Source organism: Gavia stellata, chromosome 6 (assembly GCF_030936135.1).
Source record: "Gavia stellata isolate bGavSte3 chromosome 6, bGavSte3.hap2, whole genome shotgun sequence".
NCBI lineage: Eukaryota > Metazoa > Chordata > Aves > Gaviiformes > Gaviidae > Gavia > Gavia stellata.
In genome coordinates this window covers 13,502,300-13,646,478 of record NC_082599.1, presented here as the reverse complement: position 1 = coordinate 13,646,478, position 144,179 = coordinate 13,502,300, and the positions used below count along the sequence as shown (strand labels likewise).

The 144,179-nt window shown below is 38.4% G+C and overlaps 2 protein-coding genes across 5 annotated transcripts; one reads left to right on the top strand and one right to left on the bottom strand.

Annotated features, from left to right (window-relative positions):
- The first annotated feature begins 55,122 nt into the window (after window positions 1–55,122).
- Window positions 55,123–85,910, top strand: PITRM1 (pitrilysin metallopeptidase 1). The gene is made up of 27 exons (XM_059819098.1): window positions 55,123–55,172; window positions 55,609–55,711; window positions 56,559–56,665; window positions 57,635–57,786; window positions 58,236–58,350; window positions 58,464–58,560; window positions 58,969–59,129; window positions 60,430–60,556; window positions 61,296–61,384; window positions 61,953–62,081; window positions 63,852–63,965; window positions 64,398–64,494; window positions 69,626–69,760; window positions 71,716–71,854; window positions 72,977–73,093; window positions 74,245–74,377; window positions 75,087–75,207; window positions 76,014–76,090; window positions 76,402–76,567; window positions 76,692–76,792; window positions 77,735–77,855; window positions 78,639–78,710; window positions 80,748–80,860; window positions 81,407–81,532; window positions 82,813–82,958; window positions 84,684–84,786; window positions 85,397–85,910. The coding sequence occupies exons 1-27, from the start codon at window positions 55,126–55,128 to the stop codon at window positions 85,488–85,490; spliced, it is 3,102 nt and encodes a 1,033-aa protein (XP_059675081.1). The 5' UTR covers window positions 55,123–55,125; the 3' UTR covers window positions 85,491–85,910.
- Window positions 85,911–86,502: 592 nt separating this feature from the next.
- PFKP (phosphofructokinase, platelet) lies at window positions 86,503–133,671 on the bottom strand. 4 transcript variants are annotated; one of them, XM_059819138.1, is made up of 24 exons: window positions 133,657–133,671; window positions 133,288–133,491; window positions 124,485–124,558; window positions 117,702–117,779; window positions 115,757–115,946; window positions 113,061–113,226; window positions 112,275–112,319; window positions 112,066–112,174; window positions 111,533–111,628; window positions 110,025–110,117; window positions 109,527–109,652; window positions 108,865–108,929; window positions 108,102–108,171; window positions 104,439–104,585; window positions 103,492–103,562; window positions 102,977–103,064; window positions 101,885–102,037; window positions 96,174–96,326; window positions 92,256–92,420; window positions 91,054–91,115; window positions 89,939–90,050; window positions 88,383–88,482; window positions 87,620–87,725; window positions 86,503–87,041 (listed from the first exon to the last, which is right to left on the bottom strand). In XM_059819138.1, exons 2-24 carry the CDS (start codon window positions 133,370–133,372, stop codon window positions 86,888–86,890), a joined length of 2,508 nt encoding a protein of 835 aa, XP_059675121.1. In that variant the 5' UTR covers window positions 133,373–133,491; window positions 133,657–133,671; the 3' UTR covers window positions 86,503–86,887. The 4 variants fall into 4 exon arrangements, with proteins under 4 accessions (XP_059675121.1, XP_059675122.1, XP_059675123.1 ...); XM_059819139.1 differs by lacking the exons at window positions 96,174–96,326; window positions 133,657–133,671 and having other exon boundaries at window positions 133,288–133,619; XM_059819140.1 differs by lacking the exons at window positions 101,885–102,037; window positions 133,657–133,671 and having other exon boundaries at window positions 133,288–133,619.
- Between the last annotated feature and the right edge of the window lie 10,508 nt (window positions 133,672–144,179).

The window sequence follows — 144,179 nt, the reverse complement described above, 5'->3', positions numbered from 1 at the left end:
ATTTAAAAAAAAAAAAAAAAGGGGGGGGAAAAAAAAGAAGGGGGAAAAAAAAAGCCTAAATGCTTCCAAACCAAAGATCTGGTTTGTGCTGACCTGGCTTTGAACTTCTGAAGGAATGAATGAATTCTGATGAGCCAAAGTAGTTTTATCCTTCATTCCTGAAAACAGAGTGGGATAAATAACTATATTGATAGCTCCGCAACCATTGCATCATTACCTGAGCATGAGAAGTGGAGCAGAATCAGCAGAGCGGGATGAGAGGCTGCTCTGCCATGACTAAACTTGCAATTCCTTCTAAACCTGAAAGGCCATCTCCCCCTCACTCTGAACGGAGCCTCCTGCATTTTCAAATGCTTTGCCATGAAATTCCTCACCACCCGAAAGGGAGGGGGGTATGGAAAGATTGAAAACAATAGAAACAAATTAAGCTGGTGAAACAGGCTGTGAGAGGCAGCTCTTGCTGTGGTCTCTTCGCTGCGCAGCTTCTTACTTACGTGCTTACTGCAGCCCCAGTGTCTGAGGCGCTGGGTCTCAGGGGATCAGCCTCTGCTCTAGCTGCATCCTTGACTTGCTGGATAATGCTGGGTAAATCACTTCCTACATTCTCTGCCCCAATTTTCCCAACAGTGAAAAAAAGAAAAAAGCATTCATGCTTCTGGTTTTGTTTGTAAAAGGTACTGTGAGCTTGAGCTAATATGTGCTATATAAAGGCTAGGGATCAGTATTCTTTTTTGTTAGCAGCAGTGAGAATTATTTTCCATATAAAGAAACAACCAAAGACAAGTTCGAGCTAGCCGAGAAGGCAGCGTTTTGTTTTGCTGAGCTAGAGAGGCAGTCCAGGTGCCAAGTTTTCTCTTTAAGCCAACAGAAAAGTTAACATGGGCATGGCAAAATAAAAGCCCAGGGACAGAGGCTGACTTTCATCTCCACATGCTCAGTTCAGCATGCTACCTGTAGGCTCAGAAAATTTCAGGTCCATATCTTCCAGTCAAGCCGAGAGCTGCTGTGATGAGATTCAAAGATAATGTGAGAAAGATTAAAAGCAGATTAGGGAATCCCATGGAAAATTTGAATTCTCTGAAAAACATCAATACGAAAATTTAAGTGCAGCTACCCCTCAAGCAGGGTGATGACAGGGGTTTTAGTGCATTACCTCATTTTTTCAGAACTCAAACATGAAACCACTAACTGTGGGGTAAACTGAGCTTCGCCTTCCTAACTTGCAGACTGAGCAATTGCAGCCTTGCGGCTGGGAGAGGAGAAGCCCTAGCAAAGGGCTCAGATTTAAAACCTGGAACTTCCACACAATCTTTGCAGATCCCCAGTTCAGGACCCCAGAAAAAGCTCAGCCAGAGAAAAGCGAAGTTTTTCTTTCCGCAGATGCATCTGCTTTCAGAGGCGAAGAAATAGGTCTCTCTGGATACAACCTAGTCAGTCTGGGAAGCAGATTACAATAGCCTTGCTGTCAACTCTTTCTCCAAGCAAAGTCAAACTGGCTGCAGCACAACAACAGATCTTTGCAAATGTGACTGTAGAAGACATAATATTTTTCTTATTTCCTGCACAACATAAAAATGCAGTCTTTCCAGCTTGGGATCAAGCAGAATTACAGCCTAACACAACCTCTGCATGTCAAGGTGACAAAGTGGACAAAGTGAATATGATATGGTGACATCCTAACAATAGTCATGGAAAACAATGATAATAATATCTCATGCAGAAAGAGCAGTTGTCAGGGAGCTTTAAAATGCCATGCTTCCACTAATCCCTCACCTTTGATTTTGACCACAATTAAACAATATACAGACTATGACAAGGATAATCTTGACATTCACTTAACAACCAGTTACCAGCTCTATACCAAAAAGCAGATCTGACATCTGGCTGTAAGCATAGGCATCTTAAGACAAGTACCTTTTGAGATAAATCAAAAAAATAATGACTAAAGTTGTTAGCAAAATAGAATTATTAACTGGGTAAACATCTGAAACCAGTATTTCCTCACTGACTCTTGTATCTGGCCCAAATTTAATCCCCACAGCTCCTTTCTGGGCTCCTAAAATATTTTAAAACAGAAGAAAATCAGCAAGATGGCTGATAGTTGGCATACTGGTACAGCCCAGCAGATTGACCTTTAAGATTGAATATTATGGCTTAACAGGCAGGCTCTACAGTTCCTGGATTTGTGGTAAAATGGACACTGTAAACCATTCCTACTGCTCAGGCAGGGGGTGATTGATAGAAATTCACAGTCAGGGCACAGAACTGCAGCTGTGATTAATTTGTATTATTTGAGTAAATTACTGGACATTATCATATGTATCTATGTATTTATTTCTACTGCATCCTTGCCCACAAGCCAAGGAAATAAATACAAACTGTACAAATAAAAGATAAGGCACAAGTGCCAAAGAGGGAGGAAGAAGTTGCATTTGTAAAATTTAGTTGGATCAGTCCACTTATTAGTTTCAGAGCTCATCTCTTCTGCCTTGCTGGTGCTGTTTGTTCATGAGAGCTGATGAATCATTGAAAAAGAAGTCCACGTGCCTGTGATAACAAACTACAAGGAAAAAGGCTGAAAAGTTTAATCAAATTATCTCAATATTCAGTCAAAAGATTGTAAGTTGATTTGAAAGATCTCAGTAAGAATCTAAGGCCAGTGACCAAACAGGAAATATTGAAGGAAAAATCCATCTAAATACCAACATCAGCACAAAATAGCTAGAAGCTGCTTGTTAAGCTTAGTGTAATTTGAAGCTTCAGATTCTTTCACTTGATACCTATCAGGAGTAAAATTTCTATGTACTTGTGAAGATATTGGTGTTTAAACAGATGTCAGAAGCTTTTTTGGTATAAATGGAAATTGAGTTACAGATTATGATGGCTTAGGGATTTGAGTGGTGTATAGTATCAAAAACCGTATCTGAGAAAGAATGTAGTGTTGAAAATAATGCTCTTCAAATTCTTGTACACGGAAACTTTTAAGTTGTCTAAAATTAGATTCTTTTACTTTTGTTATTAAGAATGTAGAAGAATTTGCCTTCTTCTGTTTCATCTCCCTGTGTATTTTTCCCCATGGCCTTCCAGCATTTTGTATTTTTTTGCATTCCTCTTAATTTATACCCTCCAGAGTGTCTAATGCAATTCCTGTATAAACTCAGCCTGATGAAACTTGATCCACAAACATAGCAGATAAATCATCAGCACCACCAGCTACCAAATGAAAGTCCTATATCCCCCCCAAAAGCTAAGCTACCTACTGGTCTCCACTCACTCTCCAAAAAATGTGAAAATAAATGAGCTTGATGAGTTGTTCTGGAGGCTAATACTTTTGGGTCTTTTCCTGTCAGGGGCCTAGGAATTAATTTTTATATCACAATTCCTTCCTGGTAATGGAAGTCAGGAAAGATTGCACATTAGGGCAGAAAAGGGAGCACAGGGATTATACAGTGGACTGCAACAAGGACGAGGAATTTATCTGCAAGTACTCCTGTAAAGAATGCTGTGCCATGGCTTGAAACCTGCTTTGAAGCTTTAACGTGGAACTACCTGGACTTAAGAAAGAAACACCTCAAGCAAGTAAAAATTACTAAAGCCACATTCTTTCCACTATGCACCTGTACCCATAAAGTTCACGTCAGAAAATTCTTACTATTGTAATATTTTATACCACATATTATACGTTTTCAACATCAGTGGCAGATTAATTCTGTACATAATCAGCAGCTGAGAGGTAAGAAATTGCTTTTGCATCTACAGATTAGTTTAATACGCCTCTCTGGAAGTCAGAGACTCAGTCTGATTTGTGTTTGGACCATTTGCTATTTAGAGCTTCAACGTGAATTTATAGTTACACCCTAATTAAATGTCTTTTCCACTCTCAGACCTAGTTAAACATAAATATAAACCTACCAAATGCATACATAATCAAACTTTTCCTCAAATTACTCTAAAAAGCCTAAAATGCTGCTAAGTATTTGAGCTTCTATTGAGCACTTCTTTGTCAAGCTGGCATGGAATCCAAGGCATTCCCTGGAGTTGAAATAGAAGTTATCAATCCAGCTGTGCACCCCTTGGTAGGACAATCTCCAACAGGTCATCTTCAGAGAAGTAATTTTTTTTTTTATTGTTCTGAATGTAAGTAATCCAGATCATGTCTAAACAGAAAAGTATTCATTATTACCCTTCATTTCTGACTAGATATGGGGTTGTATCCATCTGTCCTTCAGAAATCTGTGACAAAGGATCGAAGAGGCAACAAACGCTGAAGCTTCTCCTGTGAGTAAGATTATTTCCCTCACATAGGTACCTTTGGATCTATTTTTGCTACTTACCTACTTTTGCTGTGGATTTGATGCATGCATGGATCCTGTGACTTCAGAGAGAATGCTCTGCGAGTGTCACAGCTGAATACAACCTTTTGTTTAATTTTACCATGGGCCATACCGTTCCTCCAGAATGAGCTCTGCTTGTTCACAGTTCTGACTGAGATTTCTGTCTTTTGAGTTGCTTCCAAATAGGTACTATGAATCTGACATGGCTCAGGTAAACCTTCTAAGTAAACAGTCTTCCCTTTTATATGCAATGTTTTGCTTCCAGCACACAGCTATACATGAGTGGGCATACTGTATCAGACAAAAAGTACGCTGATCCCAGTTGTCTCTGCTGGTGGTCAAAAGCAGATATCCACGCAATCATACAGTCCTAGAGGAAGTGCAGACTGTTCACTTCCCCGGAAGGCTCTTCTGGCCACCGGCTGAGCACGGATTATGGAACTCTTCAGCTTTGTATCCAGTAGTCCTAGATGAATTTCTCTTCCATGAACCCATCCACTTACCCTTTTAGCCTATGGAAACTTTTAGCATCCATATCATTCTGTTGCCAGGAATTTCACAGCTTAGCTGTACCTATATGAAGAATTGCTTTCCTTGTGTTGAATCTCATGCATGCTGGTTTCACTCCATGACACCCAGTTCTTTAAGAAAAGAGTAAACAACTGATCTCTGTTCTTCCTGTCCGTGCTATATTACAGGTCTTTATCATACCTTAGTTGTCTCCTTTGCAGACTGAAGAGTCACAGCCTACATAACCACTCCTCACAGGTAAGCCATTTCACACCTGTGATGATCTGTATAGCCCTTTCTGAAGTTCTCCCACAGCCTTTTTGATATCCCGTATATTTTATTCCAGCCATAGGTGGATTCACATGGTGGCATGCTTTGTCACCATGCTGAAGTAGTTGTGGTTAGACTAAGTCCTGGTTCGTTGTGTTGCTTGGGTGGCTCTGAGTTAAAGACAGTCAGAATATGCACCTCACAGTTGAATACAATACCCTTGTAGATAAAATCCACCCTGAGTAGTGACTTCGCTCAAGTCATGTGCTTTAACTTCACAAGAAGTCTGGCCCAGCCCAATACACCTGCACACTTATCCAAACACATGAACAGAGTGAGAGGCAATAACGTTTTATTAACAGCTTCATATCTTCGAAATTACCAGGCCCACAACATTCACAGGAATCAGAAGATCGTAGGATAATTCAGACCGGAAGGGACCTCAGGAGATCTCCAGTCTAACCTCCTGCTCAACGCAGAGTCAACTACAAAGTCAGACCAGGTTGTTCTGGGCTTTATCCAGTCAGGTCTTGAAAACCTACAAGGATGGAGACTGCGCACTGGGCTACCTGCATCACTGCCTGACTATCCTCATGGGAAAAAGGTTTTCCTTGTACCCAGAACGTCTCTTTTCTCAACTTATGCCCACAGGCTCTCTTCAGCCTATCATGCACCACTGTGCAGAGCCCAACTTTATCTTCTCAAAGGTACTGGGGAGCTAGTGTTGGGCCCCTCAAAGTCACTTTCTCCCCGAAAGGTCCCATCTCCAGGCTGACCAGGCCCAGCTCTCTCAGCCGCTGCACAGGGCAAGTGCTCCGGCCCCAGCTGCCTCGATGGCCTCTGCCAAACCTGATTTAGTTTGTCCATGTACTTCCTGCACTGGGGGGCAGAAACTGGACAAGGTATCTAGATGTGGTCCAATATGTGCTGAGCAGAGGGGGATGATCCCTTCCCTCCATCTCCCGGCTGTGTCCTATTCACACAGCTTGGGATGCTGGATCCCTCATTGCTGCCAGGGTGCCCAGCTGGCTCCTGCCCAGCTCACTGCCACCCAGGCTCCATGGCCCTTCCTGCAGAGCTGCTCTGCAGCCACCATAGCCTCATCCTGTGTCACTGGAAGGAGCTGCTCCTTCCCTGGTGCAGGACTGGGCATTGATCCTGGCTGAATTTCACATGGTTCCTGTTGGACCACTCCTCCAGCCTGTCCAGGTCCCTCTGGATGGCAGCTCTCTTCTGAGGCATGTTGACTCTCTCCCTCTCCTACTCCCGGTTTGGTGTCATCTGCAAACTTGATCAGAGTTGCCACCTTCAGGTCATTGGCAGAGATATTAAACAGGACAAGTCTCAAGACAAATCCCTGCAGTACCCAACTTTTATGGGCCTCCAGGCAGAGTATAGCCCATCCAGCCAGTTTTTTACTTATCTGGTTGTCCACTGATCAATTCCAAAACATCCCTACCTGAGTACAAGAATACTGTGGGAGCATGACAGCAACCTTCTTAAAGTCAAGTAAATCCAGTCATTTTATCTCAGAAGGCCATCAGGTTGGTCTGGCATGATTTATCCTTGGAAAATCCATGCTGACTGTTCCCTTTCACCTTCTTTTCCTTCATGTTCCCAGAAATGTGTTCCAAGAGCACTTGCTTCATGATTTTCAGTCTGACCAACCTGGATTGCCCTTTTAGCCTTTTTTCAAGATAGATGCAATATTTGCCTTCCTCGAATCCTTGTGGACCTCTGCCCACTCTCCATGACCTTTCCTAGATAGAAGAAAGCAGCCTTGCATGGACATTTGCCAGTTCTCTCTGCACCCTTCGATGGAGGTCACTTCAGACATCACCATTTATCTTCATAGAATCACAGAATCACAGAATGATTTGGGTTGGAAGTGACCTTAAAGATCATCTAATTCTAACCCCACTGCCATGGGCAGGGACACCTTCCACTAGACCAGGTTGCTCAAAGCCCCGTCCAACCTGGCCTTGAACACTTCCAGGGTTGGGCCATCCACAACTTCTCTGGGCAACCTGTTCCAGTGCCTCACCACCCTCACAGTGAAGAATTTCTTTCTTATTTCTAATCTAAATCCACCCTCTTTCAGCTTAAAGCCATTACCCCTTGTCCTATCACTACACACCCTTGTAAAAAGTCCCTCTCCAGCTTTCTTGTAGGCCCCCTTCAGGTACTGGAAGGCTGCTATAAGGTCTCCCTGGAGCCTTCTCTTCTCCAGGTTGACCAACTCCAACTTTCTTGGCTTGAAGTGCCACAGTGACAGCAGGGGACAGCCAGAACTGCCCTTCCCTTGGACATGCAGCAAGGCTCCCAGGTGCCTCCCTGTTTGCTTTATAACCTTCCTCTTACAAGACCAGTTAAGCCTGAATTTGACCCTTCATTAAAAATGACTATTCAATCTGAATAGCCATGTCATAAGAACACTGATTCTTACCTGCTAATGCTGTGTTAGGGACATGACTTGCATATGTCAGATTTAGGCATGTTCATCTCCCTTGAAACTAACGTATCTTTCTAACAGCACAGAGAATCAGGCCTACTATAAGTTTCTCAGCGTACTAAGGTACACTTCTTATTTTGAGTATTTTTGTCAGGTATGCTGTAAATCACTTGTTTCCATGTATTTTAATGCAGTAGGTTATGTTTGCATGCTCCTGTGTATTTAGTACTACAGGAAAGATCTAAGCATCATGGTTTATTTTTTTTTAAATAGCAGCAATGCCTGTAAAAATGTTTTCAGGACAGTCTACAGCCGTGAATATAGATCACTGTCTTTACGTTTTACATTCGAGGACCACACCTACCGTCCTCTCACTTTTTCCAATCCTCTCCCGGGTGACACTCAAAACAAACAGAATACTCAGAGCATAGAGTTCAAGCCCCAGCAAAAGACAATTGTGTATAGCCGCATGCTAGATTACTGCTTTTCTTACTGAAAATAAAGAAAGCAAGCAATGAATGTTTGTGAGCTGTGCTGATTATGCACTCTGATCAAGTAGCTATATCATGGAATAGCTGTATCTTTTATATGCAGAATGGAAGAAGGAGACATGCAATGGGTACTTGAAGGGAAAGTAAAATGTTGTACTAGAGGTGTGATAATGAGAATGGAATCCTGCTATCCTGCTCCTTACAGCATCAGCCCTTAGCAATTATAGGACATATTCAATAGATTTTCACCAGGAAGGAATGTGGCTGTCTATTATAAGCACAGTAGCCATAGCAATGTCAGGATCTACTTTCAGTTATTCAACAAATAAAAAATATTTGAAAAAGGATTGTGGCCCCAAATCTGCTCTTGGTAACACACATTCAACCCTCTTGACGTTATCTAACTGAGAAAAGAATTTAGTCCAATTAACGTATTTTTTTTCTTTCAAACATTCTCAGTATCTACAATAGCCCTAGTGCTCTCCAAGTTGGTCATTTTCTGTCAACTAATGACAAGCCAAGCAAAGGGCTCTCAGCTACTTCTCGGGCACTCAAGAGGTCATTAAATGCCAGGAAATGCCTGTTCTATCAGTCATTAATACTGAAATAGCAGTTTCTGTTAATAATAGATGAATACCCTCCTTCCAGAAGAGGATTGGTCTTTTTGCCACTAATGGACTGGAGTGAACTAGACTTTTCCTTAATCTCATGTAATAACTTAAAGTCAAACAATAGAATAATTGATGTTGGTAGAGACCTCTGAAGGTCACCTGGTCCAGCCTCGCACTCAAAGCAGAGGTAACTTAAAAGTTAGCCCGGGCTTCTCAAGGCCATGTCCAGTTGAGTTTTTAATATCTCTGAAGATGGAGATCCCACAACCTGCCTGACCAATATGCTTCCAGTGCTTAACCACTCTCACTGTTACTTTCTTTTCCCTATATTTGGTCAGAATTTCTCTTTGTTTGACCATTACCCTGTGTCCTTTTACTATACACCTCTGCAAAGAGCGAGGCACTGTCTTGCATATAACCACCCACCAGGATAGCTGAAGACAGCAATTAGAGCTTTTCCTTCCCCAGCCTGAACAAACTGCACTCCCTTGGCCCCTCTGCACAGCAAGTGCTCCAGCCCCGTGTCCACTGTGGTGGCCTTCTGCTGAGCTCACTTCAACACAGCACCCTGCTCCTGAGTGTTGTGTAGAGGAAAAAACCTTTTCCTTCAGCCTGCTGGCTACTCTTTTGCTAATACAGCCCAGCATGTTGTTAGCCTTCATGGCTGCAAGGGCACACTGCTAATTCATGTCCAGGTGGTTATTTGTGGGGACTGCCAGGCGCTTTTTGCAGAGCTGCCACCTGGACAGTCAGTTCCCAGCCTGGACTGCTGCACGGGGTTGTTTCACACCAGGTTCAGGGCTTTGCACTGTTTTTTGTTGGACTTTATCAATTTTCTATTTACCTACTTCTCCTGCTGGTTGAGATCCCTTTTCTGTACTATCAACTCTTGTCCCTGCTTTGGTGCCAACTGAAAACTTGCTGGGGCTATGTTTTGTCCCATCGTTGAAGTCACTGATGAAGATGTTTAACAGTGTTATGCGCTACATGGAAGATACCACAATTTTCTTGTCCAGACTCTGTCTCACCTCTTATCCCAACTGCCCACACATAGTCTGTCCCAGAGGAAAAAAAAAAAAAAAATAGCAGTAGAAACTACAAAAACTCCCCATTTCACATGAGCAGCACCAGGTAGACTATGCTATGGCAACAACATGTATGTGAGGAAGCTTGACTTATTTAGCTCAGACAAATAAGGATAACCCCAAGTCAACACTAAATAGGGAGGAATATAGCTTTTTGCAACTTCATTTTTAATTTCTTACTGCATTTTTGTTCAGTATTCCTAACAGTAAACCATGTAGGTTAAACCGTAAAGCCAGTAATAATAGGAGGAGGCGGAGAGCAGCTCAGCCAAAAAGCAAGTTATCCTTAAAAGGAGGTTAGATTCATAAATACAGACCATGTGTTAAGTGGTGAAACAAATTTAATGCTTACTGAATAGTGTCACTGATGTAAAAATAGAGCATGTTGCCTCACACTTAATGGACCATATCAGATTTAGAAGAAAGTTACTAGACATTTCTGTTAGTTCAAAATAGCCACGTGACATAGAACACATTCACATAGCCCTGTGTTGGTAAACAATTGGCATTTTTAATGAATAACAGCAAAGTGAAATAAATGTGGTTTTAATATCAGGATGGTGATGAACTCAGTACCTTTGATCTTCTCTGAGACCCTGTAATATATTCTATGTGGCAGAACGGAGAAGTGGTACTTTCCTAGAAAGAACAATCCCACTCCAGGCCTGTGTTACTGACCACAGCTCTGGAGCACAGAAGACAACAGTCTGTGAATAATCCACCACTGGTTTTTAGAAGCTTCTCTGCAAGTTGCGAGAGCACTGTCAGCATCTTACTCCATCCTGCTCAAGCAGAGTGGGTTATATGATGAAGCTGGTTGTGTATTCCCATGGTCTTAGCCAAGATCTGTATCCTTTGCTGACTGACGTCAATGCTGCTGCTTTGCACCAAATTATTTTCTCCTTAACTGATCTAATCTCCGATTAAAAATTGGTTGATTTTCAGTGAAAAATGGGAAAAAACTCCCACCCACTGACTTAATTTCAGAGGTATGCATAGAATAGGGCTCAGTAAAACTTAAACTGACACTTAGCTTTTCACACCATGTTGAAGGAATTCTTCACAGAGTGAGTCCAAACACCCGGTATCTAATCCACTTTCCTCTCCCTTCTCCAAGAAGGTATTTAGGGAAAACCCCAAGGCTACCAGAAAATGCTGCCTTTACAAACCTTGGTGTAGGGCCATGTAGGAAAGATTATTTAGATGATGCGCAGCATAATAATCCACTGATTCAATGGATTCAGCCTTCAAAGGCTACTATAATTTACACAAACACTGAGGCTGCCTAAAGCGTGGCCAGGACTATTTCTACTCAGAATCTCTATAGTAAATACTGGGTGGCTGGAACCTGGAAACCTTGCAGATTGTAAGCGATCATTCTCTGGCTTCTAATGAAAAGCAAGGTCCAACACAAAATGCGAATAGTGTCAAGTGTGAGAGGTATTGGAGCCTCAGGCTCTGATTCAGATGTCTCTGACACTAGTATCACACTGTGACTGCTAACACCAGTGCCAACAGGAGACAAAGAAATCTTGCCCTTTGCCCTAGGCTTTGAAAGGGATGGTGAAGGAACATCTACTTGAGCAGATGCAACAACTTGCAGTGTCTTTGGTGCAAGGAAGCAGGACTTGGTAAACCCAACAGGGTCCCAGATTTGGTGTTTTAATTCTGTTCATCATCAGTGAAATCTCCTTCACTTCCTTTTTGAAAGGGATTGTAAATCCTAAAATGTCTTCTCAAGGCTCAAAGCAGCTCTGAAGCTTCAGCTGAGCATTTTTTCAGGAAACACTAATACAAGTTGTAACCATTCATCCTGGTTCTGAGCCAGGTTACTTGGCAAATGCATGGACTTAGGCGGTTCCTTTCATCTAATTTGATGCTTTGCCAAGGTGGGTTATTTTTATTATTAACCTTCTGTCATGCCTGCTGTACAACAGTCCAGAAACCTCTTGAGTCTTTGGCAGAGCAGCGAGGGAGACCCTCTGGCAAAGGAATAATAAGGACTCAAAACCAATGGAATTTAAATGATTATGAAGAACAATAAAACACTAAGTGACCAGATTGCTTAAAAAATATCTTGAGGACCCTGCTGCATCCAGCAGTGAGAGTTCGTGCTTGCTGACAAAGGATGCATTTTGTTACTGTCAGGGTGGCCATCCAGAGATGAATTTGGTGTCCTGGCATCAGTTCGTACAAGACAGGTGTTACTGCTGAAACAACTAAGTTCACAGTTACATTGCATCCTCTTTTTTGATGTTTCAGTAGATGTCAACAACTGACTGAGCATAAGATAACTGTGCTTTCACCTAGATGAGAAAGGTCCCAGTCCCCCAAATCAGGAATTTTCTGGACTTAAAGAATTCTTAGTCTTGCTTTTAAATACTTGTGCTCTGTTTTCTCAATAGGAGGGTTGATATTATTCTTTACTCCAATTCCAAATTTTTTTTTTTTTTGGCTTGTGTCTAGCCCCTTCTACTGTAAATCTCCTCAGCTGAAAGACACATAAATAGCTCCCACCTCCAGTCTAAAATGCTGCAATTCATTTGTGACCCATTGCTTTATTTGGAGCTACATAAGGAGTACTTTTTTTAACAAAGAAGTTGACAAAATATTTTGGATAATATATGATTCCTTTGAGGAAATAAAGGGCAACTAATCTTTTGCAGCAAAGCTTTATGAGAATGCATGTTAAGAACTTCCTAGCCAAGCACAGCTCTGCAGAAGTAGACAGCTTCCAGTTCAGAATTTGCTTTATAGCTTCAAATATTCTTCATATTGGCTTCCAAAAAAATCACATGGGCCTGCCCTAGAATTACCTGTCCCATGTCCTACCTTTTTCAAAGAGGCAGTTCTTTTTGGTCTTTGAAACCTTGAAGTCAATAGAATTACAAATGTGAGAAGATCAGGCTGCGTACAGTGTCTCTGAGGCACAGTAATGTAATCTGACCAGCACCTTCCCTCTTAACAGTCAGGATTTATGTTTTATTTAAATAGAAAAAGCAGCATAGCATGGTCTCAAAGCTAAAGAACTGCCTTGGCCCTTAGGAATTCAAAGTCCAAATCTTGCTATTTCATAGGAACTCTCTGGGAAGTTGTATATAGGGTGAGTATTTTAAGAGGTATTAGTCAACTAATGCCAAGTTAGGTACCTCATTAATTTTTGAAGTCCCTCTCCTGTTAATTTTTCATCAAACAAAATACCTGCTCTGCTGGATCAGGCCTTTTCTGTCTTAGGTTACATTTAAAACAAGGATAATAAAATTTACGGGAAACAGCTTATTAACAACAATATTAGCTGAAAGAGGCTCTCCAAGTTCACAGATTTAAAGAGTCAAGGGGAATTTATACAGGCTCCCACTGCTCTCAAATCTTTGTGGGATTTTCCTAATATTTCTCTCCAAAAAACAGTCTGGGGTGGGGGGGGGGGGGGGGTGGTGGGGGGGGTGGTTACCTCACACACATATTTCTCACTCTCAGATTCACTGTAAGATTCAGTTAACCCTTGTCACACCACTTGGTGAATGCATTAACTGACATGACAGCAGATTAAGACCATTAATAAAACTGCTGCACAACCAACCTTCCAATGAGAATGTGCCCTGTGGTAATGCTGAAACTGTCAGTAGTAACTAAAAAGGAACACCAAATCTACAAAAGGAAACTAATAACCATCTAACCTACGTAGCCTGCAGTAATGACCTAACTAAAATGATTTAACTAAATAATACAATGTTTAACTTTCCTCAGTGAGAAGAAGAAAGCAGAAAGGCAGACATGCTAAGGATTTAATATTAGAAAGCTTGCTCAAGGGAACATTATTGTTTGTTATTCCTATTTATTCTTTATTCTTAGTATTACCTGTGGGATTGGTAATTTGCTTTTTAACACTTTTACTAAATCTCACATTAAGCTATTTTATTTGGAGGAGGAAACAAATAAAGGTGGGATACCAATATAGACCTCCTTATTTTTCTATTAATTTACTAAGAGCATGGTTCTTTCATACTATGTACGCAGCCAGAACAGATAATTTCACTTTCTATCAGACAAATGGGAATGGAAAGACGGAACCAATGTGACAACATTAGTTTCTGTCAGCGGGCTTTTAATGGACATCAGGCTAGGAAAAGTTTTAAGGAAAGATCTGAAAGAAGAAAGGAGGTTGTACTAGAGAGGAGGAAACACAAAGGTTTATTGGCCATACAGCCCTTATTACATTAGTGCTGGAAAACCTGGACTGCAAAAGCTTGAGCAACCAAAATAAAATCAATGGTCCCATTTGTATGAATTAAGCTTACATTATGTGGCACAGATACTGTACACAGCTGTACATTCTTCATGTAAGTAATCTCTTTCTTTGGTATAAATTAAGGTTTGAGGAATAAGGGATACTCGATCAACAGTAAAATGGAGATAGTCTCAGTGGCTATTATTATGGAATATGAGAGGGTATGGTAGCAGGAAAGAAGGAAGGAAGAAGGAAAAAAAGGAGCTGGGACAAAACATTCTTTTATATGCCAATTTTCAGCCATAAGTCAACAGTGTTTTGCCATTGACTTTAGCAAGCATCAGATCAGGCCAAAGGATGATTGAAGGATGGGGAGGGTGGTGGGTGGGGTAAGTGGGCCTCTTTCTCAGAATAATGTTGATTTCTGTGTGTGGTTTTTTTGATCATCATTATAGCACCTGAGTCAGGCACAGTGAAAGGACATAGGTAAAACAAGCATTTATTCACAGTGACACTCTATCAAATCTTCTGTCTTCGCTGGTCTCCAGTTTTCTGCAATGAAGGACAGCTCTGTGGTACACAGAAAGCTCCCTGTGCAGAAGATGTTAACCTTCTGCAGTGACCCAAAATTGGGAAATGCCTAAGCAAGGCAACAGGTCTTCTCAGAAATTATAAATGTCACTCTTTAATGTGTATAAAGAATTGCTTTCTTTACCTTATTTTGCCTTTCATGATCCATTTTAGCAGCGGGTGATACTGAAATTTTTGGAAAGCAAAGGACTCCAGGGAGAGAGATGTAACAGTAAGAAAAACTGCAGATAAGCCTGTGAGTCACATTTTCTGTTGATCTAAATCACTGTCACTCCAGCTGTCTTCATCAGAGATACCATGATTTACACAGGCTGAGGACGTTGCCCTGTATTTCCAGGAATTAACAAACAGTGGATGATTCAAAATTTTGTATTACAGTTCTTTTGTTGTAGCTCTATTCTATTGTCTTAGGAGGAGGAGTATGGCTTTATGTACAGTCTGTATATTGATATATGGTTATCATTAATCGTCTTTTGGTACATGCTGCATCTCTTATTAATAGATGAACTTCCCAGCTGTAAATGTCAAGATAAATTGATCAGCCAGCTGGTACTTTGGAGATACAGTATCCCTCTAACGTATCCAAAGCTTGAAGTGGGGGAGGGAATAATTTTGTTTTAACCAGGATTCCGCATTACTTAGTACAAAAAGGACTGATACGGAATAAATCTGATTAACACATCCAGGTTATGCAAAAAAAAAAGCAAAAAAAAAAAAAGCATTTTCCTTTCATTGTAGATTCTGTCTTGCAGAACATTTCCTCTCCTCCTCCTCCCCAGTACACACAGAGTAGATGTACCTTTGGTTTACTTTCCCATATTTTATAAAGCCTGCCTTAGCTGAAGCCGTTTTGGGCCGGGCAGGCCGCCATTTGCTGGCGGCGGCTCCGCCGAGTAATGGCATTAGCTACGGCAATTGCATTAACCTGAGACAAGCATGCTGTCCGGTGACATCGATTCAGACATTTCAGAGGTTATTGTTGCGACTCAAAGTACGCTTGGAAAAGCAGAACAATAAATCAGAATGGTCAAAAATCTGATCTGGATACAGTCTTTAGGATATGCTCCTCTTCACACTGCAATTCCGTGTCAGACTTGCAGTAGTCTCGGTGATCCTTATCAAAGAACTTTGGTTTACGTGCAGGAAAACAGAGGGCTGAACCTGACTCCATATGCCCCCAGCAGGAATCCTTCTAAAAAGGCCTTCTTTTTATTTAGAAGCTGGGAGGAGGGTGATGGGGGAAGGAGAGAGGCTGGATTTCTGAAATTCTTTCTTTGTGAATCAGCAAATAGTGCTCCTGGAGATGGGAATGTGTCCTCTTGGACTGACTCCATCTCCTTTTTTGGTCCGCAAACCCTTGAGGTTAATGGTTGGGGTTGACGAAGTTGGAGCACATGGTAGTGCTTTGAATATGAAAAGAGGAATTTGCACAATATGGGCGCATTAGTCATTCGCAGTTCACTAATTATCTGTTTTATGTTAATGCTAATGCTCCATGTAAGTAAAGTAAATTAACACGAGAACATAAGAGAAGCAATTAATGGAAAATATAACATTTGTAGCTATAATAAAACTGATTTCATTCCACACACAGAGAAAGCCTCTATTTAGGTCTCTGCAATAAACTAGGAGCTTGCTGAGACCTTGCTGCTCTAAGTAACACCAAGGACAGACTCACATGACATAATATTGTTGCCATAGTAACAGGGATGTGCACCAGCGGAATCATGCCCATATATCATTAATTTAGTGCTCTGCTAAACACAAAATAATACCTCTCCTAATTATATTGTGCCTTTGATTCTTAAGAATGTAACACCACTATTACCTAGAGTCAACAGTATGAAATTTGAGGCGCGATGGCTATCAGAACATACAACTTCACCAAAACATACAGCTTGTTGTACACTTTCTTGGATACAAAAAAGAAAAAAGGAAAAAAAAAAAAAGGAATCCACATGTCTCCCATATCCACAAGTCTCCCCTAATTGTCCTAAATATGCCACTGAGGAAGCTAATTGGATGCGTGCCATTTGGCAACATCCTTCTTTACAGTATTCCTGAGGCTCTGTGATATCAGCCACTTCCCAAAGCTTGGAGGCTCAGCTTGATTTAGAACTGCATCTGGTGCTTTTGGGAAGCACACTTGATATCAGCAATCACACTGCACACACACAACTTCCCGAATATCGCATCCATACCCAGAATACTCACATCAGCAGCCAAAAAAGGGGAAGGGAAAAAAAAAAACGCAGCATAAAAAGCTATGACTAAATTTACTGATGAGAAAACGCCGATGTTGATGAAGCCGCAGAATGATTTGAAATATTAGTAATGTTATTAAGTCACTTTACAAGAAACCACCCTGTAGACTAATGTAAAGAAAGGCTATCTTTATGACATTGAGTGTTTCATTCAGGTGATGAATAGTTTCCAGAGGATCCCCAAGCTCCAGGAGGTTGCAGGATCTCAGGCTGCTCTCTATCCTGTTACCTTACTCATGTCAGTGGCTCTAATTCAGTCAGGTATTTCAGTGCATGCAGTGGAAAGACACCATGTGGTCTTGCTGAAAGCAAAAGCACAACTCATCTCCATCAACACTTCAGTGTGAAAATGCCTCCCGGATTTGGAGTCACATTGTTTTATTTTCCTATACCTTGATCCTCAAGCACATCACAGTGCTTCCTTCTTTTTTTGCATGATCAGCTTGCTCATTTTAAATCTTGGCTTCCTTCTGATTTGCAGAAGGCGGCTGGAGAATTGTGCTCAATGACGGGCTAATCTCACAACTCGTTTCTCTGGACAGAAAGGAAATCTCTGAGAACCTGCAACTCCCCAATACCTTTTCTTACTCTCCAGTCTGGCTGACCGTTTGCAGGACGGCAGTCGGGTGCATCTCTCCTTGTAGCCACCTTCTGATATTCCCCAAGACAGACAGATGTATTTACATTTTTGATTTTCTGCTTCTTCCACCAGGAAGGGTGGAAGGATATTCCCCCCGCCCCTCCCCCTTAACTTCAAGCATCTTATCCTTCAAGAAAAGGTAGAGAAATGCTGTTTTCTTTTAATATTGTCTTCTAACCTGAATTCAGCTCCTAGCCTCAGTTAACTGCACGGATCTCCTGAGGTGAGGACATAATAACCAGCGCATTCCTTATATGAATTCAAGTTCTATTTTTAGCGCATTTTAAACTCATAGGGGATTTTTTTTTTCCTGAAAAGACAGTGTAATTTGTATGCAGTTTTCCTAGTTATTATTCCGGGGGACATTTTTCTCCAAACGATGATTACAGTCCTAACAAGGTTCAGTGCCTCCCAGCACTCGCACGCGGCAGCACCCATTCCGAGGACCACACCGCCCCCTAGCGGAAGGCTGCGGTAGCGAGCCCCGCGCCAGCAAACGCCGGCGGTTCTGCACCCCCCATTAACAGTGCCTTAGTCCCCGCTGCTGTGCTCTGCAGGCTTTCGTACATGCAGGAAAAAAATAAAAAAAACCATCACAGACAAGCTGAAGGCGGCCAGTAGGCAAAGTCTGGGACTATCTGTTGCTGTTGTCATCTCTAGGCAACCAAAAGCATCACTCCTTTAGTTCTGTTTGGAAAATGCGGTCTCTTCTGCAGGGACCTGTGTCGTTCACTGCACTGTATATAACAGCTATATGCATGAATGCATGGGAGACTATCTCTAGATCTCTAAATGAAAATCCACTGCAGGCAAATGTTAAATAAAATTTAATGATGTAGTGTAATCCTACTTCCGATGCCTGCTTCCATTCTATATAGTATAGAAAAAGCATGTGACAGAGCAAAGTAACATGTTTTGCTTTCATCCTATTTTAAATTTGATTACTCCAGCTTTTACATTATTGAGGCATAGCAGGCACCTGATTTATAATATGATATTAAAAGGGAAATTACTCCTATCAGTAGTCTTAAGTAGCACTTACTTCTAGCCTCTGCTTTTTCCAGACAGGAGCCTTCTGACAGATCTGGGATTACAAGATGGATTTGCCTAAAATAACCTCTGATTTAATAAATCAGCAACAAGAATAATCAGCAGCAAGATTAGGACACATACTGTACTTTGGACCAGACTTTCCAATACTTGCCTAGTTCCAGTGCTGTCAACAGACACACTTGGTTCCTTTGTCTAAGGATGTGGTTGCATAGTTCTTGAGTTGGATCTCCGCTACTTTTGGCAAGGGGAGGGGGCAGGGACAGGCTGCAGCTTTATTTTTGCTGTCCAAAGGCAGGGGCTGTACAGCTCTTAGTAGAAGACAAATTTGCTTTCTTTGATCCCCAAAGAGCACAGAAGATTTGCAACATTCAGTGTTCAGCAATGTTCCCCAAACACCCTAAGATCTCCACAAAGTGCTCAGCCAGGCTCTAAGACTGTTCCCAGCCTCTCATAAAGTATCCTCTGGGGACCACTTTTGCCTTCTTTAAAGTCCTTTTATAATTTAAGGAAGGCAAAGAGAAGCATTGCTATGATTATCTGTCCTTTGTCAGTCTATGTTGAGGTCCTTTGGACATAACCTGAACAGCAGAGCACTGGGTCGCTCTGTATCTTCTGGAGTCTGCTAGGTGTAATTCCTGTACAGCAACTAAGACATTCAGTCACTGAGAAAGTGATATTTGCTATATTGCAAATAGAAAGAGCAGAAATTTATAGACTGTTTTTCATATTTTAGAAATGCTTTATGAAGTAGTGATTAATAATGCTGTTTATGGTGATTGTTTAGGTAAATGTGACAGCACTAGGCTCTTAGCAACAGCTCAGCCATAGCATGGAAAAGCTGAACATATTTTTTTCCTGCAAGAAGGAAGCCAGACAAAATTAAGGGATACAAAGGGACAAGTGCCATAAATTTGCAAATTGTCAAATTATGCCTTCTTGCATAAGCTTCACCTTGGCATGTGCCACAGTCAAATTTTTCCTCTTATTCTTTAAGTGCGCAGCAAAACCCTATCAAGGGATCACCAGGTAAAGGTAACTTTTATCCTAGAGTCCAAAGTAGCTTCTGCATCTTATGTACCAAAACACTAAATTCGGTAGACATGAGGAGTTAATGGTGGCTTTCAACCTTCTCCTCGTAACATCATGATCATCTGGGGGTAGGGGTTGTGCTAAGTTAGTGGAGACAGTAAGTGTCCCTGAGCATTTTGCTGCTGGATAAAACCAGTGTTATCATCTGTGCTGCCGCTAACTAGGTGACAATTCCATTCAGAGAACCCCCAGACGGAGCCTGGAATTGCCTGGAAGGGAGATTCACCAAACGAACTTCAGAGCAGACACTGGAGGACAGCGTCATCCACTTGCAAATATTTCTGTCATCAGAAAGAAAAGCTCTATTTTTCAAATCGCATACCCTCTACAAATGACTCCCTCAACTGTAATTAGGAACATGCCCCCAAGTATAAATAAAGCACATTGTAAAAAGCAGAATTTCTCTCTGACATTTGGCAGGGGCACTTTGTGAGAGGCTGTTTAGGTTTCTTTGTACTTAAACTAAAAAATGAATCAAATTCACGCTAATACTGACTTACTGTAACAAATTAGCTATTGGGACCTGAAGGTTTCCTGTCATAACCAACTGAATTATGCCATCATATGCTGCATTGTTCCACATGTAAATTAACTGTGTACTTCTTTTCACAACAGAGTGTAGATAATTTTATTTTATTTCACTCTACCTTTAGCGCTTCTACAGAGAACACCTTTTAATTGCCATTAAAAACTGAGTATCACCGACTCAGGACAGGTTGTACATCCCTGGTCTGTTGTGAAACATGATGGTGCTGCACGGATGCCTTTTAATGGCTGTGGTTCCCAAATACTCTTTTTAGGCCAGTTGCAGCATCCTGTGGAAGTCCTTCTTTTGATTTCAGTGGGAGACGGATGAGATCCTTAATTTAAAAATTACAAAAGCAGCTGGAATTTGAGACAACCCTCAGACTGAAATCTACAGATGTCTGGGATAACTTACAACTACGGTATCTGAGGAAGGGTAACATGGGATTTTATGGCATAGTATTTCCCCTAGGAACTTACAGTGAATTATTGAAATAAGACATATGGTTTTGAACAGCTTTACATTCAGCATTTCATAGTCTGAACATTTCTGGGTCTCAAATAAAACAATGTGACATTAAACAGACATGATGCCTTTTACCGAAGGGTCTTACAATGCTTTAGAAGCAGCAATTAGGCTTGCAAGGTATTTAAGTGGTGCTACAGATGGTCACCAAGGCACAAAGACATTTCCAAGGTCACTCAATAAATCAGTGACAGCAACAGAGCTAAACCCCAGGAGTCCCTCTTGTCCCACTACTCAAAATGCTGCAGCCGAAGGCAGGGCCAGCCTGTCCCTCTGCTCAGTGCTCTCACTGTCCCACGCATTTATTTTTCTTTTCTTTCTTGGAGATCTTCATGAATGTTGTGTGTTTGGTTATACAAAGCAGGCAAGCTAATCTGCTGATGAAAATTGGCTGGGTTTGATTGACTTACGTGCACTGTATCATGTGCAAGAGCAGCATTTGCATTTAGCTTTGATACAGAATGATGTGAAGAATGACAGTTTGATGCAGTTGGCTGCAGTCATCCTCAGGCCCTGCAGGTCTAATTTAAAAGACATTGTCACTGACTTCATTGGAGCTGTGACAGTTGAAACCAGCTGAGGATCTGACCCAGAAATCTCATAAAACCTTTGAAAAATACAGAAGAAGCTAGAATTTGATACAACAGGAATGACTGCTATACCACAAATCATATTTGCACACTTTATACATTCAACAGGCTGTTTAACTGTTTAACTGCAGTTAAAGATTTTGTATGCAAATACCAAAAAAACCCAGATTTCTTCCCTTATTCTGATGTAAATACACAAAGAGAGATAGAGACTCATGGACCTCAAAGAAGCCAGGAGTAAATGACTATCTGGTAGTACATGTTTCTTTCTACACAGTGAAAGGACTGTGATACCATTCTCATAATACCCTGCTATGGGACAATTTTCCTTATCCATAATAAATATTTAGTTTAGAGCACTAAAGAACATTTGGAAGGAGGGAAACTGAGGCTGAGAGCTGACGACCTTGCCTCTGGCCACAGAACAGGTCAATAGTGGAGCAGGGTTTAGACTTCAGCATTCCTCAAATCCCTGTCCCGTATTCACTCCTCCAGAGCTCAGGCTCCTAATTTAGGAGGCATGTATTTAGTGACACGCTGTCAAAACAAGTCATCATTTTTCAGGGAGAGATAATGTGACTGGAATTTATGAGTACAGAACCTTTGCCATGTTTGATCATCAGCATAAAACTCTGCCTGCCTCCTACTGCCAGATTTCCTCAAACTTGGAACTTTTCCACTAAGTATAATTGCACAAACCAGTAAGTCACCGTTTCCTAGGTCAGCTCATCTGAGGCGCTGACTAAACCCTCATCCACCTTCCACTTACAAAGAAGAAAGGGAATGTCTTTCTGAATTCATTACAATCATTGCTTAGACATACATGGTTGCCTTTAAAATCAAACCAAAATATTTAAAGATTGCTATTAAAAAGAGAAAAACTATGGAAAGATTATGGCCTTTCACATGCATTTAAAAGCTGTAAAAATACCTTTTGTTTCTGACTCATGACCAGTATACAGTATTTGGCCATATTCTGAAGGGCAAGAGGGATTGTCTGGATGGTAACCAAATGTTGTCTCATTCTCTGACTATTTAAAAATATTCATTAGGGTGAACCTAAACTTGTAAAATGGAATAATTATTTTAGCACTTTGACCATAATTTATAACATGGCCATTGCATGCTAATGAGCAAGAAATAGCCTCACTGCTGTAAAATACATGAGAAAAACTACAGTAGCTTGGAACTGACTCATTTCAACTTATAATAAAGAACTTATAAGATGGAATAAACCAGAAGGCATGTGATGGTTATATAAAAAATGTCGCCTTCTTGAAGATTTATATTCTATTAAAATCATAGTTATTTTCTTAGCTCCTTATTCAGAGAAAAAAGGGTGAATTCTTCCACTCGGAAGCCCCTTGACCTCGTTATGATAGGAAATCGTTTCATGTTAGAAAAACCATAAACATCTTTTAACTAATTTGCTGCTAAGTACATCTGAGCTTATAGCATCTACAGCTGCAAGGTAGTGGACTTCAGTTAAATCTGGGAGTACATGTAGGGTTAAAAATGATGAGGTTGTTCGCTAGAACAGGACTATCCTTATGCTTATTACTATTCTACTTGATAAGTATAGCTACATTTGTAGACATGGTATGTTTTCCCAGGACAGCCATGTCTTCTGAAATCGAATGCCCCTTTTAATTCTCCCTTTTCATTCAGGTTGTTGATTCTAGATACTGTGGGAAAGGAATTCTTGCAGCGATTTAAGCAAGCACCCAGCACCCATGTAAACATTTATTCTCCTGCAAAGCCTACTGCCATGTTACAAACATTTCCATCTCTCTTATGTTCCTTAGTACTTGGTTATTCAGGCCCATTTGATTTTTCCCATTTTCTCTCAGGCTGCAGTCACTTTTTTTTGTAGTCAGCAGTTTCGTTTGATTTGTAGGACAAATGGTCTCAGCGTTTGAGGTATCATTCTTGGATTTAGATTTCACAAAATATATGCTGAACTAGGCTTATTTTATTGTCGCTGGTACAGAATTTCACCCAGCCTTAAAGTACATAATCTGCTGAAGCACCAGAGCTCCATGAATTAACTCTATCTGGCGACCTGATCTTCAAGAATTTTGGTTAAACAAGGAGTTAATTTATTTGAATAATTAAGGGAAGCTCTCTGGTTAAATCTCAGGAACTGAACTGAGAGGCTCAGCAAGGATTCTGCATATGTTTAGGAATATATTAGTGTGGGAGGAATTAAAGGTTTGCAGACTAATTTTGTTATTTGTAAGAAATATGTCCCTCTGTAGGATGACGTTCCTTTTAAAAGTCAAGAAAGCTTTTGCTAGGTTCTCAAGTTAAACTGCTGAGTTGTGTCTATTTGGTAGATATTAATGGCTTTTCAAAATCAAGAAAAGTTGAGAAAAATCATGAACACAGAGAACTGATGAAAGCTTTTGAATAATAATTAGTCCATGTATGTCAGATCTACACTTGTTTGCTTGCAGGTTAGTCAAACAAGGGAGTAATAAATGAAAACTAATCCATACCTATAATGTGAATCATGACCAACTGTGTGTTTGAAGAACCTCACTGTGTACAACTTGATACTAGGGATTTTTCACTATGTCATGATAAATGTGATGCTTGTTTACTATCCCTGCTGCCTTTCACTCTATATTGACTTCATTCCACTGGAAGTAAATTTGCATCTGGCACATGAATAATAATGAATGGTCATTAAACCTTAATTATCATCTGTTTATAATAAACACTTTTGGACAAAGCAGTGCCTACAGACCAGGACATGCCAATATTTCAAGTCTGAAGACTTGGCTTGGATTAACAAGTGGTGGTATCTATTGCTTAGGAAATCACAGTGACAAAGCGAGTGGTAAGCCATTTTAAAGCACAATTGGGCAGCAAGAGGTAGAAATGAGAAGAGAAGAAAAGAAAAGAAAAAAAAAACATTGTGGAAAGGGAGTTGGTAATTCAGCATTTAGTAAAGAGGAGGGGGCAAAGAGGAAGAGACCATGATGTGGAGAAGAGGCATATTTAGAAGTGAGTTTCATGAGTTTCTGAAGGTCTCTCCATCTACTGTTCAAAAGCTTAAAGAAAATTCTGGGCAATAAAGCAAGAAAATGCTTAGAAGTGTTTTATTGCTCTAGGCAAAAGTTATGAATGACTGGTTTGGGAATGGTGCTTCTTCCTAGTGAAGAAATAGCAGACAATGAGCACTTCCCAAAGATGTGCGTCAAAAAGGTGTCGGCACAGAAGCAGACTCAAACTGAGAAGCTAGGCTTTATGTCCTCTACTTCTCAATATCCATATTATGTCCAAGGTAGATGCTTACATCTAGTCAGATGAATCCCGTCCAAGGTGCATGTGAGCCAAGTGTGTGAGGCCCAAGCACAGCAGTCAGTCAAATGCCCAGAGGCACAGGGAACGCTGCCAGGGCTGGAATAGTATAGACTGTCCATTTAAAATGTCATCTAAGTCTTAGTGCTGATAAAAGAGGGAAATAATTCATCTGTTAATTAAAATGAATAGGATCTGACTAATCCCTCTGCACTTCTTTGTAAATCCAAACCTCCATTTCCTCCCACTGTTAAATGTTTATATTTTTAGAAATCTATAAGCCAACTTCCTTGAATTTTTTGTTTTAATCCACAGAGCCTAGATTTTTTTATTTGGTCATATCCTTAAGAATGCATGATACATGAACTGTGTATTTCAGAACATTTCTGTGAGCTACTCCAGCTTATGCTCTGCATTTCAATCTTCCTCCTTCAAAGGTGCCTAAGTAAATCTATTCTGCTGTCCACAAGTCCCCATGATCTCAGCTGCACCACAAGACTCGTGATCATGAGTCAGGTTATATCAGCTATAATCCCTGGGAACAGGGAGGAGTGAAGGCTCAGCCCTTTCTAGTTCACTACTCACCCAGGTCCTAAGTGGTGAGGAAGGAGCATTAGATGTAGAGGTAAGGGCTCCTCTTGGACTCTGTACCAGCCTGTAGTCTCAGCCCATGAGTTCTATAGAACTTTACATTTCTATACTAAGCTCCTCTGAGGAATACAAGGAAACACTTTGAATATCAATACTACAAGGAAAGAGCATTTCTTCTCATAGGAACATCAGCCTCATTTGCAGCCCTTTCCCAGGGAATCACCAAAAGTAGGTGATCACATAACATACAAGAAATATCACGATACCTGCCAGACAGAGTCCAGAGTCATGACAGATAAAGATTGTTATAAATCCTTGGCATGAAGCTTATTAAATCTTTCAGAATTTATATTATCATTCACTATTGTAAATGGGGATATTCTTGGGAACTATAGAAACATCCAGCCACCTTTTAATCTTACTAAGTCTTCAGCCTTAACAGCATTCTTTGCCAGAAGTTTTAATATTTACCTGCTCTGTACAACAATGTATTTCTTTTTATCTATTTTGAATTTACCACTTTTTAATTTCAAAAAAGTCCCCATATTCTTGTGTTATGAGACAGGGAGAACAGATGCTCCTGATCTACCTCTTCTATACTGTTTATTATTTTGCATATTTTTATCACATTCCCTTATTCGTCTTTTTTATCCCAGTGTTTTCAATTTCTGTTATGAGTTTCTCCACTGCTCTATTCATTGTATACCTGAAGATGAAAAATGAAATAATTTTAAAATACTTAAATCAGATAAAATGGCTGAAGCTAACAAAAAAATAAAAAGATAAACTTTCGTGTTTGGTTTGTTTTTTTTTAAAAACCAAACACTTCAGTGAGACCAAGGACAGCAAATATTAGTAACAGAATATGTTCTTTGAGACAAAGACCTCAATAAAGAAAATGAATAGGTTAAAAGAATGAGTATTATTGTTATTACATATATAAATATGGATAAATATACAAAACCACTTATTCACATACACAGATCTAAATATATAATTGTACACATGTACATACAATACATTACCTGGGGGCATTATTGAGTCCTATGGCCATAGGTCAATGAAACAGTTGAGTCAGAATTGTTGGTACAAAGATTTGCCAGTTCTTGCTAAACCTCAGCATTGATTTGCCAGATTGAAATTGATTTGCCAGATTGTTTTAATAGAATAGACATTAATATGACAGAATTCTAGTTAAAATAGTGTGTTCATGGTATTATAGAGCAAGCCACACTGTGCCTATAAACCTGTTCTGTTGGCAGGGAAATTAAGGGTGGGTCTTACACCAGCTGCTGAACCCAGTCTTGCAAATATCACAAATAAGTAACTTTACTCAAATGCATTTATCTTGGCTGTGTTAGCTTTCTCAGCTTTAATCTAGGCCCATGCTTCATTTGATTTATTGCAATCATTTCCCTCTTAAATCACAGCCTGAGACACCTTTTTGAGCTGAAATAGATAAATATTCTAGTTTCCTACAAGTAATGCCATATATTTATTTATTTTCTTACTCTGCAGTTGTCCTTTTACATTATAAATGACAGTGAATGCCCTGTATTTGAACAGTAAAACTGTAATTCAGTCTAGAATCTCAGCTTCCATACGAAACATGGATTATAATATGGTTTACAGTGATAGCACAATCCTTGGCCGCATTAATGTCTTAAATCACCAGTAGCTTCCATCTGTCTATATTTGATCAACACACACACAAAAAATGAGAGCCAAGATATAACAAGCATTTGCTGAAACTTTTTATGAACGTGTCCAGTTTATTTTACACTTCAAATAGACAGAAGCAAAACCAGGAGTGAGAAACATAATCTCACGTGAGTTAATTACCACTCAGCGACACACTCCGTGTCAGACCATCCGCCACGTTGTACTGAGTTCTTATTTGCTGAAGCAGAAATGAGCTCAGGAACCGACGTGAGTACACAGCCTGGCATTGATCGTGGTGTTTCCATACAACCCTGGGAGAGTTCAGGAGGAACAAAGCTCCCTTAAAGAAGACAAGGGAAGACCATATTTGCATTTATTCACCATCTTGTCTAAACCAAAGGACAGATCAACGGCTTCTGCCTGTCCCTTCTCACTTCTGAGACATTTCAGCATCCCCCCCTTGACCCAGGCATGAATACTCTTGTAATCTGCTGAAGTCAGGGCATCATTTCCCAGAGAAGGAAAAATCTTTTCTCTCCTGCTCTGTTCACCTGCACTACAGTCATCACAGTTGGATTAGTTCGCAGTATCCATCCAACGTCTGTCCAGGCAGTAATGCAGTACAACAGCTTTAACTGGGAAAAGACAAACATGATCTTTTCATGCCCAGTGACAGTGGAGATAGGGCCAATTTCTTACAACTGCTAGCAAAGAGTAGTAGAAAACTGATACCTTTCTGCCTTGCAATGGCATTTTCTTGACATATATAGCTCATTTTCCAAAGTCTGATGTAATGCATACTGAGTCTCGCTCCATGATTATAGAAGATCTAAGAAGTGAGAGTGCTGAAAGGAAAGAAAAGTTAATACTATATGAATTCTGAAGATTTCCAATTGAGACCTGAAAATTTTCCTTTCCATTACAGAACAGAAAGTCAAAATTCTGACAATTTTTAAGAATCAAGCAGCTGCACAAATTTCATTCTCCATTTAAATGACTGAAGACACTTTGTTTCATTTTGTTTTAAAAATATTACAGCAGGATACTTTTATTTTTGAAAGTTCTTCAAAATGGGGAATACCCTAAAGGTGATCCGTTCTGCAGTTTCACTTTTTTTTTTTTTTTTTTTTTTAAATTATGAAAAATTCCAGTCCAGTTCTGGAGATGGGAAGACTGATTTATCCTTTACAGACAACAATGGTCATATTATCGAAATCAAGTGCAGTATTTCCAATATGCCTTTGTATCATGTCAACTTTGATGGGTATGAATTCTTGAAAGTACAGGTCTAGCCTATATTTACCTTATCCACTGTTCTTATAAGGCCAAATACTTCTGCTTGTGCAAGGAAGGCAGGTGTTTGTGTGCAAGGGAACAGCGTATGCACATCCTGCAAAGATCAGTTTTCTCGAAGCCAGGTTGTGTCAGTATACTTCAGTATGGGAGAAGTTGAAGATAGCCAGACGTATCCTTGCTTGCAGATTTGAGGACTGCAAATTCAAGTTATGTTTGGATCCACTGGCAAGGGGCTTGCCAGCTGCAACAGCGTAGCAGAAAGTCTATTTTTTGCATATATGACATAACAAAGAAAACTTGACTCTAAAAAGCCAGTACTTGTGTAGCTATTTCAGATTATTTTTTTCACATGGACAATATGCAGAAAATGCTCTCATAGCAAAGAGTTAATTCAAATTTAACTCACTCACTCCCTTCAACAGATGCTCAGCAGAAGGGCTATCTGAAGGTCAGCTGGAAGCTCAGGGTCTGATCCAAAGCCCATTAAAGTCAGGAGGCCTTCGAGCCCCAAAACAGAATGCATCATCCATCCTGCAGCATTTTCACACTTATGAATTTGCTCAGTTCATACCAACTGATCAAGACAAGTAGCCAAATATTTATCACATGTAACTCAACCCAGCCTGACCTCCTGGTTCCGTAATATGTCTGTGCTGCATCAAGAAAATGCTAAAGCCTGAGTAGTTATTCAAATTCAGGTTCCTGCTAACTCTGAGCTAAAACTGTTGGCAACTGTTATAATAAAACCTGACAAGATGTCACTCTGCCTACAACAAGAGAGAAAAGCTGTGGCTCCATGCAAGGACCTGTCCGAAAGAAAGAAAACAAACATTGAAACAACACATTTAAGAGGTTGCAACAAAGACTGACTTGGTAATTAAAAGAAATTTCTCAGTTCAATAAATGATATCACTTTGAGCTTTGTTGTCAGCTGTTAAAATTCCTCAGAGGGACATTTTTAACCATGAATTTTAGTGCTTTCTGTAAGAGGCTTGGCTGGGTACACAGGAGACCAAAGTACGAGGCCAGCACAAGTGGTATCCGAGCTGGCTCCCTCTAATGCCCTGCTCCCTCTTGACCAGGGCAGACAGATGACCATTAGAGATGAGAGCCTCCATGCCTATCCCACTCCTGGTCTCTCTGTCTGCTGACATTGCCAGAGGGTCGTTTTCAGATAGAGACAAGAGTGCATCACAAATGCATAAACATGTCAAAACGAGACTGTTTAAAACTCTGTTTTATTACACTGGAGCTTGCAGCAGTGATCTGGAATGAGTGATGAGTCTGGGTTTCGGGTTTGAGGATGGCCAAGTTTTCATTAATTTACATCATTTTTGGCCTTGACCATTCACTGTTATGTTTTTTAACTTTTTTGCTGGCACAGTCCTGATTGATCCCCATCCAACTACCCATCTCAAAATAGGTTTACCTCATGCTTTTCAAGACAGGTTTTATTAGCATTGTCTAGTGGTGAGAGGAAAGCTCAAAAAGCCCAGTTTAGCCTTTAGTCAGAGAATGCCATGCTGCTGATGTATTAAAAACCACTGCAGTAAGTAAATGGAACAAAAAGGGAGAAAAATAAGAAATAACAGTGATAAAAACAAGAAATGAAAGAGGAGATTCTTCCACAATTAATAGATTACAGAGCTCTTCACTATTAATATAAATTCAGTTCAGATACCTTTGTGTTCTGGACATTCTTATTCTGCATATGCAAGTGTTTTTCATTATTAGCTGTTCCGTCATGTCTTTATATAAATGCTTTCTGTCACGGACCCGTCTTACTCTGCGTCCTATATGAAACACTTGCTCATTCTAGGTGCTGAATGGATAATGAAGTCACCCATTACAGGCTTCTGGTCCACTCTGTCATAGAGTTACTCAGTTTATTTAGCAGAAAAGTGTCTCGTGAACATAGATGTGACATTCTTGCAGCCCTTCCAGTAGGAGATAGTCCTGGCTGACTACATTTCTGACAATAAACTACACAAGCCACGTTCCTGTCGGTGCTTCTGCACGCTGCCTGTAGGCTGCCCTTACCACCTGCCCACTCAGGCAAGTATTACACAGACACTCCAATAAACAGTTCCCAGTACAGAAACCTGCTTATTTCCCCAGGCTGGATGGCAGTGCTCCCCAGATAGTTTGGATTTAAGGGTCCGGTTCTGACACTCTTTTTGAAGGTATTTTTTCAGAGTGCTATGCCCCTAAAGCTTTTTCCCACTCTTTTCCTGGATCCTATTTAAGCTATTAGCTGGAAATTTTGTTTTGTCACAGAGGAGAGCCAGTTACTCTCCAGAGTCCCTAAAAATTACATATTCTATGTTACAAAATCCAGACAGGAAGCCCAGCTATGGTGGAAAATGGGAAAAAGAGATTCCAGAAACCCTATAAAATACCCTCCGTTCGATGCAGTTTAATGTCTAATGTCAAAACAAAACTGAATTGACTTATTTTCACTTGGGAATGTCAAGAATTACTATTTAGAAACTTTTTATTTTGTGGAAAAAATTATCTATAACAGTGGCCAAAAAGTTGTATTTAAAAAAAAAGGCTACGACGCAGGAGCTTCCCAGAAGAAGGAAGATCTGACTTTCATTTTGTTCTAATTTCAAAGTTCACAATTAAATCTCAAGAGATATCTATCCGGCATAAAAGTCTCCACAAAGTCTTACTACAGGATCATGTACCATTGGTTTTTAACTGGTTACAAGAATTAAAAATAGCTGACATATTTGAAGAGCTTCATAACAGAAACAGTTTCTATCACTGCAGGTTGACAACATGATTGAAGAAAGCAAGTAAATGCATTTAGAATTCCAATTCATGTTCAGAAAAACACTTAGGTACGTGCTTAGCTTTCAGCAGGGCCAAGCATGAGTTTTAAGTTAAATTTGGTTAATATGCTTTCCTGAACAGAGATAATTTTCTGCATCAAGTTGTTAATGAACAAATGGTAAGTGAGAATTTTTTTTTCCCTACACGTACAAATGTATCATGGTAATTTCAGACCAGCAAGTAATAAAACTATATTGTGAGGAATACCTTACTCAGAAAATCTACTATGAAATGTTATATAAAAATAACAGATTGTTCAGCATTTGATTTCTCCAAATGATCTCATTTAAATGTAAATTTTAACTAAGTTATGCTTCCCTTGGTGGTATTACTGTTTAAACTAATTGCTGGCTGTTAGAACTCAAAATCATGTGTGTATGCAGCTGTGAATAATGAATTTCTATCGACTCACTAAAAAGCACAGGTTTTTCTCTCTTGATATCTCTTTGTCTTCATGGTATCTATCAGAACTAGTTTTCACACCAAATGAAGTTAAAGAGAGGTAACCTAAGAAATCTTAAAAATAGATTTTGTAAGAGATTAGGTGGATCTCTTCTGAGGGAAACATCAGTAAACTTGCAGAATTTGACCTAAAAGTCACTTCTCTCAACACAAAATGACCTCTTACAAACCTTTGCTGCCTTGCTTTTAACTTCCATATACTTTTTTTTTTCTCTCATCGGAGCAGTGTATTTTTGGCAGAATTTACAATATGAGTAGTAGAATCAACTCCACAGATTATGGATAAATGGTATTACTATGCTATATCTCATGACTGATTTTTTTTTTCTCACAGATTGCCTTCAATTTGTAGTTGGGAGTGGTGCACACTCATGGCCTTGTTCAGATCCCCAGGTCTGTTTGTGCCTTCCACGCATGCCCATGTACAAAGACCAGGATTCGCCGCAGACAAATAGAGGCGTAAGCACACTTCGTTTTGAGGCTTTGCAAAACTGTGCATGTTCCACCTGTCCCCAGGCCTTAGTTTTCTCTCCCAAAGAGCTACACAACAGTTCAGTAAGGTGACTACATTTTATTCCCCCTCTCCTCTCTCCCTCCTTAGCCATCTGTATGGTCAGATGAGCACAGCCTCAACCCAATGTCAGACCCAGATTCACCTGTTCACTACATATCAATGCATGAGATTAACTGGATGCCTAGTGTGCTGCAAAAGGGGAAAGCAGGAATACATGTGGTGTAAAATGTTTCCGCCAGGTAGTCTGAATGGATCAGGCAGAGATGGAGCTAGGCACGCTGGAGAAATTGGAGAATAGTACAGTGATTTGCTTCCAAAAGAGAACAGCATCTATTACCGGTATGTAGGGTTGACTGGAAAGGGCGTATATTCCTAATAGCAGTTTAGATACACTCTTGGGATCCAAAATACAGGCTTCAGCCCATACTGACCCTTCAGTGTACCAAAAGCACACTGCCATCTAGGCTGACCTTGGAAGTTCTGCTGAAGTTCCGGGCATGAAGTTGATTCCCCTTTGTCTGCCTTCCAGTCCTTTCCTTTTCACTGTGCATCTGAAACCTGCCTTGGCCTTCCACTCCTCTGAGCTTAGAAAGTTTGCCAGCAGTCTTCTTGGTTCTGGTATTTGGCTCTTCTGCCCTCTTCTTCTCTCTTCTGCTTATAAGTAAATAGAGCAGGAAAGAGAAGCTGTTGGTCCATCACTAATTTCTAAAAGGTTTTTAATGTTGCACAGGAGAAAGAAAAAAAGAAGAATCACAATCAATAAATGATTTGTTGTAGGAAGGACGTAGGCAGGGAGTGGCAGGTGATATATTCGCTTTGAAATTTATGGTTTCACAACATGGGTGACCTTGGAGAAATTTTATTCTGTATTGCAATAATATATTTGCAAAATCCTGAAAAAAAAATCCTAATAGGAGTGCTCTAAGTGTAAAATTAAATCTTGTGACGTGTTTAGATAATATGGTCACAAAAACCCCCATATATGCTGGTACAGAAATGTAGACAGATAAAGCTTTGATGAGAGTACAGTCAGAAGACAAAGTGTGAATTCCGGCTACTTCTGAGAAATAGGAGATTTTGCAAAAAACCTTGTTGCTTGAAAAACCAGGTGAACTGACTGGAACCCAACGTACAGTTTACATGCATTATTTAAAAGCCAGACGACTTAAAAACAGTCTTCCTTTATGAATCTCTTGCCAGCGAAGCTGAAATATTTTACTTTGTCAAGTTTCCATTTTTCTGCCAACGCTACAAAATAAATTAATTCATTCATCCTGCTGCCACTTTGCTTTAAATTAAGCTTCCAAATATTCATTTAACTTAAAATACAAGCTGCTGCTGATAAGTTTAGCCCAGAGGTGGGAGTTTTAATGATTTAGGAAACTAGCAACTGGGCAGAATCTTTCAACTTTGATTACCGGTTAAAACCTAATCAAAGTGTAACTTCTCACGGGCTGGTTATGAAATTCATTTACACCTTGCACCTCATTCCTTGAACAGGAAACCACTTTGTAACTGCCAGATACTGGCTGACTTGTTGGCAATCTAAGCAGAACAAGTTAAGATTTAAGAGGTTTGGAAATTGAATCTTTTCCAAGTGTCAAAGAGTGCAAAAGGTCCTTCTGCTGCCGTAGATGATGGGCTCAGCTCCCAATCTGGAATCGCTGGGAGTCCTTCCACTTCCCACATGGGCTTCAGTTCACAAATTAAAGCTTAACTTTAACTTTTCTCGGCAGGTGCTCTGGGACTGTTAACAACAATAGTGTCATTACTTTATCGCTGTAGTTCATTAGCTGGCGGTAGGTGTGTTTTAAGGCTCCTGCACATAGTGCTAAGAAAACACTAATATGTAGTAAAGAAATGGATCCTGCCACAAATGATATAAGCTTTATGGCTGCCAAACTTAACACACCTATACTTAACATACCCATATTACATTGCAACAGTTACCAGGTCACCATATACCATCAGCAAATTTAAAGTATTGCACCCTTTTTTATATACATTTATGATCCACCACATTTAGAGAAAAAAGGATAGTATTCTGCAGTAGTATTTGGAAAATGTTGATTTTTCATAGTTACCGCTGGAACATAAACTGGGATCATTGCAACCAATAAAGTTACATTTGATTTAAAGAATGATTCCACGCTCAAAATAAATGGGAACACTTCAATAACCATACATTTTGCTCTGTTTTCTAGTCTCCTAAAACAAATGGAAATGACATGAAAGTATATCACAAAGATATAATAAGAGTTTGGAAATGAATCAGGAAACATAAAACTATGGTTCTGACCACAGCCATTATATTTTCCACATAGCATAATGTAGTTGCAGCATAACTTATTTTACTCACTTTAAATCAGGGTTAAGGCAGCTTAGATTGAAATTCTATTAATGTTAACTTAAAAGACACTCAATGAATCTTGAGTAGCTTGGGACAAACCTAAAAGAGATTTTTCTTTTATTTCTTCTTGTTCTTTGGAAGTGAAGCTACATAATTCTGACAAAAACTATGGGCTTTCTCTTTGTCAAAGGAGAAAGATAGCATTTGTCACTTTGCAATATTGTCTCCACCGAATCAGATTTATCAGGAGAGTCAGCAATTGTTATATTATAAAATTAGAAAAAGAATGTGGAAAACCTCTTGAACAGCATAAAGCAGGATCTGTAGTGGGGAAACTGTAAACCTCAGCCCTCCGTTTAGAGAGCTGCTTGAACACTCTCCATAAATTCTAGCTGAATATCTTTTTATTTGCTTTCATGGATTGCCTATGCAGCTATGGAACATTAGTTAAATTGAACCAATATAGATATATCATTTTGTATTATTGAAGGCAATTTTCTTTAATTAGCATAACAAGAGGAAAATTACATATCTTAGTAAGGGCCACTTGTGTCATTTCCCTGTGTACGCAGGTCTTTCCAGCTGATTGTTTTCAATCAACCTAGAAAGCACTATGAACAAAGCTGCTGGAGTGTAGCAGTCTTACTCCTAACTTTATTCGTTTCATACATGACATATTTTCAAACATGGTTTCTGAGATCCAGACCACATGAAAGGATTTCTTTTGACTGTTTCAAAAAGTTTGTGGTCTATCTGTTCGCTTACAGTCATCATGGAAAGACTTATTTAATGACTGTATGCTTTTAGTGGTTTGGATTTTTTTTTTCCCTTTTCCGTCTTGTGAGTGAAGATGAAAGAAGAACCTAATTACTCTAGGATTAAACTTCTTTATATGAAGGATATTTCACTGTGACTTTGAACATTAATATCGCTAGAAAACACAGAGACAATAATTCTCACTTACCAGGCAGGTTCAGATGATGCAATGCGCTGAATGAAAGGATGTAAAACTATAATTATATACATACAGCTTGTCAGAAAGTAAAAGGAATGTTATAATAGCTGCTAATTAACTTTTACAGTGTGAGTAAAGTTGGTTAGGTATTTTGAATTATGAGAAGGTGAAAAAACATACTTCTGAACTGCGAAAAATAGTGATATGAGCACCTTTCCCCCCAGAGAGATCATTCAAAAACCAGATAAACTTGTATTTGAAACTTGGCATGTCAGTAATGACTAGTGATCATGTGCTTTGATGCACCATAAAAGATTTGGTTGTCAAATAATACAGGGCAAGTAGCAGCTACGGAGGCACAGCTCTGAACTTTTAAAAATGTGTTGTGATATATGCGTATTAAAAGTAAATCTAAGGATCTGTCACTGAAAATGTCTTTTGGCAGTATTGCTTTTCATTTATTATGGAGGTTTTTTCATTTTCAAGAGAAAACTTCATTTTTGTTAAACATGAGAAAGGAGGCAATTTAAAGAAAACAAAATTTGTTTTTAAAAGATTCCAGAATTTGTAAAAATGCAAGTTTTTGATGATATTTTAGTTTATAATAAGACTATATAAAAAACAAAGTGATTTTTTCATTTTCATATTTCCTTTCTTTTTGTGTAGATGAAAATGTTACATTTCTCAAACAATTACAGTAGAAAATAAATGAACTTCTGACATACATTTTTTATATACATCCACTGTTGAGCATCTGTGATTCACAAGCTTACAGTAGTAGAAAACTAGGACATGCACACTAGGACAAGTAACTAAACTCTATCTTTGGCTAAATGTTCTCATGTAGATAAGTCCTAATTACTCACCTAGAGCCAACCTGATAACTTTATATATAGTGAGCAACACCCAGCTTCACGAGAAATCTTATGAGGACACTGGAGAAATGCTGACTGAAAAGAAAGATATGAAAAACTGTCTTGCAATATGAATTTGGTCAAAATCTGTATGTACCACAGTCTGCATTCATTTTGAGGAATCTAAATTAGAAGAAAACTGAAAGAAAGTTCTATCCGTGTCACAAGGTATTGCCCAGTGCTTCTGAGTAAAATACTGATTTTTATTTTAAAATGACCTGCCTATAAAAAGCCAGACTGTTATTTAAAAAAAAAAAAAATCCAGTGAAAATTCCATTTGCAGAGAATTTTTGCAGTTGAAGTTTTCTTCTATTCAAGCCAAATTTTCAAATCTCCCAATCCTTTTTTGATTTTTTGATCCTTCCTGCCTTTACATGAAGGACATCACTCATTGACAGTGGGATCATCTAATTTTCCGTATTTCAAGCAAATCAATTTTCTTCTTGGCATAAAAACGTGCAGGATTATTACACCTTTGCCCTGTACCAAAGCAATCATGACGTAAAGCCTAGCATACCATGTGTCAACCATATTGCTTATGTGCCCATAATTCCGAGGTATGATGTCTACATTGCAGTTCACAAGCCTTTGAGCCAAACCTTTCTGTTATTCATTACTTTGCTTTCCATTCTTTCCAGTACATGTGCAAGATTGTAGCATTTGAGGAGACACGTTATTTGCTTTTTATAATAACTGATATCAACATCCCCTCCAAGTTGCAACCTTCTCAAGTAAGAGACTTACAAGGAACAAATAACTATCACTTTATGCTCCGTTAATTAGCATTTCTTTTGCAATGACCAAAGGCAAGGTGACAGGGAGATGGAAAGAAGCAGTTTTTGTAAAGTTGTGCAAATTCAGTGCCCTTGCTTCTCTGAGCAAATCAAACTCAAACTGCTTTTTGCCTAGAATTTTTAAATGTGAATTACCCACAAAAAGCTTCTCCGGCTTTGATTCTCCATTTGGATTACCTGCAATTGCTTGCAAGTACTTAGATGCGAATAAGCACCACTTCCTTTTGAGATCAAAGATTTATTGGATGACAGATTTTATCTCTGACAGTCACAACACTATATGCATAAGCCTAACACTGTATGTTTGTACATTCAGAGTCCTGTGTTCACTGTGTTAAACAGAAAGTAGGTCATTGCCACATAGTGAGTGAATGAGCATAACAGTATAAGAAATCTATAATTCTCTCTTGAGGGTTCAACAAGGGAAGTAGGGAAAGAGATTGGATTAATTCTACTGAACAGTGTGGTTGGCCATTATTCTTTACGTGGATCAATATGAATTGAGTCTGGCCTATTCTAAAACATACTGTTACTTTCCAGAAGGCAGGGAGCTATTCTGGTGGTGTGCTCAAACCATAATAGTTACATTTGTCAGATTATCCATTACACCTCACATCTCCATATAAATCCTCGGTACTCAGACGTGCTGTTGGAATAATCTTGGGTACTTTTACTTGGAGGTGAGATAATATAGCTGGACCTATTTTGGGCAAGTTTTTAATGATCAACCATTCTTTAAAAAAAAACACTGAGGACAATTTGGTGATAATTACCCCTAGCCATCTTGGCTATTTTAAAAATTCATTTACTATCTAATCTGAGAACATCAGAATATGACAGGATTAGACCTTCAAATATTATTCCCACCTTATTAGTACCAGCAAAGTAGTTACTGCTCAGATTATTCTGCCTCTTCACGTTATGCAGCTTGCTTTCTTAGCACCAGAATTCCTACAGATACCCAAGATGTATGAAACCCCAGCTGTCCCTTGGGGATACGTTTCGTAGAGCTATTGATGTCATCTGATCTGGTTGAACAACTTCTGGAAGTGTTAAGTTCTTTCTTCTAAGGACTAGTAACTTTGCTGGTGTAAACTTACTCAAATAAGCAGAAAGACTTCAGTGGCTCTACGGTAATTTCAATCAGTTAATATTTTGCCCCCACTTTCATGATTTCAGAAGGACTTGAGGCCTTTCAGCACCACACTGCAGGATGCAGCCCTGAGGAATAGAAGTTAAAAATCTCCTTACAACCTCTATCATAAGGACTATGTGCTCAGAATGTATATTCAAAAAAGTGTTTAGAGCTGCATAATATATGCTGTGCAAACGTCCTTCCTCCTTTTGACATTGACACAGATTGTCTGAACTCGTTGCAGAACTCTTCTTGCTTATAGCTAACTTCCTTTTCATTTATCTTCACTGTATCTAATGATAGCGGGTGCAATGTGCAGTCATTGGGACCAAAGCAGTGTGCTTATATGCATTCCCAGTAAATGGGAAAGAAACAAGGATGTCCAGAAGCAAAGAAGGACTGCAAGAAAGATATGGAGGGCACTGGAAAGTCAGCTTTTTGAAGGGAATGTGTAAAGAGATTATTGTAATCATCTTTATATGAAGATAAAGCATTTGACCTTTATCTTCACTGCAGCATTTAAAGGATGGGTGAAGTGTTTTGGTTTTTAATTCAAAAAACAAGGAAAAAAAAATGTATAAAAAGCACCTATTTTCAGTGCCAGCTATATCAAGAAAGTAAAACCTATCTTCTCATATAATGTTTAGTGGACACTGCTGCTCAGTAGATGTCAGTCAAAACAACTGAAACGAGTTGTGAACAGTGGCTAAAAATCCCTTCTTCTCTCATTTGTTCAGAATTCAACCTTTCTCTTGAGATGTCATAATTTCATTGTATCTCCAGTTACCACAGAGTCTTTCAGGATGGACAAGAGCTGAATGCACATAAAAGAACAAATGACTAAGAGAAAGAAAGAAAATCCCATTTTTTTTTCTTTTTCAAGACTATAATTAAATGAGATTTTTGCTCCTGAGAAAATAAATACAACGGATTAAATTAAAAAATTGCTGACATTGTGACATGAAAATGCAAGGTCATTAATGCAAGGTCATTACTCATTTATTACACCCCACTGAGTCACAGAATTTAGAGAACATGCACTATCTCACAGTGTATTACCTAAGGTCCTTGATCCTGCTAACATGCACTTTAAACATGGAAGTAATTTCATGTGACTGTAATGGAAAAAATGCTGCATAAGCCTTTGTGAGATGGAAACCCAGACGCACAAGACAGCTGATATGAACAGAGAAATTAACCTGAATTTAGCTACAGAGAAATAAATATTAAGTTTACTTCTGCTGGAAATGATAGCTTTATTTTACCTTGTGGATATCATTACACAACAAGACTACAAGGAGATGTAAACAATATATTAAATTTACAAACTGAAACCCTTTAAAGTATAGAAATTCCAGTAATAATGTTGCCTAAAGGTAACGTTACACACTTCCTCGAGCTATTTGCATTAAATCAACAGGGAGTGCACACATGCAAAACCCCTATGAACCAGGTCAGTTAGGCAAGTGTCTGAATGTGGATGTGGGATTAAGATTTTCAAACAAGTTAGACCACTCCTTGGCAATACCGCCTTCAAATCTAAGTGACTAAATGATTTAAATGCCTGAATCTTACTGTCCTTTCTTTTGATCTACTGAAAATCCTAGCCTAGCATTGAAATCCCGGTCCCATTAAAGTCAATAACGAACAACTCATTTGATTCCAACATCAGGATTTCTCCTGGGATGTCTAACTTTACCCACTCCAGAACAAGCATTCTCTAGGAGTTTGTTTCTTCACCCGCTAATGATTTCATTTAGAGCTAGATCGAGCAATAGGAGATTAGCTTGACTTCAATCCAATTTAAGGTGAATGATCTTTAAGGAGAACTATCACCTGGTGACAATAAGGCATGAACAAAATAGCCCCAATAAAAATCACAAATTTCTGCAAGGAGGACACAGGGGGTTTATTATCCTTTCAAAGAGTGGAAGCCAGTATTGCTGATCTGTGCTGCCACCCTGTGTCATTCAGCACTCTGTCTTGTGATTTCAGTTGCTAACGCACAGAGTATTTTCTGTGCAGCTCAAAATCCCTTACAATATTGGCCCCTTTTCCCTTTCCTCTGTATTGAACCTCACCCACAGAAAACATCCCACACTAGATTTCTGTTCAGTGAGAGGGATATATATATTCCAGTTGGATGTATTTGGTGTCAGCCTGGTTCCAAACACACGCGTGCCTCAACAGTTAAAAATTAAAAAGCTTTCATCATACCAAAGTCAAACTGATATTTATTTACCACTAGGGACAGACATCATCGCATGCTAATTGTCAAATAGGTTATGCCCTGATTTAATTGGAAAACCACAATTGAAAATGATGGATAATGTTTTCATTATGTTTATTTCAAGGCATTGCTTAATCATACTTATAGTTCATGATGGGGAAATATTTTAATTGGATTTCACTCGGCCAGTCTGGGGACAAAGACTGTCCTTTCATTTTCATGTGAAGTCCTTCAGGCAGGAAGATTCTGATCTGTAATCATGGCCTTTAAACACAACTACAATTAATAAATACATAGTTTACATACATATATATATTTAGTTGTAAATTATAACTTTTAATTCTGTGCAGATGTGCAAGAGCTTGAACGGACATGGGAAAACCTAGCTGGCTGTTGCCTCATAGGACAATCAGTGTTTCCCTCTGTTGAAGGGTGCAAAGGGCAGAAACATTAATTCCTTTCAACCACAATTTTCCAGTTCTTTAAGAAAATATTGTATATAGAGAATCCTACAATCTGTTTGTTAAAGGTAGCTGCCAGCTCAACTACATGGCGCCCTCTCCCCTGGCAGACAGGAGAAGTTTTAATTAAAGAATGATTTTTTGCACTGGGCAGTATTCACTGATCAGTGAGCACCCAAACTTTGTTTTCTTACATCTGAAGTTGAGAGGCCTCCAGTCTTCTGGTTTGTCGTTCCCTTTGGATCTGTAACAGCCAGGAAGCTCTACAGAGCCCTCACAGTCTTGGCTTTGACTCTTCCAGTTGTTTCTTCATAATTCAGTCATTTGCCTTCTGAATTACCTGTTTCCCAGACTGACAAGTAGGGCATTTCTCATAGGTCCTGTATCTTTTAGAGAAACTCACTAGATACCTATCTTTAGATTATATTTCGCAAAACTAAGTTACGAGATTTTAAAATGGTATACAAAACCAAGCACACAGAAAATATGAGACTGAAGAATGTTAGCTAATTATTAATTAACAAATACTGTCTTTGATCACATTTTTTCCACAGTGTTGTTTAGTGCCAGGAATGGATAGTACACAGTAAACTGGTATTCCTAGTAATCCTCAGGCTGCTCAGCATTGTTATTTTATTTACTGTGTGCTGTTTAAAGCCATAAGGGTACCTAGGATGCTTCATCTCTTCATGGGCTTTTGCATGCTATCCCTCATAGTCATAGCTCAGTTTTTCATAAATACTCATTAACTCCAGGCATGTCTGCACCAAGCAGTGGGGTGCTGGACAAACTAGTCACAAAACTAGAAGCATTATAAATGCATCAGTGTCACGTTGCATCTTGTCCCTGGGCGATGCTTTTGCCATGGTATGAGAATCACGCTGTTTCTGTAACTCAGACAAGTATCTCCACATGGGAATGCACTTTGCTGTTTAGCCATAGCAAACTACTTGAAGCTAGCAGAGGAACCTGGAAGTGTTGTCTTGTATCACAGAAACATGGACTTATCTTCACTCTGCTGTGAAAAAGTAGATATTTTTCTTCCTGTTTTAGGAAAAAGACTATCCATTTTTGCTCCTATCTTGAAATATCTTCAGCCTGATTTTTCAGAGCAGTCAGCATTTTTATGGCACTTTAACACAGAGTTCCATTTTGTTTGTCTCCATTTGCAAACCCACCAGATTTTGCTTTCAGTTTCACATTAAACAATCTCATTTCAAAGCTCTGTCATGGTGTGGCCAGTTTTGTGGAAAGGTAAACAACAGAAACCCAGCCTAGATCACATATTATGAATTTTCATAGAATCATAGAATCGTTTAGGTTGGAAAAGACCTGTAAGATCATCAAGTTCAACCATCAACCCAACACAGCTAAGTCTACCACTAAATGATGTCCCTAAGCGCCTCATCCACATGTCTTCTAAATATCTCCAGGGATGGTGACTCAACCACCTCCCTGGGCAGCCTGTTCCAATGCCTGACAACCCTTTCAGTGAAGTTTTTCCTAATATTCAATCTAAACATCCCCTGGTGCAACTTGAGGCCATTTCCTCTTGTCCTGTCACTAGTCACTTGGGAGAAGAGACCAACACCCACCTCTCTGCAACCCCCTTTCAGGTAATTGTAGAGACCGAGAAGGTCTCCCCTCAGCCTCCTCTTCTCCAGACTGAACAACCCCAGTTCCCTCAGCTGCTCCTCGTAAGACTTGTGCTCCAGACCCCTCACCAGCTTCATTGCCCTTCCCTGGACACGCTCCAGAACCTCAATGTCCTTCTTGTAGTGAGGGGCCCAAAACTGAACACAGGAATCGAGGTGTGGCCTCACCAGTGCCGAGTACAGGGGCACGATCACCTCCCTACTCCTGCTGGCCACACCATTTCTGATACAGGCCAGGATGCTGTTGGCCTTCTTGGCCACCTGGGCACACTGCTGGCTCATCTTCAGCCGGCTGTCAAACAACACCCCCAGGTCCTTTTCTGCAGGGGAGCTTTCCAGCCACTCGTCCCCAAGCCTGTAGCATTGCATGGGGTTCTTGTGACCCAAGTGCAGGACCCGGCACTTGGCCTTGTTGAACCTCATACCATTGGCCTCAGCCCATCGATCCAGCCTGTCCAGATCCCTCTGCAGAGCCTTCCTACCCTCGAGCAAATCAACACACCCGCCCAACTTGGTGTCGTCTGCAAACTTACTGAGGGAGCACTTGATCCCCTTGTCCACACCATTGATAAAGATATTAAATAGAACTGGCCCCAGTACTGAGCCCTGGGGAACACCACTTGTGACCGGCCGCCAGCTGGATTTAACTCCATTCACCACAACCCTTTGGGCCCAGCCATCCAGCCAGTTTTTTACCCAGCGAAGAGTGCACCCATCCAAGCCATAGGCAGTTTCTCCAGGAAGAACGTTGTGGGAAATTTTGGATGATTTCAGTGGAAATCCATGTCTCAACCCATATCCTTTAAAAAGTAAATTATAAATTGCACCTGCAATAACTGCCGTCAGTTTCCAGAGAAGAGAGTGAATAGCATTGGAGGAGTTTTATCATTTTGCAGCAGTGTCAGGTTTTAGCTTTAGAATACAATCCCACCTATCTAATGAGCTCTAAGTGCACGGCTTGTCTCACTGCCAACTGTGTCAACAGAAAGCTGCTTTGGGCCGGCAGCACAATCAATAAGGCGATCTGAGTGGTAAAAGGAAGGAAGCTAAAACCAGCAGTGTGACCAGCAAGAAAGCAAGGGTTAAGCTGGGGCTTTGCCATAAGAAGGGGTGATAACATCATTTTTAAATGAGACAAGGGTAGAAGCAATACTGTAACACAGGACAAAATCCTGCTTCGAGGAGGTTTTAAGATACAACAGGGAGCACTCGCCCTCTAGAGGATTAGTGACCAACAGCCAGCTCTTGCTCTTTCAGACTCACAGAGCCTTTATTGCAGCTCGTTTAAGTTACCGAATTCCCTCTGCTGCCCTTCTTCCTCCCTGGCATCAGCCCTGCTGTGCTCCCGGGGCTGTCGAGAAGCCAGAGAGGAGGTGGCTAAACACAATGCGCTTTCCCAGAAGCTGTCATAGGAAAAACTACTATCAGTCTAAACACTAAAGCTATCTGGAAGATGATTCAGACATTTCTGGAGCTATAAACTGGCAGATTGTGACTTTCCTGGAACAAATCAGTGTAGGTGTCACTTTCCAATACCGTTTCTTGAGCAACAACTCTGCCATGCTCCTCAATCTCACTTAAAACTGATGTTATCACCCTTTCCCATGGCATAGCTTCAGCTTTCTTCTTCTCTTGCTCCTTGCCTGGACAGATTTAACCTCCCCACGGGTGGCACAAGTCTCCACCAGCTTTCTGTTGTACTCTATAGTTTTCCTTCTACCTTCTCCACAGTCTCAAAAGGCCTGGAAGATGGGGGAAATTTTTAATTTTTCACTAATCCAACACCTTCCATCATGGTGACCTAAAATTCTCCGCTATCAATATCAGTTCCCTAAAAACTGAGCCATTAACACGTGTGAAGAAAGCAAAATTTGCCATCCGAGGAACGCACTGCGTATAATAAAACCTGAGTCTGGTCATGGAGGACAAAGCATTTTCTGATAGTTCCAAAGTCAGTAATCTAAAACAGTATTCCCAAGATCCTTTAAGCAAGGCTAAACGGATCATTTAAGAGAAAAGTCTTAAATATGCATGGCATGTAATAGCACTTTGGAAGCAGTTTGTACTTTTATTTTTGAAATATGTGTAAATTCAGCCAGGGTTCCCTAAGGCCTAAATTTTAAGGCTCAGTTGAATTTTAATTGCTTGCTAACAACTTTATGTAATTCTCCAATTAATCTTCTCTCAAAACAAGCTTACCCATGAGATATTATTCCAAAGCCTATTTGTGTAAAATTGTTATTTTTGAAAATGAAAGTGTATTTGATTTCCTAGCTGGTGTTGATATCTTCTATTTTGACAATGTGTTAAGCAGGGTCAGAAAATGTAACTGTCCAGTTTTGCAAATAAATGCAGTCCTTCTTGTGATTTTATTACATCGAGTCTCCCTCTGAAAACTGTCGAGGTACCAGAAGAAGGTTTGGGACCAACATTAGGACAGCAGAATCTAATCTAGAAATGGATGTGTTCTTTGCATGTTTGGTATTTTCTTTAAATTGTTTGCACATGTATGATATATACATGTGTACTTGATACATTACATAGCACACAGGTAAATATTTTATCTTAGCCAAACACAGTTATCTGAAGGCAAAATGTTTTTGGTGAGCTCTATTATCAATAGATAAACTATTGAAAGAAAGACATCTGTAAGCAGGCCTGGGGCATGTACATTCAATGATTTTTGCATCTACGGTGATTTTTCTAATGATTGATGTTGTAGCTGACGTTCAGCATATACATTATCCCATTTATTGAAACCTTTGTTGGTTCTGTTCTGAATTGCAAACTGCATATGCTTGAGTTACCACAGTAGAAAAGCTTATTACGGTAACGACACACAAACTGCAAGAGGGCAAAAGCTTTGGCCCATAGCAGCACTTCTGTATGCCAAGGTTAGACTTTGTCTCAACCGAAAACAATTGCACCCTAAGTTATGTTTAAGAGTTGAATAAATCAAAGTTATTATCATGTTCACTTTTATGCTCAGCTGTTGCTCTAGGGATATAGTCTTCTGCCACTTACATGCTGCCTGGCTCTAGTTTTTGTATTAGGTATTCATTTTATAGGGTGAATTGGAAAATGGTATTTGATGCTCCAGAAACAAAGTGCCTCTTTCAGACTTGCTGAGTACAGAAATGTGAAGTATATAGTATGGGTAAAATGAAAAATATTATACATATTTTATTGACAATAGGTGTTGAGGGCTTCAAGTATTCATAGCTACATATTTTCAATTACACTCTTTCAATTTCTTTATAATTCCCTTCTGTCATAGCCTCACAACTACATGCTGGAATTTTTCTGTTTGTGACTACATACCCCATAGTCATAGTGCAGTCCAGTTCTGGGTATCACTTCTCCTGATAAAATGAAAGGACAAGCATATGAAACCTTGCTGTGCTGATCCTATTTGCAGAGTGGTCCTTGATCTGATCAGCAACTTTCACATCCTCCTCATTCTGCGTTTGTTTGTGGAAGACATGTGAAATGACCTTCCAAACAGATAAAAAGCTGAATGACACATACATTCCACATACGTATGGATGCAAGCCATACTGAAGTATGGTTGGTTTGGTTTTTAACAATGTAGGAAACTGAAGCTACAATTCCAATTCCATGAGTTCTTTTTACACTGTTTTTGCTATGATTTTGGACAAAGTTGGAGCAAAAGCAAGCTTTAGAGAATTTGCTGGTCCTGTGAAAAATTCATCCCTGAATTAGCTTTCATGCTCCCAAGAAAACTAACTTTAAAAAAAAATTTGTCAAAATGTGTAAAACCACCACAGAGGTGACTGAGAAGTCTTTGTTCAAACTAGATCCATTTGTTCAGAAAATCCATTTGTGCAAAATAAGTATTTCTGAAAATTACCTTGTTTTGGAATTCATAATGAAGGATTAAGATAAACACATATTTGGATTTCAAATATATACATATAAATTTGCATATCTGTAAAAAATGTGCCAATTCTACAGGAACTCCAGAGGAAGTTTCACCCATATATGTCAACACACAGGGGCTACGTGATTGTTACAAAGAAATGAATCTTGTTCCGGAGTCCCATTGATTAATTAATGAAATTCTATTAGCTTCTCTGTAAAATAGATAATAATAGCAATCTTAACTCACGATTTCCTTGAGAAACTGTGAAACTGAGAGACTTGATGACTGAAGTAGAGATTATAGTGATTCAGAAGTCGCTATTAACCTTAGCAAGGCCAGGGTTTCTTTTTGTAAGTCAGCGGCAGAGTTAAAAGATTCCTGGAGTCATGACATACAGTCTTCAGTTTTAATAACTACTGAAGCCATCAAAAATAATAACTCGAGTCTTTTCCATATTATTGGCGCAGGCAGCCATCCAACACTAAGCTTCTGTAGTAGGTTGCCTTCAATTATTAAGCAGTAAAAGGTGGCAGGTCTTTATCAGGAACTGAGATGAAAGAGAATACTTTGCTTTAATACAAGAAGGGAGAGACATGTTGCTGAACATAATGAACTGTATACTATGTGGAGTACATCATAATGGGCTCTTTATTTGGGTTACATGTGGAAGATGAAACAAATATGTTCATACATTCCAAAGACATCTTTTCAAAACTTCAAACCATCTCATTTCATTCACTTTGGATAATATTTTACATCTGACAAAGCATGAGATCATTCAGCAGATTAGGTCACATTGCCCATTTGAAGACTTTATGGATTATTCAAAGGAGAGAGACTTACATGTCCTGAAAACTGTAAGTAAAAGTAAATGTGCATGATAAAAACCCTGGCTCAGTTCTGCAACCTTACTTAGGTAAATCTCCCAGTGACACACAGCAGAAAGCCGCAGCTGCATGAATGAGAGCTGCATGTACCCTGGCCGAAACGCAAGGGTTACACAAGCTGCAGCTGTCCCTCAGCAGGCACGCTTTTCTGCCCTTCTGGGAGTGCAGGGTGGTGGTAACGGTACTTGTGCACTTCCCCTTCCAGATGGCTAGCATTATCGCTGCAGATAAGTAGAAAGCACCCTAAAGAACAAAAGCCACGGGGCAACACTTCACTGACGTTTACTTCATGAGATGCTATTTACTTCAGTTTGACTGACTACACCATATGTAAGTTAGCAGGCATTGCTTGACCCCTGAGACTTAAAGATTAACTGAAAACAAGGTTGTTGAGCAAATTAAAAAAATTATGCACTGTCTTCAACATTTCTGAAGTGTTTTGACTCTGAATCTTCAGAACAATGGCCTGCATTTTAAAGTTTAACTTCAATGGTACAAAATGATGGCACGAAATACAGGCATTTAACAAGACTTACAATTGTGTCGCATGCCTAGAATGTGATTATAAGAGTTGGCCAACTGCAGCACCATGTAGAAATTAACAGTGGAAGATACAGATGGTTTCTGCTCAGCACTTGTTTGTAATAATAAAGTGTAAGTCAAGTTGCAGTTTGTGCTGCATTTTAAACAGCTGTGTAAGAGCCAGGACAAAATCTAAAACCAAATACGACTTAAAATATAACACTGCTTTGCTTTTCTCAGAAACAGTCAGTGAACTGGAGAATGTTTTGATTACTTTAACTTGATATCATTTGTACATCTTGGTTTTCTAAGAAAATTAGACTTGCAGCTCATGCTTTTCCTGTCTATCATTGAGTTCCCCTCTCCTCCACCAACTGACTAATTGCAAAGGAACCTGACGAGTGCGGAAGTCCCAGGGATATTAAATTCCATGTTTTGTTAAAAGAGACAGACGAGCAGCAGAAAAGCTTAAGTGCTGAGATGAGGGAAAAGCAGGAAGAGCCCATCCATTATATGTTCAGTTTGCTGAGCAATCTGTCTGTGCATCACTCCAAATCAGCTACAGCATATGATTTTACACTGCTGGCACGTGCAATGAAAATTCATAATAGGGGTGAGAGGATCTTGAGGGCATTGCAATATGGGGACAGAAAATGTGGAATTGCTTTACTTCAACGCAATGGACGTAGCCAACAAGAAACAATATTTGGTTATACCTGCTGGTCATGGGACAACTTGTCTAAACACCTGCCTCTTCACGTAACAAACTTCTGATACCTAAAGTAGTCATAGATGCAAATATGGCATCTTTACTGTCACTGCTACTTCAGCATGTCAGAATACATCCAGCTGAGTACACTAAGTGTTCAAACAATCATTCAAATAAGGAAAGTTGAAGATTAGTAAAGAATTGCTCCTCTGGCTATCAGAGTACAGACCCTGGCTACACCATCCCCTGACGGTTCAGATAACATAAATATTAATTCACTCTCAGGCTCTCTTTTGGAGTGAATAACCTAGTCCTGAAACAAAATCTGGTAAGATTATGGAGGCAGTTTGCTCAAAGACCTCTTCTAAAAAGCAATTGGAACAAAACTGCTTTGGCTGCCATCACCTTACACAACCCTCTGACTTAATCCTGGGGCTTTGCAGCCTCAGATTTCAAGGCCCTTTTCCCACACACAGGGGGATGCTGCACAGTTTCATATCATAAAATCACTGCCCCAGTAAGCTGTATTACGGCTCTCTCACTACTTCAATTCCCCTCCCCTCAGCTATATCTTAGGGCCACACAAGGACCAGAGGAGACCAAGGGCCAAGTGTGGACCTTCATTTTCATGAACCTTCTCTGGCTTTGCCGTTAGAAGATGCTTTTTATCATGGGGATGCCCTGCTATCCTGACACTTAAGTATGCAAAAAAATGCAAGAAATCTGAGGGTTATGTATTTTTTCTCTTCCTTCCCTCCTCCTCCCAAAATGAAAGGTAAGGGATAACAAGAAACAATTCTTTCCAGCATGTGGCAACTGAAATGTAAACAGATGCAGAGCGATTTTCTAACTACTCCGGACAGCATCAGACACGGACTAGATCCCATCTCTTCTCAAAATACATTTCACTTGTACTAAACCAAGGCATGCATTTCATGTTTTTTCCATTACTGCAGCTCCACAGGATCTAGCATGTGTTTTTGCAGATATGGGCAGTGAGCTCACTTCAATGAAATCTTTAACTCTACATAAACTCCACAACTCCCTTATGCAGATGTTGTTCTTCCCACACACAAAGAGTATGCTATACGTGTATCTGCACTTAATAAAGGCTCTCTGTCAACAGGGTGACGGGAGCAAGACTGAGGTACCTTGTTAGAGCTATGTGAGAGACCACATCTGCACAGCATTAATCTCTATTCTGGCTTGTCTCACTCTGGTGCAACAAAGAAGTTAAGAAATGAAATATAACCCAACTAAGGCTAAAAGAATATTCATAAAATGTGGATCACTCTGCAGTATCAAGAACTTGTTTATCCTTTTCTTGGTGTTGTGGATTATAGTTTATGAAGACAACAACAAGGGAATTTCTCAGCAGTCAGGCTTTTGTTTCTCTTCTATTGGTAAAAATGAACTCTAATGTAACTCATGTTACGGCTATCTTCCTACAGCAAATAGTGGAGATATTCCTGAAGTGTTTGTAAAAGGATGAATGAAAAGACTGATAAGAATATATAAGCCACACAGCTGAATATTTCTGGGTACAAGAAGCAACCAGCAAAAGAAGGTCCTTCCGAACAGAATCGCCTTAGAAAATAAGTTTGTAAATTTTTAAGCCATACTCTACAGAACAAAATGCTGCCACTTTGCTAATTCACTGTTTTTGTTATCCCTGAGATTCATACTCCTTCCACTGTCATCATTAACAAGTGACTCGTACAGAGTTCGAATATAGTATTTAAATTGCAATTTGGAGGCAGCACACAAGTTGTGCATGAAGTTCTGTTTAAGCCCTGAGAAACTGAGGTGTTGAGCAACTTTCCACTCCTACATTTGTGATATTCTATAGCAACGCTTTTCAGTTAGTCATAATCCTTTGTAATATCCTGTTTCCTACAAATAATATTGATGTGACTTTAGCTTTCCTCACTTATGTGTATGCATAATATTACAAAACCATGTAATTTTTGTCAACCTTGACCCAACCCCTATGTCCCCTTTACCTTCCTCTCTCCTTCCTTTCCCTGAATTCCTCGCTGTCACATTATTTTTTAGCAGGGGAAGCAATTAAAATATTTAAATCATTTAATAAAGATGGAGGAAAAGATGTGAAGGAGGGTAGTAAAATTATTTGAAATGTAAACTATTCAGCAAGGTTTTCATCTTGACTGTAACCAGGTATTCTGGTCTGCTTAAGATAATCTAAGACACAGAAGCACTTCTGATATACTCTATCACCTCAGGCTTTTAGCAAGACATATGATTTTCCTTTTTTCCTTCTCTCAAATCATTGGTTGGGGACAAACCTGCTCCTAGCAATGTAACGGGAGGTATCCTGTTCTCTGACAGTACAAGATGAAACAGGGTCTGCATATGCCAGCCTCAGTTTTGCCTGGGGTCACATAGCCCGTTGGAGAGCCTACTTCCATCTTGTGGGATCTCTTTGAGAGAAATTGTCCAAAAACCACAGACTAAACATTGCGCTCGGTTTTCATTCCATCTTCTACTGTAAAATCTTTGTGGGGAACATTTCCCTCTCTTTCACGCTACCATATGTGTATTTAATTATCTTCCACCTGCCCCTGGCAGGAGTCCTGCTAACGGGCAGACAATCTCTGGGATACCCCCAAGTCTTCGTTTCAGGCTAAACAGATGTTTGTGAAGGTAGGATGGAAGCAGAAAAACAGCAGCAGCACAACCATCAGCTTCTGTCTCTGCCTCTTCCTTGCAATCTTGTCTGGAAGAAAACACGGACAGAGTAAATTAGGAGGTGGGCTGAGGCCTAGCAAACTTTTCTCTCCACGTGGCTTTGTAAAATAGTGATTTCAGTGCCCCGCTGAATGCTGGCTGACAGCCATGGTGCAAAACCCTTGGCTTGCTAATGTTTTGTTATTGAAGACAATACACTCAAAAATAGGAATGCAAATAAATAATTTGGAAACAAAATTGATACACAAGAAAAGGGTACTAGTAGGGTTCAGTGATATTCAAGATACAGCTGAAGCTGGGGTCACGCTCACTTCCTCTCAAAGACCTATTCTCACCCGCCCCTCTTTCAGGAAGATAATGGGTGGTGCACGCAGGGAACCAGGGAAGAGGAGCGCCAGCATCTGGGATGCGAAAGTTCATTCTTCTCAACTCACCGGCTGCCACACAGTTGACATGAACTCCCTTTGCAGAGACTTTATTCATGGCCTTCAGAAAAGGACTGACAGGCAGATAGTCTCTTCATTATTTTGTCTACCGACAAAGCACAATTTCTGACATACCAACTGCATCCCCTTTAAATTTCTACCTTTCAGTTGACCTTGAACGTAGCCTTTTTTCCTTTAACTTTTGCTGACTTTCAAAAGGAGTTTTATGTTGCCTCTGACAACATGTAGTACAGGGCTGTGTAGAAAATCACTGGTCTCTCCCCTGGGAGGGTGAAGCAGTCACAGAGGAAATCATTTTTATTAACTTTAGTGCTGAGAAAGAAGAAACTTTTCTTAAAAGAAAGTTGCAGGCACAGTTTATGCTCTGTGCAGGGAGAAATGTTGAGATCCAAGCATGCTTGGTAGGGGACACAATAGAAAATATAGTTTTCCAGTTGTACCAAGCATCTACTAAATATTTTTCAGTGATTTTAACTTGGCAAAATTTGGGCCTTATTGTCGATGAAGATCACACTTGACAAGTGGGAGGGACCAACCTCTGCTGCAGAGGATAAAGAATGAAACTTCTTAGTTAAACACAAAATAGCATTTTCATTCCTGAACAGTTTTAGTTGAATTTTTTGAAGGAAACAGCTTGTGCAGGCATGGGACTCTTTAGCCCAAATATTTAATTTAGATAAACTTGTAAGTGAAAACAAAATCTTTTGAAGGAATATAACACTGAGTAAAGGTATCTCTCTAGTCAAACACTGAGGATTAAATTGTCATCTCATTTTCACCAGTGGAAAAGCTCTTCGAAGTAAGTGCAGTTACATAGAATTTGTCACTAAATAACTGAAAGCAAAACCTGGTCATGGTAATCCAAATGGATTTATGTGATTTTTCAAGAAAAATCAACCAAGATAGTTTTATACTTGTTATGCTTTTACGTGGCAGTGAGGTTCTTCTGAATTATCCCTTTCTTAAGATGCAAAAGTCACGTTTACAAAATTATATATATACACACACAGGTGTGTGTGCCTGTACATTCACAAAGAATTTAATGTACTACTCTTACATTACCAGTGCAGCAGTAATCTTACATAGCAAGAAAATTAAGAAAAAATAGTGTAACAGAGAAGTTTCTGCTCTGTTTCCCAGAAGGAAAGCTCTGATGTACAAAATATGCCAAAGACAATAGCAGGAGAAAGAAAAAATATTTTAAAGTTGTCTAAGGGGTAGTATAAAAGACTTGCACTTTGTGATTAGATTTAAGTTTAGGAATGATGTTTGATGTATTTTGAAACTCTGCCCACTCAGATTGGTTAAGTTTGTGAAAATTTGCCTGTCAAATGTTATGTCAGTGATATGAAAACAGACAGCCAGTAAATCATCCTTCCAATATAAACATTGACTAAAAATAAATAAATGTCTGCAGCAGAATGCCAGCCTGATGTTCCATTAAGATGAAAGCTATAAACCATGAAGCAAACTAAATATTGATGACAAGAAATCTGTAAAAAGAGACGGTAGCTTATGGTCAAATTAGGAAACTGTTAGTAAAACTAAGGAACTGAACAGTCAACAGAAAATCCAGCATTGTCTTTTAAAATAAAAATTGCTGCAAGTTAACCTTGTTGTGACTAATGATAAACCATAAGTATATAAAAATATTCAGAAACATTTGCAAATTAAACCATGGAGTGTAAACTCATCGTTCTATGTAAGTCTCAGAAGTACTTCTTTTCGTATGTTTATTCTTTCAAGAACATTGTTCATTACATGTTTATGTCATTGTTTGTTTTTAGCTTGAAAAAATGTAGAAGTTCCTATCAGGACTGGTTCTTCATGGTGTTAGAAACATAATTTCTGGAAACATATACTGAAAAGAAACATATACTGGAAGCAGCTCCTATCAAAGTGACTTGAATCTAATCTGAAACAAACACAGAAAAGAAGGACAAAAAGCACAGGAGGTGAAATGGTAGAAGGCAGGGAGGAAACCAGGTATAATGAAAATAGGGAGCAAACAAATTGCATTCACTAGTACACAGCATCTAAGCTTTCCCTGAAAGTTACTGGATCTTTTCACTAGCCTTAAAAAAGAATGAGAAAGAGATGTAATTAAGATAGATGACAGGTTATACAGGTTAATGCACAACATCCCGACTTTAACTACAGCAAGTTATTGGCTTTTTTATTTAATTTAAAAATTAATGAAATGAGAGAATTACATGGAAAACACAAATGAGAAAAACAGAGGAAATGAAAGGCGCCGAGGCGATCAGGAGCCACGCAGCTCGCAGGGAGATGGGGCAGTGCGCCTGGCAGCAGGGGCTGGAGGGCAGATGCGCAGCGAGAGGGCTGACTCACGCAAGGATGATAAAATCCCTGACAACTGCATGCCTGAGAGCATAGAGGAGGAAGAGGTCAGAGACAAAAATTCCCAGGACACTTTAAATTCCATTTTTTTCAGTTAACATCATAGCCAAAGAACTGGACAAGCGGTGTGGGACGTGCCGAGCACCTGTTGTTTGCTCTGTTTTTGTTTAAAATCCCAGGTAGTCTCCACTTTTGGCATCAGGCCTCTCATGGCTAAATAGATAATCGGGCTCTTACATTCAGGAAGGAAGGACTGGTAATTTGGTGGCTGTCCATCACAGATGCTGGCCTTCTGGGAAACCTCAGGAACATGCGATGTGAAATCAATTACCAAGTTACGATCTAAAAATCTTACTAGTTTGCAAAATGGAAGCAATAAAAGCCTAGGCATGGAAGTACAACGTACCAGCACTTTCCTGGTGGGTACAACGACACCCTTTGACTCTTCACTGAGGTCCCTGTTACGACACTGACTGGGAGAAGTCCGCCCATGTCTCTGCTAGTCTGCTAGCTTATCTAAACCCTGCCGTCCCTGCGCGGAGGGCCTTGTGCAGCAGATAACGGCTCTGCACACACAATCGAAGGACTGGTTCAGTTTCCCACTTACGCCCGTTTGCTCTGCTCATTTTCCTCACAAAATCTTTGCATAAAAACATGCATCGGCAAGACAAGGGCAAGAAGAGATGCAGCGCTCGAAACACATTTATCTTTCGTTTGAAAAAGCAAAGAGGCTCTACCCAAAGGTCGCTCCCTTTACAACCCACAGGGCTTTTGATTCTCCTGGGAACTTCCCGAACAGGCAAAGTCACTTCCCAGAGATTCCCCCCAAGGTCAACCCTCCCCAAAAAGGCGAACGTTTTGGGGTCGTGCTCCCCCTCGCTCCCGGCCCCGCCGTCCCGCTCAGGGGCCCGCCGTCTCCAAGGCCTCTCCCTGCCGTGGGCCGAGCACCCGCCGCCGCCGAACCGCCCCCCGGAGCTCGGCAGGCAGGCTCCGTCGCGGCCCCGCCCGCGCTGGGGCAGCCTGGCTCGGCCCTGCCGCAGCCGCGCTCCCCCGCTCGGCCGCCGCAGCGCGGGGCGGACCGCCGGCAGGGCGGGCGGAGCTTCCCGCCGCCGCCAATGCGGGCGGGGGCCGCCGCGCCTGCGCCGGCCCGGCTGTGCGGCCCGTCCCGCTGCCGAGGCGCCGAGCCATGTGGAGCCGCTACCGGGCGGCCGGGGGGCTCCTGAGCCGCGGCCGGTGAGGACCGGAAGGGAGCTGGGGGGAGCGGGCGGGGGGCCCCGCCAGTCCTTTTCCCGCCTTGCCCGGCCCCGGCCCCTCTGCCGGCACTCCGCCAGCGGAGGCGGCCCGCTCTCCGCTGCCCCGGGCCCTGCCGCGGGCCTGGGCGGGCTCCGCGCTGCAGCCGGCTCCGTCGCGCTCGGCCGAAGGACGGGGCACGACGTGCCGTGGCCCTGGCAGAGACCGGAAGGCCCCGTGCGGGCAGGCTGGGAGTCCCCGCTCCCCCGAAGGACAGCTTCTCGCTGGAGGCCGGCGGGACCCGGGGCCGGACGGTTGCGTGCTCCTCGTCTCCCCCGTAACTCCGTTCCTCAGGGCGGGGGTGAGAGACGGTGTCTCGGTCGCTGTTGTAGCACCGCTGGTGGGAGCGTGTTTGTTTTAAAGGGAAGTGTTATTTCAGGTCTTTGAATCAGAAGTCATGGAGGTGGAAGAGCATTTCTGCGAACGAAAGAGCGCTGCAGTACAGGATAGGAGAGCAAATCCACGGGTTCACTGTAAAGCAGGTAAGCATCACCCTTTGCTTATGTTTCCTCTGTATTTGTATAGATAAATTTTCTGTGGGCTGGAAAGCGTCTAAGTGAGGCCGGGAGTCTACACACTAAATATTTGCGTAGATGCTTTGGGTGGTCAGTTAAAAAAAATGATACGGTAGTTACTTGTAGTTATCCCTTTGCAACCACATTTTTTAGGTAACATTAACACATGTTCCTATAGTGAGCTAACTCCTTGTAGAGTAGGTAACACACCCCGGGAGTTTGTGTGTCTGCTACAGATGTTCAGCATTTGATGTCATCTTCTAAAAGTCCTGACAGATAACTGAAGTTCACTGTGTGTTGTTTTATAAAAGAAATTCAAGTAGTATTTTATCTCCTAAGCTGCTTCTAATACCTTTGTTAAGAACCTGCAATGGAAATAATACATGGGTTTTCTTTTAACTTTTTTAAAGGAAAAAGCAGGAGCTGAGAGTAAGGTGATTTGCAAAAAGTGATTGCTAGTGAGAGAGCTAGTTATAGAACTGGGTTCCTTGATTGTTCTTTTGCCTCCCTAACCACTGACATTTGAATATAAGCCTTTTCTTTGTATTTGTGATCAAATTATTCTGGTCCTAATATCTGTACCAGAAGAGTGTAGTTTTTTGGTTGTAGTGTATTTTAATTGTTTTTTTAAACTTTATTTTCCATTTGCATGCTACTTTTTTTTCCCCACAAACCATAGGAACAAAGAATTTATTTAATACTGTATGTGCCAGTATTATGTACAGGATCAAGAAACTGGTCATTATAATATCATCCATGATTTATTTGACCTAGTTGCAGTCACACTGTAATACAGATGTTTTCTTCCAATCAGGTGACAGCTGTTCCTGAGCTGTTTCTGACTGCTGTGAAGCTTAGTCATGACAGTACAGGAGCCAGATATTTACATGTGGCTCGAGAGGACTCCAATAATCTGTTCAGGTAAAACATTAATACATGTATAGCACATTCCATCTCAGCATCAGTTTGTGACTTATAAATTGTAATCCAGCTTTATAACTGGATTTTGTCTGTGATACCAAAGACAATGGTACTTCTTTTGTGGGACTTCCTTAGAGTTTTTCAGGTTGGAACAGATGTCATAAGGCCTGTTGTTCAACCTGCTGCTCAAATCAGGGTCAGCACTTTAATTCAGATGAGGTTCCTCAGACATTTATCCAGGTGAAGATTTCCAAACACAGAGATTCTACAACCTCTCTGGCAACCTGTTCCCAAGGTTTGAATGTCCTTACGGTGGGTTTTTTTTCTTTAATAGCAAGTTGGAACTTCTCTTGCTTCAATTTATGAACATTGTCTCTTGTCCTTCCATCGTGCATATCTATGCAAAGAACCTGTCTTCATCATAACCTCCTTGTAGGTATTGGAAGGCGGCTATTGAGTCCCTTTGATGCCTTTCCTTTTCCAGGCTAAATGATCCCATTTTCCTTAGCCTCTTTTCACAGGGCATGTGCTCCAGTCCACGACCATCTTTGTGGCTCTCCACTAAACTACTTCAAATTTATTATCATCTCTTTTGTATTGGTGAGCCGAAAACTGGACTTGCCGATAAATTGCCTTATAGTTGCAAGATGTAAACCAGTTCTTTTTACCATAACCTTCCATGAAGTTTTTTCTGACCCTTTTGGCTAAAAAAGAAAAGTGTGTAGTTACGTGCTGAAAACTTCTGTACTACCTCCAGAAACAGAAGTGTAGAGGTTGTATGCCTTCTAGAAGAGGTGGCTGAGCACTCAAATCAAGTCTTTCCTAAGCACTCAATAACTCTGCATCCTGCTATATGCTGCGTTAGTTACTAGATAGTGATAATGTTCCCATAAGTCTCAGGTGCAGATAGGAGGTGGGTGGGCTTCTCATCACAAATAACTGCATGCCTCTCTGTGCTCTCTCTTGCAGCGTACAATTCCGAACCACTCCAATGGACAGCACTGGGGTGCCGCATATCCTCGAGCACACTGTGTTATGTGGTTCTCAAAAGTATCCTTGCAGAGATCCGTTCTTTAAAATGTTAAATAGGTCGCTGTCCACTTTCATGAACGCGTTCACAGGTGAGCCCAAAGTACATAATACCGCTTAAAATGCATAAGGTTTTATTGCAGTAGAGCTGTCTGTCAGCTCTCCTTAATTTGCCTTTGGAGCGCCGTTAGTTATTGTGTGAATGTTGTGAGTGAGAGATTAAAAAACTAACAAGGCAAGGCAACAAAATAGATCTTGTTTGTTTGGCAGTTACAAAGTCCCAGTAGGGCTGGATCTTTATAGTACACAACAATGTATATAATTATATATATGGCAAAAGCAAAGTTTTCATGGTAAAATAAGTGCAGCGTTAAACTTCTGTGTATTCCTCGGGGAAAAATATGTATAATTTAGTAAGTTTCTTCTCTTCCAGTTATTTATATAGAGAGTTATTTATATAGGAGAGATTAAAAATAAATGAGGGCAAAATGCATCTCAGACTTTCTAAAATTCTGATGTTTCTATGTTTATTTATATGCAGCTAGTGATTACACACTCTATCCATTTTCAACACAAAATCCCAAGGATTTTCAAAATCTTCTCTCAGTGTACCTGGATGCAGCTTTCTTTCCATGTTTACGGCAACTAGATTTCTGGTAAGACGTGGATGGCTTGAGATGTATGCAAACCTTAAATTAAAAAAAAAAACAAAAAACCCAAAAGCCAAAACCCTCAAATTCCCTACACTTCCTGTTACTTATTTTTTCAGGCAAGAAGGTTGGAGGTTAGAACATGAGAACCCAACTGATCCTCAGACACCTCTAGTCTTCAAAGGAGTTGTTTTTAATGAAATGAAGGGGGCATTTGTAAGTTTTGTGAATCTTTGTTTTAAGATCTTATACATGGTGAAGTGGCTTAAGCTGCAGGTTATCAATGGCATTATTGCACCAGAGATTTCCATTCCTCCTTTGTGAAATTTAAGTCCTCAGTAAAGTCAACAATCTGTTCCATGGTTATTCCTAAAGTTAGCTTGTTGAAAGTTTGTTTACATATAGAAGAGCACCTTGCTAATGGATTTCATTATAGAAACTGCTTTTAAATTGACATGATAACATAGCTAGTTTTTTCCAAGTACATGGGACTACAGAACAAAATGCTTACATCAGGAGGAGCTCTTGCGTAAGTTAGAACTCTGAGGTCTTCTTATGGAGCATCTTTTATTTTTAAAATGTTTTTTGATGACTTTTACTGAAATGTGGTGTCTTCCTCTTAAGACAGATAATGAGAGGATATTTGCACAGCACCTGCAGAATAAAATCCTTCCTGATCACACTTATGGTGTAGTATCTGGTGGAGATCCATTATGTATTCCTGATCTTACATGGGAGCAGCTGAAACAGTTCCATGCCACACATTATCATCCAAGCAATTCCAGGTATCTGAAATTTGTGACTAACTTACAGATCCAGGTATCTGAAATTTCTGACTAACTTACAGAGTGCTAACTCACTATATGACCTAGTATTTTTGTGAGGGGAAAACCAGTGATACAGTGTTTCCATACGTATGGCCAGCAACTTAGAATGCCGTCCAGCAGCTAGGACAGTATTGAAGCAAGGAATTTGCTCTAGGGAGAGAAATGAAGGATGAATTGAGGCACGAAAGAAAGATGGATGATTTTCTGGAGTACATCTGCCTGCTTGATGATGAGGATTTGTTTTGGGGATTTTTGTTTACAGATGATTCACCTTGAACTCTCATGGATTGGGGGGAAATGGAACATACTAATAAGTATTTGGCGGTAATGTTAGGGAGTTATGATACAAGCAATGCAGATGAGTCTGGGGGTTCCTATCCTCCTTGAAGTCAACACAGATTAAAAGTTACAAAAAGAAGTTACACATGAACAGCTGTTTATTTGCTCCTGAATCATGCATTACTGTATCAGGTTCTAAATAATCAATATAGATTTGAGTCAGATACTAATTCTGTTGGCACTGCTAAAAGTCATCTTGCTTGAAAATTTGAAGGTCATATGGAGGGAAATTTGTAGTATCATTGTTTCTCCTAAATCAATTTTGTGGTCAATCTGTTAGTCTGATTAATTCACTTATGGAACATCAACTTGTGTCATGATAGTGAATTTACCATCCTTTGTTTTTCTCATCATCCCAAGTATTCTATTGTACCTATGTTTAGATTTTAATCAGGGAATAACACTTACCTGAGATATACCTCTTTCTCATATTTAATCCAGTGGAAGTCAGCAATGTTTCTTGTAGGTATGGGAGTGTGCTTTGGTAGACTGACCCACAGAACCCAGCCGTATTTTATAGATCAGTTGAGATCATCATATTTTGTACATTATGTGGAAGGACCATAAGAATTTTGTCTTCTGAAACTTTTAGAGTACTAGGATTCTGGCTTCAATTACTGGTATTTTTTTCTTGGAATGTTGTATATTGCTGCAACTAAACAAACTGTATGTTTTTTGTGGGCTCCAGAGCATAAAACAAAAGCTAAAAAATCATGTAGAATTTTACCAGCAAATCCAGGGGATTTATGTATATGGCAAACTGGTGGGCCTTTAATCTAGGGGCCTTACAAAGCATGTTCCCTTCTGGATGTAACTGAATCACTGGAAATCACATGAAATTCAGAATATAATAAAAGCTGTTATTGTAAATGTCATGTAAAATCTGATGCTTAATCCCAGTCTTCCATTTGAAATGCAGATTTTTCACTTACGGTAATTTTCCACTGGAACAACATTTGAAACAAATACATGAGGAAGCATTGATAAAATTTGAAAGAATTGAATCAAATACTGACATCCCAAAACAGAAACTCTGGGAAAAGCCTGTAAGTAAAAAAAAAAAAAAAAAAAGAAAAGAGAAACAGTGCATGTCCAATCTTGAAATTGCAGAAACTTAATATAACAGGTTAACATTTTTAGCCCAGCCTGCTAGAGTTACTTTGTTTGCTTAGAAGTGTGTTTGTATGTAAATGAGCTGAAGTATTTTTATTTTTGATTAAAGCGAGGGAAAAACTGTATTTACTTTTGAGTTTCGGTAATGTAATGATTGTGTGCCGTTGTTTATTTTTCTTATTTCCTGTTTTCAAGTCCCTCAGCGTTTGGAGCATTGAAGCATTTACTAAAGGAAAGCCTTTAGAGCTGCCTTTATACAAACTGATACTTAAGCGTCAGGAAATCAGGAAATATGCTGTCTAATGGTACCTAAACTTCCAAACGTTGGTGTCAAAAATAACTTTTTCCATTCTCCCCGCCCCTTCCCTCCCTGGCTTGTCTAGAAGCTTAAGCATTTCTTTGAAACCCAGCTCACACAGTTAATTATGGCCAGATTTTCTTGATCAGCTTCTCTGTTTCTTCACTTGTAAAAACTTGAGATATGACTCATGTTTTTCATGATATTCTGTGTTCCTGTATTGAACATGAATATTGAACTTACTAATGATGTATCTGTAAAATTATTTGAAATCTTTGGAAGGAAGATGCTATGAAGATGCAAACAGTAATTTTTTATTTGTAATTTCTGCTCTGAGTTTAGTCTGCATCAAATGTATTTATTATACTTTACAGAGAGAACACAGTGTAACATGTGGCTTAGACTCGTTTGCTGCCGATCCTTCCAAGCAGACAACTGTTAGCGTCAGCTACTTGTTGACAGAGTAAGTGTATTGAAATGAAATTCTGAACCAAAGGCTCATTTTAGAACTTCAAGCAAGATGCAGGCATATTTCATGTCCCCCAGTCCCTCTTCATAAATGTCATCTTTAAGTTAAATAATGCCATGGGAAAGCTAGACAAATCCTCCTTTAGTAAATGAAAGTTTAATTACTGAGCAGAATTTTTCTTGTCTTTTTCTTTAGCAGATAGAGATAAGGAAAATCAGCCATTATCTTGCAGAACTGTTCAGTGGATTGGACTTTCGGGAATGCTGACTTACTGTCTTTCAATTTCCTGCCATGTGCAAGCTTTTCTGTATGACCCTACTACTAACTTTATCTACCCTTGCACCTTAATTTAACTTACTTTACTGCTAATTATAATGCGTGAAAGACACAGAACTCTCTTCGTTCCCTAAGGTTTGGTGCAGTGTTCATAATTGGCAATTATTCCTCCCTTGCCCTGTCTACATTGTTTTGTAGCAGTAATTCTTCTGAAATGAACTCAGTGATGCTGCGTGTCACATATTTGTAACTTGATGTTTTTTAAGAACTATTTTTTTTTTTTCAGTATTACAGACACTTTTGAAACATTCACGCTAAGCCTGTTGTCTTCACTGTTGGTTGAGGGGCCTAATTCGCCTTTTTACAAAGCCTTAATTGAGTCTGGTGTTGGTACAGATTTTTCTCCTGATGTTGGGTAAGTGTTGCAATTTACATTTCATCCCTATAAGCAATATTAGAAAAGTTCTAAACCACTATTAAGTTGGGAGAAGTCATCTCTCATACAGGCAATTTACACTAGAATAATCTTATCTTAACACTAAAATATCTTAAGAGTTTCTACTGGTGGACTGTAAAGCGTTCTCAAGTGTAATTTTTGGCTCATCAAAATAATTCGATGTAAGCTATGTTAGTTTAAACAAAGTTGTACTGTTTAAAGCCTATCAACAAGAAAAATGGGTAGATAAAAATATGGTATACCTTCAGTGCCCTAATTTAGTTGGGGTTTTCATCTTGGCCATTTAGTATTAACTGAGAAGAGTTTGCTAGCTCTTCCCTGTGCTGTGTTACCTTTGCTTTTTTGCTTTAATTCTGTGATTTAATAGTGGGTAGGTTTAGCAGAAGCGTGCTTTTGTGCAATTGGGTGCACAATTAACTTGCCATCGCCTCAGTACAAAAGGCTATTTCTGTCAACGCTTGCTTATTCAAACTGTAGCTCTTGCAGCCAGCCTTCTGAGCTCGCTCTGCACTGCAGACTAAGGGTGGGTGGATTCTCTTCACCTAACTGTAGGCTCAGCTGCTCATCATAGTTTGCCTTCATTGTCAGCAGAAAGAAACAAACGCTTTCAGGGCATGATTCGTCTGACTGATTTTAGACTTAAGGATGACAAAAATCATGCCTTGTCTCCACTGGCTTTCTCAGATGTTTGAGTGGGAAACGATAATATACTCATCTATGATTTTAATGCCTTAGGGTACTCTGCCTGGCTTGAACTGTCTCTATAGGAAGTCACAGGCTTCCAGTGAGTCCTGTGTCATGCATGCCAGTGCCATGCAGATAGCTTAATACCACAAAGCATGGCAGTAGAAATCTATCTTTAGACACTGAAATAGTGATTCGGTTGTATGTTTTGTCAGCTGAACCTTTTCCAGGTTGACTATATTCTATGGTGTTGAACTGTACACTGAGTTGGCTTTAATTTGCCTTAGTGACTATGCTGATGAATCGATCTAGAAGAGTAAGTTTGAGCCCAGAGATCAGTATTCCAGTGTTCAACATCTGAGTCTGCCATGGAATCCCTTCTGTGGTTTTTAAACATGGAATAGTGGATGTTTAGAGTTGATGAACTCCTGTTGCTTTTTGTTTGTTGGCTTTGGTTTGAACTGCTAGGTGTTCCATATTTCTGCAAGTGTCGATTTGTCTTTCTAAAGATGACTTCTTATGGTTAACCCTGCCTGACAGCTTGAACAAAATTATCATTAATTTTTTTTTAAGTACTATTGAAAATAATTGCAACAAACATGGAACACTTCACCTTCACCACTTACTTTACACATACTGCTTTAAAAGTACCAGTCCACTCACCTGCTTAAGTAGAATGTATGTGTTTGACATTACAAGCAGTTAAAATTTTCACTTTAAAAAAAGAGACTTCTTTACCTGAAAGTACTTACAGATGAATAGGAAGATGTACACAGAAGACCAGCTTTTTCTTTTTATTTCTCTAATACCATATGCCGTATGTTTTCTTAACAGTGCGCTACTACTACTGAAATTGAACAAAAAATGCTTTTAAGTTCCATTTCTAGCCTCTTTGGTAATTATTTTTTTTTCTACCTGGCTTTTAAAATCCTGTGTGTGTGTATGTGGAAATGACGGGTGGTTTTCCCTTTCTTCTGCCTTTGCTGGCAGGTTTAATGCTTAATTTCTAGTACTTGTCACTGAGTTGAATATGTTTTATTCTAGGTTTAATGGCTCAACAAGAGAAGCTTATTTCAGTGTGGGACTACAGGGTATTGCTGAAAGAGACATTGATACTGTGAAACAGATAATTGGTAGAACAGTTGATGAAGTTATTGTGTGAGTAATGCTAATTTTTTGAGAATACTGTTAGTTTTTTCATACAGTCTTTTACAATTAGATATTACTAATATAATAATATATAGGCATATAGTAATACAGACATATATATAATAACATGCTTCAAAAATTAGTTATATTAAAATAAATGCACCAAAGAAGCACTAAAATATTGTTCTTAAAACTTGTATCTGCTACTTCTTCTATTGTAACATATTCATCAGCATAACCTTCAGGAGTTTAATGATATTAGTGCAGTTCCACTAAATGACACAGCATGATAAGATTATTCCATATCAATTTCAATTCAGTGTGGAAGACATTATGTTGTAATGCTTCCTTTATCGATGTTATAATTCATTTTCATAAGTTCACTTAAAGTGATTAGTGTTAATGGATATGATGTGCTTTTCTCATCACCCCTTCCCAAAGGAAAGGATTTGAGGAAGATAGAATTGAAGCTCTACTTCACAAAATTGAAATCCAGCTGAAGCACCAGTCTACAAGTTTTGGACTTGCCCTGACATCTGTAAGTCTGTATGTGTGTGGGTTTGTTTTTTGTTTTTTTTTCTAGGAATGGATGAGAAACCTACTGTCTACGTCTTTATGAAATAAGGGGTCATTTTGTAGGCTCTTGATATGTAAAACTTTTCACTTAAGGGCTTTTCCTTTGTCATCTCATGTACATTTTTCTTCCTTCTTTTCAGTAGCCTTCAGACTATCACTGCACTCCACACTGTTTGACTTAATTAGGCAGTGAGCCTGTTGTCTTTGCCTGAATACTAGCTTTGATTGCAGTAGCACTGATTACTTCTGTAAGAGAGGCATGCCATACTGGCTCTTGGAACTGTATGTTTTGGATAGATACCTATGTATTTTTAAAAGTCAAATAGAAGGACTATGTTTTTCTATGGGATTTAGGATTGTACTGCTGTACTTTAATTTCAAGATTCACAAGTGAAAATTTACACTAATTCAATTCTTGGCTTAAAATTTTGATAGCAAAGCTGTTACAGAAAAAGTTTTCCACAGCAGAATGTGATGTCTTTGAGAAGTCTGCAAGTCATTGTAAATTTGGGAATGAGTTAGCTGCAGTATTTGCAGTCAGTCTGGAAATCGGGGCATCCTGCTGCCACTTGTTCTCTATTTTTTTTCTGTTTCTCTCTGGATTTTCTGCTCTGCAGCAGCTTCAGTTGCTTAGCAGCTCTTCTGCTTTGGGTCTCTCAAGTGTTGTATCTTTTTCAGCATGAACAGGAGTTCATTCCTTTGGCATACAAAGTTAGGTAAAGGAGCAGAGCCCTGGATTAACACGAGACTTGTAAATGGGAGAGCACAACCAAGAGCTGTTTCAAATCAGATTGTCATACAGTGAAACAGACAAATTGTGAATGTTTAATTGCCTGTCATGTATCATAGTAAGATCTGGCAAAATGTGCCTGACTTTGATAGCCAATACTTTCTAGCATGTCTTCAGACTGTGTGAGTAATACTTTATCTCTCAATATTTTTAAGTCTTGAAGTTGATTCAGCTGTTAGGATTTAATTCTAGAACAGAATGCTTTTAAACAGTTCTTGCTTTTAAGGACCAGTCATGCAGCATTTGGTGTTAATACACCCATAGAGGAGTGTTGTATTTCAGTTCATTTCCCTGAGATCATGTTTTAGAAGTTGACCTTGAAAAGGGCCTGAAAGGAACCTAGTTACAGCTAAAGTAATCATAGAGTCATAGAATGGTTTGGATTGGAAGGGACCTTTTAAAGATCATCTAGTTCCAACCTCCCTGCTGTGGGCATGGTCATCTTTCACTAGATCAGATTACTCAAAGCCCCATCCAACCTGACCTTGAACACTTGCAATGATGGGGCATCCACAGCTTCTCTGGGCAAGCTGTTCCAGTATCTCGCCTCCCTCATTGTAAAGAATTTCTTCCTTATGTCCAATCTAAATCTACCCTCTTTCAGTTTAAAACTGTTGTGCTTTGTCCTGTCGGTACAGGCCTTGGTAAAAAGTCTCTCTGTCTTTCTTATAAGCCCCCTTCATATATTGAAAGGCCACAATAAGGTCTCCCTGAAGCCTTCTCTTCTCCAGGCCTAACAACCCCAACTCTGTCAGCCTTTCTTTATAGGAGAGGTGTTCCAGCCCTCTGATAACTTTCGTGGCCCTCCTCTGGACCTGCTCTAATAGGTCAATGTCTGTCTTGTACTGTGGGCCCCAGAGCTGGATGCAGTCCTTCAGGCGGGGTCTCACGAGAGTGGAGAAGAGAGGGAGAATCACCTCCCTCAGTGTGCTGGCCACGCTTCTTTTTATGCAGCCCAGGATATAATTGGCTTTCTGGGCTGCAAGTGCACATTGTGGCCTCATAACCAATTTTTCATCTACCAATATCCCCAAACCCTTCTCTGCAGGGCTGCTTTCAAACCATTCATTATCCAGCTTGTACTGATTACTAGTCATTACCCCAGCCCAGGTGCAGGACCTTGCACTTGGCCTTGTTGAACTTCATGAGGTTCTCATGGGCTTGCTCCTCAAGCCTGTCGTCCCTCTGGATGGCATCCTTTCCCTCAAGTGTATCAACTGCACCACTCAGCCTGGTGTCATCTGCAAACTTGCTGAGAGTGCGCTCAGTCCTACTGTCTATGTCATTAATAAAGGTATTGAACAGTATTGGTCCCAATACAGACCCGTGAGGGACAGACACCACTTTTACTGATCTCTGTTTGGACGTTGAGCCATTGACTGCAGCTGTTTGAATGTGGCCATCCAGCCAATTCCTTATCCATTGAATAGTCCATCCATCAAACTTGTATCTCTCCAATTTAGCGACAAGGATGTTGTGTGGATTGTGTCAAAGATCTTGCAGAAGTCAAGATAGATGACAGGAGCTTCTCTTCCCTTATCCACCAATGCAGTCACTCCCTTGTAGAATGCCACCAGATTAATCAGGCACAATTTGCTTTTTGTGAAGCCATGTTGGCTGTCACAGATGACAGCCTGTGGCATTTTAAATGTCATGGTAGGGATTTTCTAACTTCCATGCTGTGTTCCAGTGCTGTCCTAGCTTTACAATTAGAAGGACTTTCCTCTGTGTGATGTATTTATTTAAAACACAGTACAATAGGTGAACCATTGGCTGAAGGGTGGGGCTCAAAGAGTTTTAGTAAATGGGGAAACATATGGCTGGTGGCCAGTCACTAGTGGTGTTCCCCAGGGTTCAATTTTAGGGCCAGTTCTCTTCAATGTTTTTATCAATGACCTGGACACAGGAGTTGAGTGCACACTAAGTACATTTGCTGATGATACTAAATTAGGAAGAGTTGATTCCCTCGAGGGTAAAGAGGCCTTACAGAGACATCTTGATAGATTGGAGTGCTGGGCAATCACAAACTGTATGAAATTTAACAAGGACAAATGTGGATTCTGCACCTGGGACGGTATAATCCTGGATGTATATATAGATGGGAGGGACGAGGCTGGAGTGCAGCCCTGCAGAAAAGGATCTGGGGGTTTTGGTCAATGGTAAGCTTGGTACAAGTGACATAAAGCCAAAAAGGGCCAACCATATCCTGGGTTGCATTAAGGGCAGAATAGCTAACTGGTCGAAAGAAGCAATTGTCCCACTACACTCAGCATTGGTGCGGCCTTGCCTCAAATACTGTGTGCAGTTTTGAGCTCCACTATATAAGAAGGACATAAAAATATTAGAACATGTCCAAAGGAGGGCAGCAAAGATGCTGGAAGGACTAGAGGGCGTGACTTATGAGGAGCTGCTGAAGATACTACGTTTGCTCAGCTTAGAAAAGAGGAGACTTCATTGCTGTCTACAACTCCCTCATAATGGGGAGCAGAGCAGGGGGTGGTGGTCTCTTCTCTCTGGTGTTTGGTAATAGGACACAAGGAAATGGTTTCTAGCTGCGTCAGGGAAGTACAGATTGGATATTAGGAAAAAGTCCTTCATGGAAAGGGTGATCAAGCACTGGAACAAGCTCCCCAAGTGTACTGGTTTTGGCTGATAGACTAAAACCTCTACATAGTAGCTTGTATGGGGCTGTGTTTTGGATTTGTGCTGAAAACAGGGCTGATAACACAGAGATGTTTTAGCTATTGCTGAGCAGTGCTTACAGAATCAGGGCCTTTTCTGCTTCTCATATTGCCCCACCAGCAAGTAGACTGGGGGTGCACAAGAGGCTGGGAGGGGACACAGCCAGGACAGCTGACCCCAACTGACCAAAGGGATATCTCGTACCATATGACACTATGCTCAGCAATAAAAGCTGAGGGAGGAAGGGGGAAGAAGGAGGAAGGGGGGACGTTTGGAGTTATGGCACTTGTCTTCCCAAGTAATCATTATGCATGATGCAGTCCTGCTTTCCTGGAGATGGCTGAACACCTGCCTGCCGATGGGAAGCAGTGAATTAATTTCCTATTGTGCTCTGCTTGCGCGCAGCTTTTGCTTTACCTATTAAACTGTCTGTATTTCAACCCATAAGTTTTCTTACTTTTACCCTTCTGATTTTTCCCTCCATCCCACTGTGAGGGGAGTAAGTGACTGGCTGTGTGGGGCTGAGCTGCCAGCCAGGGTTAAACCATGACACCAAGGAAGTGGTCATGGCCCCAAGTCTGTCAGTGTTCAAGAGGTGTTTGGACAATGCTCTTAGATATATGGTTAAACTTTTAGGTTGCGTACTGAGAACCAGCACTGAGTTGTTGTAATGACCCCACAGAAGCCTCAAATAAGGAGTGACTACTTTTATTTCAAGAGCATTAACTGCTTGAGCGTATTCTAAAAGAACACTATTCTTTAAAACACATTAGGGAATTTCCACAGAATAGATAATAATAGATATTACTGAAAAAGTCTGGAAGGCCTGTAATACCTGCTTGTAATTAAAGAGGTAAGAAAAGAAAAGGTGGTTTTGACAGTTCAAATGAATTTGTTTTCTGTATGCTTTTAAGGGCTTTTTCTTTCAAATGTCTTGGGATTTATTTATTTTGCTTTTTTTCGTTTTTTTCCCCATTCACACAGAGTAGAAATGGAGGTGGTTTTGATATCTTGCCCTGTGATGTATTTGAAGAACTTTCAGTAGCTACTCGAGCAAACAATAGTCTCAAACTAGAGAATAGAACTAGAATAAAAATCCTTCCAAAAGAAATATCCTGGGGATATTTCTGGTTATTTAGTATCTTCTTTCTCCAAAGTCTCATATTATAAATTATTTCATCTGACTGATACAATAAATGGGTAGACTGTAATATTTATGTATTACTTTGTCTCTTTCTACCTGTTCCTTTTTTCCTTCTTTCTTGGGCTTAAAAATGAATTTATTTTAAATGGGAAGGAGGAAGGAATATTACAGTAGATTTCCAGAATACAGATATACACACCTCTGCAAAAAAAGAAAGGGGGGAAAAAAAAAAGGTGGTTTGGTACGATAAAATTAGAGGAGAGAATGTAGAGAACAGGGGACAGATGATGATGGAATAGTCCTTTAATCTGAGCAAAGATTTCAGCTTTTTTTTTTTCCCTCCAAATATATTAGAGCTACTCATTATATGTCTGCTTTTCAACTATAAATGATAAGGTGGTTTTGGAACACAGATGCTGTCAGTTATAGAAATGCAGATGGATTGGCCTGTTTACTTAATTATTCTTTCCCATTCAGTATATAGCCTCCTGCTGGAATCAAGATGGGGATCCAGTGGAGCTTCTGAAGATTGCAGATAAAGTCTCTCGGTTCAGGCAGTGCCTTAAAGAAAATCCCACATTTCTTCAGGAAAAAGTTAAAACATATTTTAAGGTAGGAAAACGTATGGAAAAAAGTATTAATTTTCAAATCACAATTTTGTCTTTAAAATTAAACTGAAGGCTAATTTTTTTATAACTATACTCCCTATTTTCAGGTGTAGTAGATGAACAGCAGCACTTTTGAATGAAGCATGTTAACTTTAAATGGTTGAAGTGAAAACTTTTCAAAATGAGAAAAATTGTCTGGTTGGACATTTGGAAACACACATATTAGTTCAGTAAACATTAGCGTTTTATTAATGTTCTCTGATGCTTGATGCTGTAGAAAGGCACATGGGTATTTCCTAATGAGAAGCTCAAATGTGAACAGAGAATTACAGACCTAGTTATGTGTTCCTTAGTATTGGCATAGCAAGATCTATCTTTTTTTCCTTGAAAAGACTTTGGTTATAAGTAAGATTGTTCTGGTGCTCCTCATGTTCACTGAACTGCTGTCTGAATTTTGCTGTCAGTGCTAATTGCTTTCTGCTCTTTTTCTTCTTTTCCTCTCCATACATTCTACTGGAGTTCTTGAAGAATTAAAAACAGTAAAGGCATTATAACATTGAATAGTTCTGAAGCCTCAAATGAGCTAATGCCAGAAAGAAAAAATCCAGTGATAGCAGTGCAAAAGTGGTTTTGGTTTTGGCATTTGTTTTTGGTGTTTGTTTTGTTGGTGGGTTTTTGTTTTGTTTGGGTTTTTTTTCCCCATCAAATTGTTTAAGTTGTTTTGAAGGGCAGATCTGTTATAGGTAACTGCCAACCTGATTTAACAGTGAGTAAATGCTGGTTCTCATATAGTCAGAGGCAACAAGAGACAGTGGCTTCAATTGAAATCTGTTTTCCTAAAGGCATTATTAGTGTTTGGAACTAGTAGGGAGCTGTTAAGGTTTTGTCTTTTGTAGGGAAGAAATACAGGGGCAGTATTTTTGAGAATGTCCTTTACTATGCAGTTCTGCTGAGGAGGCTAAAGCAAAACATCACTCAATAAGAAGTAATGAGAATAGTTGGATGTTTTTATGTCGGAAGATTATGCACTGTTTTACATTGTGCCTGGAGATGAATAAAGCAGGAAGGCTAGGAGCAATGGAGAGAATGCTGTTCATCCTGTCCATTTTACTATGCCTGGTTAATAATGCATTTCCCTCTTCACCTCTGTAGTCAGTCAGCTTTCTGTAGTCTTTCCACATAAGCACGGAGGAGATAAACTCATAAAACAGAACTCAATTACATTGTCCCAAATTATTGGCAGTGTCTGTCAGTGACAGATGTTGCTGTTTGACTCCTACTTTGAAATGGGCAATTTTTGAGGTCACTATTTTTTGAATAGCCTCCCAGTATTATATAAAATGGAAGCTGCTTGAGTAATTTTGTTATTAAAATTCCATAGTCCGATATAAACAAAGAGAAATTCAACAGCAGTTGTGACACTTGCATAATGCATGGACTTCTCTAGCAGCAAGACTGATGTAAAGCATTTCTGAACAGGATAAGGCATGCACATTTTACATCATATGGGATCTCTGTGCACTCAAGCTTGGGCAGGTTGAAAGAGGTGTTTAATGAAACCCTCCTGCATTTAACTAGATTCCCCATCTTAGAACATGCTCCAGATAAAACCTGTGGCATGCTGCTCTATAGCATTATGTACAGTTGTTTAACCTTGATTTAATTAAACTAATGAGTATCGTGTGCTGTTGAGGGATTCTTACTCTATACTAAAATTTCACAGAAGGTTGTTCATGCTTGTTCTGTGGTAAGCTGCGTCTCTTCCCCACCCTTGCAGCAGACTGTTCTCTATGAAATGAAGAGTTTAAATTGCCTGTTTGTGATACTTTTGATAATATGCAAGACAAATGATGCATAGACTGTTTTTATCTACTGCTGATGGAGCAATAATCTGAGGCAAAACAGGAGGAAGTTGCCCTCAAAATTAATCATGCTTTGTTTTGGGATATATTTCTGCAGGATAATCCACATAGATTGACTCTGTCAATGAGTCCAAAGGAAGACTACCATGATAAACTAGCAAAAATGGAAGCAGAAAAGCTGGAAAAAAAGGTCAATGCTCTTTCTGAAGAAGAAAAAACCCAAATCTTTGAGAAAGGTTAACATGCTTTTTCATATCTTTATTTGGGTAACTGCTTAAAAACACAGACAGTTTGTTAGCTGGTGTTCTGTAGAATATCTTAAATTCTCAGGCACTCTCCAGCATTTGCTCTAAAAGGGGTGATTTTTTGTTGGAAGTTTGTGTATATGTGTTATGGAGCTATGCAGTGTAGTGTTTACATTACAATGTATGACTGGTATATTCCATTAGTTTTAACAGTCATAAATAGAATGATCGATGTCTCCAGTAAGGCAAAAGAAAGGAAATGGTTTTAAAATCTTGATCTGCTTATTCTTTCCCATGTTAACTTGCACTAAGTACAACATGAATTCCACCGTTTACCTTGAAGCTGTTTATTTTTGAGAATATGAGGTCTGCTCCATGCTCCTGTGAAACTTACATTTTGTAATTTTATTTCTTATCTTTTCTACTTAAAAAGCTAACTATAAAAATAATGTTGTGTTTAACTTATTCTGAGCAATAAATTAAACTTGGAAACCCTGGGCAGTCACCTGATTTTGTGAAAACAGTGATCTAGTCACAGAAATCCTCCCAAAAAGTGGTGTTACTCTTCTGAAGCTTTGGTACTAGGCAGGGGATAGGGGAGCAGAAAATCAGATGAGGCTTTCTACTTACGAAGATAAATTGTAGACTACTTAGAGGTCACCAGCTGGAATCTGAAGGAGGCTGAAATGTAAAATTAAACACAACAATTTAGCTGCATCAGTGTACTGACAGAGCACTTGAGTAAGAACTGGGGGGAATGAGTTAGAAAGAAGCTTCTTACCTACAAGGTCTGGGTTGCCTGGGTTAGTGTTCACAGAGCTGGGTGACAGGACAGGCTGGCAGATGTCAGTTCTTCAGGGTTTAAATTGCGTGTTAGTGTAAACAGGATGTGAAGGGAGATTGGAAAGAGAATTTACGAAGATACAGTGTTCTGTTTGCTGTTGCGACATGAGAATCTGCAGAATTTGTTTCAGTAAGATATTTGAAAGAACTGTTGATAGAAAATTCTAAACTTCAAAGTCTTGTGTTTTTCTGATTTGCTCGCCTCAGTAGGTTTTGACAGCACTTTCACTAAAAGCTGAAAATGACAAACTGGTATTCTCTCCTTACTAGGTTTGGAATTAATTTCTCTTCAAAGCAAACCTCAGGATACCTCTTGTCTCCCAGCTCTGAAAGTGTCTGACATTGAGCCCAAAATTCCATTCACTGTGTTGGAGACAACACTCACAGGTTGGTGTAACCACTATTTTGTCCTCAAAAGAGCAACACTATTGGATTGTTATCTAGCTGCTTGCCCAGCTCTTGCTCTTTTTTTGCTCTTTACAAAGCATATCTACTCTCTGTTTGTTGTCCATACTTATGGTCCTTTTCCTCTAGTCCACCATTTACCATCTCTGTGGTAGACAGTTTGCAGTGGATCTGCAGACACATCTTGCTGTCGCCTCTGAGGGGCAATGTGGGGCTGTTCTCAGCTGGAACCAGGCACCCGCCCTTCCCAGGGGTCTGGCAGTAGCACTCCTGATGCGAACACCCTGCCTCTGCTTACTCACCACCTGCCCTGCCCTGCAGTCAGAGGAGTCTCTAGGTGTCAAGCTCCACTGCTCTTGAGCAATCTCCCCACTTTCCAAAGACTTATCCAGGGTGCAGCACTCCTGGCAGCTTGTGCAGCGAGCCTTCCTTACTGGTCTCCCTCCCTACCCATTTTTTACAGAATATAATGTACAGACATGGGAAAAAAAAAATTGTCATTCTTCATAACTTCAGTGCAAGTTTCTCCCTGCTTTGCCAGTGACTACCCCATGGATCAACAGGAGGCAAGAAATTGTAGATCTCAATTTTGTTACAGTTCTGTCAAAATCTTGCAGGGAATACTGCTCTGTAGTATATTTCTAACAGACACTTTCCTGCAAAAATTGCCAGCTAGTGTCAAGTACTGTATAATTTTGATATTAAAATGACCTGGTTTTGTGAAAATTCTAATGTGTCTATTCTAATGCCCTAGCTTAGAAGGGAATGTACAGTGCAGGAACCTGCTTTCCTCAACTTTTGAGATGATGAAGGCAAAAATAAGGGAGAAAAACTTCTTGAGTGGTTCAGAAAGAAATTACCATTCCTTTATTTGAATGTTACCTCTAAAATGTGGTCTCTGTCAACAGAATTGTGTCATCAAATTGTCCGGGTATCCATTACCTTACCATAGACAAAAAGAGTAAAACCCTTTCAGTCTAGCATTCAGTGCAAAGTTTAGACAAGAAGTGGCTCTGAAGTGCCAACAGAAAATAACTCTCAATATGAAGTTCTTGTAAGAAATTGTTTTGCTTTTATGTGTTTATAGTAGGAAGCTGTTGGTTGTTCTTTACTTTTGTTTTTTTTGTCCCTAGCTGATGAAGTTCCTGTCCAGTACTGTGCTCAGCCAACCAATGGGGTGGTTTATTTCAGAGCCGTTTCCAGCTTGAACACGCTTCCCGAGGAGCTCAAACCATATGTGCCGCTCTTCTGCAATGTCATTACGAAGTGAGAGGTTTACTTTCTTAGAAGCTAAAGCAATAAGGTGTAATACAGCTTACTGAAATAATACTGCTTTTAATAACTTCACCAACTGTTCTTATTATAGAAGTGCTGATAATTTGTGTCCTGCAGAAACCGTGATCTTCCCTCTTCCCCACAGAGTTGCCAACTCCTTTCCCCTTCTCCATCAATCTCTGCATTGCATTGTTCCCCAGCATCGACACAAGCATTCCCCAAACAGATTGGAAAATTGATATAAATGAAAAATAGCCTAGCAGAAATTAAAATTTTCACTTGGATAGATTTTTGATTTAATTTCACCATGTGGTCACAGGAACACTGACCCCATCATAGAGAAAGAGTGGCACAGGGCAGAACAAGTCACCTGGGCTGGCAGGAATCTATTCTTTTTATTGGTGATAACAGCTTATGCAGTGTTATTACTGTAGTTCCATACGGATGTTGGTAGCAAGCCTGTACATAAAGCACACTTTTTAATACACCATATTGAATTAACAGAATGCTTTAATTGAAAAGCTTGGTGTAGTATTTTTTCCTTTCATAAGGTATGAAGTATTATGCTTGCTTGCTAATGCCCTGAATTGTTTAGTTGCTAAATTAGTATTGGCTTCAACAGTCTCCTTTGCAAATGGCATATGGATCCTGGTTTTGGCATACACTGAAAATGGGAATAAATCTCTATTGTTTTTTACAGGATGGGATGTGGAGCCCTTGATTACAGGGAACAAGCCCAGAAAATAGAGCTAAAAACAGGTGGGATGTCTGTCAGCCCACATATCATTCCAGATGATTCGCACCTGGATGTGTATGAACAGGTAAATTAATCATACACTTCAAGATGTTACACTTGCAATAACAGCTCTGTAGTTAAGGGTCAGTCAGGGTTTCCAGGCAGTGGGTCAGCTAATGTAGATTGAAAACTTAATGTATAAAAGGACTCCTGCCTTTTTGTGTAAGATAAAAATTTGACAATTACAGTAACTTAGTATTTTGTTTTAAGAGGAGTGCTTGATGTGGTTATCCATTTTAAGGCAGTGCTTCACTAGCCTGTCACTATACATGCAAAAAATTTTGGAAGCAGAGTGTAGAGGACAGAATGGTATAATGTTATACATAGAGATAGCTGTTAACCTGCATATTTAACTGTTAATGTGGTTCACGAACATGTAATGTTTGCAAGATCATTAGATCTTAGTATTGGGCATAACAGTCCTAGCAATATCCTCTTAAGATTTTTTCAGACCTGCTGCGGTCTGCTGCTGTGGTTTGCTCCCCATGGATCCTGCAGTTGAATTAGGGAGACTCCTTTGCGGAAACGTGCATCCCCAGAACAGTTTTCTTTGTGCTTTATGTGAAAAATAAGAAATTCTGTTTCTGAACTGCTACTTACTGTTGAGAAAGAGGCATTGACAGGCTTGCTTTGTGTGAAGAACAATCACATTTCAAGTCTGCTCTGAATTTAGTAGCACAGCCTGCATTAAAGTGGTTTTGTGATGTGTAGCATTAGGTTGGCATCATTGCATCACTTCCATAAAAAGTTAATGTGCGTTTCTCAGGCCATTGCTTTGGTTGTCTTGTGTGAAGGGGTTTTTTTGTTATTTGTTTTTCTTTTTTCCTTCAGGGTGTGCTCTTTTCATCTCTATGCTTGGATAGAAATCTGCCAGACATGATGCATTTATGGAGTGAAATATTTAACAAGTACAGTACATTGGGTTTCGTTTGTTTGTTTGTGGTTTTGCATGTGGTTTTGGTTCTCTTTTTCCCATTCTCCAACCATTCTCTTCTTAGAGATCCTACTTCGGGATTTCTTTTTAAACTGTATCTTTGAATGGCTCCCAGTTTCTAAACCTAAGTATTCCATCATTTGCATGACGATATAGTGGATTAAATGGAGAACCTACAGTCTAAAAGTTGTTTATTGAACTTGGGATGATGAATGATTCAGTATTATAAATTCCATTGGTGTCCTTTTGCATGAGACCTAGAGACCTGCTTCTACTCTTTTTCAGTCCCCGGTTTGAGGAGGAAGAATATTTCAGAGTGCTGGTTAGGAAGACTGCCCAGGAGTTGTCAAATGGGATTCCCGATTGTGGGCATTTATATGCCTCTATTAGAGCCAGCAAAAACCTTACGCCTTCTGGAGAACTGCAAGAAATGTTCAGTGGGATGGATCAGGTGAAAAGTTGATGGCATCCTTCATCAAGGCCCAAATCCTCAACATTGGAATTATAGTGCTCATTTTTGCTAATTCCTTTTATTGGCTTAATCTGTAGTCTTTCTGCCTTCCCTTCCCACACAGGTGAAGTTGATGAAGAGAATAGCAGAAATGTCAGATATTAAACCGATCCTACGCAAGCTACCACGCATTAAGAAGTATTTATTAAATAGTGACAACATCAGGTGAGTTCCAGCTAAAAAGAAAAGGGGGTTTTTGGTTAAAGAGGGGCCATGGCCTGTGAATGGGCATTTCTCAGTGCGCTTCATGGAGTACTGGGGTTTTGTGAAATGGGAGGTCTGTGGAAAAACTACAAAAAATGTTATTACTTTAAATTCACCTTGCTTATAAAGTGGTAGCTATGACTTCTTTTGTTCTTTTTTTTAGCAGGTATGAGAAACTTACAGTAGATTTCATATGTAACTGTTGTACCAAAAGTGTGTAAATAGCATGTGGGATTTTACAGAAATACTCAAAATTCTGCCTTTTTTTTTTTTTTTTGCTCTCCATAAAGGTGCCCAGGAGACAAATACTGTTATATTGTATGGTAACAGTAGAATGCAGTTTGGTTTGGGTTTTTTCTCCTAAAAGGAAAATAGTGACATTCTGAAATCTGCTTTACGCACATATTGGAAAAAGTAAGAGGGCACTTTAAGGTGTTTAGTGTCAGACACAGTAGTTCAAAAATAAGTCCATTTGAATTGCCGTAAGTTGCAAAATTTTGTTTTGCAAAAAATGAAATGATGAATAAAATCAAGGAAATATCTATACTGTTCAAAATCATGGAAGGTCTGCCTGTAAAGAGAGAATACAGAGGACATTAGTTTCTTTGTGAGACGTTTATATTTTGGAAAACTGATGTGGTTTGACAGCTACTGCTAAAGTTTAGGTGTGAAGGGTTTTTTGGGCAAGAAAAGTAATTGGACTGCGACTTTTTATTTTTGGCATATCAAATGCTGGATTATGAGTGTTTTGCTTTTTTCTGTGATAATGATTGCAAGGGACTTCAGATCTAACATTCTGATGATTTAATAGAAAATGTTTAGGAAGACAAAGTGGTGCAAATGATAGAGGACTGTCTGAAAACACAAAAACATATTTAAAAACTTGATATGTATTTTTAACAGATGTTCAGTGAATGCAGCACCTCAACAGATATCAGAAGCATCTAAAGAAGTAGAGAAATTTATAAAGGGCATAGGTAGAAGTAAGAAAGAGAGGAAACCCGTTCGTCCCCATGTGATTGAGGTAAGAAATTACTTCATTTGTGACTAGGGCATCAAACACAGTTGGATTTGATCTTGTGTAAAGACCACTGTGCAACCAGGAGAAGATCGTTTGAACTTAGATACCATGTCCAGTCAAAGATGTCTGAAGAAATTTGCAAGAGTCAGCTCTGTGATAAGCTGCTATGTGTTTTGCCACAGAGGCTGTCTTCACTTCAATAAAATAGACGATAGTAATCCTGTAGATCAGCTGTCAAGCCTTACCCTGAGGTTACTGCTTTTGCATGGGATGTGGAAAAAGAAATTCTTCCTTTCTCTGTCCCATAAAACTGTAATTGCTTTACTTGAAATGTTGGCCAAAAGGAAATAGGGCATGACATGCAGTACCTCAGTTGCGTAGGAATTTGTTTCGTTATCTGGATGTTCAGCCCATTTGGCACAAAATGTGCTTGGCTCAATGGAGTTGACAAAGGATCTGCTCTGTCAATATGCAGATCTGTCTTAATTTCTGACGAGACTGGAATAAGCTCTCAGTTCCCTACCCATGAGTGAAGTGATAGTCTGAAACTGTCCGCACCTCATCTAATCTCTGTCTTGGTGTCTTTCAGTGCCAGATTACTCTTGAAAGGAAATTTACTTGGCATTTACTTAGAAGTTCAAATATAAAGAAGTAGTCAAGTAGCTTGCTTATGTTTGTGAAGACACAGTGGTTTCAAAGAGGTTTGAAGGGTAGGGGTTGCATTTGTAGTATTATTAGTCTAAATTGTTGAATCATCTTTTAATATGAGGGCTGGGTCTCTTGTAGAAATCTTCAGAAGTCAAACCTGTGGGAAGCGAAATGCTTACTGGTTTGCAGATCACAAGGAAACTAGTTAATGTAAGTACGTTATTGGTTGGGGATATTGGTATTAGAAAGCTGTTACTGATACTAATGGTCCACCTTAAGCTGTTACAGATGCTCTTAGTATTTAGAAAAGCACCACTGAAACATAATGTGTCCTTCAGTTCCACCTTCTGACTGGATTGTTTCTTTAAACTAGCCATGAAACTTCTGCATCCTTCTATGTAATTCTTTTTGGTTCTGGCGTGAAGGTTATTTAGCTAACTTCACACCCATGTGTGCAGGCAAAGAGCTGCTTGTGCTGTGTCTTGTAAGCGATGCCTATTTTGTTTCAGAACCAGACTTGTGTGATATTGCTCCCAGTTAGCCCCTTCCTTTTCTTCCTCTCCTCCCTAAATGATCCTGAACGTGAATGACACCTGACAGAAGAGCATCAGTGAATTAAGTAAAAATGAAAATCTGTATTTGGCTACAGGAGAGGAAAAATAGCTTAGCATACCCTGAGCTCTCCTTTAAGAAGAAGGCAGGGAGAGCTCAGCCCACGGTTTTGCTTGCTGACCAGTCAAGTATATACTGCTGTGCTTCGCCCAGCCAGCCAGAGATGTGTGAGGGGCTGGGAAGCAGGTCTCTGAAATTAGGAAATGGGATCATAAAAGCTACTGGAGGTGTGTAAGGTTCTGATCATGCTTAAGTAAGCACACAAGCAGGTGTATGTGCACAACCCCATGCAATGATACAGGCTTGGGGACGAGTGGCTGGAACGCTCCCCCGCAGAAAAGGACCTGGGGGTGTCAGTTGACATCCGGCTGAAGATGAGCCAGCAGTGTGCCCAGGTGGCCAAGAAGGCCAATGGCATCCTGGCATGTATCAGAAATACTGTGGCCAGCAGGAGTAGGGAGGTGATCATGCCCCTGTACTCAGCGCTGGTGAGGCTGCACCTCAAATTCTGTGTTCAGTTTTGGGCCCCTCACTACAAGAAGGACATTGAGGTGCTGGAGCGTGTCCAGAGAAGGGCAATGAAGCTGGTGAGGGGTCTGGAGCACAAGTCTTATGAGAAGTGGCTGAGGGAACTGGGGTTGTTCAGTCTGGAGAAGAGGAGGCTGAGGGGAGACCTCATCGCTCTCTACAATTACCTGAAAGGAGGTTGCAGAGAGGTGGGTGCTGGTCCCTTCTCCCAAGTGACTAGCGACAGGACAAGAGGAAATGGCCTCAAGTTGCGTCAGGGGAGGTTCAGGCTGGATATTAGGAAAAATGTCTTTACTGAGAGAGTGGTGAAACACTGGAATAAGCTGCCCAGGGAAGTGGTGGAGTCACCATCCCTGGAGGTGTTCAAGGAACGTGTGGACGTGGCATTGTGGGACATGGTTTAGTGGGCATGGTGGTGTTGGGTTGATGGTTGGACTTGATGATCTTACAGGTCTTTTCCAACCTTAGTGATTCTGTGATTCTGTGATGTGTGAAAGAGGCAAAGAAGCGAGTGCTGCAGAGGGCTGGAGACACGAAGAGGACTGGAATTTTTGAAGTGGGGGTGTGAGGAAGAATCGAGTTTATTGCAGGGGATATTTGAGGAGAAATTCATATAGCTGCTGCTGTTCATAAATAGTTTGGTGGGGTTTTTTTGTGGGTTTCAGTTTCTGAATCTGGTTTCAATATCTAAAATTGAGTAGGTGGACTGAAATACGATGTGGTGACCATGCACTTATGTGGATGTAGAAGTGGAAAGTTATGAACACTTGGTTCAATCGAAGTAAAGACATGTCAGGGGAAGGACAGCAATCAAAAGTCTTTGGTAATAATACAAGGCCTGCACAACTGAGAAGCTGGTGTGCAAGGATAGGTAGCTGATGTACAGCGTCCATGTACTTTAGTTTCCCAAGGCAATTCTGTGTACTGGGTTGCTAATATGGACACAAGCGGAATGTCAGTGATTGCAGTGTAGGTCAAGTGGCAGCTTTAGTCTTTGTGTGTCTGTATGTTTGGCAGAATTTCATAGTTCTCAAAAAAGCCAGAGTTCTCAAATGGATAAATTGTCTCATCTATGCTAACTGTGACAATAATGCATTTTTGTCTTAGGATCCTACTTTCAAACCATGCCAGATGAAGACCCATTTTGTACTTCCCTTCCCAGTGAACTATATTGGGGAATGCATTCGAACAGTTCCCTACACAGCTGCAGACTATGCAAGGTGGGAAACAGAATCAGCAGGGAGATTCTATATAAGTTGCATAGCACAAAACAAAATGGAAAGTGTTAGGGTGACCACAGAAAACGGAGTCTTGATAGAAAATGCTTTGCAGTGCATTTGTCACAAATTCTTTATGGAGCAGGCTTTGCAAGGCTAGGTCCAGAAGCACCCTATTTTAGTAAATGCTGAGATTAAGTAACGAGGGGCTACTGTCCCCTAACTTCCGAATAAACAGCCCTGACTGCTTGGATGTGTCTGAGTTGACAATCCTATTGCATGTAACAAAGTTTAGGAGGGTGCTCTCATATTTCATTAAAGTGAAATAAATGGAAATAATCAAGGAATGTTCCAAAGCAGTGCCACTTTTACAATGATTTCACATTATTCAGCTATTACTAAATACTGAGTATTGTTACCGTTACTGTTGTAGCTTACAAGAAGCAATGCATTGCAAATGGGGATCTTTGTGAACTTAGAGGAAGTTGCGAATATTACCATTGTCCAATTCATTTAACATCTTTGCTGTTGATATTTCTGTCATTACAGCCTTCGAATTCTTGCACGGTTGATGACAGCTAAATTCCTACATAGAGAAATCAGAGAGAAAGGAGGGGCTTATGGTGGAGGTGCTAAACTTAGTCACAATGGCATATTCACTTTCTACTCCTACAGGTAACAGTAGGTTCATTCTTTCCTGTTCATGTCTGAGGGGACCACTGACTGCACTTACATGTATCTTTTTTTGACTTAGTTGTAGCTCTCTTTCAAGATCAAGTGAAATAAAAAGAATGTTGAATCACAAGAAAGTGATTCAGTGCTGATGACGTTCGCATTAGTTGCTTAAGGTATATCGGTTTTGTTGATAAACCCCTCCTTGCTTTCTCTGGTTGCTGTCCTTGAGAAAGCCTGTCTTTATCTCTGCTGCTAGCAACCATTGTTGTGGCTCTGTATTTAGATGTTTACTGTCTTGGTACCAGATTTGTGTAAAACTGGCTTTCACTTGTTTCTTCCTGGGTTGAGGAGGCCCTAAAAAAGGGAATTTAACACTATTCTAAATTTGAGACCAGGAAGTAGAATGATGTTGTTCCCTAACGTCCTGAGTCTGAAAACATGCAGCTTCCTTTGGTGACTGGCTGGAATCATCAGAGGCTCAGCAGAAAGCATTGCTACTGATGAGTTAGAATTGGGTTTTTTTCTGTTCTTTTCCTCTTTTTTGCCAGTCCAGAACAGTTACCTTGCATTGGTCTTACCAAAGCACTTTCAGATGAAATTTGAACTGGAGGTATTAAAGACGAGTTATAATCCCCACTAAAAATGTCATGTGGCTAGAGCCCTGGCTTAAATTGTTTCCCTAGACCAAAGGCAGCCTAGCACAGTAGTAGTACTTGGTCGGCATTCCTAGCTGAAATTTGAGCAGCCTTGCCTCTCTATGAAGCTTCAACATGGTAGGACTTGTTCTGGTTAGTATTTCAGTTATTGTTAACCTGTTGCACCTGTTTTACAGAGAGCAGGAACAAGTGTAGCAGGAAACACAACTTAGAGAAGATATGGCATATCTTAAGTATTACTATTGCTGATAGTAATGGCACTATGCTTACTAAGCTGTTGCAGAAATTGATAGCGCATTGTAAACAGTGCTGGTTTACCATCTTTTTAAATACCAGTTCCCTACACACTGCCTTGGAACTACTTCTAGGCAACTGAACTTGCTGCATTTGTGTATCTAAAATTCAAAATATGCCTGGTTTATAACACTTCTTTCTTCTGAAAAAAACCCCCAACCCTCTTTTTGTAAACAAAAAGAAAGTTTATAATTTGGTTTAATCCCCATGTATATATGTTTGTGTGATGCATAGTAAACTATGAATAAAACGAGAACAAAGGAATTACAGTATTTCATTTTGTAAGACTAAAGTAAGTAATTTTACTCTTTTTTTTTTTTTTCTTCTAAGGGACCCAAATTTGTTAGCCACCTTGAAAACATTTGAAAAAGCAGTTGAATGGGCCAAATCTGGAGAATTCACACAACAGGATATCGATGAAGCTAAGCTAGCAGTATTTGCTGCTGTAGATGCACCAATAGCTCCTTCAGATAAAGGTATGTTCTCACTGGCCTCCCAGTGCTGGCAATATTTATTTTTTTTAATTTAAGTTTTAAAGGGAAGAAAATAGTTTGCTTAAACTGTATCATATGATAAAATTTGTACTTGGCAAATGTAAGACAATTGCAGTTTCCACGAAGCAGTCAATTCCTGTTGCTCCCTTTGAGCAGTACTACAGGCATTCAGTCTCTCTACTGAAGTTTTCATAATGCATACTGCTCCTTGATGTCAGGTGAATACAGTTAGGAGAGGGAGGTAGATTAAAGAAACGGTTTTAGGCTTGGAAAGGGCATTAAATGCAAGCAAATGAAAAGAAATATTGGTCTTCAGATTCAAAAAAAGTTGAAGGATTATTTTCCTGACACAGGTATGCATATTGACTATGAACGTCACTAAAGTTTTGTGCGTATTTTTTTGGAAGAAGTTAAAGTGTAAAAGTCTGTCTGCTGTGGTGGAGGGTGTTATCTTCTTTACATATCTGCATACTTACGATGGCTTGGTAATACCTTCACATCTTCTCAGTTTGCTCACACATTGCTTTGCTTTCCTAACCTTTCCCTCCGTCCTGTTCTCAGCTTAATTTCAATCCAAAACTTGTTAAGTTAGAGTACATTCCTTTTCTATACATAAAGGAATTACAAGGTTAAAATTAGCATTATTTTAATATGTACTTGTATTAACACTAACTTTTTAAACAAGAAAACTTAAAATGCAGCTGACTTTTTCAGCTGATGGAACTTGGTTTTGGTCTGGGCAATTAAAAAAAAAGTAATCAATTTTAGGTGTATATGAGTGAAATGCATGCATATTGAACGTTGGTATTTGTGAGAGTAATGATTTACATTCTTTGATGTTTGAACATGCATCTTGATGGAGCTATGGCAAATTTAGTAAAACACTGAACAGAAGAACATTGTTCAACAGGCCTGGAAGCAGTTGCAGAGAGGAATACCTATCCTTTCGTGTTACTGTTATTTTGATCATCGGGCCCTGCATAAGGACTTGAACTACCTTATCTAACTTGGAAGTCAGCCCTGCTTTGGGCAGGACGTTGGACTAGCTGACAGATGTCCTCCCAAGCCACTTTCTTATCCCCCTATGATTATTTGCATGACAAAAAGCTTTGCTATTATTATTTTGGAGTTCTCTGGTTGTTCATGGACAAATAATATTAACATTAAAATACTGTAGGCAAGTATTCCAACAAAAGCATTAAAGTATGTAGATTTCTGTGTGTAGTACAAAAAAGTGATCAAACCTTTGTCTTGCATGTATACTACAACCGATTGCAAATTTTAAGAGTTTGTTGTTATAAACCACAATAAAAATAGAAGCTTCATGAAATGCAGTTTGGCTAAAACGTTGTTAGAAAGTACTGAGGCTCTTGAGAATGAATCACGTTAGGGTGTTTTAGGTTTTCTGGACCACCATTACGGTTAGATTTTTGACAAACTAAATCAGTTGCCAGAATAGAATACGTTGGGGGTTTTTTCCCCCTTAAATAGGAAACTCTTACTACCTCAGGAAAATAATTTAGCTAGTTCTAACCTTTGGTATTTGATTTACAGTTAGATATTGTCTCAGAACAATGGCCTAATGGTAGTCTATTCTTCCCTTCCAGCACAGGTACCTGTCTTGGTTTGCACTCATTCGTGCACTTAGTTATAACTGAGATTCCAGTACACCAATGCAGCGTGTGGTTTTGTTTTCTTTTTTCCTAGGAATGGATCATTTCTTATATGGGATTTCAGATGAAATGAAGCAGTCGCACAGAGACCAACTTTTTGCTGTCAACAGTGATAACCTGGTTGCTGTATCAAACAAGTAAGTCTGTGCTCAACTTAAAAAAATGTTTACTTGAAAAATAGAATAAAAACCTAATTTGAAGAAAACAGTTTGTGAAAGTTGTCGTAATAAAGTTCTTTGATTTCTTCCCTTGGTCTTTCTTACTACTTTCACTATTTGCTTTTGTAACCTAGAGGGAGATGTTAGTTATATCCTGCTAATTGCACTTTAGCAGATGTAACTTCCTCCTACATTTCGAGTTTGTGGGAGGTTGTTTTACTTTTGAAGGGTCCAGAAAATGTCTGGAGAAAGAGTACACTGGGACATCTAGCTCCTGGCTATACGAGCTGGTTCTTCTAGACTTGTAACATTTTGTGCTTCTTTAGACTTCTGAATTCTACTTCAGACTTACAAATTCCACTACTGAAGAAGCCAAGGTTAAGGCTAGCTAGGGCTGTGCCTTAGAAGACTGTTGTATTATGGTGACTGGTGAAAAACACTGTAAATCCAAAAGATGCTTTAAAAGCAAACAATGGGTACCTCCCAAACAGCACTTTTTCCTGGGATGGGAATATTTTTCACTTGTGTAGCAGAGTTATGGACAACTGAATGCAGCAGCTTCTCATTTGTTCCTGTTCTTTTCTTGCAGGTATCTTGCAGTTGGGAAGAGCACTCGTGGTCAGGCTGTACTTGGCCCAGAAAATGCAGATATCACCAAAGATCCCTCATGGGTCAAACGATGAATTGCTGCTGAACATCCAAGCTAATACAAAAAAAGCCAATCTGTGTGACTGTATTAGGTTTTTTTGTAGTAAATTTTAACTGTTCTATGGTCCTACTTAAATGTTCATTGCTGCTTTTAACAGCGTCCAACAAACCAGTTACAAGCTGTCCTTCTTGAAATAACTATATGAAAAATTTTCTAACCATACAGTATTTGAGAGCAAGAATGATTTGCTCTGTTATGGCAAAGACAGACCTTAGACTCACTCCTCCAATTGCATATGAATACTATATAAATTAAATATTTTTGTATATGTAAAACTCTAGAGTTCAGTGGTGGTTGCTTGAAATCATGTCTGCTTTTGGATATATAAAAACTATGTCTCTTTGGTGTGGTAACTCCAGCTTCCTTTACCTAAGCCACCTACAGGTAGAGGAGCTTTGTGACAGTACATTCCACCTCACATCAAGCCAAGTTTGTAGTGGATTGCAGTGTAGTGGGCAAATCACTAATACATCAGTGTGGTTTAAGTTCAACTTCTCTTGCCAATGTGGGCAATGTTCAGTCATATTTTGGTATGACACTGTCCAGTAATTTAACTTTTTGTCAAGGTCTAGTTAACTGAGATGAGAAGCTGGCATGAGGAAGTGTTTTTGGCTGTGTTTAAAAATCAATTTTACCCTTTCTCACCCCTTAGTGGGGTTTTTTTTAGTAGTCTTGAAGAAGCTGAGAGAAAGGAAACATGAAGCAAGGACCAGATTACACCCTTCTGAATCTCAGGTTGTTAAAGCTTCCCCCCCTCCCTGTGGAAAAACAGTTTTATCATCCCTGTACAAGGAGGAAGGATTCTGAGTTCTAGTCTAATCCTGAAGAAGCAACAAAAACTGGCTTGCCTATGCTTCCTGCATGGTTAGGGAAGAAAAAGGGCAGTTGCTTTTTTCCTTCACTGGAGCATATAGAGAATCCTTCATGAAGCATTATTCCCCCAATTGTTTAAAAGCAGGTAAATACAATTTCTGACAAGTCACTCATGATGTCTGCAACAGTACTTTATTTCACTTCAGATACATTAAGCACATCCTGTAACTTAACACAAAGCTAGCCATCTACGCTTACTTGTTGGGTGTAAGTACTCTGAAACAAAGTGCAGTAGATGAGTAACTTACAGAGTGCATAGAACAGTGCTGCACTTACTGTTAAGGGGTAGTATCAGTAAATGGTGCTTACCCATTAGATGCTAGGGTTTGTTTCAAACATAACACAAATACAGGACAAAAATCCATGTGACATCTGAATGTCTTGTTTCACGTAAAGTGCTGGTACAATAATTTAAATGTTACAAAACAAAGCTGTAACGATTCTAAAGCATTGTTACTCACAATGTGCATCTATTACAATAATCTAAAAGTGATGTCTTTAGATGGCTCCGGGTTCTGCTTCCTTTGGGCTGTGCATAGCAACATGCTCCAGCTGGCCTGAATCTGAAACATCATAACTAGTCTTGTACTTGGCCAGGATTTTCATCAGTGGTCGCAGCTTCAGCCACCATTGCTCCTTGGGAATCCTGTGTCTGTGGAAGAAGTGTGGTGGGAAAAGAAAAGATAACGTGATTTACTTGGTAGCTAAGACAAACACAGTTTCTTAAGTCATTTGACAACAGTAACACTACTGGCCTTCCTTATAAATAGGATCAGATACTGACATTTATGGTGGGATGTAAACACAGACCCAAAATGGCGAGAAATAAGGACAGAATACTGAAGGAACAAATAGGTTTTACTATAAAGACATTCTTTATATTAAAAGTACAATACCAAATTGGGCACAAAAACTGTACCAGAAGTAAAATAATTCTAGGCATTAGAGCAAAGACAATTATGAAAACGTTATTTAAAAGGACAGTGCAGTCCCAGAATTCATAGCAAGACTTCCAAGTATAAGGAGGACAAAAAGAAAGCATGAAGGGAGTTGTTAGAAAAGGCAAGCGAACAATCAAAGTGAATCAGTGGCTGAATGTAGGCCAAAGACAAAAGTGGAATAAAACGGTTGGGAAACGCTGTGTGTCAGCACCAGGGAGAAAATGTTCGTTTGATGTGGTGAAAGGAAGCCTGTGTTGAGATGTTTAAAATGTAAGCAGCATATACATACACAAAGTCTGTTTCATTCTTAAGCTCAGCCACAGGTTGGAAAACAAGGTTGCGTCTACGCATTCCCAGCAAACAAACTGAGTCATCGGTATTGGCAAATACTTTTCCTAAAAAGAATGAAATAATTCAGGATCTTTCTTACTCACACTTGTAAGGGCAAATACCCCTTTTTGTAATTAAATTGAATAGGGAGCTTACAGTAGCTTAATTCCAGTTACTGAATATTTAATGCAATGATAAAACATCAATTAGTACTTTAATAGGGTTAGGAGATCTTCGCTTTTTTAATTTAGCTTTGATGATTAGCAAATGAAAATACAGTGTAATTAAGCAACAATAAGACTGAATTTTAACGTCATTTTAAATCAGATTTTAGTAAATAGTGCTTTACAAAAATTCCCAAAGAAGACATATTACCTTCTTCTGTCTCCCATGTAGCCACCATGAAACAAAAAGGAAGAACAGATGTAACTATATAACCATCAATTCCTTCATGCATGAAAAACTGCAATCACACTAGCATTTTTTAAAGAAAGATAAGAAAACATCTATCTGAATTATTGACCTCAGTTGAGGGGAAATCTTCTTACAGTAGGAAGCACAGCAAGGCACTACTGAATAATAAAAACATAATCAAGAGGGAAAGAAGTATGTTGACTAACAAACTAAGAATACACATTCATATGTTTGTGTAGTAGAGTAGTCTTACATACTGATAGCTAACCGAAGACAGTAACAAGAGATAGCACCAAATATTTCTGCACCTTTTCGGTAGGTTTCTTTCAGCTTTTTGGAGATCCACTGCATAGCTTTTGCAGAAATTTTTGTCCCAAAGTTTCTGTCAAACGGTGAAGGTGCACCACCCTGTGTGAAAATTTAGCTATACGTTAGTTTAGTTATCAAACCAGTATTTATGTCTTTTTATTTTATCAGTCATCTCTGTTAATGGCCTGCTCTACCCCTTATTTCCATTTCCTCCACTTAGAAAAACACACAAACCAAAAACCCCACTACGCAAATCAAGCTAAAACATTTAAAATTTGTGTTAAGCACTTGTAGAATTCTCATTGAATCAATAATACTTTTCACTTAGATAAATGGACAGCACTGTTTTCCCGTTCTTCCACTTCCCCTTAGTGCTGATCATTAAGCACTGCTCAACTACCACACTGCCACACTGTCACCAGGGCAACCTGGTTTCAGCAAAATATAAACCAGGAAACTGTTGGAGGGGTGTCAGAAGGAGCCTGAGAAACTCAAGTGCTGATTCTGTAATCTAGGAAGTCTGGGAAGCGTAGCTCTCCATTGCAGCTAGAACGAGGAAGGCCATAATGCCATATATGTAATACTAGGATGAAACAACTGTGTTGGAACTTCCTAGACTAGTAATCACATTATTTCTTTTTTTTTTTTGGCTGCTTTCATTCCAAGTATTACAGCAGCCTTTATATAGTTCTGGGAACAAAAATGTTGTTTTGGGTTTCTTTAAATTCTCTGTCTATATAATATAAAGTCTGACTTTTCTGTCCATTTTCAATGCAGCAGATGGGACTGAAATAATATGTGAAGTAGTTCTAAACAGTTCCAAACAGACTGTTTGACTAACACTGGTCTTGACCTTCAGAATAAACTTTGCTGAATTTTATGAAGAAAGTGCTAACCTCCATGTTGAATAATCTAAAAATATGTAAGTAAGGAGAATATACATACAACTTGAAATGACTTAAAAGGAAAGACAGTTGTTTCACTATTAGTACTTGAGAAATTTGGCTCTATATGTGTTTTTCACTCTACTTCAGTCTTAGTGGTTAGTGTAGCAAATTAGAAACTATTTGCCCACTAACAAGCAGTGTAGTGAGATAAAGAGACGCAAGGTACAAAGACCACAAGATGTAGCTCACTACTGTCCCTTCTACAACAATCCATCTGCACATACTTTCTTCATGAAAATTCATCTCTTCCAGGGTTCAGAAGCCAGATACATATGGATGGGCAGTTAAGTGTGTTCTAAGGATGTATTACAATAATAATGATAGTTGTATTATTTATTTTTAAAAATGTAATTGTTTATTAATACAAACAGGAGAGGAATAAAAATGAAAATCATTAAGAATCTAATGCGGTCTTTTTGCTAGATATTTAAGAAGGAATTGCAATAAAATATAATCCTAACAAAAACTTATGAGTTACCTACGTACAAAAATCCACACACGTTTTTTTTTCTTTAATCCCGAGTCAGGCTTGCTTGAAATACTTCAATAGTGTATGCTCTTTGTTCATACAAAGTTAAGCTTGTCTGTAATTTTAAGATAATTTTTACCTGCTGCATGTGGCCCAATACATTTTTTCGACAGTCAAACACTCCTTTTCCTTCTTCAGAATACAGCTGATAAATGAAGTCAGTTGTGTAGTTCTCATTGCAGTTCTCATTTCTGTAACAATTAAGGCCAGATACAGTTAGCAAATTTACTATTAAGTAGTGGTTGTCTTTACAGCTACTGAATGACAAATGTTTTCCCATTTTCTTGATGCCAGTAATCACAGCTTGGATATTTTCATCTAATCACATATGTTCACTTTCATGTAACAAACTCATGGTAAGTCTACATTACTTCTACTATACTGACAACACTGGCAGTTCACTTGGAATTCATTGTTGAGTAAGGTAGTGACAAATACCATTTTAGGTCTGACAAGTTCATTACACAGAGGAAAAGCTGCATTAAAACAACAACAACAAAAAAATCATTGACATCGAATGTCATCATTTTGCCCTTTATAAAAGCATGGATAATGAATAGTACCTTAGGCTGTTCCTTACCCATATTGTAGACATAGGATATTTTTTCACCCTAACCATATAACTAGTAGAACCTGAACAAATATAATGGTATCCTCATACAATTTATTGTGGTATTAGTTTTTCAGCCCTTAGCTACTTGGCATACTGAAAAGAAATGCCCAAGAAAGCAAGAAACTACAACCTGATTCATGCTGCCTAAGAAGGTATAATTTTGAAACATGCTAACCAACATATTTTAAATGTTTTGATTTTTGAAAGACATTTTATTCTGTGTTATCTTCTAAAATCTAAGTAGGATTTTTACGGTAAAGGCCATACTATGTGTACACATGTATGCTAGCTTTCACAGTATCTTTAGCAAGAAAGAATCTACAATAAAAGACAAAGCCGATGAAAAAATAGACTGAAAATAGGATAAAATATTAGATCATAGAGCAAATGTATTTGCATAGAAAGAAGGAATTCTTGGACTTGAGCACCCAGACAGCTCCCAGACTTGTCTTCTGGAGCTACAGCTTTATTAAAAATCTCATGCTAAAGGAATATACACTTAGAGTGTCTTCACAAGTGGCCTACTTGGCTGGAAGTGCTCAGCATCACTGATGCCATCTATTAAAACTACTTTTGCTTACCTCAGCACAAGACCACGCTGGATACTGGTTTTCATTTTTTCAGTCAAGTGTTCCACATTAGCCTAGAAAAAACAGAAGTATTTTTAACAAGCCATACAGAACTCTAAAACAACTTCAACGAGCCTACAGAGCCTGAGAACTTCTGTAAAGTATTCCACATCAGATATTATGTGCAAATTCAAATAATCAGTAGGTTTGTGGAGATCCAGGATAATATACTGTGTATGACTATTCATCTTGGGTTAAAACTAACTTCTTCCTCCACATCAGAAATAACTGATTCTAACAGCCACACAAAGTTGGGTCTTTTTTGTATGCTATACTGGTATATCACCAAGTTGGATAATGTAAATACACATAAAAATATATAAATTGCCACAAAAGATCGTATCTTGCCCTTACTCCCAGTCCTTGCAAAAGTCCTATTATGGATACAGTGACGTACTGCTGTGCTGGTACTCCCATATATGACATGAAGAGTACATGCCACTGAGAAAGGAGTGGGGAGGAATTACAATGCGTTACACACCTCTTTTCCTTTCAGGAAATTTCTATTTGTTTAGCTTTGCATTTGTCCATGACTGCAGCTGGCACCAAGTACCTTGGAAGTGTACAAGCCTCATAGTAAACAAGTTCTCTATCAGTTTACACCCTAATCCGTAATCCTTACACCCTAATCCGTAATCCTTAAAGTCAGAGATCTTTATTTTAGTAACATCTCCAAACATGCTCTAAATAGTTGTGGTGTCAAAGCCGGTATCTAATACATCTTACATACTGTTGAACTCCTGCCATGAATAGCCATCTAACACAATGGAAAAGCTATTTCTTTTTTTCCCCCTATTTTTGCTTTTCTTTTAAAACTGCCCAGGACTGTTCATTTACATGTAATTTGAATTTCAATCAGAAGAATAAAAATGAAACAACTCACATCATAGTAGTGTTCAATGACTAATACAATAATTTTGTCAGTTAACTCAATCTGATGCCAAGAATATCTGATATATGTTCCTTTATATAATATGGCATAAGAACCGGTGTTACATGGAAGCGCTACTGACAAACATAGCTTTTGTATACAATCCAAACATTTGGGGGTTTTTGTAACATGAGCCATCTACTTCAAATATACACATTATGCTATACATGTATAATTTTAGTATCTACTTAAAAATGAGGAAAACATTTCTAATGTTGTATACCTGGAGCTCTCGAATATCAAACTGTTCTTCGAAGATATAAGCAGCATCAGCTCCTGCTGCAAGGGCCCCCATATTAGCCAGATAACCACAATAACCACCCATGGTCTCAATGATGAACACACGACGCTTGGTACCGCTGGCTGACTGTTTGATGCGATCACATGTCTAATCAAAGACAAGATATTCAAAGTTTAAATAAAAAGTCTGAATTTCTATGTTTTATGTGTCATGCAATTTTATGTCACTTATTGGTAAAAGAGTTTAAAGAATTTATAAAAAATACATCCTTAAAAATTCCAACATAGCATAACCCATTTAAACTATAATAATTACCAAACAAAGTAATTCTTATAAATCATACATTGAACACCACTGTCAAAATAAAATCTTCCAACTCTTATTTATTTGCTTCCTGCAAATACTAAAACAAGAATTAATTTTGGTTTGTGCATGGAATTAGAAGTTGTGATTGTTTTCAGAGAGACACAAATAGATAGAAAGGAGCTTTTTAATCAGCTCTGGTATGTGTAAGTTTCTCTTCTTTGCTTTATTCATTACTGAAGAGTTTATTTCTTCTTAGTATTGATGCTAAAATTCACTGCATTCTGAACCATGCTTAACAGTTACAGTTTCTTAAACTTAAGTCCTGAGCATTTATTGCCCTATTGTTTACTTTCCAATAATGTTATCCACATAAATATAATTCTTTCAAGCACTATTGGAGCTTTTTTTTAAAAAATGTTTTTGGTTTTTTATTAATAGGTACATACTTACTATAAAAAGACTGCAGTCTCCACTTGCATCTTACTCTGACCAGCATAAGAAATGTTCTCTACAAAGCGATCTGTTGCTTACATGCTACCAATTAACACCAATATTTATCAGAGCTGCCTAAGAGACTTAGAAAATAACAGAGAAAACCTCCAGTGTGGTAGGACCTAGGAAACTTAGGAAAACATAGAAACCTAGGAACTAGGTTACTATGCATCTCCAGGTTTTAATAATACTCAAAAAGCTATTTGACAAACTCTCACTTCCTAGAATGAGTTTTTCTACCCTTCAAAGTTATTTTAAAGTCATCAGATAATGTATCTTCATTTCAGAAAGCAAATAATAGAAAGAAAAAGATACTATTTCCTTCTTTGTCCTAAAAATAAGTAAGTTACACCAGACTTGGTGACAAGAAGAATTTTGCAAAACTGGTGTACTGTCCCTACACCAGTTCTGTTTAGTAAAAATGAGAAATAAAAGTACCTGGGAAGTTCATAATCTTGAAACCTGAATTATGATTACATTAAAAAATCCTTATGCCTTACTGATTTTCTGAATAATGCAGATGCTGTAATATTTGAGGTACTTCTGTTTCACAGATGTTTACAACCAGAATCTTCATTCAACTAACTGAAAATACTATTTCAAGCTGAAATTAAGATTGTGAGCAATACAGTCTTTAAAAATATACCTAACAGACCACAGAAAAAATAATGAATTGATACATGAGAAAAAATAATAAAAGACTAGAACTTCTAACATAAGGTCTAGTGCACTGAAGGACTAAAAAACAGTGTACGCATTTATTTAGGTCCAGCTACCAAAAGATACATGTAATTTAATTTATATATATTTATTTATATACTTGTGTATGTGCATGTTGTGTGTATACATACACACACGCACACATATATACACATACAAGCACAGAATTCACATGCATTTATTCAGAACACGGACTGACATTCTGTTATCCTAAGCAGAAAGTATCCCCATAGCAAACTACATCACAAAAGCCTACATTGAACTTCATCAGTTTCTCAAAATCACACTTTCTTTTACCTGTCTTGGATTTTACAGTGTCCTCAAGCACTTTACTTTCCCCTTCCAGATGTGGTTTCATAAGAATTTTTGTACAATACTGGCATCTGGCATATGGTAAACAGTAATAAACTTATTAAAATCCCCATTACTTTTAATAGTGGCAGATGCAGCACTGAACCAATTTTAACTCATTTTAAAAAGCTGCATGGAACTGGATGGATACTATGTGTTTAGCTTATGATATGAGAAAATCTTGGCTTTAGACACTGAAGAAATAAATACACATGCAAAGATATCCTTACTTTTGAGAGACTTAAAAGGTCTGTAAATGGCAAGCTTTCTAAAAGTCTTCCAGCTGCTGGCAGTAGAATGAAATTTTCTGCCTTTTGAGAAGCTCTAAGTTCTAAGCAAGGATGTAAATCATCAGTTGCTTTTGGGATTACCCACTTTAGATGTATTTAAGAAGGATTTCTATTATTGTCTATACAAAAGACATAGTAGAAACTTTCTACTATTCTTGCTCTCTCAGAATGACTGTGACAGAAATACCCAAATACAAAAATGGATTTTAAAGAATCATTAATTCATATACTACTTCATAGGCTAGAAAGGCCAAAGCTCAAATGCCTGATGCAGGTTTCAGAAGTTTTCAACATGGAGGCATGGTGACTTTTTTTGGAGTACTCTCTGGAATTCCATTGCTAGTTGAGCTTTCATATAAACTGAGCCAGCTTTGTGAAAAATCTGATATTCAAAACTTCACTAAATCAAAAGTGTTCTATTTTTAGCATAAACTAAACATTCTAACTGTAATGAAATTCAATAGATACAACTATTTTTATTTTATCTTTTACTGAGAGCATTACTGAAAGCAGTACAAATTGCAACTACAAGTAATAATAAAAACAGTGGAATAAGAGGAAGCAGCAACATATATATGATCATTTTTTCCCATTGTGTTTTCATGTTTTCACTTTTACAGGTGCATCATTGTTAGAAGTGATATCAGTCATAATTAGCAGAATTAGCCTGACATTTATAGAAGTAGGTAAGGGGGAAGCAGCTAACGGGGTGGTAAAAGTACCTGCGTCCTGCCTACGAACGTATTGCTGCGATTTCCCCACACTACATCTTAGGTCGTCTTTATCTCAGGGATGCTGTATTGCATCTCCCAAAAATCAAACCATAATATATTCTGACACAGCTCTTTCAATTATCTACTGGAACTTTTTCACTCTTTAAATAACACTGTATGACAGCAGGAAAACAGACCTGCATTTCTCAAACCCCTGGATCTCTAGTCTGACTTGCTTGGCTAATTACTTCATAGTTTGTTATATGGATTGATAATGAGGGGTTTGATAAAACCCAGAGCTGTTCAGAGATTTACTCATCTGTTTGCATTAGACCTCAACTCAGTTCCTTTTGCTGCAGCTACAGCAGACTCAATAGGATAGTAAAGAACTTAAAGAGTTCATATAGCAGTTGTACCCAAGGGACAAAGCTATGGCAGACTAAAACTAGAAAACTGATTGTTCTGACTGAAATGGAAAACTCATCCATGGCAAGTTCTGGCCTCACAGTTTAGTTAGCATTAGTGACAAACTTAACTGCTTATACTATGCATGCATTTATATGCACTTAATATATGTTAAGCCTAATGCAGTCTGTGGGATTATTCATGTGTTTAGTGTTAAACATGTTCTTAAAATGTTCTACTGCACAGAGCTCAGTCATTAGCCCATGCAATAAATGTGGCATTTATTTATAAAACATGTGCTTCCCTTCACCTAAGTAATGCTGAGGACCTGTGTAAGATAAAAAACAAAATCAAAGCAAGCAAAATATTTTATTCTCACTAAAAGCAAATGTCCTAAGCATGAATGCAGCAGTCTTAGATAACAAAACAGAGTCCCCAAGAGTTAAAACATAAAACATGATTTTCATTAGGTTAATCTTTAATCAGTCTTGGAAAACTCCTTAACTATAAAACATAAACCACAGTAAATGAATTATTTTTGAAAACTAGACATTTCAAGGTCCTTAGGTACCCTCATCTTACACATTTTATCATCTTAACTTTTAAAAGATATGCAGTCTTACCTCCACAATAGCATTCAAGGCAGTGTCAGCACCAATGCTAAAGTCTGTGCCTGGCACATTGTTGCTAATAGTAGCAGGCAACACACAGATAGGTACGCAAAACTCCTCAAAGCGGGAACGTGCCTCATGTAGCTGCAGACAACTTTCATAGGCCTGAAGCAGTGGTACAAGTATGAGTGATACATTTCTTGTCTTTGGATTGCTCTGCTAATGACGCCTTGCATGTGATGGTAAATTTGGCTGTCCGTTGGCCCAAGTAAATACAATTGGTGAGATTATTTGGGGGGGATATCCTGTACATACCACAACAGTGCACTGGGGTTGCATTGGCACAATGCTCTTTGAAGAAATGCAGAAGATTAGTGCAAGTTAATACAGAGGGAACATGAAGTGTGCACAGCATAGAGGTCTGAAGCAGTTGGGCAGAAAAAGACAGCATGAGGGTAGACTGGAAATCATTCCACAAGAAACCACTTAAAGAACAAAGTTTGATACATGTTAAAGTGTTTAGAAAGTTAACTGGTAAAACACCTACAACTTGAAGGAAATGCTTAAAGAAAGGTGCTTTTTAAAAAACTATGTTATCCTATAAAGTTAAGACACACATCTATTTCCACCAAGAAAAAAGAAAAAAAGTTTTGACTATGCCTTCCAAGATTCTATCAGCATCACAAATCTGCCTCTACGCACATACACTGGATATAGGCCCAAAAAAATCCAGGAACATGTGCACATATATGAGTTAAAAAAGTCTGAAAGCATAGTCCAAAGATTCTTTGAAAAGCAGATGTAAGCCCTTGGGAAGATTCCAAACACTGCAAAATAAATCATCATGTGAAAAGGATTAGGTGTTCCAAATAGATGTCCAAATAATACTTAAAGGTTAAGATTATGCAGCTGTTTTAAGTCAGTAAACATATTTTTTTAGTTACATTATTCCAATTCTTCCTAATCTAAACTAATTGGCATCTCTCATGATGTGTAGCAATTTTTCAAACTACCTATGTAATGACTCTCCACCAGAAAGCCTGTTTACATAGTATGTTAGGTTTTTCTTAATCTCCTTCTCCCAGAAAGGACTGATGTTCACAGGAGTCTCATCTTTTCATTTTCTCAAATCAGTTCAGAGAAGCAAACTATTGCAGATCAAATTATTAGACAGCTATCAAGCTATCTCCACAAATATCTATACAGTGACTTGATTTAAGTAATAACTTAGGAGAAAGCGATGAGGGAAAAAAAAAAATCACCTGCGAGAGTTCTGCTCTCTAGATTTTTTCCTAGATAAAGCAGATCCTGCTCAGTGAGAGGACAGGATATATGGTGGTAGGTGCATGAAGTGCAAACTGCCTTTCTAGAGTCCATCTCTACTCATGTAATTCGTAAGTGCAACTTTCAATTAAGCTCAGTGCTAGGATGCATTTCCAGTTTAAGTCTGAAATACAGTCTAAAAGACTGCACTTTCAGACCTGTAGCTCTGAGAAGCAGTATAGCCAAAAAAGAAACAAATGGATTTTTTTCATCTGGGTTTTTTTTGTTGGTTTTTTTTTGTTTGGTTGGTTGGGTTTTTGGGGTTTTTTTGAGTGGATGAGACATCACTGAGAAAATTTCAGTAATTGCCTAGCCCAACTCAGCGCAGTCAAGCTGCTTTGAATTTTTATTTCTACTGAAAAATAAAGATGTACACTGAGTTGCAGTGGTGTGGTAAAACGACATGGCTTCCTGGAGATATGCAAAACATGAGTTTCTCTAAAAAGTTTTATATTGAGACTTTTTGAGAAACCAAGTTGAAGGGAGATTTAGAGCAATAACTAACACAATTGGTTAGTCTGCATTTATGTTATGTTAAGATGCATTTAAGATATGTTTTACTTGCATTAAATATTGCCATTTTATTTGATGCAAGTGATTTCAGCAAACATATCCAAAGACTGTACCTTCACCAAGCATGAGCATTAGATGATTATATGCAACATCTTCGCATCACTGCAGCAAAATATGAAAATGCTTTCAATAAAGGGTCACTTAATAATTATAAAGGGTAAACAAGTGATTGGCAGACTTAATTGCTTTACAATTATTTTTTTAAAAATAAGTACTACAGTAAGATCATATAGGGATACTGTACTATGACAATAAAATGGTTTAATAATTTCATACTCTTATTATATTTGTGTAATTAAAAAGGGTATTGCCATAACCAAGGATGCTTTATGAAAATATATGCAATCAAGCAAAGACTGTGGTTTGTTGACTTTATGTTGACCTAAATGGAAAAGGCCATTGAAAGGGATGGATTTACTGCCCTAGCTCCACACCCAGCTGTTGCTAGGACTGAACTGGATGATAATTTAATTGGTTAGCTAGCTTGGCCAGCCTAATTTTCAGCTTCCTAGTTCAGACTAATGTGGAGCTACATACACTAGTACCAGCACTGGGAGGGTACAGGAGTCTGTGTTTTTCAAGGAGACTGCATGGAAACTTCATTAAGACAATCTAACTGTAGCTTTATTCGCTTTTCAGCGAGAAAGGGTTTTCCTGTGCTTGTTTGCTATCCTTTTTCCTCACAAACCCAATTGATCAACCTGTACCCTTTGATGAAAGGAAAAGGCAGATTCTCAAAGAAACACATTAGAGTTTCAGCATCTTCCTTTTTCAGGTTCTATTTTTCTCCATCTCTAGCTGATACCTTTTCTTTTCATTTCCCCATTTAATTCAACACCTCTTAAATCAAATGAATATTCTTCCATACCTTGTTCTGGTTTATTCCTCTTTCCATCAGTTTCCTCTAGCCCATCAGTAGGCTTTGTTTTCAAATTAAATTTTCATCCTTTCCATTCTCTTTTCATGTTCTGTAGCTGAAAGAGTCTAGCTTTTTATTCATTCTGCTTAATTACAGAGTAGGTTTCTGCTTTTCAGTTCCACCTGCAAAATGTATTGCTAATGCCTCTTTTTGATCAATACTAAGTAATCCAACCTTCATTTAAAAATAAATTTATATCCTTCATGATTATGTACGAAAAAACCTAACACTTCTTTGTTGTCACATTCCAAAGGTCTGCTATTTGAAATAATATTCTATTAATTTCACTGGATTAGCAACACGAAGTTGAGAATGTAGGTATTTTTATTATGGTAGTTATTTTACTGATGCTTCTTTTCACAAGTCAAAGTTCATGTTCTTATCCTGCAATCCTAAACAATTTATTTTGTGTATCTAGATATATAAGCCTTAAGCATACCCTTTTCAGGTACAGAAACCTCCAGCTTTCCCCAGGTATTTTATATTGTGGAATTTTCATTGACAGTTATTCTCACTAATATTCTGAAAACTGAAGTGAAAAATACAGCATAAGATAAATTTGAAACACTCTTCAAAAGACAAACCAAACTCTACTATTCGACTGATTATAAGCCTCTATTTTAAAATAAAAATGGAAAAAATGGAGCATTTCAAGAGGGTCATAGAATCTGTTATAGAATCTAAATTCTAATTATTGAGAAATGTACCATCCACTATCTATGACTTAGGGAAAATCACACTCTTCCCTAATCTCTCATTCAGATGTTATGTATCTGTTGGATTCTTTATTGTTTTTAAATGCAGTATCCTAACACATTTTACCTGCAAATGTCTCAAGGTATCATTTACATGCCTGGATAAGTTTCAAAGAACTTAACATTGACAAGTGTCTAGTAATGCCAAACACTAACCAGGCCTCATTACTCAACAGAAATGTACTTACCTTACTAAAAGTTGTCAAGAACATAGAAGTAAGAACAGTACCACAGAAAAACTAAGTGTGATGACATTTTGGCGTCCATAAGAGGTACTAATCTGAGAGCACTGAAAACTATGATGCATTTCTTGACCTAATAGTGGCAATAGGAATAAAAATGCTATAAACTAGATAAAATGGACATTCATGTCCATTTGCTACTTTCATTTACCAGTCAATTGTATGACTTGTATTGAGTCTATCAGTCACATTTAATCGGGGGCATCAACATTATTGAACCTGATCTGAACATACAACACAGGAGTAAAAGGATTCATTTTTCATTATCAGTTTTAGTGAATCATGTTCAAACAATCAGAGCAGAAAACTGAAAAGATACCAAGCAAAAAGGTTTCCCCAACACAAAAGTCTGCTCCTTCCCCCCAAAAAAGAACAAAACTTAATTTTCCATTGGATTGAATCTAAATCTTGCAAAGCCATTATATTTCAAATTTATTTCAGAGAAAGATGTAGGCAAAATAAAATGCAAAACCAAGACAAAAGCTATCAGTAAAAAAAGTTTGAAAAGTTTTCAACTACTACATTGAAAATACAGAGACACTGCTATTTTATTATCTAATGAAGGTGGATGATATTTAGAAGCCTAAGTATAAAGCAAAACACAACAACAGCGAGAGAGTGACTGACTGACTATGATACATCCCACTCTACGTGAAATAACCTATAAAAAGAAGCCAGTTAGGTAAACAAAGCTTAAGAAAAGAAAAGAAGAAAAGTAGGTGTTATGCACAATCATTTTACTCACCTTAATTTGTGATCAATCATTTTGGAGAGATATTTTTATTTACCAGAACTGGAAACATCAACATTTATAACCTAAGTTGTCTATAAAGAATATGTACAAGATAAATTTTAGTTAGCTTACAGTCTTGTTCAAGGCAATAGTTAAGGAAACTGAAATTTCTTAACTGAAGGGTTTATTTTGCTGAAGATAAAAATATTTATGTTGGCATGGTAAAAAACAAAACCAAAACAGGTGAAAATTATGTTAGTGCTCTTGAAGTTGATAGCATTTGAGGAATCCTTCAAATTTCCAAAAAGAGTATCATTAAACTCTTCAAATACATCTAAGTGATAGAAGAGCTGACATTTCATTTTCAAAAGCAACTTGAAATTCTTTTTGCTCTTTACATGAGCACCATGCCTGTTATTTTTCACATTTTTAGAACTAGCTCAGTATTTTCAACCACTGAAAAAATTCTACATTTTAGCTCCAGCATGTCTGAAGAGCAAAAAATCAGAAAGTGGAACTTGTAATATGGTAATTCATTGCAATTCAGTAAGCAAGTTATGAAATAATTCTGTTTCTTCTTTAGAAGTGAAAATGTAAATACAATTTTGAAGACAAATGCTTTATTAGGTCTTTGCTTTGTAATACGTCTCAACTCTTTTTTGTAAAATCTGCTTCTTAATAGAATACATGTAATTCCTATTATTAGAGAAATACGGATTTTCTTACATTCTCCATTAGAGAAATGAAGATGTTACATATATAAATAAGGATCTCTTTCTGAACAGAACAACATTCACTCTGTTTTTTATAGCTGGGTATACTGATACTTTACATATAATAGGGATTTTTTTCTTCCCTCTACAGTGCATCAAATGATCATCAAGTCTTAGCTTTAGGTTTCTTTCTTTCATACACAATAGATATATGCCATCTTATTTTGTAGTTTACAAATTTACAAGTCATTGTAGTTTCAGAGGAAACCTAACGGAAGCATCTGGGATCCTAAACCTTCTCTTTTTTAAATAGGTACCATGAATGTGGCTATATCAAGCAACTGTGTCGTTTTCCAGATTACATTTCCAAAGTTCTGGTCTACAAAAATATCCAGTTCTAGCCAATTTAGCCAGTTTTAACCAGAACTGCTTTGTTAGCAAGCGCACACACCAGAATAGACTTACATCAGTTATAGTGTTCAGAGCAGTATCTGCACCAATGCTGAAATCTGAACCCGGTACATTGTTGGATACAGTTGCAGGAACCATAACCATTGGAACACAGAATTCGTCATATTTCTCTCGGGCAGCTGACAATTCCAGAAGTCCGAGGTATGCCTGTTGGGCACAGGCATTGGGTAAAAAATTAGGATGAATAAAATAAGGGTGAAGTTGGAATGATAAAATGGGAAGGGCCACAGGGGGAGCCGTTTCTACCACAGCACACTTCAGCAAGTCAAAGCATTAAGGAGCCACTAAAATCTAACACACACACACACAAAAAAGGAAGCATTAAAAACAGGTATACATTTGAAAACAAACAATAAATAGAACATTCATTTTCAAGGGAATATGTGCTTTGTACAACACAAACATACTGCAAATTAGTTCCCCACTCTTCAGGTACTGTTACTCCTCATTCAAAATCTTAATATTCCTGAACCAGGGCCATGCCTAACAGGTTGGAAAAAATGGATGATTCATTCCTTATCAAGAAGAAATAAGCATGTTCCTCTCTGGGAAGAGTTGGCAAAATACTTTCCTGAATCCAGATTTCAAAAATTTATTATTTTGGTAAAATGAAATGAACATGAAATACAGAAAAAAAAAAAAAGGAAGTACTTCTCTAGATCAATTACAGATTTTGAAATGCACTGTGTGAGAAAGAGTGGCTTAAATAAGGGACCACAGTGCAATTACTACTAAAGGTCAAGAACTTCTGGAAGTATGTTCTAAGTATTCATATAGTTTAGACTGGAACTTGCACTACTGAAGTAATTTTTTTTTTTTTAATACAAAACTACTATCATGACATCTCACCTTATTTATCCATTTAGAATATCCTGTTTTGCAGTTATTGGTCGCTGTCTTGAATGTCAGCTTTCCACATAATCAGTCATTGACAATACTTCTGATCCAAAACACCATTTGTGTTGTGTATCAAATATTGTTATAACCAAATGCACTTTACATGAAGATTGGGTAAAAATTAAAATGGTCTATTCATTTTGTTACGAATTCTACTCTACTTAGACATAATTAGACATTTCAATGTACCTCAAATCCGCCAATAACCATAAGGGCGTTAATGTTGTTAGTGCGCATCTGGTCAGCAATCTTCTCCAAATATTTTGCAGGAAGAGTACTAAAAATTATTAAACCAAAAGAAAAATAAAAACAATTTACAGACTCTGCAGCAATAAGAACTAATTAGTAAGCTGAAACAGTAAACTGAGCAGGCAATGCAATGTTTTTTGTTTTACATATTTATCCATACAAATAATTCTTCCTGACAATCAGTAAGGAATCACGGCAACTCTAAAGAAACTACAGGTTTGCAATCTTTTTAAGTGTAAGGACCCCAGGAAATTTTTAAGTTGAGGTCCCGACTCCCATGTTCATTCTCTCTTCAGAACTGGTATAGTACTATAGATACCCAAGTTGGAATTTCAACGATAAAAAAAATATTGAGGACTTAAAATGTTCTGTGGAAAGAAAAAAGCATGGAATCATACACTGGTTATATAAAATACTAGAATTCATCATATCCATTAGCAAAATATTGACGTTACCGTTTTGTACCAAGAATTGATCCTCCTTGACCAGTCCAGCCTCCAACATCCCCCCAGCTGATTTCCTTTATCTTTGAATAAAAGTAAAAAAGGAGATTCTGTTAAGTAATTATCCAATTACTTCTCTTGACATGCAGAAAACACTAGGTACTGCTTAATGTAAAGCTGTTGGAACAAGTTGTTGGGCACAGACAGCACCCAAAAAGAACTTGGCAAAGAAAGAAAATAGCATCAAGAGGTTAACTTAATTTCTCTTGAATTCTTACCAATGCCTTTCCATTCTGTCTATTTGTTCTTTCTTCCTCCAGACCATGATGAACCCTGCCTCCTTGTTTCATATCATGACCCTATTTTCACATCCTCTCCTACTGAATGTGAAACACAAAAATCTAAAACTAGGTCTCTGAAGTTAAGCTTTGGGACCTATGACTCCAGCTAGGCGTAGAAATCATAAGTCTTGTATCCAGTTTTCCCTCAGTATACTAACTGATGCTTAACATTTAAAACAGGGGAACAGAAGAATGTAACTCACCTGGAAAAAAAAATAAAGCTTCCTCCCTCAACTAGCACCACTGCAAAGTTTCTCATAGCAAAGGAGCACAGATGCAACAACTCATCGCACAGAATCAGCGATTCTTCTGTTATTCTGTGGAAAACCTACCATATGCTAAACATTGACCAAAATTTGAAGGCAGGGTTTACCGGCACTAATTTTGTAGCTCTGCAGCATGTGATTAGCAATACTTAAGACAGATTAATCTATAGACTTGAATAGTTGAGGAATACAGTTACAATTTGGGTTTTATATAACTTTATGAAATAAAAGAACTTACAGAAGCAGTTCCCACAACAGTTATGACAGAACACACCTATTAAGAATATAAAAAAAGGTGTGTGGGGGGGGATGGGGTACATACTACTTTGTAATCCATATATGTAATACTGACCTTCCCTCTAGCAAAACCTTCAAATCCATCAATGACAGCAAACATTTTATGGCCTTCAGTTATGCCAACTCTCACTGCAGCCCTCACTGCAGCATTCATTCCAGCTGCAGGGGCACCAACATTTAAAACTGCCACATTAAAATTAGTCTGCAAGAGAAAAATAATATTTAATAAGCACTTTAATTTCTATACTATGGTTAATTTGGCCATTGTAGACAGTTGCTAAATATTGGAATGTAGGAAAAGATATTTCAAAGCCCCTAAACCCATCCAAAATTTAATGTTAACTAGAAGATACACACACATATTTCCTCATTTGCAGAATATCACATAGAAACAAAAGGTTTAAAAAAAGAATTGTTTGTTTTTAAATAAGACTTTATCACATTTTCATTTGGTTTGCAGGTTACTTTATTCAGGTTTTTACCTTCTAGCTCAGCTAGGTTCAAGGAACTTAAAATACCCTGCATTATTCAACCAGTTTCATGTTATCAAAGCAGTAGTGTTTTCGCAAAAACACACAGAATAGCCAATCAGGAACTGATTCTAGCACCATAGCAGTTAGGTGCGTATCATCAGTACCATGCAAAGTGGAACAGATGACAACTTTTAAATTAAAGTATCAGTCAGGTTTTTAGAGCAGCTGACAATATTGTAGTAAAAGGAGCAGCACTCAGCATCTTTCGCAATACCATACATTTTCAGATTATGGCAGTTTTTAAAGCATTTCCTAACAACTCAAAGTAACTGTGGTTATATACAGTGTCTCCCCAAATGTAATGAGTATCCCAGGTAAGTGGCTAATCTACTCACATGGAAAAGTCTGAGGTATCAAATATACATTTGTAATTTAAACCACAGGCAATGTAAGAGAGAAGGTTCTATTTAAAATGTAACATGAAAAAATAAATATTTTGGTATATAATATGTATTCCATACCTATGCATTTAGTCCCCATTTATATTGCTTTGTTATCAATTTTACTCTAGATAAAACAACTACATTTAAATGCATGTAAGCATTACAGACTGAATGACACAACTGGCCAAAATCACACAGTCTAGCTACAAAATACTATTAAAATCTTCTGTCTTGTTATAACAGACCCAACTCTAAAACCACAATAGTTCTCAAATTAAGAGCACTTTCTTCAATGGAATTGCTCCTTTATACTGGTAAATCCAATATCATTCAAATCATGGATTCTTTCCCAGAGGAGAAAACTTCAATACTTGCATTAAAAAGAAAAATGTAACAGAAAAATTACTTACAAATGTGCACTGTAAGGGTAAACAAAGCAAGAATGCTACTGTGTGTAAAATGCTAGTAAGCACCTTTGGATTAAGTTTTAACTGCAAAGCATGAAATGCAGATCTTCTGTACATGAAGTATTCCTTGAAATGGAAGGCTTATTTCCAGATAAATCACAGCTGTGACACTGTCTTTAATTAAGAATCGGTCAGCTAATATAAATCAATACAGTTTCATTGACATCAACAAGTGTTGATTTACAACAGATAAAAATATAATCCATTACCAAAAAATGAAGAGGGTACTTCTATTTATTAATTTTGTTTTATTTTTACAGCTTTTAAATTAATACTGAGAGCAAAATGTAAGTAAAGAATTAAAACTTTACATGCCTGACCTTTGGGAAAGTTTAACCACTCTGTATAATTAGGCAAACAGAATTTAAATGATAGCAAACTATGTAAGCAAAACACAAGAAAGCTTGACAGCCTGAGCTTACACACTAAAATTCATCATGTTTTAGGTGAGCTGGATGACCTTAAATTGTTTGTAACTATCAACATGACAGAATTGTAACAATCTGGTACTGCGGAAGAGCTAGAAATTACTAAGCTTTATCCTGGAAGATGGGAATACTAAACAAAAAAACAGAGCAGTTGCTAGGTAGTGATTATGAAATCTCTTCCAATAAAAAAAAAAAAACCAAAAAACCCAAAAAGACCAAAAAAAGACCCGAAACAGAATGCATGTCGTTTCTTTTTTAGTTCTGGCACAATCAAAGGATTGTAGAAAAATGCAAAGGAAACACAAGCAGCAAAATATCTGTGTGCAGCAACACTGCTGAAGCAGAACATTCAGCAGGCTCTAGTGATCTGATCAGCTTAGCCTTTTCCTCAATTCCTGTGACATGCACATCTCATATACTTTCTAATTCCCATCCAACCCCTTTTATTGAAGCACATAGTTTTGTCTAGTGTGGTCAAATCCAAGTAGTTAATTACAAGCGGCCTACATTTCCTTCTAATGTCATCCATCACAAAAAAGATATGGCAAAACTATTTTAAAACAAAATACAAAAGCCCAATGCTAACAGACCTACACTTGCATTGGTATATCAAAAAAACCCAACCCAAACACATACCTGATCTGGCAAAGCAAATGTTGAATATCCACCAAAAAATTCCTGAATTCTTTGATCTCTTGAAGGTCAAACTTAGGTCCTTTTTTTTTTTTTTCTAAAATTACCATTTTGGCAGGTGTACTTGAAATACCTTTGGTTTATATATTTGCTTTTACTTATGTTTAGGCAAAAGTAAAAGTTCAAATTAAACTAGAGTTATTTTATTGTAGTGTCCTTGAAAGCTTCTACTATGACTTTTCATTTGTATCCAAGTTGCCTTCACTGTGTGAAGTTTTCCATGACATATTACACAGTAATGTTTGTCAACTAAAATGGCTGGTTGTCATTATGTTACTTGCTATCCACAAAATTTCCAAACAGATGTCAGCTATTCAAATGAACTTTTCCTATTTTCAATGCAAATCTTCTCCTTAATAATATTGAGAAGATACTCTTAATCATTACTCAAATATTTAATTGGAATAAAAAAACCCAAAAAATGTAACAGTAACATAAACATGCAAACAAGGTGACAAATAGTCAAACCACAATTAAAAAAAAGAATTAACCAGTGAGGTGACACAAGTCACCAACTATAGTCAAAACCAGAATTATTCAGTAAACCATTAATGAAAACAAAAAAATCCTGTCTGAAATTTGTTTGCACACAACACTTCCTAATAAATCCAAATTTCCTCTTATACACAACTTACAAACTACAAAGAGAAGAAGAACTAAATGTCCACTGTTGTATTATGCACAGTGACTTATTAGCTCAGGTAAATGTGATGCATCTGTCTTCACTATTCCACCCCATGAATTCCTGGACTTACCCGTGTTCTTGAGCGGTTTTGCCCTTCAAAAGGAAAGGCTAGAATTCTTTTATATTGAATCTTCCTTCTTTACCCTGAAATTTTTAGACTCTTAATCATGATCACATCACCTTTCCTTCTCTCCACATTAAGGAACAGAGGGCATAACAGTAACTATTAGGACCAGACACTATAGCAGTTGGGACCAGACATATATCCAAGACAGAAAGAAACTGTCAAGCAGGAAATGTTCTAGCTAGAATGGTATTTCACTTTATTCTAATAATAACTAACAATTTTTTAAAGTTTTGTGTTGCAAGCATCTTTCTGCCATTATAATATTTTACTATTCTTATAAAATATCCTGTGGCATAGGTTTGAAGAGAGTATTAAGGTGGGATGAGGGGGAGACAAGAAAAACACTGTTTGTTAAGATACCCCAAAAGCAGATATGCATTGCACACTCAAAAAACCCCTTACCTTTGGAAGCTCAGCATCTGGTTTTTTGTGCGACAGTAATTTGTAGGTGTTAAGGTTGTTTTCAAAACTCCTAAACAAGTAAGTAAATAAGATAAGTAAATAAGATAAGATAAATAAAATAGTAAATTTTTCAACTCATAGTTATTTTAAAGAGACACTTGAATTTTTCAGAAACTTTTAAAAACAGGTATGTAGTATTTGGATCAAAGTTATTACAAATGCAAAACACAGTAAAAACTGGAAATGTGAGAACACTGGAAAATATTCAATCCTGTAAGACAATAGTGAGAAAATATAAAATAACTATATAGCCGGCAAGTGAGTTTTATAGATGGGTGATAAAGCATTTTATTATCGAATGACTTGAAACAGAAAATGATCTGTTGACACGTAAGAGTGCAGAATGTCTCCCTCCAACATTACTGTTGGAAAACTACCAGCTACTAACAAACAAGATCACAGAATTGGTCTCAAAATCTTGAATAAACAAACATATGGCTGCTACCAGTCAGGTCATACAACACAGCAGCTCTTTTCTTTGTGACTAGTTATCCTAGTATCAGTTACTAGCCTGACACAGTACTGAACTACAGTTTTCTTTGTTTTGCATGTTTTTATGCAGATAAGAATTTCAATCATTCTATTTAAGCAACTCACCATATGAATACTAAAGAATTTAAAATAAAATGTCAAGTGCCAGCAGAAGAGCAAAGCAATTCAGCTTTTCTAGAGCAAATAAATTGATACAAATTATTGGCCATACCTTCCACGAAGCCTCACAGCCTCAACAAATCTTCCCTCATCCATAGCTTTCTGGACTTCTTGAGTCTTGAAAAAACAAGTTGATTACTCAGTATGTTTAAAAAACACAGAAAGTTGATTATTTAATATATTTCAGTAAATAGATCATTCTGAAATAGCTTTCCAAAGTGAAAAAAGAAATAATGACATTTCACTAATTTATCAGCTACCTCTTATCATAGCATAAATTACAGCAGACAGGAGAACAACAAAGTAGAAGCAGACACCTAAAGCCTTCCTGAGGAAAAAAGAAAAGCCTTAAAAAAATCAATGTATCTATTTTGTGTTTTCTTTTTTCAGTTGAAGCTGAACAGTTTTAGTGCAGAAACCTGACTGTTGTGTATGACATGTAAATGGATGCAAGCATCTGAAGAATTTGTTGTAGCAATAAAAAGAGAATATGAGATGAATTTTAAAAGAAATAAAAAATATGTATATTTATTTGTTCGTAATTTGCAAATAAGTAATAACACATAGAGAACACACAAAGTTCCTTACTCCCAAATGTCGGAAACTGCTGCACACACTCCCATCAGTGTTTTAATGACCACAGACAATTATTGCACACAGTAGTCTGTTGTAGTTAATGAATAACTATAAATTGGCATTTTGCCAGAAGCTCACCATCTGCACACACTCCATCAAAGGCAGACGGACAGCTTGGTTTCCAGACAGGGACACGACACAGGCAGGAGTAGCTGGAGTAGCTTCTAAAAGGGCAAGCACAGCTTCCACACCCATACGACTTGCCTGAAAATAGATAACGTTTGAATGTTCAAGCAAGCACTTAAAAGCACAAGGCTTCCAATCACAGAAATGGCCATGATTTCTCTGTAAATCAGGCTGAAACCAGTTATTCCTTGGTAGGGAAAAATGTCATAGGCTGTTTAATACTCTTAAGTATGGATGATTGTTCTTGCAGCTTTGCTTTTTAATCCTAATATAGATTCCTTTACACAAAATGCTTCACTATTCTGAATTTGAGCTAGTCAGACAGTTAATGTGAGATAATAATTGGATTTGTCAAGTTAATCAGGTAAAGAACTACCCCACCCCCAAATAAATAATCAAAATGTAGTTGTACCATGTGGTGCCACGAGTAATTATTTTAGGCTCACTCACCAAAATTCTGTCAAAAGCTGAAGGGGTTCCACCTCTTTGCACATGACCCAAGATAGTTACTCGGGTGTCAAAACCAAGCCGCTGAACCACAAGCTGCAAATAATTTAAAAATATAGTGGGTTTATTATCATCATTATTTTATATATGCATGTGTTAGCATTATTCTTTACATACTATTGGAATAATAAAATTCTACATATACACTATACATTAGTATGTCAACAGTAATGAAAACACTACAAAAGTTAAGCCAGTCTTTAGTTTATTCCTAACCTAGAGCTCAACTCCAGGTTCCTAATCTAAAGGAACATTTTAGTTATTAATGGCAAAACAGTGGCTTAGATTGCAATGCTTTAACTGCAGTTATAATGGCTTCATTATGCACAGTCCTCAGCCTTACAAAAACAGGTCTAAAGATTATAATTAGAATACTTGAAAGAAGTTCAGTTACAGTGTTTTATTCACTCCATGTTTCACTGATGTACAAGATTACACACCCCAAAAAATTCTGAGCAAAATGTTGATGAAGATGACATTTAACCTTAATTGACAAGACTTTTAAAACTTGCAGTAAAAATTATAATACTAAAACTATTTCATTCAGTCAGACTTTCTTTCCATTTCCTCTGTTACATACCAAATCTAAAGTCACAGAAAGACATTATTTCATTAATTAAGGTTAGGAACAAGTAATGGATACCATAAAGCCGAAAAAATTTTAGAAGTTATTTAGAAAATCTTCTATCCCTCATATTTATAGTTTTTGAATGTTTTAACTGGCTGAAATTTGTAGCAAGCAAGTAATGTTTCTTCCATAAACACATAATAGCTATCTGCTGTATGTACACTTAACACTGCTTGGTGCTAAATTTTACTTTGTAAAACTGCAATTCTGAACTAAAAGTCAAAGATTACTCTCAAACTGACAGCTGTGGAAAACAAAACTTCAGAGTCACAGATAAATGGCAGGTAAAGTCAAAGTGTCATAGCTCCTTCCTGCCAATGACTATTTTTCAACTTCTTTTCTTCAGGGACCCTTTCCAAGAAAAGCAGAATAATTTCAGGTCAAAAGTTTTTCTTATTCTTAGACACCAATGAAATTTTTGGCAAAACAACCATTTAGAAAAAAGTGACAAGACTTTGTTCAAAGTAGACAGTATTATTTCACTGTAAGTGAGACAGACCATTATTAAAAGTTTACTAGAAATATAAAGTAAAATAGGATTATAACTACTGATTTGAGCTGATTTCAGACTGTCTACCCATGAAGTAGGTGTTTTTGACTGTTGTTTTATTTTACAGGGAGAAAAGGTTCTAATTAACAGCCACTGAAATAATTCCCCCTTAAGTGGACTATGGATTCAGATGATAAAGCACAAATATAAAATACAACCAGCAAGCTGTATGATAAGCTACTTTACAGGAACAGATTTACTTTACAGAAATGTTATTATTAGTAACAAGCCCCATCTTATGAAACAGTGCATCATAATTATGTTGATACTTACATCCTTAACCTTCTCTGACGTTATAGGTTTGTTGTGGCAATCAATAGCTCCTTCAGCTACAATAATAATATTCAGCCTTTTCTTTCGTGCACGATTCTATAATAAAAATAAAAGCACATCCATATAATAAAAAACCCGAAAGAAATTTACAGCACAATTTTATGATCAACTGCTATATATTAAGCTGCTAGGATTTGAGGAAATATGTCTTATACTTTATCACTTCAGAGTTCTCTCACATTTTATCTTCATACAGGTCTTTCCATTGGTGAAGTGAAATGTCTTTAACATATTAATGAGGAAAGGTACACACACTGCTTATATAGGAATAGTTTTATGTAATCCCTAGCATAGGTCGTACCATTCTACAGTTGTTTTGAAGAATTAAGGAAAAGAACTCTAAGATCAACTACCACCATCTATGACACCAGAATCAAAGACTTACTGAAAGTCCCGATCACATGTTTAAATCACTGTTTTCAAACAAACATCTGCAGAGACATCAGGAAATCCCAAACGTAGTAAGAGATTACCTCTGAAAGCTTAACACACATTGAATCTTCCCATCCTTCTTCTGGTGGATATTCAGGAATAAACACCCAATCTGCACCACAGGCTAAGGCACTAACAAGAGCTAGATACCTAATAAACATAACAAATAATTAGACATTTATGGTTCAGATTTCTTGATCTTTCATAATTATACCTATATGAGACACAAACTGCTGAAGACAATACATACCCACAGTGTCTCCCCATAACCTCCAGAACAAATGTCCTCTGATGGCTGTAAAAATAAGAAAACAAATTAACTGTAATAGTCCAACTCAAAAATCCAGTCCAAATTCTTGAAAACAGAACCCGGTATCAGGAAATAGCCTGTGTTTACCATGCTTCCCAACCACAGAATTCATTAGCAAAATAGAAGGCTATATTAAACAATGTATTAAAAGTTAGGTATCTTCAAACGCATACTTCATTTTCACTACTACTTTCTTCTAAAACATGTAAGGGCAGTTAGGAGAGAAGAGCTGAACATTTACTAGAAATGTAAATGATGCAGACCCTTAGTTAAGAACGGTAATGATATAGCTGTGTTAAAAAAATTATTAATTGCTTAAATTTTACCTAGGGAAAGCTTATATACAAACAGATGCTACTTTGTACTATTCAAAGTGTGTCTGGATCTTCTCTAGAAGAGTGTATCTGTGAAAGACTGAAAACATTACAAAAAAACAAAGCCTGCCCCTAAGGCTAATGCAGCCTCTACAATCAGATGCTTGAAGTGCTGCCATGACAGGAATGATGGAAAAGCAGTTACTAAGAAAAAAAGAAAACTGAGACACTTGAAAGATGAAGCCAAACAGAGCTTTTATTCCCACTCTAGAAATACTACGAATACCAGTTACCTAACTTCTACTTAAAATTAATTTATATCCTCCGCTATTGTATGGCAATAGGAAACTTAAGATTTGAAGCATAAACAACTGTATATTTGTTATCATTTTCTATAATATGCACAATTTACCTTTGAGCAGTGGTCATGATGGCATCCACAACTTCAATGATTCTGTGCAAGGCTGAGTCAGTACCTATGGTCATATCAGTGCCACAGAAATCATTGTCTATGGATCCAACCATTCCCACAATGTTAAGGTAAGCATATTTCTTAACAGCCTCTTCATCAATCTTTCCTGTAAAGAAGTATCCAGAGAAAGAGTTATAAAATATATATTTTTAAAACATTTCAGACATATTGCTTGGGTGCTCTACTTTTCTAAATTGAACATATCCAAAAATTAAAATATGTTTAGATATTTTAGGTAACAGGGTTAGTCAAAACTACAAACGAAAGCCAATCAAACAACCAAACCAAAGCACCCTGCATAGAACTCCTTACAGTAAGGAAGGAAACAAGAGCTTTTCAGTCCATTTCAGTGTCAACAGATTATCAAGTTTTGTAACCAACCTTAAAACTGATGGCTTGGACTTAAACAATAGCATTCAAATTGTACTTTCAGTGTACGACATGCAATGAAGTAGTAAAAGGATGCAAACTGGATGTGATTATGGGCATACGTAAACAATCAAAAACCAGCATTAAACTTTTAAAGACTTCTCTTCTGCAACACTGAAAGGCTCTGATTTCATGATTAATAAGCAAATAGAATAGAAAAGCTCCTAGTCCAAGTCTTAGTCTGTGTCTCCCAAGACATGAGTGAAAATGCTGATTCATCCAAGAGTTCTAAAGGATCTCAAGGATGAAATACCTTAGCACTTAAGTACTTAAAACTACCCTTAGTATCTGTGGATGTGATGGTAGTAAATATAATGCCAGATTTTTAATATGGGATTCCAGAACTATTTATCAGTGTGTTGAATGTCGATACTAGAGAAAATAGTAGAAACCATAAAGAAAACTGTAACTGATGTCCACGAAGATAAATACAGTATTCTGAAGAGGAATCAAAATGTTTTCTATGAATGTATACCATGCATTACAAACCTTTTCTAGAGTTCCAAAGGTGACTTAATCACACGAATAAAGGATATCTGGTTGCCATATTCTACTTAGATTTCCAAAAAGCCAATTTGACAAGGTCTGTCCTCAAAGGATTTTGAGGAAACTAAGTAGCCACAGCATAAGAGAGAAGGCTTTTGCATAGAATAAATACTGTGAAACAGAGGGTAAAAAAATACGAAACAGAGGGCAGTAGTAGTAAATGCAAGTTCTTTTATCTGAGGAAGGTAACCAATGGAGTTCTACAGGGATCTGCGCTGTTCAACATACTAGCAATAACCTAGAAAAGGGAATGAGCAGTAAGGTGCCAAAGTTTACTGATCAAACTGAATTATTTGGGTTCTAAAGGTGTGGAGGGTCTGAGAAGAAATGAAGACGACTAGCAAGACACAATGAGCAGTAAAGTATCAGATGGAATTCATTGTAGATAAATGTAAACTAATACACATGAAAAACGTACCCTAACATCACGAACAAAATAGTGCTATTTTCAGCATAATAATATAATAATGCTGTTTTCATTAATAAATCAGCTTCAATGCTCAATAGCAGTCAAAAAAATCAAAATATTAGAAAATATTAGGAAAAGAATAGAGAACAAAACAAAGTTAATTATACTACTGTGTAGATCCATGGTTTGCCCTCATCTTGAATACTGGGTGCAGTTGTGGTCCTCCCCACCTCAAAAAGGACATGGTAGAACTGGAAAAGGTTCAGAGAAGGGCAACAAAGATGATCAAAGGTATAGAACTTACATATAAGGAACAACTAAGCAAACTAGGACTCTTCCATCTAGAAAAAGAGATGATGAAGGGAAAATAAGACAGCTGTAAAATCTCGAGTGGCATGCAGAGAGGAAGCAGGATTGATCATTCACTGTTTGTTCTAACACAAAAATTATAGGACATCAAATGAAACTAGAAGCCAGCTGGATCAAAATAAAAAGGAGGAGAGGATTCTTCACAATCTTCATCATTCAGTGAAGCTGTATAAATCCTTGCTATACAATGTTTTCAGCAAAAATCTGTATGCTTTCAAGGAGACTGTATACATTCATGGAAGAGAATTCATTAAAGACTGGTAACAGCATCTGGTTCAGGAAATCCTGAAGACAGAAATGGATGGAACCTATCAGACTATTTATATATTATAATAACATATAGCATCCACACAGCATTATTTAGGTATGCTCTGTTCTTTTACTCTTCCCTATACATTCTCTTGGATGCTATCAAAGACAACTACTGGGCTGGATGCACTTTCAGCAACAGCCACTTAATGTTCTGATCGTAAACAAATAGTGACATACAGGCAGGAAAGCATCATAATTTAGTAACAACCAAGTGTGTAGCTTGTCGTAGGAAAGGAATTACCACCTCAGTGTGGATTTGAGAGCAAAGGGCTTTTCAAGCAGAAGGTTCAAAGTTCAGGCCCTGAAAATTATTCATAATGGGGAAAAAACCACACAGACAGTTGCCCAGTAACATATCTGGCCTTTTTGAACCTTTATAGTATGTAAGAGAGGATGTACAGAAATCAAAAACTATTACTTTATGAAGAACCGCGTAATTTCCTAGAATGTACGCATTTGATTTTTGAACTTAAGAAATATCCCCTGGATATAGTTTGTGTATGTATAGTCAGGGTACATAACTTCCCTGGAGATTGGACTACAAGTCTAGAGGGTCTAAACGCAAACTTACCTTTCTGTGCCAGTTCTTCCAGAAGTCCACTCCATTCTTCACGGAATAGATTGGCACCAGTCAAGCTACCATCTCCACCAATCACACAAAGATTAGTGATTCCTCTCTGAACCAAGTTGTAGGCTGCCTGCAGGCGGCCCTCTCGGGTACGAAAGGATTTGCAGCGTGCACTACCAATAACTGTACCTCCCTAGAAAAAGGAAGTATAACAGTTTTAATTTAGAATCCAGTATTTTTTTAAAGATGGATTAATGATAAATGATTATTTTGTAGCATAACCTCCATCTTTAATTTTACAGTGAGTAAAAAGTAATGAAAAACAAAGAACTACCAAACCTGTGGGAAATTATGTTCTCAAGAGCAGATACACACACCAGAGAAAAGGAAAAAACACTCAAAAATGACGGATAAAGAGCTACTCTTAAAGGAAAATGTTAAATGATTTGGGATTAATTTCAGTAGCATTCCAATTAATTATCTATTACTTATATGTAATGACAATAGTAGAAGTGATATGATACTAAGTAGATAAGAATTTTGATAGATTTGCTTCAAAGCGTGACATTTTCCTAATGTCACGAAATACATAAACAATACCAGAAAAGATGTATCCCTAAAGCTCAAAATTAGCATTTATTGTCATTCCAAAGAACTGCATCCACATTTAGTGCCGTATAGATCAGACTAATGTTGAATTTTCTGTTTTATTAATTTATCTGCTGTATTTACTAATATGATTTAAAGAGCTTCCTCCAAAAATGGAATTCATTATTTTCAAAAAAGACTGAAGTGCCCTGTCACTGAAAATTGCTGGGCATCTTGCAGAAAACAAGTTATTTACAAATCTTTTGTGTTTATGTTGTTCAGTCACTCAAGAAAAGTCTAATTTTTGCCTTATTTATTGTCACAGTAAAAAATAAAATTAAATCTTTTATCAAAACAACTAAACAGATTCTTTAAGACGCATCCGCAACTTCACTGTTGGTCTGTTGAATTCCTAGCAATCAGGCTCAGAAAGGTGTTATTCTTTTAGTATGTACCTATATATATGTATAGGATGCCTACATCCTGCTCCTGCTTATGCTCCTGTATGGCTTGGCCATGACACCTCAATTTTCTTTTAATCATAAGATTACAGATTCTACAAGATAGACAGGGGATTAAAAAAACCAACCAAAAAAAACCTCCATACGTTGACAAAATATCTCATGGTATTCCAGGGTATTTGTTTGTTTAAAAAAATTTTAAAATCTGTTTTTCTCTCTGCTAACTGCTTTATGTTTATTACATAAGCTTTACGGAAAAGCTCCAAAGAAACCCACGCTTCACCTGAAGGTAGTTTTCAGAAAGCTTGGCAAGCAGTAAGGTCTCTTCACCAAACATAGCATCTGCTCTGGAAGAGGTAACAACATTACTGTGCTGAGGAAAAGCGTAAGGAGATCCAAATGGCCACCTTGCAGAACATTGTAATATAAACGTACAGACAAAGTCACTGGTATTATCTGAGCTCTGGAGAACTGTACTGTAATTACAGCCATTACTATAATTCTAAATCCACTTACACAGAAAGCCAACACAGTTTCATAAGAAAACACTTGCCTTACAAACCACACTTGTTTCATGTTTTGTCCCTATAATGTCTTTTTCATTAAATATAGGCTTGTCAATATGGATTTAGGAGGCCAATGACATGTAATATTGAAAATCTAGCACAAAGATTTTCAAGATTATTTCTGTGCACCAAATACAAGACCACACAAAAATCTTTAGAAAGTGTCAAACATCCATACTGTGGAAATCAGGCTCTGCTAAAAGTGGTACGTGCTGGTCACTCAGTCATCACAGAATTCAAATCCATAATTACAGTGGTTGTCTGGATCTAGAATTTTGGTTCCCTGTTTAAAGAGAGAGGGTTTGGGTCCCACCCCCACCCCCTAACACTTACCACTTGCAGGATACTTGAAACACTTTCCCATGAAACTTCTACAATATTATCACCTCCATCAACCATTCCCTGGTAACCCTGAAAAAGAAAAAGTACTTCAGAAGTCTGACTTTAAAAATTGTGCAACATTTCCACTGCAGTAATACTCACCTTCTGTATTTTAATCCAACTTTAAGTAATTAAAAATACTGAATAAAAAAATACTCAATTTAAATGAAACAACATTCAAGCAGGTATCACATTAGGGGGAAAAAAAGCCAAACCAACCCTCTTTGTAGAAGATCAATTCCAAAGCCAACTTCAAGATCAAGTAATACTTTACACAGATTACACAGCTTATAAACTAGAATGGCAACATACTTCTTTCTTAGGAATAAATATTCAGTTATTTTTTAAAAACTACAAAGATGGAAGGACTTTGAAAAGCATTATAAAATGTGTTTCCTAAAAAACATAACCTCAGCCTCAGGTTGTGATCTTCAAAAAATATCTAACTTTATAACACTTTGTATACTTTTTCCTCCAAGGTAAGTATAAGCAAAACAAAACAAAGATCAACAACCAGAAATTTTTCATAAAGGAAGAAGAAACCAGGTCACATAATCTTCATTCTTTTTTGGAGGCAGTTACACAATAAATAGATGAAAGAAATTTAGTTGAAAAATACAACTTTTAGTGAAATCCTTAATACCTTAACTCACTTAACTTCAGAAAACAATGCATGCTGTAATATAGAAAGAACTACACTTAGCTGAAAGAAGGAAAACTATCCAGTGAGCAGCTGAAGGGTTTTGTTATGCCTGGTTTTATTAACTCTCTGTATAAACACTAGCAGAAATATAGTGACAATTACAGATCCTTTTCCATTAGGTGGTATTGTGAACACTGATTTTAAAAAAAATACAGCGAAGTTCTAACCTGGAAAAACCTAACTAATACAGACACCAGAATAAAACTGGAGTTACCACTCAACTTTTTGACATTTATTTAAATCCAAGGGAAAAAAAAAAAACATGCTAGGTTAAAGAAAACAAACAAAAAACCACCAAACAAAAATAAACATGACTACGTTTATGTCTCCATTTTTAGATTACATGTACATATGGATAATCATGCTGAGGAAGGACTAGTTAACCTTTCTTCTGTATGCAGTTCTTGCAAGACTGTACATATTTAGTTTTAGGGTTCTCAGTAAAAAATCAGGTGGAACTAGAAATAGAATGGAGTTTAGAAGACAGCTAAACTGACATTATAAACTGTAGACACTTACTTTGGCATGACCCAGGGTATATGTAGATTTTATCCAGTAAGCAGTAACTTGGAAATGTACTAAGCCTACACTGGCTTAAAAAGTCATATATATTACGTGAATACTGTATCATACTTGGATTACCTCACTAGCATGATAGGATAAGAATATAAAGATAGCTTGGACTCAGCAAAAGTACGAGTTACTCAAATTAAGCTTTCTAGGATTCTAGTACAGATTCCAAGGGGAAAGCATAAAAGTTTCTGCTCAGTGAGACTTGACTAATTAATTTACATACAAGGCGATCAAGTATTAGTAAAGGAAGAGCTAGGGGGAAAACAACCTATGTTTCTAATTTCTGTCATTCAACAGATCTTTTCAATTTTCTTTTGTACACTCTCCAGATAACTTTGATATGTGTCTAATATATACACATACTGTCTTGTATACTGATGTATATACATAATGACTTGAAGCTAAGACATTATTTGCACAATCCCTTCAAAATTAGAGCAAGTTGGAAAAGAAATAATGCTTAATCTACATATCAACTAAAGAAAAAAAAAATTCTTTCTCAGATGAAGTGCAAAGATGTGCAGACAGAAACATTCCAGTGGATCCAACTGAGCTTCATGAAGGCTAATAAATTAGTAAGTTCACTTATCAGAGGTTTGCTTGGTTTTTGTTTTTAAAGCAAAGAATCTGATGTTCCTTATATCACTCAGTAATGGATTGAAAGCTTTTCCTATTGGTGTTCGTGTTGGCAACTGCAATAGACATAAACAATTCATAGGCAACAAATCCTGAAAGAATAGCGTGATGTTGCATCCTAACTCAGTTTGTAAAACTGACTATAGTAAGCTGTACTACAAGCTGACAAAAATATATACAGTTCACATATTTGCTCCAATCATTCACCTTCTATTTTTACTTGAGAGGGAAAATAAAGAAAGTAGATCCAAGGAAGTATGATATACAGTAATTATATACATATCACGAGACTCATGGATGAAAATTCCCAATTCATATTTTATTAACAAATCTAAAACAGATGGAAAAGCAAATGGATAAACTGCTATTTGAAATTGTCTGTAAGATTTGAAACACCTTACAGCTAGGCTAAGGATGAGCTATGACAGACTCCTGCACCATGCATCTTTAAAGTAGAAAGAACTCATGCATTCTAGTCAGGAGTCCACATCAGTTCTACCTTCTCTGTGTAGACAAGTGAGAATAGGGGCTGTATTAACAATTTCTCCCACTACAAGGTAAGGACAGGAAGCTTTTGGAAGAGGCCTGATCCATTTTAGCTGTTACATTAGCTTTTCCTAACTCAATTCTGCTTGCCAAGTAGTGTATGTAAGCTAGCTCTGAACAATGTAGCTAGAATTTCCATGCTATTCTTTGATATCATTAAGAGATACAAAAGCCACAGAATTGAAACAGCTTTCTAGAAAAGCTATAAGGAAAAAAGACAACCAACTGTAATTGAAGTATTAACAATGATCAAGATTTCCATTTATCATTTTAGTTTTTTAAATGCTGATGCTAACTTGGGAGTGGGCAATCCAGTTTAAAGGTAGAATTTAACTTGAAGTATTTTATCAAATAGTTCAACACTGTTACAGTTGTCTGGTTACTGAAAATTACAGGCAGATGTGAATAAAGATCTTAATAAAAAGAGGGGACCTGTCAATTTATATTTAAAAGAAAAAGTCTTACTTTAGAGTCTAAACATAGCAGCTTGGGTACTAAGACACTAAAACTACCGGGCAAAAATAGAAAAAAGCAAACTGTCAAAAATACAGCAAGCACTGTACTTGAAGACCAACCCCATTTTGTGCCTATCCCTTCCTCTACCCAAAAGCTGAATATTCAAAGATGAACAAGAGCAAATCTCTGTGGGTCATATGTTCACAGGGTACATATATATACACTGTAACTCCTGGAGAGAGTGGCAGAGACAGCAAACCTTGCTTCCAGTCTTAACTCTACAAACAAAAGCTTTCGAAAAAGAACAAGCCATCTTCTGATACGTTACATGCGAGACATTTGGGGCTTTAACAGTTATTTAAGTGTACTTACTGAGCTTTTTTAGCTATTGCTCAACAATGCAAAATACTAGCATCACTGAGTGCACAAATCACCACATAAAAGACATGAAGTTTTCCTCACAGAAATCCGTGACTGCCGTACCATTGCATTTCCAATGCTGGCCTCTTGAGAAAAAGATTCTTAACCAAGATGAAGAATCTAAAAGTTCCATAGCTTAGTAGTAAGAGCACGCATCCACTGGGAACTATGTGCTTCAATCCTGGAAAAAGGGCAGGTTATTTGTATTATATTATATTTAAGACCTTAGTTTCTAAAATGAATTGCCATAAATGAGAGGCATCACTTTTTCTTCTCATTCTCAATCAAAAATGACAAAAAACAACTTAAATCACTTCTGATTAGTGAAAAAAATTTAAAATAGCCTCCTACAGAAACCTGGGACTTTAACATGTACTTCCATCTCCTAGATTTTCACAGCATGACTGAAGTCAGTCCATGGTTATTCAAATTTTAATTCAGACTGGGGTAGATTTGAGAAATAATGTGATGCTAGTCAGTGAGCGTGACCACAGACTGTTTATATACTAAGATTAAATACTAAAAGATCTTAACATTCATAAAATATGAAACTAGGGCAACTATACAGAGTAAATACTGTTTCCACAAATTAATAGCGAAATTTTCAAATGTGCCAATATCAATGAATTAAGAGACAAGGATTTTTTAAAATTATATAGCTATAAAATTATTTTTATATAAACTATATAAATTATCTATAAATATAATGACTTATGTTTTTTATAGAAACTATTTTATAGTTTTAATTTTCACGAGTTTCTTTTTTTTTTCCTTTTGGGAATCAAAATGTATCCAAATAGCCCATGAATTCCAATATCTGTTTCTTTCTTTGGGCTTTGGTAAACCCAACTTAAAATAGGCTAGAAAATTACTTGTATTTAGTTCGTTGTCAATTTTTTTTTATTTTTCTTGGTAATCTCTTTCTCATCACAAAATGAAGCAAAATGGAGTTAGGAAACAAAAGCAAAATAGTTATTGTTTTATGGAGAATATGGAGCTAGTTTTGGTCACAACTGTAGAAGACAGATGGTTTTACAATGCCAAAAAAGTTCTTATGACAGAGAAAGTTACAGGAGAAAAAGAGCGTATGAAAACTAGAGCAAAGTAGGCTTGAAAAGGCTGAGACCTTTAACTCCATTTTTGGCTCCAAATAAGAAAACATTTTTCACCTTTCAGATGTTGTTGCCACTTCAGTTTTTTCCATCACTTTTTCAGAGCAGCTTCAATACAAGTATCACTTAACCTTGACGTGTGTGTTTAGTTAAAATTCCTACTCAAACGCGTAGGTTAAAAATATACTATTCTCATTGCTTAACACACTGAAGTCCGCGTTTGATAAACTGTAGTTTAGAAGGACCTTATTAAAAGTATTAAATAAAATAACTTCAAGTATGTACAAAAATACAGCTCCTCTGTATATGCAAAGGCTTATAATAGGGATCATTAGTGACAAGTCTTACCCTAAATTTTTACCTTCCACTACACTTGTCACCTGCATCTGTTTCCTATTTCAAAGTGGTGAAATTAAATAGTTGTTTCATTTCAAAGCTTGCAACAGTGTTTCTCTGAAGTACTTACATGCATTGTGAAAGAAAACTGACTTCATATTTGAATTAACACAGAGCCAGAGAGGAAAAAAGCTTAGCATTCAGCACTTCCTGAAACATAGAACTGAAAGGACTAATCTAGAAGCAAAGACCTCTTTCAGAGCTATTACCCATACTTACAATGAAATGCGCATTTTTCTCCCAGACTACACTGTTACAATGAAGATAGAACAACATGTAATGGAAACTCAAAACTCCAACATTGACTTGATTTTTACAATCGATTGTCATTCAGAAATATCTGTGACTTCACACTAGCAAACTCTAGCAATTAACAGAGGAACATGATAACTTAAATAATGCAATTTTGCTAAGTTCAGAAAAACAGAAACATCCAAATTTCTCTGGAAATTTATCATTGAATATACTCTGTGACACAGAACAAAAGTAAACATACTGTAAGATGAACTACAAAGATGGTAATTCTTAAGTTAAAAATAATTAAAAAAAATAAAATCTAAGTTCTGGCCTTTAAAGACAGCCAAAAAAACTCCCGATTTCCACACGAGTATCTGACCCATTTCAGCAAGCCTACAAAACGCTGAAGGAATTCTAGAGATTGGCCATGTAATTAGCACACACTAAGTATTCAGAGCTAGTTGCTCTAACACTGTACTACAAAAGAATTTGAGCACAGTGCTCTGCTCATTTGCATTTCAATATACTTCACATCTCTTTAGCAAATGAACTATAGGAATAAGCAGACACAGAAGGAAAATGGATAAATAGCTACCTTTTAAAGTTAAATTGTATATTTTGCATGCGCAAAACTAAAACCAAAGTACTTTCCTAGCACTTCTATGAATTCTAGTACTCCATATTTTTGTACTAAAAATTAGAATTATATTTTGCTAGGAATATTGCCTACCAAGTTTTGCCCTATATCAAATGTTTAGTATTATTTGTAATCACCTCAAACTTCTAAGGAGTTGTACAGGAATTCCGGTGTGACCAGAATGACTTCTTGCTAAATCTATTTACTATATTGTTTAATCTGCAAATTTTAGGAAAACTGAAAGTGTCCTTTGCACAGAAGTCTAACTATAACTTAGTCTTACAGTAAGACATACACATATAGTATTATTTTGGCATTTACAGTAAACCTGTCTCATCATTTTTTCATATCAAATAATTGTTACAGAAATTAACAATCTTCATGCACATGCAGTCATAAGCTTCAACTACAAGATTCTGATGTCTGGACACACTAGTGATGGTGCATGTTTTTTGGTGGGGTCTTTCTTGTTTATTGAGTTTTTTCAGTTACAACTTTCTACCTACAAGCCAGGAAAGATGGCACCAGCCTGACAGTACTCTTGATTAAAAACATGTTGTGTAATCTCTGAAATGAGGGTGATGGCACATCCTTAACATACCCTAGGCAAATGGACTGGGGGAAAGTCAACGGGCTAAGAATTAGTATTTTAACTAAGTTTAGGAAGGTATTTATAAAGTACAATATTTGGGGCCAAACATCTAATAAGTACTCAAATACATGGCTCACTGCTAGATGACAACCATCTCTGGTTTGCTCAGTATTTTCAAGCTTCTGGTGACACATGAAGAATTCCATATATTAAAAAAAATTACTTTAAAATGAAATAGTTTTAGCATATACCTTGTAAAAAGTACTTTCCACAAAAATAAAAAAATATGAAATAAAACATTGATATGATGAAAGGGAATGACAGCTACAACATTTTTTAATTTATACTATTCACTGTCCATGAGGTTTCCACAAAAGGTCAAGTTTAGTCAGAAGACAAATACAGAATGAATAAACCAAAAACTAACCTCATAAACAAAATACACTTTGGCTTTTACATAGATTCCCATGCGTACTACTGCGCGCACAGCAGCATTCATACCTGGGAAGAAAAAGCAAAATCACATTGTTATAGGTTATCCAATATTTTGTATACTGTAAGTTTCCAGTGTATTTAAAAAAAAAAGGAAACATTAATTCATTCCTAAAGAAAGACAATGATCAGCATCTATTAAAACAGAAATTCGCTTAATGACAGTGCAATCAGCCCATGAATTTGAAGGGCGCAGAACTATTTGCTTTGTTACCATAATTATGTGGATGCCTGTATGTGTGTTAATCAGAGATTAAATTGCTGCTGATTGTAAAACAGCATTGTGAAAATAACAGCTACTAAACCAGAAACAGAAAGTAAATTAATTTCACAATAATAATTAGTTTTCTATCTGAAATGTAAAACATTCAGCCAGTTAAAATTTAGCTTCTTCAAAGGAGAAATTCTATCATAACAGTTCTTTTTCCTGAGTTTTCCAAAGTAACACAGGTGTATACACAGTATTTTGTGAGGACACAGCCAAAGCTCCTGACATGGGCAAGTACCCACTTAAAAAGACAGCAGTAAATTGACACAAGAAATGCTGCATGGACTCATGTGACAGAAAAGTGCCTAAATGCTACTTTGCTTCCTGGAATTGCAAGCTCACATTGGAATTCTCTGCTCACAGACATCTGACAAATTATACTAATGTAAAATCTTCCATTTAAGTCCAATGGTCAAACACTTAACCTCCTGAGCAACAGTGAAAGTTCCACTGGTCCCCCTATATGAGTCAGATGAATTTCTGTTATAATTCATCCCTTCAGATACTGTGTTACCTTACTCATTATTCAGGAAGCTCCCAAAATAAGCTAATTGCTTCCAAACTACTTAAATAGACACAATAGATTATGCAAAGCATGAGGACAGAAGTAGTTAGGCTACACTGAAAGAAACAGCCTCAGCACATCAGTTAAAAAGGGATGCCAGAAATGTGACAATCCAAAATACTGGGCACCAATTCTCCAAATCTGTTATACTTAATATCAAAATAGCAAAGTAGTAGGTGAGCTCTGCTGTTCGACATAGGTGTTAGGTGTTCACCTACCTGGAGATGTAAAAAGTCAGTAACTACAATATATAAACCCACAACACAGTAAGCCATTAAGATCTATTCCTACAATATCCACCTTAATTGGAAAAAAATACTGAGCTAGAAAAGCTTATCTGTCTGAATAAAGAATGAGACTGAGGTTTTCTCAAAGATTTGTTACTTAGGAACATACCAGAAAGTCCCTGAAGTTGCCCAATGCGAAACAAAAAAATAAGTTTGCAAAAATCAAAAGTTGCTTTGTTGTTTGTATAGGTGTCAATTAGCCTTAAGATTAAAATAACGAGCAACAGTGTTTTCACATCAATTCTGTATTAGCAAATAACAGCAAGAATTCTCTCAGCCAAAGTCAGCCTTGTGGCAGAGCAGGAAAAAGTTCTCAAATGCCAAGACAGCTAAAAGCACAGCTTTGGACGATGAACTGGTTAATGCCAAGGAAAAGTGGAGAATCTCATCTGACAGGCTGTACTGAAAAGAAAGTTAGCATGCTAAGTCTCAGATCAAAACAGATCTACTACACAGAGCAAAGTTATCTCCTCAGTGAAACAGTTTTCATAATAAAAAGAACACCCCCACCCCCCTCACATACAATGTCCCCTGGAAAGTGGAGGCAAAGACCTTTAACTTTATAAAACTGACCGTTCTTCACAGCACTGCCATTTTCCTCAAACAGGGTAGACATAAGCACAAGCTACTCCTTTCATCAAAGTCCACAGCTTGCTTCTGTTAACGCACAACATGTTGTGTGGGAGGTTGGGTTTTCTTATTGTTGGTTAGTAGGGAGGCTTTTTGGTAGTTTGGTTTTGGTGGGGTTTTTTTTGGGTGGGGTGGGGTGTGTGTTGTCATTGTTTGTCTGTGGAGGGGGTTTTTTTAGAGATAATAACAACTTTTTATATTATCCATTTGGCTGCAGAGTTTTAGAAGAGCAGCTAAAAGGTTCATTTTCTGAACAGAAGTTGTTCATTCTCATGGGGTGAGGACTACTCATAACTGCCCTTTTAAGTACCTTCTGGTTTTGAGGTTCAACTTCTGTCACCTCTCCCGTTTGGCACCTGAGAAGAAACAGTTTCAGGTATCTAATATACGTTGTTCAGTTATAAAGACTCTGGTGTCTCATTCAGCAGTAGTCTCTGTATTCCAAGTATCTAATTTGAACAAATAAAAAGCATGTGTGATCCAAACACACTAAAGCTGAATAGCTTTGTCAGCAAAAATAAATACTCAATAAAATAGGAAGACATTAAATATAAACGTTCACATGTTTACCAAAGATACATACTTGTCTTTTATCTGATTCTTGCTCACATTTCTGCTTTATTGGTCATGTATCTTCGCTTTTTATCTTTAGCATGCACCTCTCAATCAGTGTATTTTAAAGAAGGGTAGTAACTTGGTTCTCATTACAAATTCTCCAGATCTGCCATACCTTTATTACACTTAAGCCAAATCAATATTTGTAGGCTAACTTAACATTCATACTTCTACAACAGAGTAAAATATAAGCATTTATTTCTCAAAATGACAAATCCATTAATTGTTTCCATGTGAATATATTCATAATAGAGCCACATACTTTCTTAGTGAATGCTTTTCAGTTTCCATGTGTCTTAGATGACAAATCAGTAAAATTCATAATTTATCTGCTTCAAGAAAGGGCAAAAGCCCAGGAAAAAACCCACAAACTACAGACAGAAAGCATCTTCTCAGTACCACCACTGTAACTTTATAAGTTTATGCAACATATATTTTATTATTATTTGGCGATGTATATTTTATCTCTTTATACAGAAAAAGGACATGGATGTTTATTGGCAAGCTCCTAAAGATGTGGCTTACATTTCAGAAGGGCTGAGGACTGAACAGTGTTATAATTTGATATCTATGAAATACAGTTAAAACATTGACGCTTTAAACTTTTACATGTTGGCTATCTAAATCTGAATACCCTGCTTGCAGTGATTCAAATATGCAAATACAGAGAATTTCATTAAGTGTCTGTAGAACTTGTCTAACAAAATGTTGCTGTATTTGATTATTTGTGGAGTCTTACAATAGTATTTGTGAATTACTGTAATAACTATGAAATGTAATTATATGCTTATTACTGAAAAGGAGATTTACTGGGTTAACCATGGATTTAGTCCTGAATAATAAATATAGCCTGATAAACATACGGGATTAGCATAGCAGGTTCGAAAGAAAGCCACGAGTAAAAACAGTATTTTTTTAATAACATAAGAATTACTTAAAATCTTTCTGAATTACCACTTGCTTTTGCATTAAAGCCTTTGACAGAGGAAAAGATTTATTTTGCTTTTTGGACTCAGCAAAGATTAAGTAATCTGCAACTACTTACATGGCTTTACATAATGTCTGAAATTAATTTAAGAGTTGATAATTTACAGTCCTTCTTGATATTGTCTATTCAATTGTCTTTGAAAGCAATAATTTTCATAACAGAGTTACAAACAACTGCAGAAATCTTTAAATTATTTTAAAGGCACTCTCTTCCCCCAAAAGAGTATTCCTCTCCCGTGCCTACATCCTGTTCCACATACGTATGCACCACTACAACAGAGGAGTTTGAGTAAAATTAAAACACTATTTTGTGTTTAACCCAAGTTCTCCTCACTTTAGTCAGCTAGCCAGGCCTTTAAATAAACAGCTGTAATACTAACCATAGAAAAGAAAAATGAAAACTATGCATCTTGGACAAGCATCAAGAAATACCTAAGTACCACCAATTTTAAAGATAAACATTGGCTTTAATGCATGCTTAATGACAGCACATATGTTTAAGCACTACCCTAAATAAAGATTCAGACTTAAAAGACTACACAGCAAAACACAGAAACTAAGGAAGATGTCTAAACGTTACCAAACAGAAAGACTTTATTTAGGTATGTAAATGGATATATCAGTAATAACATAAGAGCCTATAATCATCAAAAGGAAAGATGAGAAGAAGCAGTCAAATACAAGAACTGAAAAAAATAACTAAGAAAACAATTTGGGGTTTGTTCCATTTACTTTTAATTACATAGCAGATTTCATTGCTTATAATCACAATAATGATTCTAGATACCTGAAGGAAATACTGCACAATTTTTCTGAACAGTAACTGTATTAGATCAGAACATTCTACTGCACAAATATATACAATAGCAAAACATCCAGACTACATGCATCATAGAATCCACTAACTATAGAAGCAGTTCTTCCAAAATATTAAATGCACTGAAATAGTTACACTCAACCATTAGTAACTACATTCCTTAATTTTACATACAAATTATATTTATAATATTATATATATGGACACATACATATGTATTTTACATACATGTCTATACACACAGACACTATTATTTGCTGGAAAAGGTGCCTTTTTGGGGGACTAGAATTCAGAAATTCCTTGTGACTATCTTCAAATTACGTAAGTGTTAACAAACTCTAATTTGGATGACATAAAAGGGATGTGGGTTGTTTTGGTTTGGGTTTTTTTTTTAATTTATTTTTTCAGTGGCAAAATTTCTTTTTCCATCATATACTACCAGGACAAGATCAGTACATCTGTGCTGCTGTATTAAATATGTCTTGTTATTTTCCTCAGAAGCCTGTAATGCTTCAAGAGTAGAAATATGTAGATCTTTGCTTCCACAGTCATGGTCTGTGGTATTCTAAAACTCTGAAATCCAAGAGGCTATAGGGTTGTTTTTAGCTGTTTCTAAGCTCAATGTTTGGTGAAGGAGTGGAGTTTTTGTTTTTATTAGTTCAGTGGCAAAATTTCTTCTTCCAATGTAAGTTACCAGGACAAAAGCAGTACATCTGCACTATGGTAATTAAATATTCCTTGAAATGTTGGGAAGCCTTTAACACTTCAAACGTAAAGATATGTAGATCTTTACTTCAGCAGTCATGGTCTACTATATTCCAGACCATTAACATGTAATCCGTAAGTCCCTTACTTATGCTATCTTCCACAACACTGAATCTTTGAGTTTACCTCAAAAATAACATGGTCACATTCAAAGACAATAATCTTGAGCCAGTAAACTGGGCAACAGCTCAAAGTAGCCACAAACACATCATTCCCCAACAGTACACAACTGCCTTCTGTCAGAAGCTTTCAGATGACATTGTTCCTGCTGCTGAGCCATACCTATCACAGTCCTAGAATAAGCAGTCTGATTGGAGGTTGTACAAACATAAGTGACCTAAGGCAGACAAAACTGTCTGTGGCAGCCACTGACAAACAGCGTAAAATACAACCAGTGTACTTCATGACCTGAAGCAGACCACAGCCAGAGAGTCCCACAAAGTGAAGACAGAAGTGTGATATAAACCCCATTTATTAGTCCACCTTTCTTAACTGCAACCACTACAATTTAGAAATAGTCCAGAAAGAGAACTAACACTTAAATTTTGAGAATCAGTTGTCAAAACTTCTTTTGCCTCTCAAGGTGACTATGGTGGAAAGTACTTGGTTTAGTTCACGATTTAACAGCTGGCTAGCTAAAGTGATGGACTGCAAAGTTTAGTACACAAACCTTAAGTGTACAAAATACATAGCTTTTTTCTGTGTAATAAATCACTGATAAATTCTTTAACTCCACCAAACAAAATAATATACCTGTGTTTAAAATATCATGACTAAACCGTAATAAGTTCCAGTATGACATATACACATTCTCTAGTCCTTAATATTCCACAGGCAGTAAAAAGGACAAACCAAAAAACCTTGCAAGGAAATACCACAAATGTGGGGAAGTAATTTAATGTGTCCTATAAATAGAAAGGCTTGTGTAATGTACCTAATGCTACTTCTAAATTATTAAAAAGTACAATAACAGCAAAGGCAGTAACTTCCATTTTAAAATAATTCCAAGCATGTTTTGTTCTACGCTAAGATTTACAGCCCACCAATCTAAATCAAGGCACCCACTGACATGAAGATTATGTGTTTACTGCCACACTAATGGGTGTTCTTTCCACTCAATTTCCTGTGAGTTTAGTTTGCATTACAGATATTCTGCACATTTCTAGTGTCTAACAAATCTAAAAAACCCCAAAAACCCACCAAAACAGGAGACTGGAACTCTTTTTTTTAATATTAGTACTTTTTTTGCCTACTTCAGAGCTAGTAGTTTTACCTCACCTACAGTTTGCTTGAACATGTATTTTCAAACAGCTCTGCAGTAATAGCAGCATATTTCCTTCTGCTTATACTTCACTTCTCTCGCACATTTGCCCTACAGAGGGCAAATGACCTTGACAGGGCATGACTCATTCTGTCCCTTGTTTAACTCCTAACCTAGCATGCAAACAGACTTGAGATTGCATATTTTGCACAGCTATACTGTTACCAAGATAGTAAGGGTTATGAACCTCAACTGCATTGTGTGATTCAGTTGAAAGGATCAAGTTCTAAAATTATGGTTTTTTTTTTCCTTGTTCTTCTAACTTAGGACAACACCACTTCCTACAAAAGGACTTGGAAGGCATCCAGCTTGCTTTGTTTGGCCTTTGTGACAACTTCACTCCTCAGACAGCAACTTTCACAGGCTATTACTTTTTATCCCTCCATGTAAATATGCTGCAGTTGCAATCTGCCAGATAATAAAGTCTAGATGTTACCCATGGATTCTGAAGTCATGTAAATGCTTTAAATTCACATAGTGGCAAGTGCAGATTAATACTTCATAAAGAGAGATACATCTGTTGCTGCATTATATAATCTCCAGCCACGTGGAAGCAAGAAGCAGGGCTCAGCCTCTTGCTGAACACGCTACTGCTGCTTGAGGCAATGCCCTGTCACACTTTAGACTCAAAATGGCGATTTGGCGCCAGACCATTAAAACAGAGATGCCTTGATTCACAATCCCTCCTAGAACCATTTAGCAATGGAATTGATGACACTGAGTGCAAACTGTGGATAAAACTTGTACAAGTGTAACCCCATCGAGGGGCAAAAGAGAAGCCATTTAAAGGCTGCTTTTTCATTAAAAATCTGCCTTTTCTCCGGAACCGCAACACTTTCCTCTCCGACTGGTACCAAAGCCCTTCCACCCCTGACTAGAAAGAGTTTCAGATAATCCCAGGTAAACCCGGGGGCTCCCCGTTATTCCTGCGGACAGAGGGAGGGAGGATGCTTCTCCCGGCCCAGATGACGCAAAGAGGCGGAATCTGCAGCGACTCGCAGCGGATCACGTACACAGCGGCGGTGGGGGGGGAGCGCGGAGACACTGGTCCATGCAAACCACTACCTCGTGGACGCGCCGGGGAAGCGAGGGGAGGAGAGGCAGCTCCCTGCACCCGCTCGCACCCGCGGAAATCGGACAGAACGCCCCAGCCGCGGATGCGGGCTGGTCCCACCACGTCCCCAGGTAAAAAGCTGGGGAAACCGGTCATTAAGCCCACACAACAAGGAGAGAGCGGCTTTTCCACCCCCACCCCCCCCCTTCTCTTCACAAACGCGAATAAGAGTGCCGTTTCTTCTTCACGTGAAAGTACTTTCAAGACATTCCCGGCAAAAGAATAAAATAATCGTAATTTAAGGGAAGGCGCTAAAAGCAATCGTCACTGAACAACTCTCCTGGCAAAAGCAGAGCAAGAGTCCTCCCAAATAGCAGGAAGTATTGCACATTTGAAATCTCAATTAACTGAAACTTCCAACTATTAATATATATTAGATTTTCTGGTAGAAAAGCGGAAACGAAAGTGTAGGAAAACATGACTTCATGACTAAGTGTATTGCGATCAAGTCTTTTTCCCTTCCCTCTTAAGGTCTATAGGTCTTTTGTTCGCCCCGTCCTGTAGCTAGGACTCCCTCTACACATAGGAGATTAAGGAGGTGAAACACGTTTCCAACATACTCCTACGGGGCTAGAGAGTAAACTACCACGTGAGCTTTCTAAATCACGGGTAGGAACATAGAAGTGTTCCTGGTGCCAAAATGAAGTGAAAAGCAGATGAGGCGAGGGCTGGCCGAGCCCCAGCAGCGAAGACAGCCTCCCACCCGCCGTGCAAGGCAGCACGACCCGTGCAAGGCAGCACGACCTCCTCTCCCGCTCACATCAGCCATCCGCTCTCCCTCCTCACTCCCCGCCATCTCCCGAGGGTGAAGACATTTTGGTGGTAAAAGTTACTGGAGCGTTTCTACCCTCATCCTTGCCAAGTAAGGCTCAGAGGAAATGTGATGAGAAAGGGAGGGATGAGGAAGGATGAGGGTATGTTTGCAGCTCGGGCTGCGCAAAAATGATTCATCTTTTAAATTATCTCAGTAAGAGAGACAGGTCGAAGGCCAGCACGGAAAGAGGAACCCGAGAACCACGGCAAACTGGTGTGCCCCACTCCCAGACCCCCCTCTCTCTCCATGTGCCTCTACCAGCGCGGCTTCCCGCAACCACCCCTGAGGCAGCCCATGCTTCCGACTCCCTTCTTGCAGGCGCTGCTACACCCACCGCCTCCTTCCCCAGCCTCCCGCACGGCGCTCTGCCTGCCTGGGAGGCCCTTCGCGCTCCTGCCTCCCTCATACCATCCACCGTCCCCCGAGGGGCTCCTCACCCTCCCTTTCCGCTGCCCCCATTCCACAGAGTCCGCAGTTACCCCCCCATCTTCTCCTTCTCGGCTCCTTCCCCCTCCTCCTCCCCTCGCTCCCGGAGTGAACGGCGTGAGCAGCTACCTTGGGCATCGCCGCCGCTGGTCAGCACCCCGATGGCCTTCCCGGTGCCCGAGAGGTTCTCGAAGAACTTCGGTTGGTGATCCATGGCGCTGCGGGGGCAGCACCGGCGGGCGAGACGGAGCGAGGTCGCTGAGGGAGCCCCTGGCCACGGGGCTCTGCGCTGCTACCCGAGATGCACACACCGCTGGATCGAGTATTTGGCCTCTGCGGAAAAAGAACCCGAAAAAACCCGCTGTAGGTGTGTATTTAGACAGGTATATTCCTACAGAAAAAATGAGGGGATGGGGCGGGTGAAAAAGCCGGGGGGGGAAAATAAGTGAGGCGAGAGCGGAGAAGAGATGCAGCTCTCAGGGCGCACCAACCACCCACCCTCTGCCCCCGCCGTGCCCGTGGCCGCTTCCTCTCCCCGCTCCCGCGGACAGCCTTACGCGGCACGGCCCGGCACCGCCCTCCAAGACCCCTTCAGGAGCGGCGGCTGACGGGCGGGCCAGGGGGCCAATGGGAAGGCGAGCTGCCGCCTCGAGCGGCGGCCGTTGCGGCGAGCGGGGCGGGGCGGGGCGGGGCGGTGCAGTGCAGTTACATTCGGAGGGAGCTGGCAGGTGGGGGGAGGGGAGGAGATGGCGCGAGGCTGAGGGCGAGGGCGGGGCCCCAGGTGTGGGCGGGGCGGGGCGAGGGCGGGAGTCCCCGCGGCGCCCTTCCCCCAGCGGCGCCTGCGGTGGGGGCGATGCGCGGGGAGCGTGGCTGGCGTCTTGGCAGCGCGGCAGCGGAGGGGTAGGGAGCTCTGTCGGCCAGAGTTAACTCATCCTCTCCGCGGTAGCGGCTGGGTGGCACCGCGGGTCCCCGTCGCGCGTGTGGAGCCATAGGAAAGGGGCTCCCCGGGCAGCCCGTTCCGCCGGAGCTCTCCGGCGGCCACAGCCTTGCTGGGGCTGCCGTCAGGGTCCCGCGTTGTGGGGCTGGTCTCTCCGGGGAGAGCCCGGGCGTGCCTTGCGCTGGCCGGGGGCGCGCGGCCCGGCCGTCGCGTGTGAGCCCCGCTGCGGGCCTGGCGGGCGGCTGGGGGTGCGCGAGGGGGAGCGCCCGCCCGTCTCTGCCGGAGGCTCGAGCGGGAAATCTGCCGCCAGCTCCTCGGTTGCTCACTGCCCGGTTCTTGTAAGGCGGCTTGGCCTGCCCTGTCAAGCTCAGCTGTAGCTCAGAAGCCCTGCATCAGTCAGCGAGGAACACGGCGCCTGCTGTGAATGCAGAATAAGCGAGGAGAGTTACTTCTGCCGTTGTCTGGCAGGGTTTGTGTCGCAGGGTCTGACCCACGTCTGCCTCGTCAGGCAGGGAAGCCCAAAGGCCTAGAGCTCCGTTCATTCTCTTGTTGCCTCTCTTACCCCTTTCTCAGGTATGTCCTGCTGCTCTGGCATCCCGAGACCATAGCAGATGTTCAGGTGCATGTGGGAAAAGGAAGTTCCTTCCTGCAAATATTTACAGCTTAGAGACAAAGGTTGAGTCTAAGGGAGCAACAGAGGTAAAGCAGTTGGGAGAAATTACTCTAGGTAGGAATCCCAGTCTTTCTGCCTTCCCTTTTGTTCTCCTGTTATGCACTGATGCATTTTCTCGGGGAGTGCTTAGTACTGGAAGAGAAGCGCTCTCTTAAACTTGCTGTATTATAATGCTGCATTGGAGTACAACAGAATAATTCTGTCGATTGTAACAATGTCTATAGTCCCAGAAACAGCTTAAGACCCCGATTTTGTTAATTTAAGCAAATAAAGCTGTATTATCCCATATGCAGGTCTTTGTGAAACTCAGCATAAGTATTTGCAGAATCAGGGGCTAAGTTACTTGCCCGAAATTATAAAGCAAGTCAGGGAGAGTCAGAAACAGCAGCAAAATGCTGAGTCATGTTTTATATTTTAATTGCTGTAATAATTACTGGTTTTATTCAACATCTTCATCACATCTTAGACTTAACTCACATTGTAAAAATACACATGCTCATCCTGTCAGCTTTCACACAGACACAGGCAGAAGTACAGTCGTTTGAGTAGTTCAGTCAAAATTGCTCATAGATAAATGTTTGAAGAAACGATACCTCCAAATAGATATCTAGACCTAGTACGTGGGCAGCTCACTTTTGCAGATCTACTCAGAGACTAAAAGGAGTGTGTGATTTGACAACGGAAAAGACACATTGCCAAATTGTGTGCATACCATGAACAATAGTGAGCTCTCAAGAAAGAATTGTATTTTCTCTGTGTCAAGTCATTAAAGTAGAGGTGGGAAGAGAGGAAAGCATGTGGAACTGTTTGTTCCTGAGGCTGTCTTGATATACTTAAATATCTTCCAGCAATACAATTGCCTATTATATTAAAAGGAGTGAATTCTTGGCTTAAGTGTTGAAGATTGTTGGGGGAAACAGTCTTAACCTTGTGGGATATAGTTGCAATGCAGCTAGATATATGTGTATAAATCATACTGACACTAAGAGAATAGGCTCTTTTGAGATATGCAAACTGATAATAAAGAAACTGCATATCTGACTAAAACCTCAGCAGGTAATTTGCACACTACATTAGGCACTCTAATTGTCCTCTTACTGTAATACTAAATAGAATCAGTTTACATGGGGTAGGGAGAGGACAGGTGGATTTTGACTCTTTCTTGATACTGACCATTGCAGATGCTCTGCTGCATCCTTTTTCCTTCGCTTCTTTGTTCCCTGTGCCATCTAGATCAAGGCTATCTGCCCATCTTCCTTTAAAAATACTTTAGATTGCTACCCACCTCAACTTACTGTGTCAGTATCGTTACACATGCTGCCTTTGAACTACAAAACAGTTCATATTATGGATGTAGTATCACAGATGCATCCAGTACTTCATTTGGCACAACATCTTCCATTGAAATTAAGTTAAACTAGGAAGAATAAGTCATGTCCAAAAAGAAGAAGATTATTGCACGAGTATCAGAGGTGAATGAATGGATTTCCAGCCAGCCAAAACTACTTCCTACGGTTAGACCTTTCTTTCGTACGTGGATTCTCTGGCATCTAGTTGTACGTGAGCCCACACTTCAGGTTTGTCTGAGGCGCTTATAGGAGCTGTCTTTTCTGCCCAGCTGTCATTTTTTCATGAGACTTATGAATCATAAAAACAATTTAACCTTTTAATACTATTAAAAAAGAGGTAGAGAACAGAGAATGAGATGGAAGGATTTACAGAAATTCCAGCATTTTAAAATGAAACAGGCTAGTCAGGGAATGCACAGATTAGCATGAAAAGAAGGAAAGAAGTCATCGAGATATCATTTCTGGGCAGATGGTGACAGTGATTTTTTTAAGAGAACTGGCTGCTTTCTTCCATTAATGCTATAATATTCCCTGGCCTTGCATGTTGCATATAAACTCTTGTACTACTTAGTCTCTTTCCTATTTGTTTTCACCCTTCAATTGTGTAGTTTTAACAGTATAAACTGCAATACAGGGGCTGGATTCTGTGGAGGTTTTTTTCATTTCTTTCTTGCATAATGACAGTCCTAGTGACACTAATGTACACAAGGCTTTCTTTATGCTAGAAATATAGGGTGTAAATAAGAGGAAATCTAGAACTACTATGAGACAAGAGATACAGGAAAATCTCCAATAGATTTGAACAAGAGACTTGCTACTAGAGTTGGGTGAGGAAGGAAGGGAGATGAGGGCAATGGAAAGCTAACACCGATTTGAGGAGGGGACATGATTGTATCCAGAATAGGTAAGTCTCTTAATAAATACTCAAACAAGATTTTCTAATGTATTTTTCTTGTTTTTATCTCTAGTTGGTACTGATTTTGTTAGGGAGAGAGCAGCAATTAGCACAGCCTTGGAGAGGAATTTGCTTAAAACTCTGACCAATACAGACATTATGGAAAAGGTAATCAAAATATTAATCTGTTACTTCCCAGTAGTCATATAAAATGCATCAAAATACTTTTCACTGGAAAGATAGATAATATCCTGAGTCACTGTAATACCAGCTTTTAAAAGAGAGGCAGTTGTATCACTGGTCTATGAATATGCCCATTTTACACAAATACTTAGTATTTTACAGAAATACTTAGTAATGTACTGTAGCAAGTGTAAGCCGTTTAAACTGCCCAAATCCATGCAAGAAGTGGGAAAGGGAAAATATGTCAACTGTAAAGTATGTTCTATTAATTTCAGTGAGGGATAAAAATGTAAAATGTCCCTGTGTTCATCATGAAAGAAAATAGCTTACTGAACATCACCTACAACTTTTTCTTGAATGTCAAATGGCTGTTGCTTTGAATTTGCTGTACCTGACTCCAACTGAGAGTTTAGGTACTAATCTAAGCCATTAATGAAATTCCCACTAAAAGCAAATGGCAAGACTTTTTAATGGTACTTGAATCAGGCCATGTATAAAAGAAAAGCACAAATCTAATCCCTAAGTTTACTTAACTATAACTGTTCTTTGTTTAAAAAAAAAAAAGGCAATGATTGAGCAGTACTTTTCTAGAAGTTATTTCCTCCACAATGTTTTTGCTTATCCCATAATCTAAATGTAAATCATGATTAAGCAGTAGCACATTAATTCCTAGCAAAAATATGTTGACTGGGATTGTTGTTATATAACTTCAAAACCAAGAAGTATTGTTCAGCTCTTACTAAGTTTGAAGCCTCCAGGTTTTATGGAAAATGTTCTATAAATAGTTACATGGAAAATGTGTCAGTGTGGTCTTTAGGCTTGATAGTTATTTTTTCCATGGTAAATTCATGTATCTTTTCTTAAATGACATGTACTAAAATTTCTAATTTGTGCTCAGCAGGTTCATTATGTGGCATTATTTTTTCATCCTCTTGCTGCCAGTTCCTAATTTCACTGTTCAGTGCCACCATCAAACAAATATTATTAACATGCTATGTATTTCTAGGTTATGTAACTTTCAAACTTTGATTCTTGAAAAAAACAAGTTCTAAGCCCCTTAAAATGCATCTTTCTGTACTTTGACATGACCTGAAGTCCCCTTCTTAATTTAAAAGTATGTTTTTCGTGTTTTACTGGGTAGGAAAAGTCATGACTGAGCTAAGCACCACCCAAAAATATTGCAGATCAAAGAGGATTTGTGTTATTGTGAAAGATATGTTGTGTCAGATACACTGGGTTTGGAATAATTGAGCCATGCTAGTCATACATGTACCATAATTGCTCAGAGGTTTAAAAAACTCAGAAACAGAAAAAACTGCCTTCATTGAAAGGAAATATTATGCTAATTAAACGGTTAATGAATCATACAATTGACTAAGTTATTTCTCCTGGTTTGGGGGAGAAGAATACGTAAGCCTTTCATTCTCACCTAGAAAACTTCCACAGTGAGCCATCATTTGGCGCCACGGGGTAATTTGTAAGCTTGCCGTGCTATGAGCCACAAAAGGTATATGTCTGTTTGGGAAATGGGTAGGGCCATGTATACATGTTCATAGTCCACGTTAAAAGGGTGTAGACTAATCATGGTATTCTCAGAATGTGGTACTTCTGCAACTTTCATTTAAATAATGCAAATGATCTCAAGATATTGAGGAGAATTCTTACTATTTATGTGATGTGAATTACATGTTTGTTTAATGCTCGATATAAAAATATGAACAGTAACCTTAGAACATTGTCTAGAATGTAGAACTTCTTTCTTATAGATAAGTGCCCTAACTGCTTGATTATTAGATGGTATTATCCTTTGTACAGTACTTCTGGATTAGTGAATCCTTGTTAACAGCTTCAGCAGGAGAATTTGAGTGTCCTCATCCAGAAAAATGTCCTCCTGATTGATAGGGCAGATTGTGGAGGAGGCTTCAATGTACTTGGGCAAAAGTGATCTCAGGAGTGTCACTTTCTGGTCATATGCTGTAATTGTTAGGCTGTATTATATAAAAGGTGAGCAATGTGGAGTCTTACATGGAGGTCACTTCTGTTGAAGAGTGAATGATATTAAGGAGTTCTCTGAAGATTTGTTATATCATATTCCTCAGCAAAGTTTGGTTAGAATAATGCTTAGTCTTTTGTTTCTGAAAAGGCACGAATACAGGACACATCAACTAAGTGCTTATGTGGATTGGGGCCAAATGGACAATTTGGCCTGAAGCTGTCTCTGGTTTCTTCCCTCAGCAGAATTGATGGAAATAACTGCAAGGGAAAAAATTCTGAAAGAACTAGGAGAGATAAAGAAGAATTTATATGATTTGTGTAACTTAGGGTTGCTTAAGGAAAGAATAACCTCTTCCCCTATTTTATGACCTTGGGGATTATTTTTATGTGGAAAAGAAAAACAATGAAAAAACCACAGAAATGTTTTTCTACTTAAAATTATGTGCCCTTAATTATACTTCAAGAAAGGTACCATTAGTAGTGATCTAATCTAATATCATACAATTGGTTTGGTAAGTGTAACTTCATTTCTTAATGTAAGCTCTGATAGCCTATGAACATCACAATGGTTGTTCCCTTCCACAAAGACTTGAATTTTATAATCCAGACTTAACATGACAGTATAATGAAGGCAATATAAATGTAGTTACACAGTTACAGATATGATGAATTAAAAATGCAGTCCCCCCGAATATTTGTGTATGCAGCAGTTCCCATGACACTGGATAATTTTAATTTATCTAAAATGAAACTAATTGAAACTGTGGTTTATGATTTGCAATCTTTGCATGTTTTAGAATACATGAGAGTTAAACAAGTGAACTTGTTCTCTATTACATTGTAAATACTAAACCTCCTACTTATTGTATTTTTTGCATCAGTTATAGTATTTATATTGAATTTATTAGTACTAATAAACAGTGGATTTGATATATATTTCTCATGGGATTCTTTTCCCTTTGAGGATAGATTTCACTCTTTACAATAAAGGTTATGCATATTTTCTTTGCAGTTTTGTGGCTTGCTCCAAAGTGGAAGCTCCAGCAATGCTTAAAGTAATCTGGGTGGTTGTAGAGACTTCATGCAGCCATTAGTGGTAGATTGCTCAGATAAATAGAATGATATATGACTGCACTTTTTATTGTATCTGCTATGACCCTAGTCCTTCAAAGCCTCTTGTTATTCAGTGTGGTGTCCTGCTGTTGGATTGAAAGAGGATTCAGTATTCCAAATGCCTGAACCTAATGGAAAAATTAGTTTTGGGGATTGTGAGATGGGGGGGAGGGCATAAATGTATTGCAGAGTGTACAGGGCATCTTTGTTTCCTCCACAAACTGTCTGGGAAGTACAGTGCCACAAAGTTGTCATTCTGCAGGACTGAGGAGACTAGAAGAGCAATTTTGGTAGTAAAGCAAATAGTGGGGCCATCATTAGAGCTTGTGTGTTAGCAGCCAGCAGTTTCTGAGAGAGGTTACAAGTACTTAGGGAAAGCAATAAAGTTAGGTATTTGGTCCAAATAATTTGCACTTCAAGAATCAGTCTTTATCTTTGATTTTTTAGTTGTTGTTTGATTCTGTTATGGTGTCATGAATAATATGTAACAGCAAAGATTGTTTCTTCAAGAGGACATATTTATTTTTACTTATACTGTTTCCTGGTCAGTCAATACCTCTTATTTCCTAGCATGTGCTTGCTCTCTCACTCATTCTCCTCCCCCCTCAAGCCTTCCTTTTCTTGTTTCATTTATTTTTCTGCATCTATTTTCCTTTGCTCCTCCTTGCTTTCACTACTTGCAACTTCCTTCCCATCTCTTTCTTCCTTTCTTCTTAACACTGAAGACAGGAAGAATGTCAGGAGTTTTTTCACTCCCATTGATAGTTTTAGTATAGTAGTTAGCTGGTAAAAATTTCATATTCCTGCTTCTAAATATTTTTTATGACACTGATTTGAGTTCATAACTGATGATGAAAAATACAGAATGTTTCCATTTGTGGAAGAAAAAAATAGCCTTTAATAACTAGCAGTGTCATTTTCATTTGCAAGAAGCCAGTCTGGATGCCTTATGCAACGTGGTCTGTTTTCTTCCTGTGAAGGGAATTAACAACGTCCTCTCATTTCTCCTTGTCTGTGAAATTTAAATGGTTAGCAGAGATGTATTTAATATTGATTTCTTGTAAAAATGCATTTGTATGCATCCTTTGCTCAGAGTGACACCAGAAAAATTCTTACCTCACATTTTGTAGCACAAAAAAAAAAACCCAAACAAACTCAAACAAAAAACATACTGCATATACGAGAACCTACAGTTAAGAAAAACTTCGACAGGCATAGCTGTGAAGTTAAGTAGCGTGTTTAAACTGTGGAACAGAGCTGAGAAAAAACCAAACAGATTGGTTTTGCTTTTATTTACAGAGTTAATAATGTTGTAAACTAATATGGAGTGTAGTATTTAAGAGTATGTGCAAGTGCTAAGGTCATATTAAATATCTGGCTTCTCACATAATGATTATTTTTTCTGTACTTGTGTTGTAATTCCTTGGAATTCCTTAGAATTCCAATAAAGAAAAAAATTATTTCTTTGATTGTTTATGCAAGTGAGCAAAGCCTTTTTATGGTATGTTTGAGTAATACCATTAGGATCATTATGTGAAAATAATCAGTATATTGTGAATAACTTGAATGGTGATTGTTGTGATCAGACATAGATGGAGCATGTTTAATGTTTAATGTTTAACGTTTACAGTCAATTATCTTAGGCTCATAACTTCCCTTCCAGGAAGGCAGTGTTTCTTTGATGTTGAATGCCTCTATTTGCTGCTGAGACTGAATGCCTCACACAACACCTTGTCTTTAAAATATGAATGGTGTATATTAAATAGTTTGTTAAAAAAAAAAGTAAACAACTGCTATGCTTTAGATCTTCTAGTCTTCCTCCCTGATACAGTTGTCCATAGCTAGTCTAATTTCTCCATGAGGTCAAGATTTGCTCCTCTGAAGCTTCATTCCATTTTAGTGGCACGAGGTGATGCTCACCAAGCCCGAACCAGACACCTGTGTCAAAGTGCTTCCATTTTGCTAGGTGGCTGAGAGGGATAGGAATTCCCATCCCATCCCTGAAACAATTCTGCTGCAATGCCATTGTCCGTATCTTGGGATCCACAAGTTCTTGAGGATCACGCATGTACTGTATAAGTAAAGCAAGTGGCTGCCTTAGGAAACCCTGATACTTTCCAGTATGTAGGGCCAGACTAAGGTGGATTACTGAAAGGTAAATAAGCAGAACAGAGGACAAAATTAATCATATAAGGATAAGGAAGACAGGAACAGAGACAGCAGAGATAATGTCTGCTAGGGAAAACATTTTAATGCCTTCTTAACCTTCATATTGCCACCAATAAAAATAATTTATCAATAATCACAAAAGAATGTGAACTGCTATGAGGAATATTCACTTTTCTTACAATTTCTACCTTGGAAGTTTTCAAGACCTGACTGGACAAAGCCCAGAATTCAGTGTTGACCCTGCTTTGAGCAGGAGATTGAATTTAGGTCTTGTGAGGTCCCTTTCAAGCTAAATTATTCTATGATTCTATAATTCTAAATTTAACTGAATTTTGTAAATTACTAAGAGGATGAACGTGTGTAATAGCTTCTTAGTTGTATGGATTAGAAGGCAAGTATTCCTGTATCTTTAAGTGCATTTAGAAATAATTGGGAAGATAAAAGCTTTGGTTACTAAAAGTATTCAGAAGATATTATTTTGTCTTGTTTCCAAAGTTCCTTGTATCCAAGTGCTAGTTTGAAGAAGTAGCTGTAAAAAACAGTGGTGCAGAAAATTCTTTCCAAGGCAACCAGAAAACTACTGCTCATAGTCATGTTCTTTGTGCTTCTTGTCATTTGTACTTTCCTTCTGAAAATAGTTTTCTTTTATTATTGTTTCACTGGACTTCAGTCTGTAGCTGTCACTGGACTCAATGCTTTCACAGAAGAATTTAAATAAAAGTTTATTGTCTGAAGCAAATAAATAAAGTCCCCAGTCCTATACACAAGATTATTAAATACTGCTTTGTGTCCATAAAAGTTGGAAACATGGTTCTAGTAGCTTTCCTTAACAGTAGTGTCCAGTGCCATGGATCAGGCCCTGTGCCACAACCCTGTAGCATAGAGAAACATCCTCTAGGACAATGCAGAAGGAGGTTGCTCCCCTACCAGTGTCACAGATTTGGGGTAGTGAAGCTCTGATTTCTTGTTTAATTTTTTCTGATGAGGGAAGGTTGGCTCAGGTCTCACAATATTGCTTTCACAAGTGTTATGGTACAGCTACCTTCAACTTCTTTTCCCAGGGAATTGGAAGGTCCATGTGACTGACCTCTTCCTCTGTGTCCCAGTGTAGGATGTGACTTTGGGTATGGTATAGCATCTTGCATGAAAGGAAGAGTGTCAATTACAGCCTAAAAACATCTGAAGGAGGTTACAGACATGGTTAGACTGCCAGCCAAGTTGCAGCTGCTCTGAAAATATTTTTCTTTTAAAAAAGAACCAGTGTGGTTTTAGAAACTTGGGATCCTGAGAGGAAGCTCTTACTGTGCAGCCAACAGGGTGAGTAGCATGAATCAGCACAAGATTGTGATTAATTCATTGTTTGAACAGAGTCAAACACAGGGAGATACCAAGATGTCCAGGGTAAAGAATCATTAGAAGCATGGAGAGGCCAAAATAACTGAAATGGCAGTCATTTTCTCTGTCATTGTTAGGGCCAGAATTTCCCCGAAAGCCGTGCACACTGGCAAGAGGCCACAGTCTGTGCTGTTGTAGATGACGTGATCAAGTGATAGGATGTTGCTATAGAGTCAGGGCAGTCGTGAAAATGAAACTGAAGATAACTTGCAGAGTAAGTGTGACAGTAGGCAGCTAAGTCTGGAGCAGCAGTGCCTTACATGGTACTCTCCAGCAGCTGTCAGTCAGCAAACACTTGGACAAAGTGTAATA

Bases quoted from the DNA above. Each gene is read 5' to 3' on its own strand.
- PITRM1 (XM_059819098.1), top strand. From the start codon at position 55,126: ATGTGGAGCCGCTACCGGGCGGCCGGGGGGCTCCTGAGCCGCGGCCG. The intron at 58,351-58,463 runs GTAAGACGTGGA...TTATTTTTTCAG, and splicing joins TTACGGCAACTAGATTTCTG to GCAAGAAGGTTGGAGGTTAG. The intron at 73,094-74,244 runs GTTGGTGTAACC...TTTTGTCCCTAG, and splicing joins GTTGGAGACAACACTCACAG to CTGATGAAGTTCCTGTCCAG.
- PFKP (XM_059819138.1), bottom strand. From the start codon at position 133,372: ATGGATCACCAACCGAAGTTCTTCGAGAACCTCTCGGGCACCGGGAAG. The intron at 108,930-109,526 runs GTGAGCTTCTGG...TGTTTTTTCAAG, and splicing joins TGATGGAGTGTGTGCAGATG to ACTCAAGAAGTCCAGAAAGC. The intron at 103,065-103,491 runs GTAACGTCAATA...AATAATTTTTAG, and splicing joins TCAATTCTTGGTACAAAACG to TACTCTTCCTGCAAAATATT.